Genomic DNA, 140,341 nt, shown 5'->3' on the forward strand with positions numbered 1-140,341 from the left:
CAAGGTAGGTGAAGTGGTCTGTCACTTCGGGCACTTCTGGTCCTATGGTGATGACAGATGGCTTGGGGAGATCTTGGCCCATGACTACTGTTTTCTTGATGCTGATGATTAGTGCGAATTCCCTACAGGCGTGTGCAAACTGGTTGAGCAACTGCTGCAGCTCGTGCTCGACGAGTGCTGACAGTGCTGCGTCGTCGGCAAACAACAGTTCTCTGATCAGCACTGTACTAACCTTTGTCTTGGCTCTCCGTCGGGCCAGGTTGAACAGTTTCCCATCACTGCGGGTGTGTAGGTGGACTCCTTGTGTGAAGTGACCGAATGCAAAGTTCAGCAACAGAGAGAAAAAAATCCCAAACAAAGTCGGCGCAAGGACACATCCTTGTTTCACACCAGACCGAATTGCGAAGGGTTCAGAGGTCTCCCCGTCGTAGCTGACCACACCCTGCATGTCCTTGTGGAAGGAGATGATGATGCTAAGCAGCTGTGGGGGACAGCCAATCTTCTGCAGTAGCTGAAACAGGCCTCTCCTGCTGACAAAGTCAAAAGTCTTCGTCAGGTCAATAAAGGCGATGTACAACGGCCTCTGCTGCTCACGGCACTTCTCTTGAAGCTGTCGTACGGAGAAAATCATGTCTGTTGTGGACCTCTGGGCGCGGAACCCGCACTGAGATTCAGGGTAGACCCTGTCGGCCAATACCTGAAGGCGCCTAAGGACTACCTTAGCAAAGACTTTTCCCACGATGCTAAGCAGAGAGATGCCTCTGTAGCTGTTGCAATCAGTGCGATCCCCCTTGTTCTTGTACAGAGTAATGATCTTGGAGTTGCGCATGGATTGCGGTACTTGGCCCTCCTTCCAACAAAGACGCAGTAACTCGTGCAGTGGTTTTAGCAGGACAGGTTTCCCACACTTTATGACCTCTGCTGGAATGTTATCCTCTGCCGGTGCTTTCCCACTTTGCATAGAGTCAATGGCTTTACTCAGTTCTTCTAAAGTAGGTTCTGCATCAAGCTCTGCAATAACAGGTAAATCTTCAATGTTGTCTAGCACGTCTTGAGAGACTGAGTTTTCTGTTGAATATAGTCCCAGGTAATGTTCCACCCAGCGTGCCATCTGCTTGTCCTTGTCTGTAAGGATCTCGCCAGTCGACGCTTTAAGGGGGGCATACTTTTTGATTAGTTTTCCTGTTGCTTGTTTGATGCCCTCATACATTTTTCTTATGTTGCCACTGTCTGATGCAAACTGGATACGTTCTGACAGCAGAAGCCAGTGGTTGTTTGCACAGCGGCGTGAGGTTTGCTGAGCTTTGTGTCGGGCGGCTTTTAGGGCTTGTAGGTTCTGACTGCTCGGGTTTTGTTTGTAGCTGAGCAGTGCTTTACGTTTCAGGTCGATAGTAGGTTCCAACATAGAGATGTGTGCTTCAAACCAGTCTGTGTTCTTTCGCTCCTTCTCTCCATAGGTCTGGACGGCTGCACGGTGGATGGTCTTAGCCTACTCAGTGACTCCCACATGTGTTCTGCGTCCTGAGTCTGGACAATGTTCAGGCTTTCTTCAAAACGTTCAAAGAACTTCTGGTTTTTGTTTGGAAGGGAGATTTTGCTGACATCGATTTTTGGCTGGCCTTTCTTCTTGATGTGATGCAGCCTCTTGGGCCTTATTGATATTCTTGAGGCAACAAGAGAGTGGTCAGTGTCGCAGTCTGCATTGTGGTACCTGTGATCTTGTGTTGCAGACACTGTTTAAAGAGGTACGTCGTGTGATGACTAGATCCAACTGGTGCCATCGTTGCGATCTGGGGTGTCGCCAGGATGCTTTATGGATAGCTTTGTTTCGGAAGAAAGTGTTTGTTACACAAAAGTTGTGGTAGCAGCAAAGCTCGAGGAGCCTTTGCCCGTTGTCGTTCATTTTGCCAATCCCATGGTGACCCAACACAGTCTGCCAAGACTCATTGTCTGCGCCCACCCTGGCGTTGAAGTCCCCCAAGACGAAGATGTGCTCTGATGCTGGGATTTCCTGAACAGCCTTGTCTAATTGCTCATAGAACTGATCCTTGGCTTCAGGTGTGGCCTGCAGTGTTGGCGCATACACACACACGAGGTTTGCAGGACCTTCATGCGTGGAAAGGCGCAGTGTAAGGATTCTTTCTGTGCCTCCCGTAGGGGGTTCTATCATGTGCAACAGTGGCGTAGCCAAGGGGGGGGTTTTGGGGGTTACAACCCCCCCCCTTAGGCACGCGTGTGACGTCACGATATTGAGAATGATGCTTTCAGTCTAAAAAAAATTGCCTAATTTTAAACAAAATTGCATTAAAAAAGCGAGTTTTGCCAATACCAAACATTCAAACATCTCAGCCAGGAATTAGCAACAAGAAAACACAGAGACTTAGCTTTTTTCCGAAAAATGCCGAAGAAAACATGATCTTATCCTTTTGCTATGCTACCGGACAGCACCATTTTACAGGAATATTCGTACCCACATTTTTGTTGAAAATGCTCTCAGAATGCACCAAATTCAAAGTAATTTTTCAAAATTTTCTGGGGGAGACCCCCCAGACCCCCCGCTGTTGGGTGGTCAACCCCCCCCCCCTTTCAAAATTACTGGCTACGCTACTGATGTGCAACATGGTATTTCTAACGGCAAAGCCAACCCCATGTTCTCTGGTTTCATCCCTTGCTTTCCCTGTGTTCGCAGTGACGATGGTGACATTGTACAACGTGAAACTACTGATCACTCTGTATCATCGTCTTCGCCCACCACTGATACCACACGCTTACGCAGATCTACACGTATTCGTCGTTCGGTTGATCGTTATGGTGCAGTGCCATATTTTTAGCAGTCTATTTTAACTTCATGTATAAATCACGCCTGCTGTCCAAGTTACGCTTATGAACTATATTTTGCGTGGTTGTGCTATATATAATGCAATTTTGAGAGGGGGAGAATGTCGTGTGTTTCTGAGCACGGCGCTCTGTTCCTCAAGCATTCTACTCAGTTAATATTATTGCCTTGTTTTCTACACGCTTTGGTTCTACGCTTTCTGCAGCAATTCATTCGTTCAGTTTTGTTGTTGCAGCATTGTGTACCGTAGGAAGTAGTCATTTATGTATTCTTTTCATTTGCAGATGTAGTTGCTTTTTATTTTAATAAAGCCTAATCAAAGTTGTTATATACGAGTGTATTATTTAAGTTCACTTCATCATTCTGAGTACTTTCAGTCTAAATCAATAGTGAAACTCTTTTAAATGATTCTGTAATAGAAGGTGAAAAGTGTATTTAAGTTAGGCTACATGTACTATAACAGCGGCAAGAAATATAATTTGTGCTTTTAAAATAGATAATGACTTTTCATGAAGCAAGTAGAAAAATGACTAAGCAATTAAAATCGTGCCTCAGCTCGACTCATGTTTTATGACATCAACAGATCCAACAGACCAGGCTATAACCTACAGGATGCAAGCTATTTATTGGGCAGCAGCATTCAGCACAGCTGCTAGTAGGCGAAGGTGTGTTTTTCTTTGAAAAGTTTCTTTTATGGACAGCCCGACCTGCCCAAGAGGAAGGAAAACGGAACCAAGATGCTGTAAAAACAACTAAACATGCAAAATGAAATTTAATTTTACAGCAACGTGATGTTGTTTTCTGCCATGCTAGACAGGTAGTCTTTGCTTGATTTAGCCCCATGAAGAAGTCAGTCGTGACTCGTGTCTGATTAACAAAACGCTGGAATATATGCAAATTATAGCCTGAAACAACTTGCAATAGTTCAGCTTAGTTTACACCAGCATAGCGTCTCATGTTATTGAACTGAATGCCTGGTGAACACTGAACATCCTCATCCAATTTTTAACCAAGATTGTACGCCCATGAAATTTGAAGCATTAGCCTATTTGCAGACAGAAGTGAATAGATTGATGTTCTGATTTGATGTGTTTAGGTTATTTTTGCGTTGCTTCACGTCGCTTTCTTTCCTTGTGGACTGCTATATTTTCTGTTGTTGTAGAATCAGGCCACATTCTCTGCCACTGGAGCATCGACATCTACATGTAGCCTACCGTCTCAGTGACGGAGCGGTTTCGCCTTCGGCTCTGGTAAATGTGAGATCGATTCCAAGTTGTGTCAAACTGAAGACTTTAAAAACGTTACCGATTGTGTTTTTTCTTGCATAACGCAGTGAGGATATGCGTAGTTTTATGTTTATGTAAATGTAATAAACTTGAAGATGCTAAACTTGATCACGTTGCTCGGCTTCGTATGCCTATGGTTCAGCAGTGAGGATAAGTCGGATAACAATGTGATGACATCGTAAACCTAATAAAAAAAATTAAAATGAGCCCTGTCGCTAAAAGACCTTAGCTGTTGTAAACCACAACAATAAATAAAACCATAACATTATTATTATATTCTTTTGTGTTCAGTTGGAGACGGCAATGTTTCCTGTTTTTTTCGGCTATTGAACGGTAGGCCTACTTTCCACAGTTTTGTTCAGCTATTGAACGGTAGGCCTACTTTCCATAGTTTTGCTCAGCTATTGAACGGTTCATAGTTTCGTTTGGTGTCAGTATGGACAGATTGGACACCCGACCGTTTCTATTCATCTGGAGACGTTATGTCGACAATATTCCGTTCTTTTTGGGGTTCAGTTTATCTTTGCTAAAGCCATGCTACACCTCATTTTCTCGCCTGATGTTGTACTACTGAAATAAAGTCGTGCATGAAGAATCGAAGACTGTGTGCTCCAATCACCCCTCGCCGCTGCTGCGCCCAGGGGTGTCTGTCGCGCTGACGGCTGACTATAATGTTGGTGTCTGTCGCGCTGACCGCTGACTATAATGTTGTAATCAAGCCAAAGCACAAACAATTTGCAGGCTAAATTTTACGGCTTGTTGTCCCTCAGTAGTAGATAACTTCCAATCCCTATAGCTGGTCAGTTAGACTTGCAGAGACATTGCTTCTTGTTTAGCTCACATCACCTTTAACGACCAATTAATGAATTGGTGGAGGAAAAAGATCAAAGTATTTTAATTAATCTATAGATTCTGTAGAGTAACCTTTCATTCTTCTCTTTTCTATTTTGCAAATCTAGCAGTAAGTGAAACTTAAAATTTAAAAGGTCAAAAGTGTTTTGGGTAATGTCATAATCGAACAATGGGCATTTGGCAAAGATGACGAAATGAACACAGTACCTCAGATTCAAGAAGATGTACAAAGTGATAATTTACAAGTTCAAAATGATGATCCACAAGCCTTTTTGCCACGAAATGCTTCTGGTAAGATATTGCAATAATGATGACAGAGTAGAGCGTTTGTGCTGCGTCAATCATACGAGCAATCGAGCAGCTCCAAATGTCCAATACAAAGCTTCGTGGCGGCAGTGGCGTATTTAGAAAGTTTGTTAGGGGGAGGCCAAGACATTGTGTCAGTAGCCGCGTAGCGGCTGACTCGGCGGTTGGAGGCCAATGAGGGACTGGGGGTAGTACACATGGGGTAGTCAATGGTAGTAGGCTACAAAGTAAGCTCAAATTTGATGAAAATAGTTGTTAATTGGTTCAAATGTTTTCTACTTGGCTTAAAATTAGACTTATTTGACCGTTTAAATAGAGGTGGGGTATACCAAAATGTCATATGATGCGTCAGAAGAGGGTTAGCTGAAAACCGTCAGGTAAGGGGGTCCCAAATCAAGAGCGAATCCGCAGAAGTAAGTTACTGTTCCAGTCAATAAACCAACAAAAGATATCAAACACTTCAAAACATAAACAATAAGTTAGTCCTTCCGACCTCGAGTACCTTTAGGCCTAGAACACTCTCGGCGATTCGCAATGACAATTTACAGTGCGATGGCTGCGCTTGGCAAATATATCAATGACTGCATCATACTCGAGTACAATATTCTTGATTAAATACATCTGAGCTAGAACATCCAAACGTGGCTCGGTCATGGTCGTGCGGTAATAATTTTTCAGGTACTAATTTAGTGAACTGAAACATCGCTCATTGGAGGCAGTCGTAGGCCTAATTGGAAGGGTAGCAAAGATTCGTAGTAATTTATGGATATAATCGGATAAGTGACGAGTTGTTCAGCCGCTTGACACGCTTCCACAAGAGTCGCAGGTCGTTTATCCACAGAAACTGCAAACCAATTCGCTTTCCATCTTCGCAATTCAATAGTAACTGCAAAGCAATTGCTTGGTTCATCATCCAGCATTTCATGGTAGAAGCCGAAAATCTCGTCGATCGTGCAGTCTTCATCTTCATGAATCAATGAAGGCAGAAATGTGCTGACTTTAAAAGCTAGCGAGCAGTAGCCTACTCATTGAATCTCTCGTGAATTTGTGCCATGCAATTGTCAAGAAAAGAAAGAAAAACTGTTGACAAATTACATTGCAAAAAGTATACCCCCGCCCTCCGCGCTATAAGAATCATCCAAGCAATTATTGCGCTACAACTTTTTTTTGCAAAATTAGTATTTTTTTATTATTTTTTTACCTGATCATTAGGGGGAGGCCATCGCCCTTTATCCTCCCCCTAAATACGCTACTGCGTGGCGGTTACACGTTTTAATACGCGATTGGCAGCAGTGTGTGCTGCTTGAATGCAAATGTAAAAGGAAGGTGTAAGACAAACCTTCCTTCCAAATTTAAGGGGAAAATGTGTAAAATAACTACAAAGTTTTATTAAATACTTAGCCTAAATAGAATGTTATTTTAGAAAGTTTTTAGATCAAAACGAACGTTTTTTTGATACTATATTTAAGACTCAGGACTGGAGGAAATGTTATTTATTTGCAAATTGTACGTGATAAGCCTACTCTGCATGGTTTTCTTGCTTCGTCATTTGTGTGTTTCGTGTGAACATATTTTTTGCAATAAGCCTACAAAGGCAATAATAGTAATACTTTTGACCTGAACAGATTCTCCTATCAACGTCAACATCCACCAGTACATTGGACAACAATTAAACATTCAAGACAATAAACAAACTCACAACATCATAGAATCAAATACTTTTGACCTTGCACATGGCAAAGACATTAACATTGGTGAGAATAATGCATAGTAACAAGGTATTTGTTCGCATGATTGGTTGATAACTGTGTGTTTTATTGTAGCAAATATTGTAACAACACGAGGAATAGAGCGTTGGCATCAAATGATAAAAAAAACATTGCGACGAAACGTTTGTGTCTTGCACCTTGCGGTCCATGTCTAGCGGCTAGCGCTTAGTTATACGTTTGCATTTGCATCGTACGAATCAAACCAGAGAAAATTCAATGTAAATTAAATTAACCCAAGTAGAAGTTACTGATAGGCTATATATAATCGAAGCGTAAGAGTAGTGCCGCACTCACAATTCTGCGATTTGAGGTCGGCAATATTATTGTTTGTTAAAATCCAACTTACTGTCATCAACAGAGCATCTCATTCAGCCTATGTGTCTATCATATGTTTGCAGGCTCTTCGAGTGATGGTTGTAACCAAAAACTTGAGAATGAAAATACATCCGCACAGACTCAACCTCGCGCTTCATGTTCCCAACAATCCCAACAACTAACCCAGTCAACTCGAGTGGCGACACGATCATTGTCCCAGCAATTGTCTTCGTCTTGTGAAGCTGCGAGTCAACGTAAGTCCAAAAGTCTGATAGTTACTGAAAAATTGGTTATTTGAACCAAGCCAGATCATAATATTATGAGCGATGTTTCATTGTGATAACTTCGACCAGTGGTTCTCAACCTTTTTTTTTCTTGGCGGACACTTTTTGGTGTCCACAAGATCGTCCCAGACGCATATTTACAAAAGGTTCCCTATTTTGTGCCTATCTCGAAAACTGACCAATCAGAAGCCGTATCGCTTTCTTACGTCATTGCGTCATTTACGTTTTCTTTCCTTGGTCTTCAGCTAGTTGTCTTAATGTCTGGTACAGGAGCAGGCTGGTAGGTTAAAGTTCGCAAGTTTGTCAGTTAATTGAAATGAATGAAAGCGCGCATAAAATAATTATCAATGGAAAATGAGTTAGTGTAATTTTCTTGGCACTCGATGTATAGCAGTTATAGCAAGTTAGTCAGTTAACTGTAGCCTACTGGTGCAAGTGAAATTGAGCCTGACAAATTGGCAATGTTAATTTTTATTTTTTTTTTGTAGCCTAACCTAGGCAATTGCTGGCATCATGGCTTCTCAGGTAGCCTACCACCTGTGCAATTGGTAAAACGATTAGAACGTTGCAAACTTGAGAAAGCCTGTGCAATTAATATCTTTACCAAGCTGGCTAATAAAACCACAGATAGTCTAGGCTGGTTGCCAGGGTCAGCAAAGTTGCCAAAGTTTAAAAATGAACAGCTGTTTTGAATATTGAAATTAAGAGAGCGAGGAGGTTCTGCTATTAACATTTTCTATTTCTACGCATAAATTCGTTGTCCTTGAAAGATTTCTGATTTCATCAGAATTGTAAGGCATGCAGTGCATGTATGGAGAATACGCCACTGAATTAAGCAATGTTTTATTAAAATTGCACACATTTTGCCCCCTAAAGTGGTTCTGTACGGTTATAGCTGTAGGCCTAGGCTATAATAGGAAGTATATAAATCAATATTGGCTAACTAAAAGGCTAGCTTGTTAGTAGTCCAGAAAGTTATTTATAAACAAAAGTATATACAGTAGAATTCGCCTATAACGGCACCCCAATCACCCTATCTACGAAGGGATAGGCCTATAGCTGTTTGCATGATTAACTGTCTTAGTCATTGATTAAGTATATTTACGTCTACTTGTGTATATCACGAAACATAGTGTAGTCTAAATGGCGATATAAAGTAGATATTTACACTATAGAATATTTGACTTGGGTAAATTTGATCAAAGTGTTGGAAGCATTAATTACGTTGTTCAAATTGCTTGTATCATCAATCTTATCATTTACTTGCTTCCTTGATTGTCACTATTGCATGGTATTGTGCTCTGTCATGTTACACCATCTGATGTATCTTCTTAAAGAAGTAAATTGTAGTAAATGAATTTTATGCATAACGTTTATGTTTTCATCTTACCAATAAAGTATCCTTAAAGATGACAATCATATTCCATTATTCCAATCATATACAGGCAGAGATGGGCGTGATCTTGATCTTGAAGATCACAAGTGATCTTGAAGATCAAGATCGTGATCTTGATCTTGATCTTCAAGATCACTTTTTTTTTGGTGATCTTGATCTTGATCTAAGATCACTTTTTTTTGTGTGATCTTGATCTTGAAGAACAATAAGATCAAGATCACTTTAAAATTAAACTTTACTTCCTAGATAGAGGCATTTTTTTAAAACTTGTACTGTACAAAGTAGTTAGTGGCGACTACTAACATTAAGCCACTGCTAATCTGGTATGTGTCGAACAAAAGACGATTTAAAATCTCCATCTAATCTGGTCAGTGTTGCCATTTCAAAATTGAAAAAGTTTTCGGTGTTGGTCATAATAAATAAGTCAACTTCCGTGTACTTTATGTTGACGTATAATAAAAAATGATTTAACTTTGTTCACAATTTCCATGTGTGAATTTTAAAGAAATGTTTGCTTTCTTTGACCCAATTTTAGATGTTTCAAAAGTGTAGAATGGCGGTGTTAAAAAATCTGGACTCTAGCCGACTTTGGTCATGTAAAGTGGTTTATTGCAGCAAATCAACCAGACCAAGACTTGTTTACGGTCTGAGTATGGAGCGGTTTGTTTGACCGCAAACCTCTGGAACTTTTTTGATAGCAGACAACAGTATCAAGGTTGCCAGATGGGTAAATGGTGCAATAAACATTGACATAACACAGTGAAAGTTAAAACAACTTAGTAACACGAATAAAAACTCCAACATAAACCAGACAAAAATTTGGTAAAAAATGATGCAGTTAAACTTTATTATTATTTATTTATTATAAATAAAAAGCATAAAACTAATTGCTTTTTCAGTAGGCTACTATTGTAATTAACCTCGGCCTTGGGGTGACGTTGCGATTCTACGCAAACTACGTCAACAATTGATAGGCCTAATAGCAACAGTCACTAACTCATTACAATTCTTAGGCCAGCGATCGAGTAATTAAAAGTAAAAGTTAGCAATACCAACTATATACCTTTACCCGGGTTGCTTATATACAGTATAGTAACTATTTTTTGCAACATCATTGACCAAAAACTTCATTTTTTTTCAAGTACACAAAAAGTGATCTTGAAAGTGATCTTGATCTTCAAGATCACGATCTTGATCTTGATCTTCAAGATCACTTAGTTTGGTGATCTTGATCTTCAAGATCACCTATTCTTGGTGATCTTGATCTTCAAGATCACCAATACTGGTGATCTTGCCCATCTCTGTATACAGGACATATTTAAGCAGGATGAAGAGCAGCTGTTTACATTTGAATCATGCCAGGTGGTAAGATTATTGGTAGCCTATCAACGAGCTCCTGCAGAGCGTGCTCTTTGTGACCATAGATCAATATAAATATAACCTGTTTAAAGGTATGTACAGTACACTGATCCTCTAGACAAGTTCCATGCAACGCACTTCTCTGCAGTGCCGTAGCAGCCACTTGGCGGTTCTGGCTCTGCGCCAGGGGCGGCAAAATGAGGCTGCACAGTGCACACAGCACGAGAAATGAAGTAATGCAAAAATAAATAAAAAGTAAAACAGCTAGTACACCTTAAAAAATTTAAGGATATAACAACAGCTAAAAAGCTCGAGTTGCTTCTTGCGTGATGTTGGATAGCTGTAGCCTGTACTTCGTCTGTTGTTCAATTTATAGTAACATTTATTACGTCATAAATCTAGAGGAGTTTCTCAAAGCTCAAAATGATAAAGCCGTATTTACGTTCCACCATGAATGATGATCGGCTATCAGCTCTATCGATTCTTTCTATAGAAAGAGACTACGTTCAAAACCTTGGTTTTGAAGATATTATCGCTGATTTTGCTTCGGCGAAAGCTCGAAAAATTCAATTTTGAGGCGGCTATTGATCTATTATTTGCCTAATACATTTGTTGTCCATTTTTTGTCTTTTATTTTGTCGTTGAGTCTTCCACATTTTTCTTTTATTTCATTAGAAAAACAAAGATATCCTTACTTAACGCCAACGGTTTGATTTCTAATATGCTTTGTATTTTGCATTTGGGTTGCAAACGCAGAAAGTTATGAGTCAAAATTTGTAAATTATAAAGTCAAAATTTCAAGATTTCAACTTCAGTGAAATGTTTGCAACATATATAGGAATGAGATGTAGGGGTAAAATGCTTTCTTTTTGTCCGATAGTCCAAATCTAAAATTGCAGATAAAATGTATTGTAAGAATTGGATAATCATCACGGTTCATTACTGCACATTGTATATTCAGTGATTATTTGATATATACAAAAATATTACGAGATATAGCCTGCCACAGTACTAGCCTAGCGATTAGCCTGCCAGACAGCAGAGCAGACACGAACAGCGAGCAAACTAAGGTTGCCAGATGTTTTTAAAATTTATAGCCAAACTGCTACTGAAAAGTAACCCAGTCGTCAAAAGTGATGAAACAAGTCCAGAATATAGTCAAAGCTTTTTTTGTGAATATAAAACAAAACAAGAAAAAACGCCACAGCTAACATTTTTCCGCGACTTTGAAATAAAACTAGCCTAACTCCAGTGGAAAACCGCAGAACTGGCAATCCTGGAGAAAACCTACGAACTCGACGCAATCACGCAAAGAAACTTTGCAAATGAGTGGACGTAAGAAAGCGATACGGCTTCTGATTGGTCACTTTTCGAGATAGGCACAAAATAGGGAACCTTTTGTAAATATGCGTCCCGGACCCCTAAAAAAGGTCTCCTAACGGAAACAAACGTTTCGTAAGTCTCGAAGCGACACACTAAGAAGAATTTTCTGCTCCCGACACACTTATGACAATTGATGATAATGATGAAGTTATGTTGTAAGCTATATGTTGGTCAACAGGATCTAAACCAGTAGCCTAATCTATATGCAGATTTAATGATTTTCTATCATTTTTTTTCGAAAATGAATAAGGGTTATGAAAAAATTTTCCCTTTCTTCGTTTGTAGGATAATCAACACTTCCTTGTAATCACAGTCATGACAGAACTGTGAGTGCTAATGGGCTGCTGACTGACGTTTTCATTTCTGAATTAAGCATTGATCAACAATCTGCTGTCACAAAAAAGTTAAGTTGAACATGCGCAGCCTTGTAAAAAGATTTAGGCTAACTCTTTTCTAAAAATTTGTTTAGTTAGAAAACCGAACCTTTATCCATCAGATTTTGTTTGAAATTTCAAACGACGCACCATCGCGTCGCGACGCACAGTTTAAGAATCACCGTGATACACAAATAAAACACACCATCAGGCTTGTCAATGTAATCAAACTAATTAATTTATCAAAGACGAAACCGAACCTTTATCCAACCTCTATCCATCGACCCCCAAGGACCCTCAGGTTGAGAAACGCTGTTGTATAGGCTTTGAAACGCTGATGCAAGTCCAGTCACCAAGCTTGACAGAGAGAAGTTTCCGCTTGTTGTTGAAGCATCAAACTTTCATCTTATATCATCCACCGGGAATCGCTTAGTGGAGAGCTGTCTTTGAAATGCATTGCTCAAGCGCACACTCTGAGTGTTGAACGAACCTTGTTTAATTTTGAATTTTTTTTGTTTTATAAATTATGGCGGTGTCCAACTGAGCGATCGAGTTGGTTTCTTTCCAATATTTTTGCAAATTACCTTTGATGACAAGAAAGTAGCCACCGAGAACCGTCATAGCTGTTCTGATCACCACAAACGTTGTGACATTATTGAAGCATGATCACTAAAATTGAAGCTTGAGTATTTCACACTGAAGAGAGATTTCTGTCCACTAAAACATTTTCATGTTTTTACAATTGATGAATTAGATAAAAACGTGCTTCAAGAGCTGTTGTTGTTCGCAATTTATAGAAGAGGAACAGAAAGTTGAATGACGCGACAAATTGCTGCTTCGTGAATTGATTATGTGCTTCCTGTAAACTGTTGTTGTTTGCTTAAACCATTCAACAAATTCGTGACCTGCCTTACGTGCCTCAAGTGCTTAAGACTGTATTTTGTCTACATTCCTGCTAAAGTAGAATTTAACACAAGGCTACGTATCAAATGTGCATTTCTGTTGTTGATGTTAAATTAAGACTGTTGGTGTAAAATACAACTCGCATCACGACAACTGATTCTGTGAAGATAAAAAGTAAAGCCTAAAGAACGAATTAAACAAAATCATTCACCTGCAAAATCAGAAACTTGTGCAAAATAGTTTGGTAAAAATATAAAATGGAAATTTTACGATGCAGTCATCAGTATAGCCGCGGGAGAAAAAAAAAATTGCCTTGAAAAATGGATTTTCCAAAGGTGGCCACTTTCTGAATTTGGTTGAGCACGATCATATTTGAAATTGGGCTTGGCCATTTTTAACTTTCTGAAAAAGTATCAAAAAATCGTTGAAATAAGTTTTATACTATTTTTAGAAACACTGTAATTCCAAATAAAATTATTTTAGATCTGTAGGCTACCAGTCGTGTGGTGCTCTTAATCTAGAAATAAATGTAGTTCAAGAAGATGCAATGTTATTTTTTCTTTTTACATAAATCGCACTGGTCTGCATTGCCTTTTTGCTTTTTAAAAGTCGTTTTAGAATATTTTGAATATTGCCTACAAAAGCTCAGAATACAAATATAGAGAAAAAAGCAATTGTGGTTTTGTAAAATTATAAAAATAAATATATCGTGAAACATACCACAACTGTGAATTCTAGGTTTATGGCCAAAGTATTTTCCATTAACATTGATGAAAACATCAATTAACATTTACTTACAAAATTCAAAATGAACGAGACAAAAAGATATATTTTGGCTCAAAGTTGAGAGAAAAGTTTCGCAAATCTGATCTAAAGTGAGAAAAAAACAGACAAGCATAAAATCCGGCAAGCTAAGTTCACACTTGGCCAAAACATAACACTTTGTCAGAATAACTCCATCAATGAAAACTGAACCTTAATAAAAGCAAGCTGCAAATGCTGCGAGTCACCAGATCGAGGAGGAACAAAGTGAGATGAAAGCGATCACAAGCAGCAAAAATATGTGTTCCTTTCAAGAGCCCACATAGCTTCATTTTACAACGGATAGATCACTCACGCTTTGTGTACTCTAAAGAGCAATTTTTTTTTGCGTCCCCTCAGTACGGGGTCTGATGGGCTCAAGTTTACTTTGTTTGGCCAGTCAATTAAATTTATGCGTTTTCTTATTATCGTCTAAATGTGATAATCATTTCAAATTTATTTAAGTTGTTGCAAATCGTTTCAAAACGGTATTGCGACAATGCTAAGTTTTGTGTTCTCATATTTTGTCCTTATACCCATGTATGGTAGCCTATGTCTGTATTGTATATTGTAGGCTATGTATAGCCTACTCTATTGTATGTCATATAAGTCTTTTGTTCATGTATTTTATTTATTTTTTATTAATAAACCAGAAAATTACCCTAATTCAATTTAGCCAAAGATATTAATGCTCAACAGGTTAATAAACTAATTCACAAAGGCACAGTAGTTTGACTTTTTGTTTATGTGAGCTAACTTTTAGAAAGTTAAAATCCTATTTCAACTTACTTTATTTATTTAGGTGGAAGTAATCAAGCAATAGAGAAACTGAAAAGATATCAAGACCATTATTGCTGCGAACATGACGTGGACTTAACCAAACCGGATCTTGATTCTTCCAAGATTCCTACAATTTATCCTGAAGTACATTCAATATATTTTTATGAAGGAAGATACGCCCCAAACGATGGGAAGTACACTTCTCGCTATAGAAAAAATAACTTAATCCCCACCGATAAAACAATAACTATTGATGAATTACTTTTAGAATGCAAAAGGGAAAAATTCTCATCAATTATAGGTTATCCTGGCGCAGGGAAATCTACGTTAGCAAAACGAATTGCAAGGAAACTGGCGAAACGTGGTGAGGCTTGCGTTGCGTTTCGGTTTCAGTTTTTAGAAATGTCCGATTCCGAAGATGAAATGTTAACTTTAAAACAGTTTTTGGTTGGAGATGTCAACTATAACTTAACTGAAGAAGAAAAAGAATCTGCTTTTACTTGGATCCGTAGTAATCCCAAGAACTGCTTCATCATCATTGATGGTTTTGACCAAGTGAGATGGAACATTAAAGAGAAGTTGAAAGCAGCAACATACGATACACCACTTAACCACCAAGACCTTATTTCAAATCTTTGCCAAGGAAAGTTTCTTCGGAATTCTCACATTATCATCACATCAAGACCTCATCCGTTGCTTGAAATCCCGAAACGATGCAGGCCAAAACGGATATATATGCTTTGTGGTTTCAGCTCTGATGATATGAAGAGTCTATTTTATTTTTTGATTGATAACAAGCAAAAAGCAGATACAATTTGGAAAGAATTAAAATTGAAAACACCTCAGTTACAAATGATGTGCAACAATCCCTTGATGTTGCAATTGTACGTGAGGGCATCCCTTCAATCTTGCAACAACATTGGGTACATCACAACAATGACGAGAGTGTTTCATGCAGTATTACAAAACCTTAAAGCCACTGATCATGCAGTTACATTGAATGACGCAATTGTAATAAGCTTAGCTCGACTTGCTTATGAATCAACAAAAATGCGTACTGTGTTAATTACTATAAAAGCTCTTGAAAGTGAAAAGCTTACGGTTTGTCAAGTTCAAGATCTTGTTGTGACGTTTCTAAAATCGAATCAGAAATGTGGTCTTTTAGAAGGCACCAAATCTTTGTACTTTATACACCAAACATTCCAAGAGTATTTTGCTGCTTTGTACATCAGCTATGAAATGCCTTTAAATGAGTTTACATCTTTTGTTCAAAACGAAATGTTAACCGACTATTGGTCGGTGGTTGTTCAGTTTGTATCAGGCCTTCTCCTTGATCCAGACTTACGAAACGGTAAGATTTTGTTCTATTAGCGATTATTTCTAGGATTAATGATGAGTCAGGTAACAAATCCATTTTATATGGAAAATTTCAAACCTGCAAAACGTAGTGGTATCCATCTTGAACTCTGAGCCATGCCCGAAAAAAAAGAGAAAAAAAGCGATTATTTAGGCTACAACTAACTCATGTTTTGTAATATCAGGTTGATGTGAAAATTAGTGTTACTGAGTAGCTATGCTACTTTTGCTAAAAGCTAACTTTGAAAGTTTTGGTAAACCAAAACAAGCTTTTCACTAAATTGTTAATATGTTCGATTATCAGATTTTTCAATTTTTCATTGAGTCAAAAGATTCTCATCAACATTGTTTTCTTAACTGGTTGCGGCATTGGATGTTGCCAAGTGGTTAATCTGCAGCAGTTGGTTTATCTTTTCAAGACTTTCATTATACTCTTGGATTGTACTGAATATGTCACGTTGACATAAGTAATTGTCTGCGTAAAATCAACTGCTAAGCAACCACCTCTGCAATTACCGATGGTGATTATTTTGTAAACCTAGTTGATTTTTAATCATTTCTCAAAGTGAAATACAATGCCGTTACGGGTTTATTAATTGCAATTATTTTTCTTGATTGATTTTGAGAATATTTATCCTCAAACTGAGAAAGCCTTTTTTGTAAAGTTAAGCTTGTCATTTCTGCGTAATCTAATTGTAAAGACTTCAAACCACTGTCACACTCGGTAATCGTTAAAGGTTAAAGTGCTGTTGTCTGAGACTTATTTCATTCACTAGATGCCGCTGAATGGAGAGCTGTCCTTGAAATGTTTTGCTTTAGCGCACACTTCGAGGGTTGAACCAGAGTTGCTTGATTTTGAAAGGTCTTTGTTCGCATTGTTGGCCACTTTATCCCACTGAGCTATTGTGGAGGAGTTGTTATTTTTTCTTCAGATTAAAAGCAAAATTTCACTTATTGCGTTCTTCAGGCAATAATAAGAAAAAGAGGGAAGTGTTTTTATCTGCGCTTCAAAAACGAACAACGAAAGCAGCAACTTCAGAATATGAAGACATGGCCATTGGTAATACAACAATAGAAAACTTATTTTGTGTTGCACAAAAGCTTGCAAAAATTAGAAGATGAAATCCTTTCAATCCCGACAGATAATATCTTTGAAAGATTGTGGTTGCATTAAATGTTACTGATATTGCATTTTTGCAGCCTACTTGATGCACTGATAGATTTCTGTGTATAGCCTATAATAATCTCACTCGGCGTGATTTTCTGAATAAAATTTTGAGCTTACATGATTGGCTAAGGCTACCAGGTTTACACAAATTTGTCAAGCGTAGGCTATGCTTTTGATTATATCTTGTGATTACTCTGATTATATATTTTTTTTTCTTTATATGACATGCTGTTTTTTTGATTCGGAAAGGTAGAAGAAGTTCATTCAATCTTTTCTCGATGATAATTGTCATCATTCTGGATTACGTTTTGTTTTACAGATAAAAAAAAAAAATAATAATAATAAAAAATAAATAAAAATGTTTTGCAACAACTATGTTTTTGTAATTGTGTTTCTTCGTTTGTAATAACTAAATAGATAAAAAATAATAATAATAAAAAAATAAATAAAATAGAAATGTTTTACAACAACTATGTTTTTGTAATTGTGTTTCAAGAACCGCGGCTGCAGTTGCGGGGCTACTTTTTTAATGTAGCAGTAGCGGAGATGCGTTACATTTCTTCCAGTCGCACTTTTACTACTCGCTACTTTCCAATTAAAAGTGAAAAAATGACTCGTTTTTAGAGATTACTGTAGGTAGCGAGCGGATAGTGTGCTATTTTTATTGATTGGTAGCGATTGCGCGCGCTACTATATTCCGAGTAGCGATAGCGTGCTACTTTAAAGTAGCGGATGCCCACCTCTGCTTACAGAAACCTTATACTATTTGTTTAGGATGGCGTATATTGTCTCTTTGTAAAATCTTGAGAGAAAGCTACAACGATGATGTGATAGCAACGATGGCAAATTGTTTTTCCCGAGGTTGTATAAAAGTCAGCGACAACATCCTCACGCACTGTGACGTTCACGCTCTTGCTTGCGTCATAAAAGAAATACCGACTCACATCCAGCGTCTTGATCTCTCTGGATGCAACATTACATCCGAGAAGTTCTTCCTGCTCGCGGAAGCGATCAAAGCGATGCCAGGATCGGTAAGTGCAATTCTTCTGGATTTATTAACAAATTCCTTTCTGTGTTCAATATTGTTTTGCGTATCACACTGCTTTGAACAAAAAATTGTATTTTGAACACACAAGTCAACGAATATGTACACATAACAGTCAGTTTATGACATGTAACCCTGTCTGGGGGTTATTTGAGACAAGGGGGAGGATTTCTCCAAATAGTGTTCAAGGTCAGGGAATCGGAACAGGCCACGATTGTTAACAGGAATAGCCTCAAAGTTACCGATTAGTTTGGATGGTTGGTTTGGTTGGTTTTTGAATCTTTATTCTCGGACTGACAAAGCCTTGAAGGTTATTCCTGGCAGTTTTGCATACTTGTGGATGCTCTTGACGCAGGGCCGGTTACAGAGATTGACAGATTGAAGTTTTCTGATTGCTGAAGTCTTGTTGCCGGGGAATTATTTGTCATTTTGTTCACCAGAAATGCTAGAGTTGGAGCTTGCTGGTAACTTGGAGCTTGCTCCAACTTCTAGATCATTTTCATCGCAGTTGGATAGACTTGCATCACATCATCTCTTCATCATCTTCGTTTCTTTCCTCACTCGTCATAAAAGCCTCATCTCTTGGCACACATTTTTTCTTGCTGCTTGGAACATTTACTTCTGGATCACGTACATCTTCATTGCGAATGCTTTTACCCGGTTCCACAGCCATTTTTCTTGTTCAAAAACACCGTTCAAAGTAACCCCATCAGTAAAATAAAAGCTTAGCTAGCCAGAAAACCCTGATTTTTGGAAAAACTGAGAATAATACAACAAAAATCCTTTTAGATTTTAGATCTTGATGATATTTCCAACATCTGGTTAAAAAAGTGAGCTGAAATACCATCAAACGGCTGAGAACCAGAAAGAAGTTGGAACACAACACTTCACCATGCTGTTTTGCTAGAATCACTCATTTATGAAATTGTGCACTGGAGCGTGAAATAAATTAAGTCTCGAACCAAATTTCCAGACTTAATCAAAAGTAATGTTACCATGGATTACGAAAAAGTGACTTTTAACCCGAAATTCCGCTTTATTAGGGAACTATTAACAAAACTACTACCCTGTCAACTAATTTTGGGGAACTGTTCAAAGTTTACCCCGGTTTCAAAGTATCCCCGTTTTACGGGTACTCTAAAAGAGTATCAAGTTATGTATCTCATAGCAACTTGTAATCATTAACACACTTGAGAAAGAGTCACGGCTGATCAAAGCAATAATTTTGAAACTGGAGAGGAAGAACAAGCCCCCTTCTCGTGGTCCCTCCAGTCAGTACTACATCTTCAAGACAGAAAAGATATGCGAAGCGAAGCTTGTCACACTCGAGCAAACCAGGCTTGAGTTTAACGCAGGGTGGATAGGGAAACACCCTTCTCAGGGCGAGGCAGCTCCTCTGTCAAAAAGTATCGACGACCCACCGTCCTAGAAGACTGGGTACCGGTACGCTATCAGTCAAATCGACCTCCAAGGTAAAACTTGGGAAACAGCTGGTAGACTGCACCCTGCTGGGCCGGGAACCTGTGTTTATCGTCACACTGTGTGGCACATTACTATGTTACTAGGCCTCATTTCCTCACTCGACACATAACTTGAATTAAACTTAAAGGGAGTCTTAGGCGGTTTGGTTAAATCTTTTTGACTCAAAAGTTCTAACAAGACATTAAAGGAATGAGAAATTATTTAGAAGAGCTCTGTGTTGTAGTAGTGGTAGTGGTGGTAGTGGTGGTGGTAGTGGTAGTAGTAGTAGAAACATTTATCATCATATCTGCAAAAATTAACCATCTGTAGCATTAGCGAACTTGCAAGTAATTTCCAAAGTTATATTTATAGTTAATTTTGTGGAGACTGGTGGATGTGAGCAAACCACTGGCAAAGTCACAACAAAGAGACAACTTCATTTTGATCTAATTGAGACAATACATGAGATTACAATTTAGTACAAAAAGCGGAATAGGTTTGAGTATGATACTTTTAGGAAGATCATTCCACACTTTAACTCCACAAAATTGAATGGTTTGTTGAGTTAGCGTCTTTGAGTAAAAGGGAAGGAAAAAACTACGGACAGTAGAAGTAGGGGATTGCTCACTAAAAGAGATGGTAGACAATTGGAGGGTCATAGTGTTAATGTGTTATGACAAAATTTGGTGCAACTACATCTTGAGGTCTACCGCCATATTTCGCATACCCAGGTGCAAGGTACGTGACCTGTCCACATGTGTACAAAGTGTGTCTCGTCAAAATAAATGTATGAAAATATGTGATGTCATGTTTATTTAATACTATTCTTCATGATAATGCAGCGGTAAACTTTACGCAACAGCGGTAAGGGTATGTAGCCTCACACAACTGCAGCAAAGTTCTGCTGATGTTCTTGCACCCCAAATTTCAAGCAAAATATAGCAATTCATTTGATGAGAATGAATTTATGTAAAAGCAAAGAAAAGTTTTTGCAGTTCTGCTAATTTTTAAACTTTGCCGTGACCCTCCAGCCGTCTATTTCGCAAGATAAATCAGTAAAGTGAGTCGTCCCAGTATTCCACTGTTCCTAGGAAAAAACGATCATTGTTCCTTGTAGAAATAAACTACACTGTATTATTGCAATGGAATAAACTGTTAAAACATTCTGGCTTGTTCTGTTGTTCTTTTTCAGTTGTTCTGTTTCAGTTTAATGAAAACAGGAAATGGAAAAAATCGGAGGAAATGTAAGCAGTGATAAAATCGCTAAAAGAAGTTTTTGATTTCAAAAGTTTGCAAGAGAACAACGAAACGAGGCATAGATTGGTTGTCGCCATGAATCGAATTAAAAGTTAAAATTTGCCTTAAAAAGTGCTTTTATTGAATAATTGTTATGGGGGGTGGCGAGACTACACTGATTGCTCTGAGGGCCCCCTTTAAGTGCCAGGCTTTTTTCATGCATTTTTCAGAATTTAGCTGGAGCAAGGCTTTGCTTTTGAACTGTTGCATTTTGAGAAGGGTGACTGCCAGAAAAAAATCAAAACATGAAAGTTGTTGCATTTTCAACAGTCTTTTGAAATATGTTTACAAATTTTGTTTGTTTGTTTTTTAAATACCTTAAATAACTAAAATTTCTGACAAAATACAAAAATTATGAGTTTTTTGATTTTTTTTTGTTTCCTTTGAGATATCTAAAAAAACCTTCAAACTGCGGTAAATTTCACCGGTAGCTTCACTTTGCACAAAAAATAAAAATTCTCTGGAAATGATTGAAAGTTGCAGAAAAAATTCAAATACAAACCTTGCAATTTTTTTCAATTTTTAGAAAATACAACTCTTCCTTATTCTAAAAAAGTAACACCCATGCAGTTTGGTAAACAAAGACCAGAGTTACGGTGATTACAAACAGTGTGTATCTTTTTAGGGCTCGGGCTCTTTATAGAGTCCGTGGCAGTTAAAGGGTTGAGATGCAAAATTGCACGGATAGTTTAAAACTGTTGAGATCCTGTACAATCATATTGTAATTGCTAGCGTCAAATATGGTTGATAGTACAAGCTGTCTACGAAATACTAAGTATAATTTCGGGCCTTCTCTAAAAAAGGACATCTAATTTTTTTTCCGAGGAATATGTAGGTGTAGGCTTAAGCCAAAGTTTAATAAGAAAAGACACCTCACCTGTTGGAGTGGAACAATGGGATGTTTATTAACATATTTGGCCTTTCAACAAAAGGCCTAAAACCTAAAACGATCTCGGGCCCCGGTCCAAAAGTATTTACTGAAGCACCCATGTCAACGTTAGAAGTCCCAAGCCATCGAGACCGAGCCTCATTAGAGTCATTATACTTCCGCTTTTGACATGGCGGAATTTATAACGAAACAAACGTAAATTTTGTTATAAAAAAGATTGTGTAAATTTTGATTAACTTAGTATTTATTTTTGAAGTGTTATTCACTATCGTAAAGCAGTTTAATCCGCAGAAATTTGAGTTACTGAGATCGGAAAAAATCACACCTTTTATTTTTTTACATATTACGCTAAAATGTTGACCGAAGGGGCGCCGAAATTGAACCCTGTCTAGAGTGCAAAATAGCCTTGCACTGGCCCTGGTTTCGGCTACCAGCGGCGCTACTGTCCACCTCTAGTTGTGATGTTGTTTTTTTTCTGACAGATTGGCAATCTGAATATGAAATACAACCTTCTAGCTAACGTTGAAGAAATCCTTCCAATATTGAACAAAGTTGAAGACTTTCTTTATCTTCAACGTTGTTTCCGCGATGATGAAGTTGGAGAGCGAAACGCGACCTTGAATGAACAGCAATTATTGAAAGAAGCGCTTGACCGGACCGAAAACACGGTGAGGATGTTTGCTAGCTTATCAGTCCCATGCTTAAAAAATACAAAACAGGACTATTGTAATAGAAAAAGAATTTTTTGACGACAAGGTTGGGAAGTGAAAGCATCAGAAAGCATAGGCTGTTGTGTTTCTCAAGCAATTCATTTTTCCTAATTCACTCAATGTAGGCCTAATTCTTTCAGTTGTGAAGAAGGGAGCATTCTTCCTGGCTATCATCACAAAGCTGAGCACCACAAAGATAAGAGTTAAACTGACTGGTAAAAGCGGTAGTCGAATACCCTTGTGGCATGAATTAGTGGTACGATACTCACAAAAAAAGAGCCCAACCTTATGGGCGAATCACAGTGTCTATCGCTGTCAATTCTTGCTACAATCAACTGCCGAGAAGCATTTTCTTTCAGTTCCTTGATAAAATTTACCCCGGTTAAGAACCTCTGCACGAGGCGACGTGGAAGTAAACAATTTATCTTAATTCTTACGTTCACATTTAGTTTAACCTCATCTGTAGCGACATGGGGTTTTATGAGGACGCCCCACTCTAGTAGTGAAATTTGTCACAGAAGGAAGTATGCTAGAAATGTGAAATTTCTTGACTTTTAGTTTTTATTCTTTGCGAATTTTCTAAACCTACACTGGTCATTTTTCTACATTCCTACCCTTCACAATAAGCATTTCGTCTCAGGAAGCTAGACATTTTCATGAAACTGCCTACATTACAGCAGTTAATTGTCGTGTGAAGTTTTTCTCCAGCTGTGTGATCCAATTATGCGATATATAGTTTTAGAACATTCGTTCTAATACTGTAAACCTATATTTATGAGAAAAAGTATTTTTTTGTTTAGTTTAGCATTACTCTATGTTATAATTCAAAAATATGCGTTCGAACGGTCAATTTTGAAGCTATTTGCGGGAAATTGGCATCAAAACCGACGTTCTGCCGTTTTTTCATCTCAGAACACTTTTTTTCAATAAATTTGTTGGGTAAAAATTTAATGTCTATACGCACAATACACATGGCTATTATCTTGTGAAATATTTTGACTCTGTGATTTTCGTAGTTCCCGTTATTAGCGATTAATTAGCACGGGGCTAAGATAGCCCGTGACGTACTTTCCGCCTACGAAAACAGCTCGTACTAAGATAGGGTTAAATTTGCAAATTATGTCGTATAATATAAGAATAATAGTTATATTTGTTCACTTTTTGTGTTTGCATTTGCAGAAATTAACAATTGAAATTGATCGGAAAATCTTTAACGAAGAAAAGAGAACAGTCAAGCACAAGAATAAAATTGATTAGAAAATTTATTTGAAGTTGATGTAATATAAACTTGCAAAAGTTAGTTTTCATCAAAATTTTTAGACAAAATTTCATCATCATCATAATCCATCGTCGGTTTGTTCCCCACTAGTGGGGGTGGCCGATTGTTTCCGCGCAGCAATTGTTTTAATCCCTTTTCTCCATTTCACCCATGTTCAATGCTTGTAAAATGAACTGCACACTACAGTAAATTATTTCCAACCAATAATCACCATCTCTGAGAACAAAATATTAGCAATATTGAATTCACATATACTCCACTGTACTTACTGCATAAATGCTGCCAATTCATTCTGCACTTCTTACAAATGACTCAATACGTATTTTTGTTATTCACATTTAATCTTTATCAGTACCTCCGCTCATACATTTATGATACTCCTAATACAACCCATGTAGATCGAACGGGTAACTTATTTCAATTGAGTTAAATGGAAATCTAAAAGTTGTTGGTGATGTCAGGGCCGGATTTAGCTGATGGGGGGGCCCGGGGCACTTTTAGATCGGGGGGCTCCCGTGCAAAAACCACCTCTACGTCTACAGTAGCATTAATCCAGCACTGCACAGCATTTTGCAGAAACTTCAAAGGCTGAAAGAAAGAAAAAATAGCACAAAATCACATTTTTTCTACGTAAGGGGCCCTTCAAAAGTCGGGGGGTGCCTTCTCTGCCCCCCCCCCCCCCTAAATCCTGGCCTGGGTGATGTGCAAACACGAATGTGATCTGATTCCATAAATAAATTCTTTGAATTTTCTTAATTCATCGACGTATTTGAATTATGTTCATTTAGCTTCGATAAGTTGGCATAGTCTACTTTTCACGGCATAAGGTTGGAAAGCTTTGATGAAAAATGCTTGGTTGTTGAAATAGTGGTAAATGTATTGACTATTGATGTATAATAGTGGTAATGTATATTAGTGGTAATGTTCACAGTTTTAAGTGAAAAGATGTGTGCTATAGTTTTGGTATGAGCTTTGCATCAACAAACCCTAACTAACTTCATGCACGCAGTAGTGTTGGCAGGAGGTATCTTTTGACACTGACCAACAACAACAACTGGTTTATTTTTTCTCACAATATCACGACCAGATATTGGTACATTACATAGTGAAATGAGAGAGGAAGGAAGCGAAAGATCTTACGGGGTCACCAAGTCACCTTCCACTCCGTCAGTGTTTTACCTCATCAGTTGAGGCCCCGATGCAATTATGGGGGCTCCGTTTGTTTCTGTCCATATTATGGATCGTAGAAATAACGTATGTAGCCTAAAGCACGCAGGAGCTACATACCATGAAACACTGTGTCTATCGCTATCAATTCTTGCTACAATCGGATGATGACAAACATTTATTGTTACCATATACCTTGTTTTGACCGCTTTTTGGGCTCAATAACCCAACGGGTTAACCTATTCATGAATACATATGGGCATACACTTTGTATTTGCCCAAACTCATCAAATAAAAACTTGAATTCCATAGAAGTTTAGTGATTACTTAAGTTTGAAATCGAAACTACGTTTTAATTTTTATCCGACCTCGCAAGAATTTCAATAATTTGTTTGTTTAGCCTTCCCAGTTTCATATAAGCTATCCAGTAAAGTTGACATGGGGGTCCAGTAGTAGGCTAACTTAATCACGTTTATCTCTCATTGTGACAACATATAACAAAAAACTTAGCCTTCACTGCGATCACAAGTGCAATACAAAAGGAAGCAGCGAAGAGGTATATAGCCATCGAGTCAGCTGCTACTGTACCCTTATTTTAGCATGCCATTATTAAGTCAAGTTATTTTGTTTCAACAGCGCCATATATTAACAACCGAGCAGAGTAAATGTAATTGTCAAAACAATGCATTGTATAACTGTTGGTTACTGTTAAGTGTCTTTGCCGAGATACAGTCGCAACTCTGGAACGGTGTCAAACCGACGTCCTTTGCGAACGTGGTGCAAACGTTCTCACCACTCAACCATACCGCCGCTACATTGGCCTACTATTCATTCATCCATAGCTTGTTACGCCAGTGTCGGAGCCAGGTAAGAGCATTGTTTGTGATGTTTTTGAGGTAGTTGTCATCACATGAAGGGCTAAGGGGGCAGTTGGTGAGGGTGTGCTTCATCGTCTGATTTTCTAGGCTGCAATCACATGTTGAGTCAGCCTGTCAGGAGTCATCTTCTATCGGAAAAGGTTGCTTTTATTTCTCCAGACTCTGCAGCGGGCTCTATTTAGGCAGCACCACTCTCTTCTCTCAATGGTGGAAGTTTGTTAAAGATTTTCGGAAGGACTTGGGATGGCAGGATGTTGTGTTCTATCGGGCTCAGAGGTCCACATTTCTAATCGCGCAGCTGCCGCGCTGGTGTGTTCCAATGGGCCGACTTTGATGAAGCTCTTGCTTGACTTGAGTCTTGTTGGAGTACGTTTGTGTTCATGGAGAGGGTGGGCGTTGGTTGGATATTTGTTTTGCTCTTTCCTTTTTTGTATCGAATTCTCTTCGGATATGAGGTGGAGCTATAGTTTCTAAGTTATAGAGGTCGGAGACTGGTGTTTGACGGAGTGTGCCAGTTATGGTTCTACATGCTTGGTTTAATTCGGAGTCAATTACTTTAGTGTGGCTTGACCTAGCCCATACTGGAGCGCAGTATTCAGTGGTCGAATAACAAAAAGCCAGTGCTGTTTGCTTCAGTGTGTGCTCAACTGCTCCCCAGTTTGAGTTTCCCAGCTTTTGCAAAAGGTTATTGCGAGCAGATAACTTTTTCTTAAGTTTCAGTAGGTGTGTCTTATAGGATATAGGGTCCTGCCCAGTGTTATGCCAAGAAGGTATACAGGAAAGGGGGTATATTGTAATGCAGTGTTTTCCCAATTGATGATGAGTTTTTGGCTAGCCTTATGATTGTTCAAGTGAAAGCATGTTACTTGGGTTTTGGAAGGGTTTGCATTTAAGCTCCAGTACTTGTAATAGGTGGAATACTCGGAGAGTGCTCCTGTTAAGGTCTTTTCTATCACCGAGAAGTTTTTTGATTGGGTAGCTAGGCAGAGGTCGTCGGCGTAAATGAAACGACGTACGTTGGGGGGTTTTGCTTGATCGTTGGTGTATAGTGTACTGTATAGGTGTATACTATAAAACAGGGTGACTCAATTAATGTCAACAATGGTCCGGTTTGACAAGTTGAATGTTTTTAGCGGTCCGATGAATAAATTATTTCATACGCAACCACGAAATTTAAACTATTAGTGCCAGTACCGAACCATTTTTTTAGGTAAAATGTATCTCCACTTGAATTTATGACAAAGTGTTCAGGGGTCTTGATGGCGTAGCTATAGGCTACTAAGAGAATCACAGAAAATTTTGTTTCCACCCAGTAAAAATCTGTTTAAAAAAGCCCTGAACCGTTGCAATGAGATTAGTCTTCCAAAAGCCCGAGGTCCACCATCATCACCCAGAAGGTCCGGATTCGGACCGCGGTCCGCTAGTTGAGTAGCCTTGCTATAAAAGTATGAATTGTTTGTAGTTAGGCCAAATTAGAGTATTATAATCAGGGTTATTATCGACATAGACCCCAAAATAAGGACAACCTAACAATTAAATATTTATACAAAACGAAACATAGCCTAAGTTTTTGAAATAATCTTTGCACTTAGGCTATACACAGTGGCGTAGCCTAGCTACGCATTTAGACCAGGAGCCAGATCGATTTATTTGACTGTCTGGGTCAGTAAGGTTTGACAAATGTTTCTAGACTGAAATTTTACGTAGATTTCAAAAATAATTTTCTTACGTGCACTAGCCTGACCATTTTTGTTATATTAAGTATTTTCTGAGATGATAACCTACCCGACAATATCGCTACAGTATATCCGTCTGTTATGTGACTGAATGTTTATCAAGATGGTATACATCACAGGAAACAGTAAGAGGCAATAAAAGATGATTTTAATGAACAGTAAATTCTAAACTAAAGATATAGGAACAGCGTGACTTGATATTATGATCAAAATGAACACTTTTTGTCTGATTATACATTTATACGCAATATGGTAACATGCAAAAAGTTTCAATCACCAGACAAAATACTTTGTCATTTCTATATTCTGGTATCTAGTAACTTACTGTACGTTCAGTAACTATGAAAGGTAAACAGAAAGCTTAAATTTTATATCTTAGATAGAACATATGAACAGAGACATGTTGAATTGTAGATGTTAGCAAAGTTCCAAAAGCTGAAGCAAATCTATCACAGACCCTTGTAGGCACCGTAGCCTCTTATATGACAGTTAGTTCAGTTCAGTTGTTTTTATTTCTGACCATCATATCAAAACAATACACGTCAGCATAGCAAAGGTCGAGAAAAAGGTAGAAGCGACAAAACGCGAACGTTAAAACGTGCTTGAGACCGAAGTAAGTTATTGAGTTGAAAGAAATTTGACACGGTCGCAACACCTTCAGAAAAATTTAAGATATAAAGGGAAAATAAAAAAAAGAAGAAAATGTTACGAAAACAACATATATTTAGGCTATAGCTTTATTAGCCCACATAGCTTTAGCTGATATATTTAAGATTTGTATGGACAGTTGCTATGAAGATCGGCCATGGTGCGTTATCAAGAGTGCTGATGGTCATAAGGGGAACACGTCTTGATGCGTTTAGCTCATAGCAAAGAAGAGCAAGGCAGGCAAAGAAAACCCCACAAAGAAATCCTACCACGGGCAAAGCCATTTCAAGCGCAACGCACCATAGGCCTTGCACGACTCACAAAATGGATAGGCTATAACTTGACGACATGAAAACAATGACAAAAACAAGTAAAACAAACTAGCAAAAACAACATCATCATCATCTTGCGGAAATTTAATTATACCCAGGGAAGTTATGTCTTGAAGATATCAATTTGCATAAGTTACTTGCATAAGACAGCTTTACACGAAAACCGATTTAAGTTTACAAGCGATAGGCTACATTTCAAAAGTTCGAAGGAATAACACAGTATATTCATACAGAAGATATTTCGTTGGTGCTGTAGGGCTGTAGGCTACTTAGAACTGGAACTTATGCCAAAGCTAAACAGAAGCTAAATCAGGGACATACATTTGAATTCGGACCTACATCTCAAATGAACAACTAATTTTCTTATCTAAGTCATCAGTTTCCTCTGCTTCTCTTTCACTATCACTTTCTTTATCTGGAACTTCTTCAATTTGATCGCTGAGACAATCAGGAACCATAGGACCTGTGAACCAATTCAGCATGTACATTCCCTATTCTTACTCCATCCGTTACCATGTTCAAGCTTATGGATTTCACATCCAGGCCATGAGACCAAGCAAAAGATGTTTTTGAGGTTTAACTAGCCCCTGGTCACAGCAAATACAATGTCATCCGAAATGGATTGTATCCGGCGTTCCTGTTTCTCACATGTTACTACTAAATTCCCTGTTAATAATATTCTCAAAAACTTCAGTAGAATGCTGGGGGATAATATATTGTAATCTGATAATATTCTATGGCACTATGTCGAGCGGCAGTGACCAATGGCCATGCCTCCAGATAGAGTAAAACAAAGACTAATTCAGGAGTTTATGACGTTTTTATTAACCCAACGAGAAAACAGCATTAATATCATATTTCAAGCTAAGTTAGAATGTAATTTCGAAGATCAGTGAAGTTTCACTGCGTGTTAATCATGTCACAATGAAATACGCATTTTTCTTGATAAGAGTATAACAACAGGTCTTTACAGAGAAAACGGTCAGGCTAGTGCAAGTAAGAACTTTATTTTCGAAATCTACACAAAATTTCAGTCTAGAAACACTTGTCAAACCTTACTGACCCAGACAGTCAAATAAATCGACCTGGCTCCTGCTCTAATTGGATCTTGTGAATAAATCCATGGGCGGCACTTTGCTGGAGGGCGGCAAAATGTGATAATATTTTAAACGAACAAAGACAGTCACATTAATTTATTCTCAAAGAGACTCAGACTTAAACAACATAAGTTAACACTGATCTAAGTGAAGCCAAAAAATTATACAAGTTATGCCTCTAAACTAATTTGCAACATTTTAGATTGTGACTCATTATGTGGTATTTGTGATGGTATAATGATAGCCTCATGCTGCCGAAGTCATAATAGAATGTCGGTTGTAACTTGTAAGCTATGCTATAACATTGTTCAGTCAATTTAGCTTTGGTAGTTAAGTTTAGATTAGTTTTCATTTTATTTCGCTTTCGTGAGCAGACAGGAAGAGACCGTGAGGTCATCGAGTCAACTGCCACCTTTACCATCTGTCTATGGTAGATAAACGGGATTCCTCCGTCTTCACGTGTGACCTCACTGAGTCACTGCTGCAGTTTTTATCGCAAGCTGTGAAAGAAGTTTTTTAAAACTTGGGTTGATAAAATCTTACTTGAGACCGACTGTGGGAGAAAGCAGGCTGTCTGCGCAGCAATACTGTCCATTGAAAGTGATTTAGTCGAGACATTATCTTTTGACGATACAATTTCTGAATTTGTTTCAATGAAAACTAGACGTATTGATTTTTGAACTTCCAGTAAAATTAAACAAACACTGTTTTAATTATTTTGTTAAGTGGAATTTTAATCAGCTTTTACGACGCTGTTAAATGGGGGCGGCATTTTGTGCAAAAAACCAAGAGCGGTATAGGCCTATTGCGTTGCTACGCCACTGCTTATACGAGCTATGATATATCAAAAGCGATGGTTTTTGCCAGCAACGATCTGTTCCAGCAACTCCTTATTCGTAAAAAATACTTTCTGCATCTCATGAGAGCTCAAGTCTAGGCTTTAGCTCTCATGTAGAGATTTAACTGTCGTCTTTAGAGATTTAACTGTCATTTCACTAAGTCTGATTCTTTTCTTGGTTCACTGAGCTGAAACAAGAGAGGACACCTGCTCCACAAACGCATTACTGACCAGAAGAGAGACGATGACGCTAACCAGATTGGAGAGCAACAGAAAATTTCGTCTCTAGTAAAGATCTTCACCCACTTGTCCTCAGGTTCATCCTTGCGGAACACAAAATCTGAAATCTTCTTGAGCAGAGCAATGACAGCAGAGACCTCATCGAAGAACTCATGCTTCATTGCCATTAGCGGATCAATTTGTTTCGCTAACCCCTTAATAGTACAGCTGATAACCTCTCATAATCAAACCAATTGTGCAAATTATGACTAAAGCATGAAATTTTAACCAGTGTTAGCACATACCAGAAGGGTCATTTTAAGATTGAGAGGTAAGTCAGATTTGACCTCTGATGACCCTGAGAGGTCAATGACCTCAAAGTATCAGAATATTGATATTTGTCGTCATTGGTTAATCTTAAAGGTGTGTATGATATACAAACCATGCATGCATATGTGTTATAATAAAAGTGTCTACACATTCTACAGAGTGTTGACTGTGTTGGTCATTATTATCAGAGGTGCCAGGTTGGCCCCTTACGGCTAAACTTCACAAATTTGGCCCTTTTCGAAGTCGTTTGGCAAAAAAAATTGGGTTTGGCCTTTTGGCCTTATTTTGGCTTTTTTCATATTGGTTTGGCTCCAAATTTTCCGTTTGGCTTTTTGCATTTAGCTTACTGTATTTTGTAAGATTGAAACAACAATGGCAACACTTGTGTTTTATTCTTTCAGGAGTGGTGATTGTTATTTGTTAACGCGCAGGTGCATAGTGTGTAGGCAGCGAGGATGGAAGCAGGGGCGGATCTACCGCGTGAGCCTGATTGGTACAGGCCCACCCAGATTGACAGTGGGCCCACCCAAAATCAGATTCATGAAAAAAATAACATAGCCTAATAATGAGTATAAACACTTAGCTAAACGTGAGTTGGTTGCAGTGTGTTTGCGATTCCTTCACGGAGGTGTCATCAAAGAGCGGGCAGTGGGCTTTGTTGCAACTGTAGACATGTCCGCGAAAGGAATATGAGAGACAATTCTGGAGGTTCTTCAACCACTGGAATTGAATCTGTAGCGCCCTGCGTTTCACCTTAGGTCTTTGTGTCGTACTCTCTGTACGTCTGCTGCCGCATGGTCCGACGTGGAGGCGCCATATGGACCAACTGCAACCTCGCTATGCATCATCGGAGGACCAGGAGCCGGGAGAAACTCCTGCACCAACAGTCGACTCCTCCGCTGTCTCCACCTCAGCTCGAACGGATTCGGACGACACACCGACTGTACCGGAATTCTGGCCACACAACCCACGAAGGTCGAGCCGTCGCCGCAGACCTCCGGCTCGTTTCCGACTTTGAGTTTTATTGTTTAATTCGGTGTCTTGTTCATATTTTTTTTTTGTGTATAAAAATTATCGGGGGAGGTGTTATAGTCGTTATTTTATTTACGTTGATTTTATGTAACTTGTGACCTGCTTCACTACATAATTACATTCAGCGTTTTCTGGTACAGACGCTGGAATTGATTACCACCAACGCGTGTAATCAATTAAGCGTTCTGTACCACGTTCCTTAGTTGATTGTTTTGCGTTTCTTTCTTACTATTGCGTTGCTTTTATACACTGAATCAGTAAGTACAAGAGGTAAATGGTTTTCTCACTTGGTTGGCTACTATTATTATTGCTTATTTTATATTAAGAGGCATCTCCATAAAATGGGGGGCTGAACAAAGTCAGCTCCTTAGACACTCCGATTTCGTAGAGGTGAACGTGGCCTCAACGTGGTGTAGAGGTGAACCCAAGCTGAAAACTAGGCTAATCCCTAGCAACTCCTAGGGCTAATAGACACACGTTAAAAGTCCCCAACGGCAATCTCTTTTTGGCGGAAGAGGGCAGTGTCTGACGGGCAGGCATCCTGTAAGGCGGGCCTCAATGAACAGAGCACCCGGCAGCCCGTTGCAACCGGTTCCCCTGAATCTGCACGTTCCGATCTTATTGGACCGCAGTGGACATGGAGCTGGCCAAGAGTGTGTGCGTAGCCCTCGCGTAGTCACGACCACCTTAAACAACCACACAAGCGAATGGCCTTTGTCTCAATTTGGACCAGGACCGAAACAAAGCCCAATGGCGATGATATTACGGGTAACGGGGGCAGGCTTGGTAGAGTTGGAAGCCTCCAGCCCGGTCTCACACATTGGCGGCGGATCTATGATGATCGTCTCCCGACGACGATTTTATATTAAACGTCTGGAAATACAACACAAATTTTCAATCTTTAGCTTGGTACAAAAGGTTTTGCAGACATTTACATTTAGTCCGAAAGCTCATGTGCAAAACAAAAACAAGTTTGGCACAAATCTAGTAGAATGTATTTGGTATACCGAGTGGCCACATCTTTGGCATTGACTACAGTTTGCCGGTAGCTGCTTTCTTTTCTTTGCACCAACTTCCCCAGTAGCCTCTTGTAAGCATTGTTTACATCTTCGCCGGTTTTCAGATTTGAATGGTAGTAAACCTGACGATGAACTTGGTGGTATCGTTTTTTTCCCTATTACCGTTTCTATTTTTCGTTGTATTGTTATCGAGAGACCCCGCAAGGGGCGGGACTCAATTTGCAGTCGAACTAACGACATCGCCAGGTCCCAACCAAAATTAAAAGAAGAAAATTTGTTTGGGTCGTTTTGCAGACTCAAAGCTAATATAGTTGAAGCATTAATTCTGCACGTGTCCAGCACATAAGCAAATGCTGTGACTGTCCAGCGACGAGATTTGGGCTTACATGAGTGAAATCCGATTCTCTGGTCGTCTATGTCTGTTATGTACCATCTTTAGTGAAGTCGTACAGCTTATAGATTGCTGTTTTTTTTTTTTTTTTCTTTCCGTCGTCTTTTGTAACGCTCAGTAGGCCTAATGACTGCATGGTCGATGGGAGCAACACATTGCGCTTGCCCGTACTTTTAGTCTCCACTACGTATGAATGGAGATTAAGAATCTTTTGGTTTGCTTCCCAAAACACTTCATAGGAAAACTTTTCCCGGTACTCTATACTCCTAATTTCAGTCGGAATCCCTTTTCGCGTAGCCTTTATAGTTCCGGCTGATGTTATGCTTCGTTCTAAAAGCTACTCGGCTAACGTCACCGACGTATACAGTCTATCATAGGAAATGTTGCGTCCCCGTAAATCCATTTTTTGTGCCCTTGGAAAAGACATTTTAAAGCCAAAGCGAGCTGGACTTAGCGATCAGCATTTTGAAATGCTGATGTTTCTGAAAGGAAATTGATGTTGTGGCCCTTCGCTCATTTTAGATACCGGTATAAAAGTATTGACACGGCCTACTGCTTATAAGTACGGACACTAGCGTACGCAGGGGGGTGCATTGGGCCATGCCCCCCCACCCTTAAAAATGTTTTAGTAGTTAACGACGTAGATTAAAGCATTTATTAAAGTAGATTATACTTATAGTGAGAAAGAAATGGATAAAATATAAACTAAAACCATACTGGGATATCATGAAGACGTCTTGGATATCAATGGCCAGCGACGTAGCCAGGAGGTTTTGGGGGTTACAACCCCCCCCTTTGGCACGCGTGTGACGTCACGATATTGAGAATGATGCTTTCAGTCTCTTTATTCTTGGGAATGATGCTTTCAGTCTAAAAAAAAATTGCCTAATTTTAAACAAAACTGCATTAAAAGAGCGAGTTTTGCCAGTACCAAACATTCAAACATCTCAGCCAGGAATAAGCAACAAGAAAACATAGAGACTGACTTAGCTTTATTTCCGAAAAATGCCGAAAAAAACATGATCTTATCCTTTTGCTATGCCACCTGACACCACCATTTTACAGGAATATTTATACCCACATTTTTGTTGAAGATGCTCTCAAAATGCACCAAATTCAAGGTAATTTTTCAAAATTTTCTGGAGGAGGCCCCCCAGACCCCCCGCCGCTGGGTGTCGTTTTAGACGAAAACGCCGTCGGGCTTTGCCCGCCGGTCGTCAAAACCCCCTTCTTTCAAAATTGTAGTTATAGCCTATATATTTTATTATATATATGTTATATATATTTTTATATATATTATATTACTATATTTTATCTTAAAATTGTAGTTAATTGGGCCTAGGTTGGAGCTCTGCAACGGGAAAGATGGGCAAAATCATTATAATTGTAGCTGTTGCTCGAGAATGTTGGGATTTTGCCAGGGGAGGCAAAATTTTTTTCAGGGGGGTTAGACCCCCCTGGCTACGGGCCTGCTATCAGCTCATCATCGAGTAATGATACAAGTGTCCGGTGTAAAGAGAACAATGGCACTGAAGGGCATCAGCATCATGCTATGTTATAATGATGTAGGCTAACCTACTGTGTTACAGAATTTTGTGTCGTGAATATTATTTTGAGGCAGAAATGAAAGATTATAATTAGGCTAAAACCGAACAGCTGAAATTGTTATATCGTATTGCAAAATGTGCAGTAGCTTACATAACCTTAAATGGGCACCATTGCTCCCCTTCCACACAAAATTGAGGTCAGGAGGGCATCCGCCCCCCTGCCCCCGCTTCCGGCGCCCCTGATTTTGGAAGGCACTTTAACGTAGCCTATTCCACTGTGCCAAAGCAGTAACGCTATCATGCGTAACATAGTCTACAATTCCTCGCGAATCAACACTGATTTCATTTCTTTTGTTGTCGGCAGCAGCTGCTGACAATATCGTTATAAAAGCCATCAGTAGGATTAAAAGTTAAAACTCTATTTGCAATCGTCTGCGTGACGTTGTGAAACGTTAAACGAATAAAGTCAAATCGTTTTATTGTGATTGAGTGGCACATTTCAAAGCACAGCAATGTTAGTTAATTGTAACGTCACTGATGTTGCGCTCGAAGGCGGAACGCGAAGTTGTGATGAACAGATTCAGCCAAATTCAGTGCAGTTGCAAGGCAAGGGCGAGTTGTTTGTAAACGCCGAAGCTTTCCAAATGTTTGCTTGTAAGCGGAACCAAACGCGATCGCGATTATCTTAAACAAACAAGAAGTTAAGCTAGCTTACACAAGAAAACAGTCGTCGTGTAGACTGTAGACGCACCTTTAGGCACAGCTTCAGACGCTAGGCAGGTATGCTGCATTCATCTGCTTATGCAACCTGTAACAGCATTTCATTTGAAGAAGTCGAGAAGGAAGCGTTGTATTCTTGGACATGCGGAAATTTAAATATTGGAGTTTTTACAACTGAGAAGTAATTTGCAACCAACAGTTTATTTATCGAAGAGTAGAGTAATTTAGATCCGTCGGTAGCATTGTAGCTGTGATTTCATGAGGCAGGTTCATCAGGGGGTTGGGTTGGTTTGGTTTTTGAATCTTTATTCTAGGACTGGGAAAGCCTTGATAGGTTATTCTTGGTAGTTTCGCATGCTTGTAGAGGCTCTTGACGCAGGGCCGGTAACCGAGATTGGCAGAGTGACGTTTTGCGATTGTTGAAGTGTTGTTGCCGGGGAATTATTCCATTCACTAGGTGGAGAGCAGTCCTGAAAGTGCGTTGTTTAAGCGCACACCCCGAGAGTCGAACCAGATCATGAGTCGGGCGCGTAACCACTGAGCTAACGGTTCATGGGAATAGTTGATAAAAGAGACTCATGAGGAAAGTTTATGAGGGATTTTATGAGGGTGGTTCAGGGGGTTCATGAAGGATTTGGTGGCTGGCCTGTTGGTTAACGAGGGTGGTGCGTACGCTAAGCTCGTGATTATGAACTTCGATATGATTCTGTTTCATGTTTTGTTTCGGACCATCAAACCGAAAAATATCACTTGTCATAACAATGTAGAATTCTGGCAAAAGGTAAAAGCGACAAAACGAGAGCGTTGAAGTGTGTTCGAGACCAGAGTTGGATCAATTACAATTGTATGTAATTAATTACACATTTTCATGTAATTGTAATTAGAAGTTTTAATGTAATTTTAATTAGGCCTATAATTGTCATTTTAAAATTTTAGAACAATGTTATTGTAATGTTCAGTTTAGTTTAATTGTTTTTTTATTTCTGATGATCATAGCAAAAACAATACACGTCAACATAGCAAAAGTTGAGAAAAAGGTAGAAGCGACAAAACGCAAACTTTAATGCGTGCTTGTGCCCGAAATAAGTTCTTAAGTTGAAAAAAATTTAGCACGATCGCAACACCTTTCAGAAAATTTAAAAAAAAAGGAAATAAAAAACAAGTTGCAAACACAAATAAAAAACAACATACATTCAGGCAATAGCTATAGTAGCCCAATTAAAAACATTGATGGTGTATTTGTATTAATATGGTTGAACTGAAAATTATGTGATTGATCCAACTCTGGTTCAAACCAAAATGATTTATGAGATTCGCACCATCACAATTCCTAGATGAATGTGTAACGTCAAAGAAATGTGAAAGAAATTTTTGACCATCACAGCGAAGACAATACACGTCAACTTGTGACGTCAACGTAGCAAGAATCTAGAAAAAGGTAGTAGTGACAATCTCAAAAATGGGTGTCTGGAAAAAACAAAAACAACACAATGAAATATAGTTTCGGGAGAGAGTTTACTCTCTTGTACCAAAGACAGGCAAGACACAACAATACAATAAGGTTGAACATTATTTCATGAACATTATTTGAACATTATTTCATATTATTATTAAGTTATAACAATATATTTTACATATTTACAAGTAGCTTTGACAGTCAAACGTTTTCGGCTTAACTTAAGTCCTCATCAGGAATCTGAAAATATTTATAAAAATGCAATAAGTTTCAACTTCTTGAAGGTAACTGACTATAAGCATCATGGCCACCTGGAGATGCGCCTGATTTGTCACATTTTGCAGATTTTGATTACAGCTACTGCTAGTGCTTGACTGACATTTTTTGAGATGTTTTTACTTTTTGCGGTTTCCTAATGACATAAAACTTTTTTGTTGCCTTGGGGAAGCAGTAGCAAATGAGAAAAAGTAAACTGAAAAACGCAAAATCAGACTGTTATTGAAAATTAACAGTCTGACTAAAATCTTCGAAATCAAATTTTCTTTGTTTTTCAACATGTGAGAATGTTAAAACCTATTGTGTCATCTGGGGAAAAGAATAAAGAAAGCGTAAAAATCTAACTTTTAAAAAAAAATATTTAAACGTTCGCCCAAAGTTAGAAAAACCTGGAAATTTCTGCAAAATGTGACAAATCAGGCCATATCTTTAGGTGGCCATGTAAGCATCAAGAAACACGTACCGATTAAAAGCAATAGTGTGGAAAACAGACAGACAGACGGAAAAAAATTTAGGCTACATTAGGAAAAGGCAACTACATAACTACAAAAGAATTTGCATCACAGGGTACGTGATACATCTAGTAAATGATGAGGAGAATGGACGCGCCTCCCGCAAATAATTGTTTGTTTAAATTTGGATTGTAGCGTTTGATTAACAGCGCTTTGAATTTTTGTGTCAAATTGGGGTTTGTCTTTCGCAAAGTATTAAATGAGTCGATAGAGAATTTTTGATCTGTACAAAAAGAACATTCCATGATATGGTCTTTGATGGCAGTTTTCGTTAAGTCTCTGAAGTTCAGATGCTCCCGTACTCTCGTGGTCAAATGTCTGGTTGACATAGGCCTACGTCAATGTCAATGCCGAATCACACGGATATGTAAAACTATATTGGACATTTGAGCAGAAAGACGAAGGCGTCTGGGGCTTTAGTTGAAAATACGAACAAATTTGGAATGTTTTGTAAATAGGAAAAACATCCACATCAAATTTACTTTTCATGAACTGTCCAATTTTACGAGCAAACGTTTTAGATTCTTTTTCCACAAACGTAATGGACAAGCAATGCTTCATGTTTAACTCATTTTCAGCCTATTCTTTTTGATTGGAATTCGCCGACGTTTGCTTGTAATATCGGACAGTTTATGATAAGTAAATTTGAATCCCATACCTGGTCAGGTTTGGCTCCTACCTTAAAATAGTTACCACTCGCGGGCCACACCTTGCATCCCCTTGTTACATCACTTCACGGGCGGTGTGGTACATGTGCCTGCTCTACGTTTAGCCTGACCTTGCACTCGCCGCTTCCACAAACGTGATCGCATAAATTATTGTAACCGCGTGGATTCTAAATACCTAGACAATTGTTAATTTGTAAAGTTGTTAGCAAATAATTGATCTCACTTTTACTTGAAATGGCAACTGTTCCTCCTAACGTTGCCATGACAACGGTACAGCAGCCAATCACTCCTCCTGGACTGGATGTGAAACATTGGAGGACCGTGAGAGGATTAGCAGTGAGTTGGTTTTGAGTGAACTTTGTGGTAGAAAAACATCACTGCATGAATATGCCTTGCTACTCTTGATCAGATTCCCTCATACATAAGTTATTCGTGTCTACTCTGCTACATACGCTCTGTTCACTGTACTGTCGTTCATTACAGTTGCATCGGATTCATATGTGTGTGTTTCAAAGTGTGTGTTTGTATCCAAGTGTATGTTTCCATGAGTGAGCAGATTGCAGTTACGAACCGGTTAAGTGTATTCCCAAGGTTGAGACTTGAGAGTTCGAAATCGTGTGAAACCGTCAACGTAGGCCTATGTACTTTTAGCGCACAGAGAATGAGATTATTATTGTTTTTTCGTGTTTCAGGAATGTAGTTTTACTAATGTTGTTTTTACCGTGTGTGTCGTTTAACTTTTATAAATAATCAAAAGTATTAATTGTCAAAATTGTCAAGTAGTTCTTCTTCGTTTGAACCTTCTTCGCCACTCTAGGGCTCGATTGGCTCGCCTCTTCCTTTTACCACCCTTGGGCAGTGGCGTCGACGCGGTCTAGATGTTTGGGCAGGTGTCGAGCAGCCATTGAATTGATTCATCATCCAGTTCACGCAGACCACGCACACCATTTGGCGCATGGTAGATGGCGCAGTTACAAGTGGTCTGGTCTGCAGTTTGTTCCTCCTTGCCACACTTACAGATCGCGGATGGAGCCATCCCATATTTGTGCATGTTGGAGCGGAATAGTTGGTTACAGCGGAAAACCATAATATCTCCGTGGGAAAGTTGTAACATAAATTTCCCAAATCCTTTCGTCTGTTTGCGATGACACCGAAAAAATACTCTTCTGAAAACGTCTTTCACGAATTGTATTTCAGGAAAAAATAGCCACAGGCTGTCGAAAAAGAGAGGGCAACACCGTTCGCACTTAAACTTGTCACCACAGTACAAATTACTACGATAAAAGACGGAAATTTCGTCTAGTTAGTAAGCACAACCAATACAGTTTTAATATTCGACCAACCTTTCCAGCAACAATTCTAAATGACGAAACTGACTTGGGATATTTCAAAACACATAACTTGCAACTGTGCCTTAACAGTGATAAACATTGTGAAGCATTCCCCACAGGTGTTGAAAAGGATTGTGCAATGTTTCACAGGTGTTACAAAAGGATGATGAAATCTCCAGGCTTGTCCATGGGACATTTTTTTCTGTCCCATCCCATCCCATAGCAATTCATGCCTGTCCCGTCCTATCCCATCCCATCCCATGGGATTCCCATCAAAATACAATTCAATAAATGTTATTAAATTTGTGGAAATTTAAGTCTAATGTGTACTAGATAGGACTAAATGTACAAAAAGAGATACTAAACGACAAAATTTATTGACTTTGTTAACTTTAAAGTTCAGAAAAGTTGTCTATCTATGACAATTCATACCATTTTTTAAATAAAAATGCCTAGCTACTGTCCCATGGGAAATGCAATTCGTGCTGTCCCATCCCATCCCATCCCATGGGACATTTTTCATGGGATTCCCGTGGGAATCCCATTCCCATGGACAAGCCTGGAAATCTCTGCTCATTTTTTAGCAATATTCCATTACGTAAGATTCCAGGTTAAGTAGACCTTAACAGTTTTATGTGACGTTTGATTTGGAGAACGATTATCTGTAACAATAGTCCGACGCCAGTACGCAGGCGGTTGAGCCACACCCAGGCCTTCCTTGGCCAACACATTCCGGTTGTGTGGGGGCTGGTGTCAGAGATGAAACTTTGGAGCCTTGAGGGGTTCTTCTTCCACTCCGAGCTGCATTGGTGGTCCACCCAGGTAGCCGCACTGATGGATTGGTCTTTAGCGGTTTTCATCAGGGGTTGTGCGGCACGTGCAAATGCGTGTCTCGATTTCAGTCGCCGAGGTTGCTCGCTCACAGACTCGTAGGTACTTGAGTGGAGCAAGTGGTTGGGGTTGGTAGCGCGAGGAGAAAGAGACAGGATGGCTTCTTCACAACGAAGCTCAGTTGGTTGGATGCCTACAAGGACAGGGAGATTGTTCGACGGTGTAGGTCGCAGGCAACCTGTCACGATACACAGGGCGTCGTTTATGGCAGTGTCGATTTGATGGCAGTGGGCACTGCGGCTCCAGACAGGTGCACAGCATTCAGCAGGAGCGTGAACTAGCGCAATGGTGGCAATGCGCAGAGTGTCAACTCCGGCTCCCCAGCCTGAGCCGGCCAGAAACCTTAGCAAAGCTGTGCGTGTTGAGATCTTTTTGCGTAGTGACTTCAAATGTTGACGGTGGACAGCCACCTTCCCGCGATCTCCCCTGTAAGTAGCATCATACAAATGCGAAACGATCCCCCCTGTAAGTAGCATCATACAAATGCGAAACGAAGACTGTCAAAACCGAACCTCGACCCGAAATGCTCAGCACAAGACCCCACGAGAACCGCTCTTTTCAGAGCGCGGCAGTTCCACTGTCGACAATTACCGTCAAGTAGTTGTAATCAATTGTCACTGTGATAAATTCATCAATCATCATTTAATGTTTTTGCATTGTTGTACGTTGGTAACCACAGCTCAGCAACTGTTGCATCAGGCCGGATAACGTAAACGCAAACTTTGTTCTCAGATAGCGGAAATAGTTCTGGGGTCTTTATGCATAATCTGTGGAGTCATTCTAGTGGGAATTTACAAAGAAGTAATAGCAGAAGGAATTTGGTGCGGATTGTGGGTGAGTTGTCCATGTGATCTTTTATGGAAACCAAAGGTTGAAATCTTTTACTTTCGCATTGTATCATGATACCCGTCAGTTTCACTTTCGCATTGTATCATGATACCCGTCAGTTTCACTTTCGCATTGTGTCATGATACCCGTCAGTTAACCTTTGTCCCCTTCCAATGGGATCTATACTGAGAAGTGGCACTAGGAAAATTGCCCGTGTGGGAATGTTGCCCGCCAGAAAATTGCCCGTGTGGGAAGATTGCCGTGTGGGAAGATTGCGATTGGCAATCCCTTAAACACTTCCATTTCTGATAACTAATCTAATCAACTAGACCTAAGCAGGTAGGCCATTTCCCTGAGGTAGGCCTATGGTAACATTTCTAATCAACTAGACCTAAGCAGGTAGGCCATATCCCTGAGGTAGGCCTATGGTAACATTTCTAATCAACTAGACCTAAGCAGGTAGGCATATGATGAAAAGCTGAGCTTGTCAAACTGGACAACTGTTGTACTCGTTTTCTTTGAGCACTACTCATACATTTGACTGAATTAGCCAACTGTGTTAAACTCTTTCTCTGAATGTCATTGTCAGACCTTACAACATCTCTGACCGGATCCCTAAAGTGCAAATTAGCTCTTAACCCTTTTACATTGACAATCTTCCAAAACTGAAGAAACAGTTTTATGAACTTAACCGTTCCTAGAGTCAAGGGGTGTGTGAGTTTGCAATGCAGTGACTGTTTCATCACAAAATACACGTAAGCATGTCTTAACATTTAGTGAATGGAATAATTCCCCGGCAACAACACTTCAACAATCGGAAAACTTCACTCTGCCAATCTCGGTAACCAGCCCTGTGTCAAGAGCCTCTACATTCGTCTACAAGTATGCGAAACTACCAAGAATAACCTATTAAGGCTTTGTCAGTCCGAGGATAAAGATTCAAAAACCAAACCATTTTGACGCTCTGTGTAGAATGCACAGCAACAAAGTCAAGCTTTGACTGCTTTAGCATGGAATATTCTTCTGCCTGAAGTAAATACTTCAAGTCAGACCAACAAGCTTGTTGATCATTTTGGAAATACTTTTTAGTTTACAATTGAAAACTGATGGATGTGATGCTGGCCTTAAGTTACGGTAGTACCAAACTTTTTCGCAATCTATCGGCCAATGCTTCTCACACACTATAATATCTTTGCTTATTTATTTCAAGGGGTGCCATAAGGAAAAATGTTAAGGGCCATTAGTTTGGATAAAAGAAGTCTAGGGATATATTATTCTCCAATAAAAAAATATGTGTTTCTTGATCTTAGTTGCTTTCTTGACTAATGTTTTTCCCATCTAACGTCCAAATTAAGAACTGTCTGCTTTTTCCACATGACTGTTGCAATAGAAAGCTTGGCAACAATAATTGTCGAAAGTTTACAGTAATTTCACAAATTGGTGGACTACTTGCGCGAATGACAACGTACAAGTACATGCAAGTGGATTCGTTATGTACATGCTAGCAGAGATGTAGCCTACGTATACGCGCAAATTTTACGCCGTAAACTTGCGGCGTAGACTTTTACCGTACGCTAACGCTTACGGCCACATTTTTTTGGATAGTTGTCGCTTGAGGCTACGCCGTAAAGTTTTTGGCGTTTTTTAGCGTATAGCGTCAACGCATACTTTTTAATGTCTTAGCTGTTGTTCGCATTTTTATTTATTGCTACAATACGCCAATACCTTCCAGCGCTGCAGTTGAAAGAATGTTTTTAATTGGCAAAGACATATTGAAATCAAAACACAGCAAAGAGTCAGATGAACACTTTCAGATGCTTGTGTTTCCTCGTGGAAATTCAAAATAAAACCTCTTTGTTTCGAGTGTTTTATTCCGTGTCAAACAAAATGAGTTTACGCTAGCGTATGCGCTGACGCTGACGCCGCCAACTTTTTACCAGTTACGTTGACGCATACGGCGTATGGTTTTTCGAACGTTTGCGTTTACGCTGACGGCGTCAATATTTTTTGTATAGCCTACGCGTACATCACTGCATGCTAGTGGATTAATGAATTAGTTTTGTTAAGACGTCTATGAAAACAAATTACGTGTTCTGTGCCAGTGAAACGAGAAAAATTAAATTAAACTTTGTTTCTAGAACGAAGTCCATTCCTATCAATAAAAGGTTAAATGTTTACTTTCAAAAACGATACTCATCTATTTGCAGGTAGTTGTTGCCGGAGGACTGGGGGTACCAGCTGGAGGCCCTAACAGCAGTCGATGTCTGGTGAGTATGACACCAAATGGAAAAGCATGTTTTGTAATCTGCTATTTTTTTGCATTTTTTTCATATCTCAAGTTATTGTCTTAGTTCTCAACGAATATTCTGGATAAAGTATCATTTGCTGTACACCCTGTTTGGATTCCATGAAACGTTTTAATTAAGAGGGCCCTAAATGCATTGATTTCAGTAAAAGTGTGGGCTACTCCAATCAAATCACTGACCTTCATATACATATTAAAGAGAACATTTTGTGCAATTTCCGCTCAGGATCACTTTGGAAAGTTAGAAATCCGCAGACTAAGTAGTTGTTTAAAGATAGTGCTTGACCATAGAAAGGTTAAAAACCACTGTGCTAATGTATTTCTTTAAATGATAGCAAACTTATTTTTCAGGTCAACTGTCACATAGCGTTTAGCATTATCGCCACGGTCTTCACCGGTCCCATGTTTTACTTCGGCATCACTGGAGCCATCTACTTAACTCAATTCGACGTAAGAAACAAATGCAGAAAGATTTAAAACCGGAAAAAAGGTTCAGTTTTAAGCTCGCTGCTTTGTCAATGATCCCAAGTTGGCGATGATTTTAGGTCTACAAATCCAGTCTTGGTATCCAGTGATGTCGCAAAATAAAGCTGGCTCTCTAGCCCCTTTAGCTCAGTGGTTACGTGCTTGACTCAAGATGAAGCTGAGCTGATTCGATTCTCGGCGTGTGCGCTTGAGCAACGCATTTCAGGACTGCTCTCCATTTGGAGGCAGAATTTAGAAACTTCATTCTGCCAATCTCGATAACCAGCCCGGCGTCAAAAACTTCCACAAGTATGCGAAACTACCAGGATTAACCTACCAAGGCTTTGTCAGTCCGAGAATAAAGATTCAAAACCAACCAAGTCTACACGTTCGGTATAAATTTTACAAATCAGCAAGTTTTTTTTATGCTGGTCACACTTCAAGAGCAACTTTAGGGTTCCGAATTAATCTCACATCAGATTTCTTCTGTCACATCATTTTTATTGAGGTATGATGAAACAAATTGATAACTGATAGACTTGGTTGCAAACTTATGTTTTTTTTCAGGCCACGCTTGGTGCAATCTACTCCATTATGACGATCCTCAGCTTGTTGGCACTTATTGTCCTCATCGTCAGTGCAAGCTTCTGCTGTTGCACTTCGAACGGGTGTTGCCAGGTGGGGCTACTATTCATGGAAGTGATCATGACAGAGGATACAAGCATTGTCATTTGTGGAAATCAACAACGTCACTATGGACTTGTTATGCTCTATCGCACACTAGCGATGGTTCAATTAAACATTATGGACTTACAAAAATATCAAACTAAACCTATTCAACTTTTTGACAGTATAATGCTTCACCTGGCGGACAAACTCAAGTCATGTACGTGACGACAACCCAACCTTCGGCGCAAAGTGAGTTGATTCGGTCAAGTTACGTGTAAACAATGCTAGTGAATTGAATCAATCACCTACTAGGGCAGGGCTACTCAACTGGCGGACCCGGTCCGAATCCGGACCTTCTGGGTGTTGAAGGTGGACCTCGGGCTTAAAGAATAACCTCATTGCCACATTTTAGGGCCTCTTTAAACAGATTTCCATTGGGAAAAGCAATTTTTTGTGATTATCCAAGGGGCTGGGAGCTTCGCCCCCAGACCCCCCAACGCGTTGTCGTCTTCTCTGATGTGCGATCCACACAGCTACACTACAAAGAAACACAATGCATTGTTTCCTTTTTTATTTCTTTGTTTGTGTCAGACAATAATCCAAGTCGTGTCACATACTAGGCCTATCTGAAAAGTGTTTCTGTGCTCGTAGGCTACTGGTTGTTTACTTTTTGTGGTTGCATATGAAATATTCAACGGACCGCAAAAATATTCAACTTGTCAAAATGAAACTTTGCTAACATTTGTTGAGTAGCCCTGTACTAGGGCAATGTGACGTATTAAGGAATACTCAAATCATAGGAATGACAAATTAAAAAAATACAATGAGATTGAACATACAAGTATTAACAAATCTATAACTTGCTTTTGACTGATTGAATGTTTATCCTCTGATTGAGAAAGCTTCTTTGAGATCTTAATCCTGGCAGTTTCGTATACTTGTAGAGGCTTTGAAATATTTACGCAGGCACTGTCAAATGTCATCCAGATTGACAGAGTGAAGCTTTCGATTGTTGAAGTGTTGCTTGTGAATTATTTCATCCACTAGATGCTGCTGAATGGAGAGCTGTCGTTGAAAAGTGTTGCTCAAGCGCATACCCCGAGAATCGAATTAATATCTCTTGATCTTTCAGTTTCTTCGTTTGTAAAGTTACGGTTAGGATGGAAAACCAACTCATTGCTTTTTTAGAGGGAACACTTTTCATGAGTTACGATAGAAACGTTTTTTCGGTGATTTACACAAGCGTTTGTTTCGTGGTGCCTGGTTTCTTCTTGTTATTGGAGCCTATTTTTCGCTGATATGTTTGCAGGTCACTATTGTTGCCTTACTTGCCTGTATTGCGATGTGTCAAACGTTCCCTTGTTTACTGAATCTGTTAATTGCAAGATATCTTGTGAAGCGAAGCGACAACACCACTCTTGCTTGGCGATGAATATTCTGATGAAACCGCTCGCTTCGGTATAGCCTAAGTGCGCAAAACAAGTGGCCTGGTTTACTAGGCATTGTTAAAGAAGTCAAAAGTGCTGTATTAAAGGAACTTGGCCTGGCAGTAGCGTTGTTCAACTAATTTTGTTTCTGCTGTATTCTAAGATAAATATTATCAACATGCAACTCAGGATACTGGGTACGAAATGCGTTCTTTTCTAGCGTAAGATTCAACCTACCTAAAATTTTATTAGTGCGGCCCGCCACAGCTTTCCTTGTGCTAAAGTGGCCCGCATGCAAAAAAGGTTGGTGACTCCTGCTCTAGAGAAAATTTCCTACGGCCTTTTTTAGGGCTATGGCTTGCTGAACTGAACATAGTGTTTTAAAAATTACTTTAACAACCTTATCGTTTTTGTTTTAGTGGTACCCCCGAACACCCAGCAAGGTTATCAACCGATGTCGCAGACTAAACAGCAAGAGTTTCAAGCCATTGCTGCTCAACCACCGGCCTACCAAACCTAAGCACCAGCATCCAATTGACAAACTGAGTTGTTTATTGAATCGATTGCACGGCATGTTCGGTCATCGTTTATTTGTTTCCCAAACTCTTCATATTGGTTCGACCCAAGCCCAGTTAGAATTTATGACTGAAACAATCAGCTTCTGAATGATTGTACACCTTAAATGTACAGTGGGCTGCTTTCAGGCTAGATCTGCTGTTGTGAGAGAAGCACTTCTAGCAACGATGTTAGGCTACATTCACGTTTGCGTTGAAGTTTTGTAGATGATTTTCTTAAATTTTAGATATTGTCAAGATGGCTGGCTGAATAAAACAAACAAAAGCATAAACGGGAAGAAAACAACAAGTGTGGTTTAAGAAAATGAGAACAAAAAGACCACTTTCCTGAATGTTAATCTCTGTATATATTCTCTCGTTTTTGTAAACCACACTCTTTTTTACTCACCGCTAAGGTTTTTCTTTGTTAAATGTATGACCATGTCAAGGTTTTACCTAGGAATGCGAAACTTCATCCGCTTTCGACTTATCCGCAACACTAGAAAGGTTACGTTTTTTTGTAATTTACAAAATATTTTACTTTGTATGGGTTATATAAGAAGAGTGAAGTTGGTTTTAAGTAATTTAAGGTTTTTAGTTGAAAGCAAGCCAGCAGTAAAGTGTAAAAAAAATGTCAAATTGGCAATTGACCCTTCTAATATTGAAGGAACAACGGAGTTGCGCGTCCCGTCCCTAGTTTTACCGAACAATAGTCAGAGATGTTGGGGATGATACAGACAGAGACAATAGTCAGAGATATTGGGGATGATACAGGGAAAAAGAAGCAGAGGTCGACAAAGATTAACTTATTGAAACAGCTTGAATCAATGGGCCACAAACACAACAGTTAAAACGAACGATTTTATACGAATGGCAAATGACAGAGAAGTTTGGAAGACCATGATCGCCAACGTCTGTATCAGATCAGGCACATAATCATCATCAGTTAGAGATGTACGTATACGCGGCATACTTGCGGCGTAGACTTTTTGTTTGCGCTAACGCTTGCGGCCACATTTTTTTGGATAGTTTGCGCTTGAGGCTACGCCGTAAAGTTTTCGCGGTTTTTTAGCGCATAGCGTCAACGCATACTTTTTAATGTATTTTTTTCTCTACAACACGCCAATACCTTCCAACGCTGCAGTTGAAAGAATGTTTTCAATGGGCAAAGACATATTGGAACTAAAACACAGCAAAATGTCAGATGAACACTTTCAGATGCTTGTGTTTCTTCGTGTAAATTCAAAATAAAACTTGTTTGTTTCGAGTGGTTTATACAGTGTGAATGTTTGGCACCTAGCAAACAAAATGAGTTTACGCTAGCGTATGCGCTGACGTTGACGTCGCCAACTTTTTTACAAGTTGCGTTGACGCATACGGCGTATGGTTTTTCGAACGTTTGCGTTTACGCTGACGGCGTCAATATTTTTTGTATGCGCATACCATCACTGACAATAGTATATCACAAAACTGATGACCCGGTTCATTGAATGCCATCATCTAAATATGTATTATTTAATTGTGATGACAATGCGTTCCTGATCGCACAATCGCGGTGACCTGCCGCTGCCTGCGTTAGTGCTTCCAAGCCGCTGCAAGTATCAGTATACAAAGGCCAAGCTCCAAATGAGCTTTCTCAGTCCGACAATAACGATTCTCACAATTAATCTTCAATGCAACCACATTACAACACAATGACGCATTGTGAAGTATTTGCACTATCCTCGGCTACAGTACGGTAGCAAGGTGGTTTTCCCAACCAGAGAAAGTCGGTTATTGTATATTCTTGTGATGATTTCAAGCTAACATTGAATTTGACAAGCTTTGTTTGGGATGATCTTTCAGTGATTCGAACATGTTTACTGTCACGTGTTTAAATATACTCGCATGCCTGTCGGACTGGAACGGATACATTATGTCTGATCAGGTAGCCACTTTAACAAGGAAAAATACTGCCACTGCAATTGACTAGAATGCACCGCTAACCAATCATAAGCTACGTTTTCTATGACGTGAAAAAGAGCGAAAAGAAGATGATAGGCTACAAAGCAAATCAAGTGATGGATTTTCTGTCAACTGGTTGGCTTTTCAGGGGTTAGGGCTAGAAAGTAGTTATTTCATTGACGCGGGTTCGATTCCCACCACTGCTATTGGCCTTTTTTCTTCTGTAATTACCAAATAAAGTTCAAAACAAGCATTAACTCTTTGTGCTAGAAGGGTCTCAATTGGACAGTAGCCTCTTATAACATGTTCTGATTGGTTGGCGGTTGCATTGTAGTCATTCGCAGTGGCAGAATTTCTACTTGTTAAAGTGGCTATACCGTCTGATCAAGCCCTTAGACCAGGGTTATCAAATGAAGGTCTGTGAGAAAGGTAGGCTACTGGTTGAGGTTATGTGAAAACACAATGTACATTTAAAATGCAGAGTGTTGTAAAACTTTTGATTTTCTCTTCTGATTGGTTGTGTTGATCTTGCGTGCTTTGTGCACAGTCGACGTGTTGGCTTTTGGGGTAATTCGCGAAGCACTTGTTCACATTTCTTTTTGTCCACTTTTCAGTTGTGTTATGAGGGTTGTATAGAGTTTAAGCGCTTACTTTATGTTTAGCTATGTTTTATAAAGCCTTTGTTCAGGGATACCTAAACAAACCGGGATGCGAAACTATAACGGATTATCCGCTTTGATCGTAACAACAGTAGGGCTATCTTCATGTCGTGGATTGCTTATTTGCCGGTTTGTCTCTGCTGCTTTGACTGCGACAGACTGCCAGTCCCGTACATCGGTATCAGACTAGTGCTGCCAGATCTAAGGAGGCTAGCTTCCCTGAAACGTAGAACAGCAACTACATAGAATTTATGTCATTCAATTTATTGAAACGTAACTAAACAAAGTTAAACAGATTCGGATAATCCGGTTCCGGATCCAGCTTGGAAAAAATTGAATCCAATCCAATCTGGATCCGAAAAATTTCTTCAAATCCGGCAGGATCAGACTCCAAAAATCCGGATCCTGAACAACACTGTTGCCAATGCCAAATTGAGAATCTAACAAGGTTGCCAGTTCTGCGGTCTTCACCCGGAATTGGGATGGTTTTATTTTAAAGTCGCGGGGAAATTGTAACAGTCGTGTTTTTTCGTTTGTGCACTATTCATTTATTTTCTAACTGCTTATTTGTGTGTTTTCATATATACAAGAAGCACTTTTATGGACTTGCATGGTTTGTTGGTGCGTTTTGCCTATAACGTCCATGTGCGTATTTGCGACTATCAACATTTAATTATTGCATTTCTTTGAAGTTTTTTTTGTTTATTTTTTTCAATATGTCTGCATAGCAGTGGCGCCGCCAGACCTTCAACAATGGGGGGGCAAAAATATTGACAGTGCAAGACAGTAGCATAGTCAAAAATTTTGAAAGGAGGGGTGTTGACAGCCGGCGGGCGAAGCCCGATGGCGTGTTCGCCGAAGGCGACACTTAGCGGCGGGGGGTCTGGGGGGCCTCCCCCAAAAAAATTTTGAAAAATTACTTTCAGTTTGGTGCATTCTGAGAGCATTTTCAACAAAATTGTGGGTATGAATATTTCTGTAAAATGGTGCTGTCCGGTGGCATAGTAAAAGGATAAGATCATGTTTTCTTTAGCATTTTTCGGAAATAAAGCTAAGTCTCTATGTTTTCTTGTTGCTAATTCCAGACTGAGATATTTGAATGTTTGGTATTGGCAAAACTCGCTCTTTTAATGCAGTTTCGTTTAAAATTAGGCAAACTTTGTTTTAGAGACATAAGTTGATTGCTTTTTTTTTTGCAAGATTATTAGCCTACAGTTTTATTGTTTATCAATTTTCTCCTTGGTTGATTCAAAAAACGATATTATTCCCGTAAGTCACTAACTTTTATGCTCTGAAGTCAACCCAAGGTTTAGAAAATGTAACGTCATAGAGGTCATACATCTTGAGGAGTGTCAAACCAAAAGCTTTGAGACACTGAACTTACTTTAGGCTATTTCTGATATATTCAAGTTTTGTATAACGAATAGCTGTTTAGATGTTAATCTAGATCGAACAAGCAATCTCAGCAGTTGCAGATGACTTGCATCCTTGCACAGTTTGACGAGAAATTACATCATAGGCTAAAACTTTTCTTGTAAACAATGTATGAACATCCTTAAATTCAATTTGAAAGGTTGAAACCCCCGAACCCTCCTCCCTTGGCTACGCCACTGCTGCAAGACAGTGGTATATTATTTAATTTCTCTTGTTTTCTACCAGGGCTGGAAAAAATGTTTAGCTTCCCGGGAATCTGTTTTTTAGAGAAAAAATTTCCCGCGGCTTTACAATCACGATAATGAGCATCTTATATTTTACTGATCTCCGGAGCTGACGTAAACCTTAAAAGTCATGTTGACATATTCTTGATGCCCCCCTTATCGAAAATTGTTCTTTGTATTACCGCTTTGAAGGAGGATTACAACTATGAACAAAAGAATAAATTTTAAACTTTATTTTAAATTGAAAATACATGACGTAATGTCTTCCAACCTTATAGTTATATATTTTTTCATTACGTAACGTCTTGTAGGAATAAATTGAAAATCAGTATGATCACTCAAAATAAATGCTATTGGACTACGAATCCTCACTAAACCAATCAATCAATGGTCTTGTTGCACTGAAGATGACAACCTTATATTTTACTGATCTCCGGAGCTGACGTAAACCTTAAGGCATAGATCTGTTGACTCAATGCAAACCCTTTGAAGGTTGGGGGGGGAGGCTGTCAATTCAACTTTTTTGTATCAACAGTTGTATCTCTAAAACCACTGAGGCTGCGACTACGAGATTTCTTGACTTTTCCTAACTTTTATTCACCTCTATTGAGCTGAAATTTTGAGCGAATAAAGGTTATGAATTGAAAGATATAAGGCATTTCTCAGCACATCCTCTGAAAAATTTCATATTCTATTGTGAAACATTTTCCCACCAGCTGGATGAAAGTAAGTAATTTGGCCCATGTCTCGTTAATCCTAACTGTTTCACAGCGTGAAGGGCATTGGCTGTATGTAAAATAATGTAAAAAAAATTAATCACAACATTACTATGCATGTTCTTCTTTACTCTACCAAAAAATAATGTGTAAACTCACGCTACAATTACACTCATAAGTGACCTCAACATTTCAACGTATATGAGCAGTTCTAAAATTCACATAGTTTTAATTTTCGGATATGTTCAGCATGAATAATTTTACAAAGTGAATCCCAAATTTTAAAACCGTGCCAAAATAACAGAGATATCACTCTTAAAGCATAAGAAGAATTGACAGCCCCCCCCCCAAACTGAGCAAGACTCCAGGAGCCCAACCTTCTAAGGGTTAAAAGTCATGTAGACTTATTCTTGATGCTCCCCTCATTGAAAAATTGTTCTTTGTAGTACCGCTTTGAAGATGGATTACGACTATGAACAAAAGAATAAATTTTAAACTTCAATTTGTATTGAAAATACATGACGTAACGTCTTCCAACCTTATCACATTTTTTTCATTACGTAATATTTACCACCACCAAACCACTTTTGACGATCGAATTTGTTAATTTATTATTCGGTAAAATGTTTAGATGATGTCACGTCATTACGCCGATTTGAGATATAATTTGTTTGTTTGTTTGGTTTATCTTTATCCTGCATTGCGGGAAAGCGGACTTGAGCGCTATGCATCGGTGTACGCCTTCCGACGTACACCTGACCCACGCTGCAGCCGACGGCAATGTCTGTTTCCGGTTGTCTACTCTACTTATGACTTAAATTTGGTACTACCCATTACTCGAAATCGATCACTGGGTAGAGGCAATTATCGTAAAGTTTCTTGCCCAGAGAAACAACAGCAAGTGCGGGTGGCTGGAGTCGAACATGCAGGCTCTCGACTGCGGGCCCAACGCGCTAACCACTCGGCCACTGCTGCTGACATTCATGACGTCGTATGGATGAAAAACTTTTACAAGTTTTATACTCTGATGAGATTAAAGAAGAAACATAAACGATAAATATTGGAGAAATTGAGTCTCCTTTACAACTTAAGAATCGAACAACTCAAAACTGCTGAAACAAAACGTTTTGTTTAAGTGAAAGAATCACTGCAAGCAACCAAAACCAATGCCAAAATGCGCGCGGAAGAAGTCATGGGAGTGTGAGGTATCAAAAATTTAACAGGTTGTTATTTTTCTACATCAATGTGACGTTAGTTAAAACTTTAAAAAGTCTATATCTTTGCTTCTGTAGAAAATCTTTTTATCTACTGTACAATTTAGTCATCAAGGTTTTCCATACTTTTTTTGAAGAGAGAGCTTTTACCTCCCCCCCCCCCCCCCCCCTTGCAACTTGAGTTGACTTGCTTGAGGTTGGGATCCAAATATTAAAAAAATAATATTCATATATATTAAAAGATGATGCCCAAAACATTGGGGGGGGGCAGCTGCCCCGCTTGCCCCCCTCCTGCCGGCGCCACTGCTGCATAGCCGGGGCATATTCACAGAATGTGAGTAAAGAATGTTGTGGCACCTGAGAAGATAGGCTAGCAAAATGTTGTTACTAAATGGATTGATAGCTGGATATGATCCGGGATATGATAGGATCCGGCTCCGATAGATCAGTAGGTTAGGGAACGTTCAAATATTACGTAACGCCTTCGAGGGGGAGGGGGGGTTTATGCAAAGCATTACGTTAGCGTCACATCGGGGGGAGGGGGTTCAAGCAAAACGTTACGTAACGCTTTCGAGTACGGAATGGTAGTTTTTTGTGCTGAATTTGTAGTGAAAAAGCGTTACCGTTACATGGGGGAGGGGGGGGATTGAAAAAGCGTTACGTTGGCGTTACGTGGGGGAGGGGGGGGGGGTCAAAAATTCGGAAAAAAAGCGTTACGTAATATTTGAACGTTCCCTTAGCGCATGACTTCTGGAATGAAGAAACTTCAAGATCAAGCAGCGCTGGTTCGACTCTCGGGGTGTGCGCTTGAGGATTAGCACGTTAAGGATTGCTCTGCATTCAACGACACCTAATAGATGGAATAATTCCCTGGCAACAAGACTTCAACAATCGGAAACTTCACTCTGTCAATTTCGGTGATCGGGCCTGCCTCAGTGGTTCAAAGCCTCTACAAGTATGCAAAACTGTCAGGATTAAGCTCTGCAAGAAGCTTTCCCAATCCGAGGATAAAGATTCAATCAATCAGATAGCAGAATGCATAGAAAATACTAGTCAAATTGCGTTTTTTTGCTTAATTTTGTTTTTTTGCTGAGAACTTTGATTAATCGTGGGAATTTTTATTCTCAGACTGAGAGTGCTTTTTTGAGAGCTTAATCTTGGTGGTTCCTTATCAAGGTTGCCAATTTGGTATATTTATATTTTTTTGTTGTTTGGCATGTAAATTTTGTGTTTGGCATATTTTTGTAAATTTGGCATATTTTGAGTGTGAAGGTAATGATTGATTTAATGAAGATAAATAATTTTGAGCTGTTTGCGCTGAATTCTGAGATGTATCACATATTACATGAATAAATTTGTGTTCTTTTTGAAAGTGATTATTTGTAGTTGGTGCAGTTTAGGCATACACAATTTTTTGATAGTTGTAAATATTTTGTTTCAATTTTTAATTGTTTTTATCTAATTTTGACCTTGAATTCTTGCGTTTCTAATTTGGCATATTTAGGGCATTAAAATCTGGCAAACCTGCTCCCCATGTTTGTAGAGGCTTTGAATCACTAACCCATGCTAGGTCACTGAGTTTGACGAGGTGAAGTTTTTGCAGCGATGTACTCGCATACAACAAATATTAACACCATCAGTGTAAACGCAAACGTTCAAAAAACCATACGCCATTGGCGTCAACGTAACTTGTAAAAAAAGTTGGTGACGTCAGCGCATACACTAGCGTAAACTCATTTTGTTCGCTAGGTGCCAAACATTCACACGGTATAAACTACTCGAAACAAACAAGTTTTATTTTGAATTTCTACGAAGAAACACAAGCATCTGAAAGTGTTCATCTGACATTTTGCTGCATTTTAGTTCCAATATATATGTCTTTGCCCATTAAAAACATTCTTTCAACTGCAGCGCTGGAAGGTATGGACGTGTTGTAGCGAAAAAAAGACATTAAAAAGTATGCGTTGACGCTATGCGCTAAAAAACCGCGAAAACTTTACGGCGTAGCCTCAAGCGACAACTATCCAAAAAATGTAGCCGCAAGCATCAGCGCAAACAAAAAGTCTACGGTGTAGAATTTGCGGCGTATACGTAATCTCTGAGTTTTTGCTGGTTGTTAAAATGATGTGTGCAAAGTATTTCACTAGGTGCTGCTGAAAGGAGAATTGTTCTTGAAATATGTTGCTAGAGCACAAACCAGCACGCTTCATCTAGAATTTTAGATGTTATCTTACATAAAGTGATGCGCTTAACCAATTGAGTTATTGAGGCAGACAACTGTGGAAAATTTGGTTCGAACAGCTCTAAAATCTGCCTAGCAAATGTGTTAAATTTGGTTCGAACAGCTCTAAAATCTGCTTAGCAAATGTGTTAAATTTTAGATTTTGCCGCATATGGTAGTAATTTCATTTGTCACAGTAGTAATTTCAATTTTCACACAAACAAAATATGGAAAATTGTTTTCTGCAACTATCAAAATAAGGATGCTAAGACTTGATTATTTCTCACTATCATTTAGCATTTAATTTCAATAAGAAATAACCAAGTCTTGCGTCATTCATATATTGGGGCATTTAGGTCTTGCTTCATTCCAGTCTTGTGGCCTAGGGATGGCGTCATTCGGTCAGCCGCATTAATTCATAGACCGTTATAGAATGCACTTACAGTTTGGACCATTTAGGTTTTGAAGCTTTAATCTATATTACACTAGAATGGGTGATAGAGATAAGAAATATGATCGCCAACTTCGCTTGTGGGGAGATCATGGCCAACAATCATTAGAAAACTCTAGAGTTTGTCTTGTAAACGTCACAGCAACAGGAACAGAAACTTTAAAAAATTTAATTTTGCCGGGTGAGTTGTTGCGAGCATGAGTTCTGTAAAGATAAAGATATCGTAGCTTATAATTAAGTGTGAAAAAAAAAGAAACACTGTTAATACCTTATTTATAAGGATAACTTTTTGCATATATTATATTAATAGTGTAGTGCCATATAATAGCTAGGCTTATGTATATAATTTTTTTTGTTGAAATAGAAATTTTATTAAATTTTATGTTTAAAATTGTCATAATTTTTTGCTGTTTAAAAGTAAAAATTTGCCTAATTCCTGTTTGTTTAATAAACTTATAAACCTCAAAGTTTCATGCCATTGTTTAAAGCTATAAACTTCTGTTATCGGTTTCAAGTTTTTATATGCTTGCAATGTACTTTGTAGTGTACTTAACTACTTATGCAATGTACTTTGTAGTTCATCTTTTGCTGGAAGTATTTTTTGAAATGTTTTATTTTATTAAAGTTGTATCGCAGGAATTGGAAGTTTTGTTATTGTTGATGGAAGTAGGATTTGTGGTGAAGATGCTGGTAGCAATTTCTTTCTGGATTTAGACTTTATTGGGCAGTCTAAAGCCAAGGTATTCAGATTTAACCATGACAACAATCTGATAACTCTAAACTCTGTGATACCTTTCACAGCAGAAATTTTATTTTCTATCTGCACAACAATAATTGTTATCTGACCTGCAGTAAAGTATGCAGAGTACCACAATTTTCTAAATTCACGAACAAAAATACAAGTGAGTTTGCTGAAGTTTCTACTCTGGAATCGGAATCGCCATTCGGTACATGCATGCATCATAATTGAACACATTGTCAGTGAATAAAAGGTTCCATTCTCTGTTTTGTGAAAGCAACTTCCAATGTTATCTTTCAACCTCTCAACACCATATATATATATATATACTGGTATATACAGCTACAACCTAGCAACCACACGCCACGGCATTTAATATAATACAATAAAGTGAATAATAAACTATATCATAAATTATGAACGTTTTAAGCCATACACATTACACATGTTAGTCCTTATCAAGTAACAAAATAACTGATCATGTTTCTCGGCAGCCGATTGTAGCAAGATTTGACAGCGATAGACACCGTGTTTCGTCCATGAGGCTGGCTCGTCAGTATCGTTCCACTAATTCATGCCACAAGGGTATTCTACCGCCGCTTTCACCAGTCAGTTCAACTCTTATCTTTGTTGGTTGCTGGTTTTGTTGGCCCTTTTCTTTCCACAAAGATCATAATTTATAGTTTATATTTCACTTTATTGTATTATGTACAGTATGTTACATGCCGTGTGGTGACTAGGGTGTATCTGTCCATTGTTCAAGAAAATCACCTCTTTGTGAATATTGTATCAACAGCATATGTTGTGTAAAATTCATGCTGCAGTTTATTTTTTTCCTGTAATATGCCGCCACTGTATCTGTTCTAACTTACAGGTACTGAAAATACCATCATCAAGGCCAAAGGTAGCAATGACTATCGTTGAAAGAAAATAAACTTCAGTAAATTACTGTAGTGAATGCTTCTATGTTGTAGGTTGCAACAGAAATGCTACTGGAGTTAAATCCTGATGTGAAAGGAGAATATGTTGAAGAAAGTCCATCGAAACTCATCGATGATAACCCACAGTATTTCCTGAGTTTCACCGTGGTAATTGCGTGTTCACTTCATGGCAAAGCACTCAAAAAGCTTGCCCAAGCTCTATGGGACGCAAACATACCATTGGTTACATGTGTTTCATATGGATTTATTGGTGAGCTTTACTGTACACTTCATCTCAAAAGATTCGGACACAGAACAAATGATTACGTTTTGCGAAATTATGTTACATTTAATGTGTCTTAGTGGCAAAACAATTCAGACCTGGCACCAATCAATAAAATACACTCCCACTGAAGTTAAAGGCATACCAGTAATTAACTGGTTAGTTTCCCATATAAATGACTCCAGAAACACAGTTCTTGAATACCATTGCACCGTACAAATTTTGCATACATCATAACATGCTTTTACACAATTTCAGTCAAATAATGACTTGGTATATTTGTAGCTGGAAGGCTGCAAGCACAGTTTTGAAGACATTGGTTTGGTTTTTGAATCTTTATCCTCGGACTGACAAAGCCTTCATAGGTTATTCCTGGTAGTTTCGCATACTTGTAGAGCGTTTTGACACAGGGCCGGTTACCATGATCAGATTGACAGTGAAGTTTTCCGATTGTTGAAGTGTTGTTGCCAGGAAATTATTTCATTCATTAGGTGCCGCTGAATGGAGACCGGTCTTTAGAATGCGTTGTTCAAGCGCACACCCGGAGAGTCGAACCAGCGCCGCTTGATCTTGAAACTTCTTCGTCCACGAAGTCAAGCGCAAACCAACTGAGCTATCGGGGCGGACAATTGTTTTAACCCTTTGCTTTTCAACGTTTTTTTGGAAGTTAACTGCTCAAGGGGGGGCCGTTTTTGGATCAAATTCAATCAGCTGTTACGAGTTATCCGCTGATGCTATTTCAACAGAAGTTGCACTGGTGTGAAAGCAAATCATTTGTCTATAAGTTTGAAAACTCATTATTTTAAAATTTTATATGTTAAACTTGATATTTCAATTTTTGCAAAGGTACCCAAAAACGACAATTTTGATTTAACTTGCCGCCTTTAATTAACCGTGCTAATCCGATTTCATGCAAACTTCTAAATAACAAAGAGCACGATCGAACGCACGAAGTGTGTGTGCGGTGTGCCGAATCATTGCATTGATTAGAATTTACGACTTGCGAGCAAATCTTATTGTAAACTACTCACTGATTCTAAAATAGTTACAATCAGAGTAATATTGTTACACGAATTTGAAAAAAACAAAACTGCGTTTGTCTTACATTTTTATCCTAAACTAATGCATTCCGAAACTCATGGCTAGCTTCTAGTTGTATGGAACCAAATTTCTCATAAGTAACACCTTAGCCTGCTTGAATAGCTGTTTACATCTTCGTTTGTGTATTTTAGGTCTACAATTGAGTTTGTAGTATGAATATTTTTAGTAGAGAGAAGACAATTGAACAAGTTGTTGAAATAATCTGAAATTTCTAAGTTCAAATTAGGTGCTTTTGAAATTGTGGATTTGTGTCAAGTCGCATCACGCAGGCCACATCATAAGTCATTTCGCTTACGGGTGTTTATAAACATGACTCATAAATTACATCCACAAAAAATACAGCATTTACATCAACAAAGCTAAGTTCGAAGCTCACTTTTTATTGAAGATTGTGTCAATCAATTTGAAAATACATTTTTAGTCAGCCAGCGTCGAAATAATGCAACAGCGAATTGAGGAACATGCGTAAACAAAGGAAATGTGAAATAACCCACAGTCAGCAAATCTACATAAATTTAACGTTTACAAATGTTGAATCAATGTAAAAGGACTGGATTGCTGACTGGGTCCTTATTGTTTGAAGCACTAAAAATACGCGTAAAAGCGACAACGTCAGCAAGGCAGTGATTATGTTTCTGGCCAAAAAAAAATAACGTTTTACTTCAAAGATAAAAATGATTATAACGAAGCTTCAAAGTTTGTCGTAAAACATTTTACTGAGATACAATAAACATAATCATTTTGTGCCAGATTGTGAGAAGACTTCCTAGATTCTTTCCAACCATTTGCATGATTGCAAATTATTTTCTATAACTTTATATTGCTAAAAAATGGCTTCTTTGTTGAAACAACATGGCTACAATTCTATAAAAAATTCTTAGGCCTACTACATTGAAGCAATGAAATTTTTTTTGTGATTTTGCTGATGACGTTTTACAATATCCGAGAAGTAAAAAATAATAATGATGAATTATTTTACAAAACTGTGGTTTGCAAGTGCTTCACAAAAAATTGTTGGGGGAAAATTTACTATTAGACGTAAAACGTTTGTAAAAGAAAATTGTCGGTTTACGTATTTATAATGTTTATTGCGCTGTTATCGAATTATAAACTGCCTGTAGGCTATTGTCTACCTTTGTGGTTGCCGGCCAGCTTAGAGCAGCATGCAAACTAAGCGTTTATGGTATTTGCATCGTGTTATGATTCTCGAAAATTTCCCACAAGGTCTTTATTTTTATCGTGATATTTTGTGCCTCTTCTGTCCTAAACTTGAAGTTATTGTGGAGCACTATCCACATCGGTTTTTAGACTCAGTCTTCATTGAAAATCTTTTGTGTGGTGCATCATTTCAAGTAGTGTCTTCCCCTAAACTGTTACACAAATCGCCCAGAACCAGGTTGATTATTATGTATCTTACAGCAGTTGAGAGCCCATTATTGTATGTGTGGAATTATTACTGTAGATGTCTGACTAAATTCATGCCAAAGTCGAGCAAATTCTGCTTTCGGGATCCTTGCCGTTATTTACTGTATTTTTTGTTGATAAGTTTAGGCAGCATTTTTCCAAGATAAATGAAGACATCGGTTTTGTTCGTCACTTAGATTTAGTTTTCTCAGCATTATTTATTCATTCTTTGATCCACTAGTTTGTCCCACTTTTGGTATAATCGGATCATTTATAAATGGCGGGTCTTCACAATAGCCGGCCTCTTATACATTGGCGCAACGTATTCAGATGTTGAATCAATGATGAAGAAAGCTGATTTGTTGTTTGTCTTATGTGACGCCTAAATTTATGCCTCGTCTACAGTACAAAATATTTTGTAATGTACATTGTGTACATTGTACATTTTGTTTGTAGGCCTACATTACAAAATATTTTGTAATGTAGATGAGGCATTATCATCTTTATTTTGCGCTCTTTGGAACAAAACACAGTGCACTGTGAAACAAAAATACAGGACATAACAACAAGTAGGCGACATAAAGCAGTGAAGGGACGCCATCGAGTTAGCTGCTACGTGTAAATGGAGCCTATCTCATAATTTTGAGTGTATCTCACAATTACTGTTTGCAAAAACGCTATTTCTCCGGCTTCTCCCAAAAGCATTTGCAGTGATACATTTCCTCAATTGCAAGTTTTGTCAATGAGAGCATTTCCATAGAACGTTTACTTCGAAACCAGGTTTTCGTGTCTTTATCCAAGAGAAGATTTCTTATTGTAACGTTTTTTATTCGTCAATGAATATTATCTGCTTGAAACAACTGTTTTGAATATTTTGTGGCCTCCATAGCCTACTATTTTGATCGTAGATTGCTATTCTTCTTTGTAGAGCTGATAACGCAAAAAAGCTTGCTATTATTGTTTCTAATTAACAGCTTTGCGATCACTGGCTTTTCTTTGTAGCATAAGAAATAACGCGCTTTGTATTATTGAGGTCAAACCAAACAAAAGAAAGCAAGAGGATGCTTCTCTCTGCTCGCGCATATCGATGCACGAAGCAATTATGAGCTTATGGCTTGTCATCGCAATGTAATCCATTTCACGCTTTGCTGGAAGTTAGCTAGAAATAGCAAAAATTCACCAAAATCTTGAATTTACAAGAAAACTACACAACTTTTAGCATCAAATTTAATATCATCAGATCCGCCTGGCAATTTTAGGAAAAGTCAAGAAAAACCAAGTGCATGGCGTTACTGTGCTTCAAATAATTAAAGGAAATATGAGGGGGGGGCCAAATCTGGCCTCCCTTTGAGGAGCAAAGTGTTAAGTCATTTTTTTGTTTGCCTCATTATCCAGGTTACTTAAGAATGGTTGTACAGGAACATTGCGTGATAGAGTCGCACCCAGACAATAGCCATGAAGACTTACGACTGGATTTCCCGTTTCCCGAACTATCAAGTTTTGCCGATTCAATAGATATTGATGCTCTTGACAAGAAAGATCACTCCCATGTTCCATACCTTATTATTTTATACAAACTCTTACAATCGTGGAAGTTAAAAAATGGTGCTATGCCAAAAACGTGGAAAGAAAAAAAAGCTTTCAAAGAAACTATAACTACCTCGGTGAGGACCAATGAAAGTGGAGTTCCTGAAGACGAAGAAAACTTTGAGGAAGCGACCAAGCATGTCAACAGTGCTCTTGTACCAAGTTCTGTTCCTTCTCAAGTACGAAAGATTTTGGATGATCCAAAATGCGTGACAGTGACTGAGGACAGCAGCAATTTTTGGGTCTTAGCTAATGGCCTTCGTCAATTCATTGAAAATGATGAGAACGGACTTCTGCCATTGCGTGGCTCATTGCCAGACATGTTTTCGGACTCTGAAAAATACATTAAACTTCAAAACATTTATCAAGAGAAAGCAAGGCAAGATATGGAACGGTTAATGACCTACGTATCAGAGACGTGTACTAACTTTGGTTGTGGAAATGGTCGTTTGCCGGAGCGCGACATAAAGCGTTTCTGTCGCAATTCGCATTTCATAAAAGTTGTCAGGTAAGCAATTGTGTTTTGCAATTTGCATCCAGCTGTCTTTAAAATATCCAACAGTAAATAACAGCATTTCGAAGCTGCTGGGATTCATTCCTCAAAAGAAGCTAAGAAAAAGTTTTTCACAATCCAATGCTGGAGAGTGGCAGGGATTTTGACATAGTCGGAGTCGTTAAAAAAAAGCTCCAGCTTGATACAAAATGATTAACAATGAGCTCAGCCTCATGGGCGAAACACGTGTCTATCGCTGTCAATTCTTGCTACAAATCGGCTGCCGAGAAACAAACAAATTTGTGTTTGCTAATATTGTTTTTTAAAATTATTCTGTTTTATGTTTTAAAACTTATCCAGAAAATAGAAGTGTTTGTTGTAGTTAGTTTTTGTGAAAATCGTTGTTTCAATTGCGATCACAATTTAAGTGAAATTAAACTTTAAAAAAATGAAAGAGCAATAATCGAAAAAAATCTGGCAACACTGAAGTCTGAGTCTATTTTTGCCCGATTTCACAGCTCTGGTATTAACCAGCGCACTATCATTCAATGAAGTTTTTCTCCTTACATTTGAACGCATTGAGGTGCAGATATATTTGTTGGAACCAGGGACTGAAATGGTAAATGCTTTCTAATTTTCTTCTATTTGCTTATTATAAAGAGACCTAAGTCTAAGGGATGAAGACGCCAATGTCTCTTAACTTGTTTTTTGTTAAGTCTTGTTCTGCTTTTTTCATATCATTCACACATGTCGTGCTCATTTCAGAACAAGGTCTATTGAAAGCGAATATACCACTCCGTCAAAGTCTATCATAGATAGTCTTTCTTCTGAAGAAAGCTCTGATGCCCAGTGGTATGTCATGATGAGACTGGTGGAACAGTTTTTCACAGCCAGTGGGAAATATCCAGGTCTGCAAAGCGAAGAACTAGAAAGCGACATTACGAAACTCAAGGTAGTTTTACAGCATTTTCAAAAGTAAAAATTTGATATACAGCCTTCCCGATGTTTGCATCATTACGTTTTGCGCTCTAACTGCCTAAATCTTAATTGCCATAATATCAGCGTCGAGTCAAAGCAGTTGAACACTTGAGTTATAAACAGAATTTTTTAAGAAAAAAGAGGTTAAAGTTAACCAAACCACGCATTGATATTTTCCTGGTTAGTGTGACAAAATCAGTGCCGGTCTTTGGGGTGTGCAAACCGTGCGATCGCACAGGGCCCGCAATTTACTCAGAAAATGCAGTAATTTTGTCATTTCCAATTGAAAAATTCAACAAAGGAATTAGCAACAAGAAAACATAGAGACTCAACGGGTGCAACCTATTTCGTCCCCTGAAAAGATCGAGAAAAAAAACAACATAGCCGAAGTTGCTGATCGGAGTTGCCGCAAACATTTCAAATTTCTCTCGATCTTTTCAGGGGACGAAATAGGTCGAAATTTAATTTTGTTACTCCGATTTCAGGGTACGAAATAGGTTGCATCCAGACTCAACATAGCTTTATTTCCGAAAAATGACAAAGAATGCATGATCTTATCCTTCTGCTACGCCACCAGACAGCACCATTTTACAGTAAGGCCTATTCATACCCAAATTTTGAACATGCTCTCAGAATGCCCCAAATTCAAAGTAATTTTTCAAAATTTTCTGAGGGAGGCCACCCAGACTCCCCGCCGCTGAGTGTCGCCTTCGGCGATCACGCTGTCAGGCTTCGCCTGCCGACCGTCAAACCACCCCCTCCCCTTTTAAAATACCTAGCTACGCTACTGAATTGGATCATTGTCATTGGGGCCCGCAAAGCATATTCCGCACAGGGCCCGAAATACCCAAAGACCGGCACTGGACAAAATTCATCTTTTTACAAAATAAACCACAGTCCACTTAGGAAATCTACTCTGAGAAGAATCAAATCACACAATTTTAACCTTCAAACTTTTAACAAAACTTGTTAAAAACTCAAACTTGTGACTTGAGTAGTTCTTAAACCCAATTCTATTTAGTGTGGTCTTCGAGAGATGTTTCGCACTTGGGGAATCCCTGGAGCGACCGAAGCAATTTCGGATGATTACATTCAGGAGATCTGCAGGTGCGGAGGTGCTGAAATCCATTCCATAGCAAGCTATATGGGCGGAGTTACTGCGCACGAGGTCATCAAACTAATAACAGCTCAATACGTACCTGTGTCTAATGCCTATATATATAACGGTATCAAGTCTACTTCCATGACTTTAGAAGTGTAGACTCATTAATAAAATGTTGAGATTTCGATTACTCTATTTCGCTTTGTTACATTTTATATTAGGCCACCCGTCACTCAGCCATTGTTTGGTATCTTCGTCACAACTGTCGCTGTTAAATCAATTACTGTTCCGCTTCTCTGACAACAATACCTTTATTGCACAAAATTGAAGAAATAAGGCTATAAAACGCGCATACACCAAGATTGGCTGATTTCACCCACATCGTAATAAACATATCGCACAAAAACGATTTTGATGTATCGCATCAAACAATTTAAAAATCACACGATTTGTAACTTTATAATCATAAATACATAACCGGATGCACACTAGATGTTAGCAAAGTTACGGGTTCAAATTAAGGACACCCTTCTAGACATGCAGTAGTATTGACAGGGGGTCTAGATGCGTAGATGGTACTTCTGGACCCTGACTAGGGATGATTTAAGGGTCCCGTATTTTTTGGATATTGAGTTTTTCTAAACTGGCTTGGTTTGGGGCCCGAGGATATCATTGGTACCGGGCCCAAATTATCCTCAACGGCCCTGCCTACATGTGCATTAAGGGCTGGATACACCAACATTAGATCCTTTAAGCGGCCGATTAAGCAAATCCAAAATTCGATTGCGCTACGCTCATCGGAGAATCGCCGATTCTAATCAGCGGATTACGGTTATTGTGTAATGTAGAGCGGATGAAGCTCCTCAATTGGTGAACGTGATTCACCGTTGGTGCATCAAACCATTTGAGCGGATACAGAGCATTGTAAAATTTTGTATGCTGGAATCTAGCCACCGATGCGTTTCGTTCAGTTAATACTAAGATAGAAGGAACTTTAGCATCATATGAAAAGTAAAAGAGCTGCGTTTAAAAATAAGAAACAACAGATACAAAAGATATGGTAATAAAAGGTTTCTGTAGACTCTTAACCTCAGTTCTGGCTTCTCGGTGTTTTGGAATTTGCTAATCATAAACAAAAGATATGAACTGGAAATCGAGTTCTAACTGAAAAGTGATCTTTGGTCCAGTTTAACCGAACATTACCCAGCCAGCAAATCAGTCCGTTTTTGCATTGAATCACCACCAGCAGATGTTGAAAGGATGTATTTGTTGGCTGGAGTGGATACTGGTCTACCCCGGGTATATTACATTTTACTCGATAATAATTAATACATGAAGTGCGGGCTAAAAAATAAGAGCACACATGCCAATTAGTGCAAATTACAACGTGGAGAAAGTTTGGGACCACACCAAACTGGTCTGATTAAGTGGAGTTGACTCCCTTAGGAAGCGGTGCAAGCATTATGACGCCCTTAGTCAGCGAATCAAAACCATCATACTGTGTTATATAGCGTGGCGAAAAACGCCATGCTGGGTGGGTATATAGAAAGTGGCATTGCTTTTTCGTCGTATCTGGGCTAATGTCGAAAGCCAATCTTCGTGACTTTAACAAAGGCACAACCGCGTGCTCTTGATAGGTGTCGAACAAAAGCTCACTTGATACCTGATCGTGGAAAGAACTTATTTGTTTTCCCGATTGTTCTCTGGTTTGAGAACAGGAGCTTCACTGGAGTTGCCATTTTCGAAGGAACTTGGTGATAGCTCTTCAGCAACAACATCTGTTGCCTCCGTGCATGCAGACTAAGTTTGTGTAGGTTCTTCACTGCCAGCATTTGTAGCATCAACAACACTTTCAGTTGGACTTTGTATTGGTTCTTCAGTGTGAACATGTGTTGCATCAACACTTTCAGTTGGACTTTGTATCGGTTCTTCAGTGTCAACATTTGCTGCATCAACACTTTCAGTTGGACTTTGTATCGGTTCTTCAGTGTCAACATTTGTTGCATCAACACTTTCAGATGGACTTTGTATCGGTTCTTCAGTGTCAACATTTGCTGCATCAACACTTTCAGTTGGACTTTGTATCGGTTCTTCAGTGTCAACATTTGCTGCATCAACACTTTCAGTTGGACTTTGTATCGGTTCTTCAGTGTCAACATTTGCTGCATCAACACTTTCAGTTGGACTTTGTATCGGTTCTTCAGTGTCAACATTTGCTGCATCAACACTTTCAGTTGGACTTTGTATCGGTTCTTCAGTGTCAACATTTGCTGCATCAACACTTTCAGTTGGACTTTGTATGGGTTCTTCAGTGTCAACATTTGCTGCATCAACACTTTCAGTTGGACTTTGTGTCGGTTCTTCAATGTCAACATTTGTTGCATCAACACTTTCAGACTGACTTGGTATCAGTTTATCAGCAACGTTTGTTGCATCGGAACTTGTCTGCACCAGATGAGAATCTGATTTGTTTAACAGGGTACTGCAGGTATGAGTTGATGTCGCCAGTGTAGAAAAACTGGATGACTTCTTTGTTTTAGTTGTAGGCTTCGTTGAGCACTTGGTCCTGAAAATAATGGAAGCAATTTGTAACATGCAGTAACCAGTGGCGTACGGTGGCCATTGTTTTGGGGTGTTTAAATTTTTTAAAAAGCTTTAGACACATGCTTGATTGGCACAGTGACTCTTTATATTTTATCATGATTTTGATATGATCTAAACAGCTATAAAGCAAACTGCAAACAGTGTATGTTTAAAGCCTGCTGAAAAAATTTAAACACCCAAAAAAGAGGCCACTGACGGTAACCTAATTCGATTGAAAAAACACTTTTTAGGCATGTCCAATTGTCCACATTCTTAACATGTCGGCTGATACCTACAGACAGTACGGTAGCACAAAAGATTTTATACGACCGAACATGAAGGCAATGAAGCCAATTTTGTTGGCACTATCAATCTTGCGATTAAGCGTATTGTCAAGACTTAGTGGTGTACCTCTTGAGCAGTGTCGAAGCGATCACCACTCGACCACGCAGCTGACATCGTGTTGGTTGAAAATTAATTTAGCGTAGGCCTACAACTCACGCAAAAAAGAGAACATGAGACGTTAATCAGACATTTATACAGAGTTAACATTTCCATCAGGTAATTATGCACAGTTTTTTTTTTTACCTGACTCCTATTGCGTATAAAACAGCGTCCATGTTCTTGGCATAATCTAAATGGCCGTCGATCACTGAGCTGAGATCTATGTTAATCATGCGCCGGTTCTCCCATGCAATTGGCCCCAAGCCAGCCACTTTGACTTGTACGGAGCTGGTTCGATACAAAAACTTCAACAGCCAATCTGATCTGGAAATATTCGATAAAGTGTTCGGTTTGATGAAAGAAGGCGCTAGAGCAATGAAATTGGGTCGAAATAACTCCAACAACCAGTAAGCGTGGCGAAATAGCTGCAAAAAGGGAACCCATTGCTAGCATGAACAAACACCTGGTCGGATCAACGGAAGATGGAACAAACAAATGATGAAGTACCGGTGGTTCAAACTACTCAATCAGAAAATCGACCCATTTTTGCATTGATTCAACGATATCTTGCATTAATTTTTAAATCTTAGTGTGTTATTCGTCTGCATAATAACCATTCGCTATCTCCGCTTGCAGCAGATTGCGCATCAACATGGGTTACTTGACAGGGTTCCATGTGATTTTATGAGCCGTACTGCTTCCATGCTGATTGCTGGCTCAAGGCACATTGGAAGAGGGTGAAATGTCACCAGATTATTACCCGACTTATCCTCACTGCGTTATGCAAGAAAGAACACAATCGGTACCCTTTTTAAAGTTTTTGGTATGACCCGACCTGGAATCGAACCCAGGGCTATCAGCACCAGAGCCGAGGGCGATAACCACTGAGCCACGGGTGCTGGTTATGGTTATTCGTCTGCATACGTTGAATCAATGCAAAAAAAAGGATTAATTTTCTTGACTGGATGGTGTGATGCCTTGATGACAAAAACAACTTGCCTGCAGTAGCCATTGGTCACTTGTCCCGCAATAACGGAAGATAACTTTTCCCAATCTTCAGGCTTTCCCGTAACGGGAGCCCCAAGCATGTAAACATCTTCAATGATGCCTCGATGATCTAGTTCGAAAATTGCAACAAATAAGTTATTGATTCAATGAAATAAAGTTCTACACTTTCAGCAAAACAGTTGGCAGGCTATTTTAGTGTAACACGGTGATAAAACGATGAAACAACGGGTTGGTAATTTTTAAATTAAACATTTCCTGCGACCTTTGCCAAATGCACAAGCAATTTACACACGAACGACTAAACACGAGCAGATTCTAAGGGTCATGGAACCTACTTTTTCGGTTTGACATTTCTAGCAAGCAGTGGTATATCACTCGTGCACCCAAGCTGCAACCGATCAATGTCACAGGTCGATGGCCGTGCTCTCTGGCAAGCAAAACTTCTGCAAGTTGTTTCCCGACCTGAAAAAAGTGATTTTTAAGCTTGTGTTGGATGATAGGCTACTTAATAACCCAATTTATCAACAACAACAAAAAATCGTACAAACAAGATAATCAACAAAACAGTCACGGTAACTGATCTATATGTCTGTTAAATCAAGTGTCTGACTTTTAGCAGAAAAATCTCAGCAGCATGCAAACAAAGTTCACCCCGAAAGCTCAGTTGGTTGGCGCGTTACTTCTGAAACGAAGAAGCTTCAAGATCAAGCGGCGCTGGTTCGACTCTCAGAATGTGCGCTTGAGCAACGCACGTTTAGGATTGGTCTCCATGCAGCGGCACCTAATGGATGGAATAATTTGCTGGCAACAACAATCGGAAACTCTACTCTGTCAATCTCGGTGACCGGGCCGTAAATTTTTTTTACCCACGAACTTTTTGTTGCTTCGCATAGAGTTTGTATTTATACCGTGCGAATGCAAACATTTTTCGTTGGCGTGTTTGGTTCAGTGGTTTCGTCTTTTGCCTTATGTTCGTGAGGACATTGGTTCGACGACCATCGAAGTCAAATTTTTACTCATTACATTAATTTTGCGGTGCACAAAAGCTGTTCAAAAAAAGTAAGGTTAGGGTTAATTCTTAATCAATTCGGAAAATCTTACTTTTAGACTAGTGACCAGATTCAATTTCTTTTCCTAACTTTTTTAAACTTGACTTGACTAGGTGTGTCTCCAGGCCACGTTTTTTTTCAAGTTCAATGTTTAGATTTGGACCTGGAGGGCGAAAATCGGTAAAAACAGTTACCCGCGCCGCGCGGTTACCAGTACATAATGGCTACACTTACAGAAATATGCAAATGAGACAAAAAGTTTGTGGGAAAAAAATTCGCAACCGGGCTTGCGTCAGTGATTCAAAGCCTCTACAAGTATGTGAAACTGCTAGATTAAGCTCTGAAGAAGCGTTCCCAGTCCGAAGATAAAGATTCAATCAATCAAATGTTCCATGTCACCTGCGTTGCCCGCTGCACACACACGCTCCAAGGATTGTCAATCACACCTGCGGCTGACACAAGTGAGGCAGGCCATGCCACGGCAGTGATAAGCCCTGGAATTCAAATTACAACGTTACATTAGCACGGGAGATTAGCCTATAGAAGTTGAAAAGAGACTTGGTTCAATCCATACCCGACCTATATCTTTTGATTCCGGAGCTATAAAGTACAACAACTGACTTAATCACAAAAAGATATACTCGCCTGCCAGCACTGTGTACTTTAAAACTTCGGTGGCTGCCACACTCATTAAGCTGTCAAGTATATACTCAAACGCTTTGCCAAGTCGCTTGAGGTGTTTTGATTCCCATACCAATGAATATTGCTCTTTGGAGTTGAGCATATTTTTCCATGGAGTCATAAAGCCATCTACAAATAATAGGTTGTGGCTAATCGTTTCATCAAGAACCAAAAAGAGAAAACAACAACATAATCAATAACAAAAAAGCAACAAAGCTACCACCATACAACAGAGGTAGCATTACCAGAAAGATGGAAAAGCATCACGAAACCTTTCAAAATGCTCATGGATATTGCTATTGATGTCTTTTTTTTTATATAACTGTATGTTAGGTCACCTGAAAGTGATACACAAAGAGAATAATATGGTCAGTTTGGTTGAAACCTACGTTCTTGTATATTTGACAAGATACAATAATAATAGAAAAGTGAACGAATTTTGTTGGTTTTCATTTGTTGGTACATGATCGTTTGATGGACCGACGGCACAGAACGTACAACGATTTTACGGCCAGCATCTGCTTTCTCCTACATTACAAACTGCTTACCGTTTCCATCGTCCGATAGCCAGCCAGACACAGCTATGGTTATGCTTGGTTGCGCTGACACAGTGAGTGGCTTAAACAAAAACTCGTCGATGCCCCCCACTCTGCGCTTCATCTTGTACCCTGTCAAGCCGGCACCAGCCGCTCCAAATAAGGAAGTGATGACCGCAATTCCAGCAACAGAGCCGAGAGCAGCTGCAGATGCACCGCCAAGAATTGCTCCTAAACCGAAACATAATCTTAAGCATTTATGACCATTGATCATACATTTGTTTTACAGTAGAATTCGTCAGTTCGTCTTATCCGTCACATTTTTGTCGGTCCTGGTTGCGTAATTCATAACGTTGACCTGTTTGCATAATTTGTCACTTCTGCTGATTCCCTAGAGGTGACGAATTAGGCGAATTCTACTATACTAACCTTCCTTAACCCACAAACACGAGATGCTCAAGGATGTAAAACTAAAAGTGCAAAAAATATTGTAAGGCTTTAGCACAAAATGATTAGTCACGTATTATCCATTAATTAGCTTAAAGGCCTGACTGCCTGGTATCTTACGTTGCCTCAAAATGCAAACATAAAACCTTGTATGAACAAGCAGAAACTTAGACACACATCAATGTTCAAAGAGTTCATGTAGTAATCCAAATTTGCATTGAATGTTGGCATTTGCACAACAATCTAATCAGAATTGATGTCGTCCCTTACCAGCTCCTGCTGCTACTAATGGAGCGGCCAGTCCTCCAGTAAGTCCAATCAAAGCGCCACCACCAGCAGTTGCTACTCCGATCAGAGCATACCTTTTCCATTTTCTACTTTTTGCTTTCTTTGCTCTTACGGCTTCTTGCTCTCTGTGATGGTATATACCACATTTTTGAATTGCATACATTGAAGATCTTAAATTTCCATTGGGTCAGCAAATAATATCATGAAATAGGAAAACTTTCTTACAATTTTTCTTTTTCTGTGCTCTCTCGAAGCATTTCAATTAACTTTTCTTCCACTGATTCCAAATCTTCATAGATCACATGCATTTTCCATAAAACATGGCGAATAACAAATCGTGTTCGTGCATCGTATCGACCTTGCGATGATGTGAGAGCCCACAGGACCATATCATTGGCAAGAAGCAGTGAATCTTTCTGCGATCAAAAAATGAAGCCTAACACAATTGAATGAATATTATCCATACAAATAGCCAGCAAATTTGAAGCATGCTAGGGTATTTAAAACAGCCATTGTATGGGTTACCGTAGTTATTATGGTGTGAACTACAGAATCAATTTGATGTGTTTGTTTCAGAATCATGTTTGATGCAGCTTCTGGTTTTGGGAAAAAAATAACAGACTTGGCAGCATAAAAAGTAGTTCAAACTTAAAGCAAAAATAAAGATGCAGATACAAATTATTACCCATGTATCATGTTTGAATTTATATATAAGCAAATAAATAGATTACTCAAACCACTCTAACCATCCATTGTTTGAATAATTGTTTTCAAAGCATTACATAGGTACTTATGAGCACATCACTATAGACAGACCAACAGTTTTTCAACAAAAGTTAATACAATACAAAAAAATGCAACACTTGCACTGTTTTTGTTTTCATAAATCACATCTATTCGGTTAATGCATCTTGCAAGCTGCATACCTTAATAGTTTCATTTTTTGACAAGCTATCAGTTAATATTCCGGTAGACTGCATGCCATGTCCGTCTGATATAGCTTCCATAGTGCTACAAACATTGTTTGAAAGGGAAAGATGCATTGCAAACGATGTGGCAAATGAGTGGCGGAAATCCCTGCAATTGCAACAGCTCAAAAATACCACAAAAATTATCTAGAAACATAAACATCTTGTGTAGTTGTTACAAATTGTTCATTATCCTCAACAGAATTCAGAATGGTGTAAGTGGTGCGAAACATCCGTGCCAAAGATAAAAACAACAACAAAATGATAGAAAACTAGGCTAATATTGTCAAAAAAGAGATTGACAGTTTTGTATAGATCTGCTCTCCATTCAGCAGCACCAAATAGATGGAATATATAACTCTTAAAAGTAACAATGGCTTCAACATTGTGAAGAAATGGGCATTCTTCCCGGCTATCAGCACAAGGCTAAGCACTCACTAGTACAGCGAGCAGTTGGGATTCGCTAACCATAACGGTGTACCTTCCACGCTAGCCATTCAGACCATCCAATCAACAATATTAATGGCTTCAACAATAAAAAAATATCACTCTGCCAATCTTGGTAACCGGCCTGCGTCAAAAGCCTTTACAAGTATGCGAAAACTATCAGGAATAACCTATCAAGGCTTTATCAGTCTGAGTATAAGGATTGAAAAACCATTCAGCATGTATTATACCAATACTTAAAAAACTGCATACTAATAAAATGTATGACACGACGCTGGTGTAGGCCTAAGACTTAAAATAGTATTGGCAAAAAGATGAGAAAACAAAATAAAGCGTATCAGGTTATTAAGGTTCTCCAACTGACTGACAAATATCCTATCTAATATATACAATAGGTTACTGAAGTAGCCCCACCATAAAATATTATTCTACATTAATAAGGATTAAGCTAGCAACAGAAGAAGAATATTTCTTTTCTGTAACAAACCTCTCTTCAGAAGAATCATATAGAAAGTGTAAAACTGTAGCACATAAACTGGCATAACTAAACTTTGCAAAATCATCAAGATTTTCAAGAAATGAAAGATTTAACACAGTATTCAATTTTTCGTCAGTGTCTTCAACAATACTTTCTTGTTGGTCTGATTTTGCTTCAGGACTTGGAAAGCTTGGCAAATCACCATGTTTTTTCATAATGGTACTAACTGTGACAGTTATTTAATGACTATTACACAATTTTATAAAAAAAAACAACAAGTGAAAATGAAACATTTTTAATGTTCTGTGAACAATGAAATGTATTATTTAACCTTCAATCATTGCAAATTTCTTATGATGAATCTGTTGCATTTCATGCTATAGTCTATTATGACATTTGCGATGGCTAAAAATCAAAACAAACCTTATTGTTTTTTATGACACATTACACTAAAATATGTTCATAGGCTCATAGCATTCCTAAATTCCTTACAATATTAAAACAAAACATGTTATTATATATCCAGTTGATTCATATAACCCAGGGTTACTCAACTAATCTCAACAAAGGTCCAGTTTGAAAAGTTGAATATTTTTAGCGGTCCGGTGAATAAGTTATTTCACACGCAACCACGAAAGTTAAACTATCATACCAAACCACTTTCTTAGGTAAAATGTAACTCGAATTGGATTTCTGAGGAAGTGTTAGGGAGTCTGGGAGTCGAAGCCCCCCTGGCAACCAAGATAATCACAGTAAAAATTGCTTCCTCCCAGTAGAAATCTGTTTAAAGAAGCCCTGAAACGTGGCAATGAGGTTATCAATCAATCAAGTTTATTTTCGACATAGCTCCACATTCATTTTTAAAATACACATCAGAAGATATAACAAATAGCTTTTTTTTTTTATGGAAACTACACCATGGAGGCACCGAAAAAACCACGCGGTTACCTAAGTCAAGGTGCCCCCCACATGGGATGTTTTACTGGATACAATATATAATTGGATAAATAGTATATAGTACAGAAAAAACAAACAAACACAAAGAAAAACAACAACAAAAAAGGAAAAAAAAAGTTATCAACAACAGTAGCCTAAAGCAACAATATAATCACAAAATGACACTTAAATGGGTCAGTAACTAGTACCGTAGCCTAGGACAGTTTATCAATGCCAACAATGTAAATAATGCCAAAAATCAGCTTTAGTAATTTGAAATGAGTTGTTTTTATATTCCTTTTTGAAAGAAGAAAACGATAGATATTCTTCCAAAAGCTCAAGGTCCACCATCAGCATCCAGAAGGTCCAGATTCGGACCGCGGTCCCGCAGTTGAGTAGCCCTGATATAAGCTAACAGCGCAAGCTTATTCTTTCATTTGGCCGTTCGCTGTCAACAACTTACATGAAATCAGAGATAGTGAAATTACTCAGCGCTCATGCGGTGCAAGTGCAACAATGTAAATAAATACCCACGTAGAAAAATGGTCAAAATGGTACCGTGCGTCCGTGCCTGTACCTTTCCGGAACCGTAGTCCGTAATACTGAAAAAACACCATCAGCTGATATCCATGGATCACTGAATTAGATAATTCCGTGATCCATGTGATATCTCGGATTAATCATTGAATCGTACAATTTTCTATTTTTTTCTATGCATCCGTTAAATTACACTGCTTTAAACAATTTTGGTGGAGAGGTGATTTTTTTTAACCATAGACAAATAAAACCTAACAACCAGTCGGCGTTTAACATAATAACATGAAAATGAACTAAAAATTACAAACGTTTTCGGTCATACTCATGTTAGCCCTATTCAGTAGCGTAGCCAGGAATTTTGAAAGGGGGGGGTTTTGACCACCCAGCGGCGGGGGGTCTGGGGGGCCTCCCCCACAAAATTTTGAAAAATTACTTTGAATTTGGTGCATTCTGAGAGTATGTTCAACAAAAATGTGGGTACGAATATTACTGTAAAATGGTGCTGTCCGGTGGCATAGCAAACGGATAAGATCATGTTTTTTTCGGCATTTTTCGGAAGTAAATAAGTTAAGTCTCTATGTTTTCTTGTTGCTAATTCCTGGCTGAGATGTTTGAATGTTTGGTATTGGCAAAACTCGCTCTTTTAATGCAATTTTGTTCAAAAGTTAGGCAATTTTTTTTAGACTGAAAGCATCTTTCTCAATATCGTGACGTCACACGCGTGCCAAAGGGGGGGGTTGTAACCCCCAAAACCCCCCCCCTTGGCTACGCCACTGGCCCTATTCAAGTAACCAACTGACTGATAAGATCTGATCTAATTACATAAAAATCGAAAATAAAACGCATAAGAATGAAAAGGCAAGGCAGAGAAGAGGCAAAATCAGATGACGCTCAATTGCCTTGGAAAAAACACAAATCAATGACGCAAAATTACGTGAAGACATTTTTTAGCAGATCTGAGGTGCTTGCAGAAAACACTGTTGAGGCGAGGATTGCAAGATTTTATAAGCAAAGCCTCATGGATTTTAGTGTCAAATTCGGTGAAGCATTTGCGTACAATTCTAAAAGACTCCAGGGATAGGTCTAGTTTATTGTTTGAACAAGTTTGACAATCGAATATATGATCTTTAATGGCGCTTTTTCTGTGGAGAGCAGTTAAATTCAAATGCTCCTTCATTCTTGTGGCCAAATGTCGCTTGGACATACCAAGTGCTAACATGAGTGGTATGTAATTTGTAGTTTATTCAGTCCTGAAATGCATTGCTAACGTACACCCTGAGACTGAGACCTAAACCAGTGTTACTTGATCTTAAATCAGGTGTGTATGGGGCAAAACTGCAAAATACTGGTTAAGCGTCGGAGTTCTGACAATTTGACAGTGTTGTTGCTCTCATTCCTTTTATGGTATTGTTGTATTTGATCAAAAGTGTTGCATTGTTGCGGTTAAGATCCATAATCATAAATATAAGGTAAAAGCACTTGGCAGTACCGTACTTTACTGCTGAGGACATTATTTTGGATCATTAATTTAAATTTTTGCAAGTATGCAAAACAGCCTTACATGGACATTGGGCTTTCTACTGAGTATATATCCATTTTGATTGGATGTTGTTTTACTTTGTGGATGAAAAAAACTTTTTTACAATTTTCAGTTTGTTCAATTGTTGCCAGAATCTTGCTCCAGCCATTACGCCTACTGTGGTAGTACCGTAGATAAAATGAAATCTGTCACCAAAGTTTTTAAGTTAGAAGACAAACTTGTCTACCATATTTCCAAGAAGTTTGAGGTTTATTTTTTTCCTTTCCCTATCTCAGCCAGCAAGCCCATATGGGCCCCATATACTATTTTAATGGGCTTGTGGGTTTTTGTGTTTTTGCCATATGTGCCCAATATGGGCTTTCTTGCAGAATGTGTTTCTAAATGACAAGGTGGAATATAAAACTTCCAATCTTCAAATGCGTGATCATATAAATGCATTTTAATAAATTTAGCCACATAAAATTATTGATCATGGGCTAAGCATGAAATATTGATGGGCTTCCCACTTTGTTTATGGGCTGCCCACATTTTTTATGGGCAGAACATGAGCTGCCCACATTTTTTATGGGCAGAACATGGGCTGCCCACATTTTTTATGGCCAGACCATGGGCTACCCACATTTTTCATGGGCTGCCCACATTTTTCATGGGCTGCCCACATTTTTTATGGGCAAACCATGGGCTGCCCACATTTTTTATGGGCAGACCATGGGCAGGCCATGGGCTGCCCACATTTTTTATGGGCTACCCACACAGTGATTCAAAGGTTTGTGGGCAACCCATACTAATATGATATACACCTTGATCAGCATTTGTCTAGACTGAGATTTTTTAGTTGTCTCAAACGACTTTTATTGATCGTTTAAACAAACACAAAATGAAACTGAACAAGCAAAATTACTGGGGACACCTTGCTATGCATTGCGCAAAGCTCACTGCTTGCAGTTGGAGCACTTTGGCAAGGTTGGCAGTAGTACTATTTTTGGTGCTTACGTATCACAAATAGGAAAATGTCACATGGAGGTATATACCTTCATGGCCACTCCAGTGTATAAATACTAAACTGTGTGCACTGTCTGATTGACGCTCTTGGGTTACGCCGATTGAGCACTTTACTGGGGGCACATTGCTATGCATTGCGCAAAGTTCACTGCTTGCAGTTTGAGCACTTTGGCATCTGTCTGCAGTTATATATATACCTGATATACATATGGGCAACCTGTATTAGATTTATGGGTTACACTTACATATGGGCAGCCCATATTAGATTTGTGGGTTGAGTGTGAGCAACCCATAAATGAATATGGGCAGCCTATATGGGGGCAATGTGATGCCCTCGGACCCAATGTGTATGGGCCCCATATAGGCAGCTCACATGGGGCCCGTACATCAGCCCATATGGGCTTGCTGGCTGGGATATGTTTTCGTTCGTTTTTCATATCTTTATCCTGCATTGCAGAAAGTGGACTTGAGCGCTATGCATCGGTGCACGCCTTCCGACGTACACCTGACCCACGCTGCAGCCGACGACAATGTCTGTTTCCGGTTGTCTACTCTACTTATGACTTAAATTTGGTACTACCCATTACTCGAAATGGTTATCATATTGCAGACCATCATCCTCGAAGATGAGGGATAACCATCATTCATTTGGCTATCATTTTCAGCAAGTAATTAATTTACCTTATTACTTGTTGAGTTTAATCTCATTATTATTACTTACCTATTTCAGAATTAAAAAGTAAACAACTTTGTTTAAACATTGATTTCTACATTTCTTCATTCAACTATGGATGACAATCTTCCTGATGACTTTGACGTGATCATTGTTGGAACAGGTAGGTCACTTAGATCAGGACAAGTACTAGTAGGCTTTGTTTCATAGCTATTAGCTATTTTGCTTCTTCACCAACATAAGGGGAATGCACATGAACACATTATATATAACTTTTAGGTGGTTCTTTTTTTCTGTCTTGCATTTTTCACATGCACTTATTTAGTTCATGGTTATATTGATACCATTGGTACATGTATCAATTAACGTTTTTAGAAACAAACCAAGTCCAAGAGTATTTTTTCCTTCTAAAAATCATTCAGAGTATTCTGCATTGAACACACTTGTACCCTAGAAATTAGTTACTAGCCTTTGCAGAATATAATACAATGCCTTCCATTTTGAATTTTACAGTGCAGTCTATGTTCAAAAATTATCATGCAATTTGATTTTGTTTAGGACTCACAATTAAAAAACAAAATGCTTTAGTTTGAAAAAAATAATTCAACTCTATAGTAAGAAACTAAAAAAACATTTGCAATGAAATGTTTTTTATCTAATTCATTTGTTTAAGTTTTTAAATGTAATGTTGATGACATTTTTCCGTGTAACTAGCGGGTGTTTGTATATGTAGGACAGGTTGTGTTGTAATAGTTTCCAAATATAGTTCCAAATATATTTTCAAAACAACTAATTTTTCATGCTTTAAATCATGAGTTCATGATTGATATCTTTACACAATAGGTTTACCAGAATCTGTCCTTTCTGGAGCTCTTTCAAGAATAAACAAGTCCGTTCTTCAGCTTGATGCCAATGATTATTATGGAAGTAAATGGGCCTCCTTCAATATCAAAGCTTTTGATAAACTTATGTCTTGCGGCACTGAGCCTGTTGATCACAAAGGTATTTGTTTTGGTCTATGTAATGAAGACTATTTGTTGTAATTGTGAGGGAAGTGCATAAAGTTTAAACTTATGGTGTGGTTTTAAAAATTGTGTTTTAAAACAATGTTACAGCATTATATCATGTTGTAAGATTTGTAAATAGGAAATTGTTATCTTTATTTTTGAAGCCAATATGCGCTGGCTGATTCATCTAGGACCTAGGTCAAGGCTTCTTAAACTATTGGTTGCAACCCTAAACAAGGTTGCCAAACAAAGTAAAAGTGGACTCACAGCACTTAGTGTTACATTGTGATGGCTTGCAGCCTGTTTGAGTGTCTTGCAAAGACGCCTGTGCGTGAATTGATAAGCATGGACTTGATGGCGCACACTCAACAAGCACACATAAACTTGACAAAGCCATCAGCTTTATCCAATGGCAAGCCAAGACAATTGGAGCTGGTGGCATGCTGCAGCCTTCATCCGCCTTCACAGTCGTTGAGCCTGGCTGGCTTCATCCGCCTGTTCCACCGTTGGGGACTTGGATACTTTGGACTACGTTTTGTCTGACCTCTACCTTTCGACCAACCTGGCATGGGTGACCCTTCTGCGAGCAGTTAGCTCCCGCCAGTACAGCTCTAGAGATCATTGAGGCACGGAAACTCTCTCACCACGTTAAGGTAGTAGTCCGAGGAGAGAGTGTTACCTTGTAAACTGACCACCAAGGGGTCACATAGAAAATCATTTTTGTGAAATGGAGTTACACCACAATAAAAAAGTTTGAGAAGCCCTCATCTAGGTCATTATAGAAATAGTTTACAAATGAGCAATTGAACATTTGTGGAATATTCTATAATGAGATGTGTTATGTTTTTTCACAAATTTATGTTTTAGTTGTCATGTCAATGACTCCTATCTTTAGAGATTAATATTTCAGATGTGAACTTGCAAAGTATATTGTCTGAAAAAGAAGTTTTCAAAAAGATTACATTCCGTCAATGTATCAAACATAGTGAAAGCCATTGCTTTTTAACGTGAGTTTTTGTTGTTGATTTGTAGTGCATTTTTTGTACCATATTGCATGTAAACCCAAATTCAAGATCATTGTGAGAAACTTTAACTTGTGGCATGCTATGTAGCACAATTTCCAAAATATAGAAAGACAAACAAATATCATGTTAAAAAGCAGTTTTGTTTTACTATCAATATATATATACAATACATAGGCTATTGTATTCCTTGCACATTTTTGTAGTTGGAGCAGGGACTAGTTTTACCTTAGGTCAGAGAATATGATGTTTCTGAAGTGCTCGTGCTGATATAAAGTGACCACTGTAGAGTGTAGATGTGCCTCACACCAATGACAAAAAGTTTACATTTTTTTAGTAAAAACATACCAAATGAAGACACTTCACAAAGTTCACCTGATGATAAAAATAGCAGCAATGATGATTGCCAAGTATCACCTTCTAAATTGTCTTCTGGGCCAAATGATAATCAGCAAGCAAAATCTGCTGATTGTGATCAAGGTGATGGAACTGCAGCAGATTCGAAAACATCAAACGTGGATTCCATTGACGATGCAAAAAACACTACTGTAAACAACCCTGTTCACTCTGATATTGACGAAAAACCTACATCTGACAACAATGCTCTTGATCAAAATGATGAAGCCAACAACACTGATGTTTTAAAGCTGTTGGACGACATTGATGATCTACAATGCAAACAGAAAGTTGCTACAGCAAGAATGTCACCTTATGAAGAGTTTTACGACCAGTGGCGTCGTTTTAACATTGACCTCACATCAAAAGTAAGCTACTCAGGCACTCAGCTATATCAAAAATGTTGCATTACCTACAGTACCGTACTTAACCGTATTAAGACTGGGCTCTGAAGGGATTCCCTGAGTTGGGGGGGGCATAAAATGCCCACGGTTTTTGAACGTTTATTACGCCTTTGATATGCATGCTGTCAGTTAGATATTTTACCAAGTGAAAGAAAATTTATCTGACTTTCCAACAAATTCAAACTTGTCTTCGAATCATGTGTATATCTATAGCTATAATAGATTTATTAGACAGGCATCAAATCGCCAAAGTTAGATGTAAATTATAATAAAGAAACAAGGCTTTATCTTGCTCGGCTTGAGATAATGAGGTCACGGTATTCCCACGGTAATAACACTTTGCGTTATGTCTCTCAAACTAACAACCGTAACTGCTCATCAACTGCCGAGAAACTATTTATTCTGTAATCATCCAGCCGGCAAAAGTGCGACATTATTATATCGACTCAACGTTTGACCACAGTGCTTAGACGTAAAAATTGTTTATTTGACTTCAGTTTGTTTGAAAAGATGCGAATATCGGAAACAAGTGTTGCTTGAGATGTAGGGAGATTTGGCTACAAGCAGCAAAAAATATATTCTTACACAGCTAACCATTCCACTCCTTTTGCGTTGATTCAACGTCTTTAGTCGTTGAATTGCCAGTGGAGAACAAGCACATGGAAACGATTTTATTTCTGTTTGTTTCAATCGCAGCAACGTTTTTACGTCGTTTGACGTTGGATCTGCGTGACAATGGTGTAACTTTATCATCGCTGTTGTTTTCCGACAAAGAAAAATAAATTGAATTGAATTGAACTATCAAATGCAAATGAAATCAAAATACGTTGATTCTATTCAATACCGTATTACAGCGAGCGAGTTATATCGATTGAACATCTGCGTTACATCAAAATCATTGAACAATAACCACGGTTTGTTTTGTAGTTGCATGATACAAGCTAATAGAGTCGGTTTACAATGTTCTTCTCCCCGTACTGTTACCTTGCCGCGGTGGGGAGGCTTGAGTACCTCAAGGATCCTGTGGGCTATACCGAAGGGGGCTCGTAGCCCCTGGCAGGTTTAACCATGTCGGGCAGGTTAGAGGTGAGAGGCCAGACAAAAGACAGTACAACAGCCGGGCAGACGGAGCCCGTCAGCCTTGGAGGGCAGTTCGTCTCGGGGAAGGCAAACCCTGATTCAAAAACCTCCGCTGTCTTGCGGCTATATCCAGTCCTGGGAAAGGCTACGGGAGACAACCCAGACAGAAAATCCGGAGTGGAGTACGTGAGGCGGTCGACTGTCAAACTCTGACATCCTTCCGGCAACTCCTGTAGCCAAACCGTCGCCGAGTGTCACGCTTTGCGTTCCCTTGGACCACGCCGGAGAGGCAGAGAGGAGGGTCCTGTTGTGTTTTTGGGCAGCGCAAGACCTCCATACAGACGCCCAGGCCAGCACTCTGGAGAGGCCACTCCAGTCGCCCCCATCCCTGGGTGCGAAAAACAAACCGGAGGACAGCAGTCTACGGGTTATAAGTCAAACAATGATGCGTAGCGACCGCCCGCGTTGTGAAATCTTTTATTTGGCATCACAACACTCGACTAAATTAATTTTGATGATTGTTCTCTCGCGCCAGTGTAAACCAGCTTATCCTTATGCATGGCTTGTGTACCGTAACCTCCGTTAGCTATATACTATATGCATTTCAGAGTGAAAAAAGAAACAAATCACGTTGTTACTCGATCTACACGCTGATACACAGCTCGTACAATTTGTCATATTTATGTTGATTCAACGTCTAGCAACGTAGAACTAATGCCAAACTTATCGAGTTTTCGAGCTGGGTATAAATTGCAACAGTTTGCCGATGTTTAGAACAATCCAATTAGCGAAATCAGGAATTGTTTATTTACCACGTTTCTGCAGAAACAGATGCAAAACAAAAACGTAGTGCAAAAATATAAAGTTACAGACTTTTCGCAATCTATACCCACGAGTTACGTCATTTTACATCGGTTCAACCATGATGATAATAAATCAAAGCTGAAACAGCAGTGTGCTGTTCTAACGCTTATCTTTTGAAACATAACAATAAGCGACATCCACTTGTGCAGTCATTGGAGGCAGCCAAGTTTACGATAAATCAAACTCGTCTAACGTTGTTTCGATATAAGAATCCTATAGTATAAGCGATCGTGTGCAAGCATTCTCTCGTCGCAAACTTGTCGATTATTAAATCGATTCAACAGCTGATGATATTGAATCGATGAAAACATGGCACTTGCTGCCATCAGGCTTGTACGAGGTTAGAGATATATCATTCATAGCATTATATACCATTCCCCAATTAGTAAAGTGATGCACTTGACTTGTATTAGACAACTTATCTGGTTCGAAATTCCTTCATATACATATGCGAATTCATTTTTAAAATACATTTCATCAACATTTTGTTATTTTTTTCTGTCGATATCTGCTTCATTTTGCCAATTTCACATTAGAGGGACATCTAAAGACTGAAAACTGATAGACAAAGCAACCAAACTTTGAAGTAGGTTATTCCAAGAAGAATATATCCGTTGCGTAAAATAAATGGTTTTGTTTCAGTCACAGACAGAAGTAATTGTATGCAATTTACACCAGACGCAAATCATCATGCAGTGTCTTCTTCACAACTAATCAAATTACACGCGCGATAAACTCATTAGGCGACTCGGCTTGGCGCCTTTGAATAAACGATCGATGATCTGTCACTCTTTTTATAAAAGAAACCAACCAAGCGCAATCTGCTCTCACTCCAGGAGCAAATCAATGAAATATTTCAAGGTACAAGCTAAAAACAGTAGAATATCTTCCAAACTGAATCAGGTATAGCCACGAAACTTTAAATATGTTTAGCCAAGTAATATTTAGGAAAAGTCAAGAAATTTCAGCTTATTAGCACGTATGCCCATTAAAATACATTCGTTTGAAATTGGGGTGGGCACATTATGCCCAACCCCAGTCTTAATACGGTTAAGAAAATATCGTTGAATCTTATTGGATTTACTCTGTTGTAAATGAATGATTTTGTTTGTTGTCAAAATTGACTAGGTATCATGTCAGTAGGTTGTTGATACTGTGAGCACAAATATAACATAGGAATGAAAGCAATTTAATTGCACACTTATTGCTATAGAAGAGCTTTTGGAAGGGCGTAATTTGAATAATAAGATTGCATTTTTTTCATGTCTATCTTTTTTTAGTGCAAATATTGTCTTCAATAAAAATCAATTCGAGCAAGCATATGTTTTCTGTACTACTAAGTGTTCCGCCTAGTGCTGATAGCCATCGAGAATTTCCTCTGTTACAGGTTAACTGGTTTTTAGATGCATAAAGTGTTTGTGAATTTGATCAGTATTTGCAATAACATGTTTTAAAATGGTTTTTAAGAAATATTTGATATAGAAATATTATAACCTTTGAAGCTGATTTCGTGTTTGGTTAAGCTGTTTGTTCTAAAGTTAGTGATTTTTTTCTTCAGGTCATGTTTTCTAGAGGTTTATTAGTTGAACTGCTCATTCAATCGAACGTTTCAAGATACCTCGAATTTCGAAGCTTGTCTCGTTTGCTGACTCTCCTCAATGGGGAGAAAGGCTTGCAGCCTGTCCCATGTTCTCGTGCTGACGTGTTCAAAAGCAAGTAAGGCTCTAATTGTGAAATACCTTTACATTTTAAAAGTCCTTTTTAAAGCTTCTGGGGCCTGATTTTTACCACCCCTGGTTGACGATTTTTCGGACTAGACTGAAATACTACTAAAGAGAAGCCAGTCTTTGGTTTCATCATCTAAGACACGCAGACCTTTCACTCCAGTGGTTGGGTTCAAAATAATACGATTGTTAATGATGTGATTTGCTTCTCAACACCACGTTCACAAGAATAGGAAGATGCCTATTGCCTATCCCCTCTGTGCAGTGTGCATGGTTCAGCAAAAAAGCCCAACGCCCGTACAGATATGGTTGAGGCGTACCCACGCCTGTCTACGAGGGACAAGAGGATGTACCTCATAGGTAATGGGTTTCGGCTCGAGGATGAGGGAACGGAATTTTACTGCATTTTGGTTTCTGTTTAGAACAATTATTGTATGAAAGTTTTTTAGTACAATAGAAAACTGCACTGTGTGATTTTCTTTCCAGATTCGTAAGTGTTGTCCAAAAGCGGATTTTAATGAGAGTGTTGACAATGTGTTCCAACTATGAGAAACACGAACAGGAATATGAAGGTGAATCAAACCTTTCATGAATTGCTTGTTCACTCATTTCGATTGTGGCTTGATTGATTTTTAAGTTTTGTCTTCGCGATTCGATTCGCGGCCAGATGCGAATTTACACTCAATAAATTCATTTTCTTTTAATGCAATGCAATGTTTTGAATTTGCCGATTCCAGAAAATATGTTGTTATGATTGGTTTCACCTCTAATGTTGCCTACTATTTACCAAATTACCACGAAAAAGTTTTTATTTTTACTGCAAAATATCACGCTTAAGTACAGGCCAGACTTAGTTGTTGTAAGACAAAGCTACCGCAAAGATTTCCAACACACTTCGACTTTTCACAGCCTTCAAGGACAAGACTTTTGCTGAGTTTTTGCAATCAAAAAAGTTAAGTGAGAAAGCGCAACATTTCATCATCCACTCTATCGCAATGGTTGGCAAGGAGGCCTTGACGTTAGACGGGCTAAAAGCGACGAAACGATTCCTGCACTCGTTGGGTCGCTATGGTAACAGTGCTTTCCTGTTTCCTCTGTATGGTGTGGGAGAATTGCCACAAGCTTTCAGCAGGTGAGACAGTAGCACCATTGTGTGGCGGCGTTGCAGGAGAATAAAATTTAATTTATCTTCGGACTGAGTCAGTTTTGCACACTGAAGGATGAAAAGTAGCTTTAAACCACTGACGCATGATTGGGTTCTAACGTTTGTGACGCAAGGTGCTCGCTTGTGGTTAAAGTAACGTTTCAAGCGAGCTATTCCCCAGATGGTCTTGGCTTCTGAATGCAGGAGACCTTTCCTTTAACTGTGCTGCTCAAAAAATTTACCCAGACTTGCTTGCGGCAACAGCTGTTGTGGACAAGTCCCAGCCGACAGCACTGTAGTTTGGTTGAAACTTTATATTGACACAATCTCCCGTCTGAATGAAGCAGGACGAAAACGCTAAACTCCCTCAAAGTAGTTCGTTCAAAGATTGGTCTGAGTCGGTAGTAACTTTCTCGATTTTTTGCCGTATTTGGGCTTATGGCGGTGGGATGGCGCAACGGATAAGGCGTTGGCTTTCCAATTATGCAAACCTGGTTCGACTCCCGGCTAAGCTGGTTGTTGAAAACACCGCTCACCTCTACCCAGGGTGTAATAAATTGGGTAGGCGTAGTTGCTGAAGTAAAGGCGGCCGAGAGAAAGGAACTGGCCACCCTACTCTCCTTAGTGCTGAAGGCTTAGTACAATGAGAACCTTATCTTCTCATACCCAACACTTGAATCAAGTATGGGACCCACCTTTACCTTTTTGGGCTTATACCTGATAAAAATCTAGCGGACAAGGAAGATTAAAAAGTCTTTGTGTCAACCTTCAAACATGTGAACTGTCTTGCCAAAGACACATTCGTGTGCTCTTGACCGGTGTCGAACTGACACTCTTTCGAATGTCGTTCAGACTCTTACCAGTTGGTCACGTGCTTGATTTAGCTTTTAAGTGTTATCTTCTGATTTACGTCATTCCCAGATTAAGTGCTGTGTTTGGAGGCACGTTTTGCTTGCGTCGTGGTGTACTTGGAGTAATCGCCGATGAGGAAACTGGGCAATGCAAAGCAATCGTCGACTCTACTGGTAAGCATGTCGCTTTCAGTGTATAATTATTACAAGATGTACTGTCACTGCAGTAGATTTACCTTTTTAGATTTTAATCCCCAATCTTCTATCAGGCCAACGGATAAATTGTCGTCATCTCATCCTGGATGAGGCAAATGTAGCGGATGTGTTCCAACAGGAATTTACTTCCGCTTTTCCTCGAGCCGTCTACATCACTGACAAATCAGTTACAACTTCATCCTCAGAAGAAGTAAGTGATTACGGTCTTCAAATGTCGTGGCTGCATAACCAAGAGCTAATTTCCATCCAAAGCAAACGTTGCCGTTTTTGTGTGGTTTCAACGTTGAAACGTGTTGGTAAAAAAGCAATTTTTGTTAAAAAGGTTACTCTAGTCTTGTTGCCTAACAATTTTATGCTTTAATGCATTTTTGTGAACTGTAATACTTGACACATATTTTCAAGTAACTTTTTTTAAATCTAAGATCTTCTTTCAGATGTCGCTCATTACATTTCCTTCTACGGAATCCCACGACCCTATCCGTGTCATCGAACTCAGCCCATCATGTTACGTTTGTCCAGCTAAGAAATGTAAGCCACCGCCCAGACAGCAAATCAGTCGTTGACGTTGAATCAGTCTGCAGACGTTGAATCAATGCAAAAAACGACTGATTCGCTGTCTGGGTGATAGCAGCTTTGTATGCGATTAAAAGTAGGTTACTTTGATTTTGTAACTTTTTCTGAAAATCTGATCGTTGCTCAGATTTTGCTTTAGACTAGATGCTAGTTTAGTTTTCTGCACAGATGTCATCAGCCTATTTTGTTGCCTTTCTCAGATCTCATTCATGCCCAAGCGAAGCTGACAAACTCCATTCATCAATCTCCCAAAGAAATATTCGCCTTTGTTGAGAGAGATTTATTTTCTGACCCTGCAACCGGTTAGTTTGAAGCCTGCTGGAAGTCTGATCTTATTTATTGCCACAACCGATCATTCACTCAATAAATCTCACTCGAGGTATCAGGGTTGTTGGTATTTTACCCGACCCAAAAAAACCCGGGTGGGTTTTTTTAATAAAACCCACTTAAAAAAAACCAAAAAAAAACATAAAAAAACCCAGAGCATCATATTTGTCCAGTTTTTATTGGAAAATTAAAAAAATTTACAAAAACACTACAAGGCACTTACAACAAACTTTAAATTAGCACTTAAGGATGTGATTGTGAAGTAATTTCCAAGAATAAACTGAAAACGCAGTGGATATTGCACAGTACACAAAAATCAAGTAATGTCACTTTGTGTATACTACACTAAAACTCATTTATGCAAGAAGGCCTTATAGTTAAATTGGTGAAAGTACTACTCTACTGTAGTCTGTATATATGATGTGAAATGCAATTTAGGAGGCTATTTACCAATTACAGATTCTGGATTCTAACGCATGGCTGTTTCAGAGCATTTGCCTAATTGGCCACGCAATCGCTCAATTGCTCATCCATTACTATATATAATATATATATAAATGATAAAAAATATTTAAACATGATGGCATAAATGCTCCTTGCCTTCAAATCTAAACAAATGATGCAATAATGTGATTTCTACCACAGTAGCATCAACTTGGTATAGAAATCAGTGGATGATGCAACATCCAACTTGATCTTGAAACTAATGGATGATGCAACATTCAAGCAACAACAGCCCTAGTGCATTATTTTTTTGAGTTATGCAAGCATGTACAGTGAGTGAAAGGCACTTCACTCGTAAAAAGTAGTTTTGAGGTGAAATAAGCATGAATCTACCTTTTTTTGCATCTTTTTTAAAAAACCCAAAAAAAACCGGGTTTTTCTCAACCCTGCGAGGTATGGCCTGCCATTGACGAGAGCAAGAAAACGCCAAAATGTCATGAATGCAGAATCCGCACTGCTTGGGCTAGTATCTGTGGTGGACAGTTTGAGCCAACTTACATAGTGAAAAAATGTTACGTAATAAACAATATGTTGGATTGGCCTGTGTGGCTCAGTGGTGAGAGAGTCTGACCGACAGTCGGTTGTCAGTTCGTCTCTCACTGCGAGCAAACGATTGTTCTTTCTGTTTGCTCCAGGACACGAAGATTACCTTCTTTGTAATATTGTCTGCTTAATTCATCCCAAATCTTCAACCCAAAAGCCTAGAAAGTTATTGTTATATAATTGTACACATTACGGGACCCACGCTGGACCATCTTGCTCTTGACTCAAAAGTTAGAAACATTCTTTGTTTTTTTCACGCGAAATATGACGTAAGTGTGCTTAGAACAACCATTGTGGGCAAAAGAATGCGTTACCATGATAAATTCTCATTCAACCTTTAGATGAATCGGATGCATCCCAACCCTGTGATGGCCATACTGAAACGGCCGGCAAAGAAAGCAGCCAAGATTCTTTGGGAACTTCTTCAGTCTCGAAACCAACAGTATTGTGGTCGGCCTACTTCAACATCATGAATGACGGGGTGAAGCAAGCAGAACTGCCTCAGAATATCTTCGTTATGAAAGGTCCTGACTCGGATTTAGGTTTTGATCTCGCCGCCGAAGAGGTAAGGCTGTTCTGAAAAACTGCAAAAACCGTTTAACTCTCCTTTTGCCAGTGGTCGAAAGTTGTACCATAGAGAAATAAAACAAAGTAACTTCAGCGGGTTTAACATGGTGGATTACATACACAAATATAACATAATTAAAAATAAACTCTAACGTTTTCGACACGTACGTGTGTCCTCATCAGGAATTACATATCTGCAATATACATAAAATGAAAATTGTAAGGTAAATTTTACTTTGCACTATAACTGTATACTAACGACACTCCAGACAGTTACAGTTATAGTGCAAAGTAAAATTTACCTTACAATTTTCATGTTATGTATATTGCAGATATGTAATTCCTGATGAGGACACACGTACGTGTCGAAAACGTTAGAGTTTATTTTTAATTATGTTATATTTGTGTATGTAATACATCATGTTAAACCTGCTGAAGTTGCTTTGCTTTATTTCTCTATGATTCAACAAAGCAAACTCTCTACCAAAGCTTTATCAATAGTCTAAAGTTCTACAGGGTGGCCCAGGCCCAGCGAAGTGTAGACAAATAAAAGTTACGTTTTTTTAGTTATATGAAAGCCAATAAACACAACTCATATATCAAATAAAAGAGAAATGTATTGTCTTTAGTAACATCCAAAAATTATTCAACCTATCCACCTTGATAATCGGCGGAGACGAGGGATCAGCTGATCGCACGTGGCACGCACAGTTTCAGCGTCAATTTCTGCCCAAGATTTGGTCAGTTTTTGCTTCAAAACCTCAACACTTGGCGGGACACAGCGCAGGATTTCTTCTCCAAAATAGACCATATCCCAAAGTTCATTAGATTTAAATCAGGAGAAGATGGAGGCCATAGTTCATTGGTCCAAAACGACTTAAAATTGTCTTTTCACCAGTCCTGGACTAATCTGGCTGTGTGAGAGGTTGCTCCATCTTGCTAAAGTGTATCCATTTTGCCTTACCCAAGAAAAAACTTCATCCTTCAACATCTTCAGATAAACATGTCGGTTGATTTTGACACCAGCCTGGATGAAAATCAAAGGGGTTTTTAGACCTGTGGACGATACCCCTGCCCACACTATTACCGAAACTGGTGTTTGCCTCCTAAAGGAAGTTTGACGTTCAATGTGGACCTAACAACGCTCGAGGAACACACAATCCATTGGCTGCTGTGCCTGGATATTACAACGTGATCTGCGGTGGCCTCAAACGCAAGAAAAAGAATACGTGTAACAGGCACTGAATCTTTAGATTTAATCCAAATCCGATCATTTTAGTGCGCCACTGGAATGAGCAATCTCGCAATATACTGTATGTTCATGTGTTGAGTGCATAGTGCGGAGGCTTGTCTCGTGCAATTTTAGTCTACCGATAGTTTTGTTAAATAAAGCAATGAAACAGCCTGTGACCAGCAAAGATTTAAGAACTCCTGGCTTGAATGACGCTTTTCTAACTTTATGATGTCACAATGCAGGCGCGACGCGTGTTCGAGGTGATTTGTCCGGAGGAGGAATTCCTGCCGAGAGCTCCTGAGCCCGATGAGATCATATTCAACGATGAAGGATACAATACAGAGAAGAACGACAATTCGTCGGAGAGTCAGGAGGAGGAGAACGGAGAATATGCGGATCAGGAAGATGAATTGCAGGAGGAAAGATCTTCGGAGGTTGGTTAATACTAGAATAGCATTTTGTCGTAATGTTGTTACGTCTTTCTATGACGTCATATCACTGGTGCAACAGCGCGAACTGTCGAATATGATGAGAAACAGAGATGTCGTGAAAATCTACGTCAACGGTGTTCGGGTACCCCCGAATGAATGATGATCTTCGCCTTGCTTATGAGGCAGCACTTCAGGCAACATCTTCCAACCACTGCAACCAGTGCACTGTCTCACTGTTAGAGTTTAGTGTTTAGGTCTCAGTGTAATGAATGATGATGATTGGGTTATACAGCACAATAAAAATTGGTGTTTGACATATGGTTGCCTAGGTGGTTTCTGTTGAAACACAGCATGCGCATGTGTGTGCAAACATTGTGAAGCCGTTGTCGGTCCTTGAAGAATGTCTATTCGGACGCTTTTGTTGCCGCTCCGCAGTATTGGAATAATGAACTGGTGATGTTTTTGTCCTGCAGCCTAATACACACACACGTGGAAAATGACTAATGTGTTGTGACAAATAGCTTTATTTTCTAATACAAAACACCACCAGTTTCTTGCACGTGTTGTTTTCTCATGGCTTAAATTGTTTTGTGTTAATTTTTAGCCGCAAGACGGCTCTACAGAGCAACCGTCCGAAGAGCCACCAGCACAAAAAGACAACAATCAGACGTGATGGGATTTTTGCTTCACCCACTACAAAAGCGACTAAATTGCAACTCACTTTTTCCGAATCGTGTTTTCATTTGCATGCGTCACTGTGCACCTGGTTTGATGTTTTATTTTGTTGGTTTGCTTCGTTCGCCAACGTTTCACGCGTTGTCTCCGTGAACTTGTGCTTTCTTTGCAGTTTTAAGTGACTAGAAGTGAAGGCGACTTTTGGGTCATATTTTATGCAAATATTATTTTTGACCGAATTTATAAATAAACAGAACCTAAGTTTTTTTGCATTCGGGCTTGTCACTCTGTCCTAAGTCACTTATGTTGGGGCATTGGGCTAACTTACAATGTACTCCCAGATGAGGAAATCTGTCCATTTCATATTGATTCAGCGATAATGCTAAATGGATAGGTTTGCTTACTTGATTGCCCTATTGCATTCTCCCTATACTTAAGTTTCAATTTTCAGTGAAACTTTCCAAATTGTCATGTTCTGGCATTTTTGCATGAACAGGAGATTTGAAGTTGATACTCTGCTCTGTCACCTGTTTGACCACTCCTACATTGTTTTGGACAGTCAATGGGGTGGCTGATTCTTTCTTTGCAGCGATTGCCATCATTCGTGTTCTCCATCTCGTTCTGTCCAACGCATCTTTTTTCTTCAGTCCGACTTTGTTTGCCTCATTCTTCACCTGTTGTTTTTGGATGCCTCCGTTTCTTTTTTCCATCTACCTTTAAATTCAATGCCTTTCGAAGAAAACTTCCTTTCTCCCTATTTAGTACATACCATGTTAAAGCTGCTAATTCAAGTTTTTTTTGTTTATGGGTCAAACATGCAGAAAACGAAATTCACTATCGTTGTTAGATGAGAACATGACACTAATAAAAATGATTTAAAATATGAAGCAGTCCAAGAAAATAGACCGATCTCCATAAGCGGTATGTGAATGCAATATGACCTTGTAAAGAACTTTTATGTAATACGTTCCTTGTTGTCAGGTGTTACTTGTAAGATCTTGCAATTTTTGTGCGTTATATGCATGCTGTACATTTTATTATATATTTTCATTGAGAACGTGCTGTTGTATAAACTTTGGACCGATCTGGCAGAATTGATCAATTTCTTCGATGTTTTTTTAGCCACTGTATCACACAAGATGCCATGTGGTTTCAGGCGGGAGATGCTAGCTGGTTTGGCCTAACGCCACTCAAATAATCATCTCATCAAAGTGTTGTGGTTTTGCCGGTAAGGCTTAAAACGCCTTCTGATCCTGATTTTGTGACATTGTTGGAAAGATTTGCAAGCAGCTAGGTTTACTTTTAATCACATGCAGCAGCTTTGCAATGGCATTGTACACTTGACAGTGTACATTCGTGTTAAAGTTAGAGAAACAATGCAATACTCACGATATATCACAATGTAGATACTCCTGTTATAGCCTCATCAGGCTAAAACAGGTTGTTAATATGTACATTGTGAAGTTAGAGAAACATTGATTGTATCTTTCAAATTTTATATGTGTTTTTGAAATGGTAGTATCAAGCTGACATCCTTTCGAGTATACATCAATCGTTCTCACTATTTTTGTTGTAAATCGTGAATTTTTGTTTAAGAAGAAAAAGCTCACATTGTGCAAGATGTTTGTGATTTTCTCGCCCTTGTAAGTCGGCTTTCAGTCATGTTTTATAAGTTTCAAGGGGCGTGGAGTCTTTTAGACCTTAGTTTGATGCGGTACAGGCAATAACTCGGCTCTGAAAATGAAAAAAGCGTCACGATCGAGCGACGTTGGTTCAAGTTTCGGACGGTGCGCTCAAGCAATGTGCTTCGTGGACAGCTTTCCATTTGGCGACACCAGGCAGATAAAATAATTTACTGGCATTAACATGTGAAGAAATAAAAAGTTTGCCCTATCAACTTTTTCTGTGCCTGAGTCAGTAATTCTAAAGCTGCGCATTTTGCAAGTAGCCTACGCAAATTTAGTACAATTTTAACCAGTTTTATACAAAATATTTGCCTCACGCGTGCGCCCGAATCGTAACGCAACTTGCGGTGTTTTAAGGCTTAGCGAAAAAACTGACTGTTATGCAACAGCTGGGGCTAAATTTGAAAATAGCACCACCCTTAGTCTTAGTAGGCTATATAGTCAGGGCATAGTTTGTAATTGTAGACCGCACAAGATTTATTTTATTTTGCAGCTTTCAATCGAGGCTCATTTTTGCATTCTTTGGGGTTGTTTTACACAAACCTTTCCTTGCTCACCGTAATGTAATGCGTGACGATTTCCGTTAAACTATACAATAACAAAAGAAAAACAGCTTTCAAACTGCAGAGACTCGTGCAGTTTTCTCCGCCCAACTTATCGGTCTACTTAGTAACATTCCATCCGTATGATTATCAATGTTTGAAAAAGTTATTTTCGTTCCATGGTCATCAATCAGTATCGTTTTACAAGTCACCGAGCAATTGCAATGACATAAAAAGTGATTTTATCTTCAAAATGGCTTTCATTCGTGGTGTGGTTACATCGTTATATTATCATTAGCCTACTGTTCGCCAAAAAGGGCGACTTTCCTACCGCACGAGCTATTTTGGCAACCCAACATTTACACTTCAAATCATGGGAAGCTGTTCCAGTGTATTAAATTTTTACCAATTATATTGAGCAAACAATTGGTTAGAAGGATTTTACAAGCAGTAGCCTATGCCAGAAGTCCGCAAATAGGCTACTTGTTGGGGCAACTCAAAAAACAGTTTCTAAATCTTTTCGACCCAGACGTTTCAGAAGGATATAATTTTGCAAAAAATAGACTACCGGTACTTAGCAATTTAACATCAATTCAAATCAATTTTTTACGGCCGTCCCCGATTATTAAGCCCACATTGGGACCGGACAATTTTGAGCTTATTAAGCGGCTAGGCTTACTAAAGTTCTTTCTGCCACTGCCCACTTGTATAGGGAGACGCTTTTCTGCCACTTGTATAGCCTACCTTCAGCAATTCCAGAATGAACCAAATTGGGCTTAATAAGCGGGTGGACCTATTTACAGAAGGCGTAATAAGCAGGGACTACTGTAGCCTACAAATGAAAGAATAAATTTTCTTGTACAAAATTCTATGAAACTTAGCGCATCAAAGAGTATAATTATGATTGTATTTATTTTTTTGCCAAACAAGTTATATTTATAGTAGGCTAAGTTTAAACTGTTTAGCGACCTACAGTGGATGGTCTCGTAACCCACTATTTGCGGACCCTTGGCCAAGGCTACTATAGTGTACTTGAACAAGTTTGCGCTGCATTGCAGTGTTATGATTTTGCCAATTTGTAGTTTCAGAACAGTTGTATTTAAATATTTTTAGGCACATATCGTAGGGTACGAAAAACAAATGCTTTCGAAGTCTTTCATCTTTTGCAGAAATATTTAGGGCAGCCGTTGCAGATCAAGGTAGCACGTAATTGGATGGTGGACTTCTTCGGAATGAAAAGAATGCAAATAGCAACAAGCAGATACTTGTCTACAGTCTCGCTTGAGTAATAATAGAGAACAGCTCAAGTTTTGTTGTGGCAATGTTTTTTTTTTTTTCAATCTGCGGTATAACTTATTTAAACTCACGCTCTCACCTCTTGAACTGCAAAGTAAGCCCAAACTCGCGGGGCAAAGGGCTCTAACATTACAAGTGTGTGTTAGCAAACTTTTGCGTTTATACTGTAAAGCTAATTTAGTGTGTTAGCCCACTAAGAAATAAGAATGACACATTAAGTGGCTTTTGTAGCATAGGCTTTTGAATACATACCGTACGTTTTTATTACATCAAATATAGTTATTGCTTTCTAAAATGCTACAGCCTATTTCACCCTAAAAGGGAGATCATCAGAAGGTCCTTATTCAACTAGAATGATGTATTTTGCTCTGCTTGGCTTTTTTGCTTGGCATTGAGCACTTTTAATGTTAATAATATTTATTGTTTTATGTTTTTATTGTATTCTCAATATTTCACAAAAATCGCCAACTTGTATTTTAATTATCATTGTGTTAACAAAATATAATGTAAATATATTGTAGGCCTACGACCTGCGTCTTCATCAGACTCTTGCAATTTATCTTTTATTGAAAGCGCAAAGGATTTTAAAATGACGGTTCTGATTGCCTCTTTTATCAAAGGCTCGTATTTTATACGAATAGCCCCTTTAAGTTCTTGGTTGATTGCCTATAGCTTACATAACTCGCCATTTTTACATCGCTTCAACGTTTGGCGAAGTTAAAATGATATAAAAATGACAACGTTTGCATGCTGGAAGGAGAAAAGAATTGCTCAAGGTCAAATAAGTCAGTAGTAGTTTAATTTACATGATACGCCTATTTCACGGCAATTGAACTTCTTTTCCGACTACATTGAAAATTTGTTGTTGGTATTTTCTCTCACTAAACGTTGCCGTAGGGTAGATGTAAACTGCTTTAGAAATGTACTATCCCGTTGCCGTAGATGCCGGTAAGTTGTCATTGAAGCATTTGCAAACTGATTTTCCAAATTTTAAAGGCTGAGACAACAATGAGTAAACGAAAATTAGCAGGTGAAGAACGTTTATCTTTCCGCTTGCTGCTCATCAAGTATGCTGGAGAAGAAAATGTTGATCAAAGTTCAAATTAATTCTCGTACCTTGTTTTGTGTGGTCTAGAATTTAGATACTTTTTGAAAGTAGGCCATGTCAGCCTTGGACCCAATCACAGCTTCAACACCGAATCAAACCGTCGAGATACGACCGACCGAAAGTCAACAAGTCCAAAACGAAATTCTTCATCCAAGCCATCTATGGATTAGTTTTGTGGTTTCAGAGATGTTGATGCTGTTAGCGTCTATTTATATCTTCATCATAAAGTTATATCAAGTTTTAGCAAGGTAATCAATTTGATATAGCCTATTTGCAGTGCTGTAACCTAATTAATAAGCTGTTTAGATATAGGTTATTGTTAAATTTAAACCGATGAATTTTCTAAAGTCCCGATCTAGATAAAGCATGACTATGACCATGAAGAAAAGTTGGGTAGAGAGTTTTTTAGTAAGTTGAAAGAACTATTCATTTACGCAAACAACAAGAATCATTTTTGAAAAATCATTTTGTAATATAACCTACGGCAGGCTTGCACCTGGGCTTGCAGTCTAAAAGCTTATGTTTTTGTTTTCGTATTTAGAAAATCCCGGAAAAGTATTTGGAAAGCTAAGGATGGAAAGAGTAAAAAGCTTCAAATGCTTATATTTTTTACCTTGATGTTGTATTCACTGGCAGCAATTGGGAAATATTCCTTGGCTCAAATCATAGCGTTCACAGCGTCAGATCCTTCAATGTGTTCCGTCTTTGCCAAAGCTCATCGAGCCTTGCATATCGCCGGTAACTCATCAGTGCAATGGTTGCTAATGTTTTTATAGTTGAGAATCCTTCTAAAGAATTGTTAATCCCGCTAACCCCTAAGCCCCTGTCCTAAGCTTATATGAATTTCCCTGAATGATAATTTTGCGAAAAATATTTTTAAGATGCAAGTTTTACTGCTTAAATAGGCTATCTTGTTGTTGTTGATTGTTTCGAATTATTAGCCTGTCGTTGGACTGAGAAAGCTTCTGATAGGTTATTAGTTATTACTGGTTGTAGGTTTTAAACCATTGAGGCAGGCCCGGTTACTGAGATTGATAGAGTGAAGTTTCCGATTGTCGAAGTGTAATTGCTGTCTGTGAATTATTCCATCCACTATGTCCCGAAGAATGGAGAGTAATCCTTGAAATGCGTTGTTCAAGCGCACACCCTGAGTCGAACCAGCGCCGCATTGCTAAAATCAATGCTTTCACAGAGCCTTTGACTTTTAAACATACTTTTGTCCTTCAAGCTGAAAGAGAACTAGCTTTTGAAAAGCTTTTGAGCCACTTTGATTATTAACCTATACAATCTACATCACTTGTTAATAAATTAATAAATTTCTTCATTGTTTAGGCGTTATTCTTTTTTCTTTGTTTTTGTGGCTTCGACAGAGAATCTTGTATTTAATTTCTCACCTGAAACATCTTGCTTCACCATCCATTGTATGGTAAGGCTTCGAGATATTTGACTTAATTGCGAAGCATCCGCTGCAATGATATGTTAACAGTTAACACTTATTTTAGTAGCTATCAGTATTGGCAGTAGCAATCACAATTGGCCTGCTCGGCTGCATAGCCGAGTGGTCAGAGCCCTGGTAGCCTACGGCGCTCAAAAAACCGCCGGTTGGACACCGCTCAAGAGCATACGGCTGTGTATTTGGCGGAAAACTTATGAGTGATAAATGTTGAAACTATATCAGCTCGCTTATTGTTCTGCTGGTGATTAGGCTAGATAATGCATTTTTCTTGTGTCGTATTGACAGGTGGAACTGGATAACATTGCTGATCATCCTTGTTAGTGCGGTATCTGGCTTTGCTGTTGTTCTTTCACCAATCATAAGTTCTTCAAGATATGGTATCAAAAATGAAACATGCTACAATTTGACCAGCAATTTTTCGTTGTCAGCTCTGGCAGGAGTTATATCGAGTGTTATAGTAAACGGTATGTTTTAATTTTCAATTGTATCAAAAGGAAAAAAATAGGCTATAACTTCACCTTCTGACATGACATAATCTTATAATAATTTAGTCTCTTGAACTCTATAAAGAAGTAGCCTACAACGTTTCTCTACTTCCTGGTTCCAGCACTCTTCTAAACATGTCAGGACAACCCAGCCTATTATTAACTTGCAATATTGCAATGTATTGGAATACGGATAGGGCTAATTTGCCGACGTCCCGTATGTAAAAGCATGGTTTTAAATTTTACAAAATTGTTTGCCCCAAAACTTTCGAAAAAACTCTTCTAATCGAAAATTTTTTTTATTTTTTTTTGTATTTACAAGCTAAACAATTTATTTACTTCATCAAATACAGTATCTCTTCTGATATTATTTGTACGATTTGTCGTATGGCGTCCCACCACAACAAATGTGTCACCACAGTTGAGAAGAACAAAGATGTTTGTCAGACGATGCTGTGTGGTTGCTTGTATTTGCATGTCTACTGATATTTTGGCTTTTATTTTGGTGGCTCTTATCAAAGGAAATGTTCCAGAATTGGTAAGTTGAGTAGGTCTAATTCATTTTGATGCTATCCAGCCAGCACAATGCAATGTTTTTAAACGTTGAATCAATACCGAAAATGACTGATTTGCTGGCTGAAGACCAAATCCTGGCAGTTTTGCATACTTGAAGCTCTGACGCTTTTCTGGTCTCCGAACTTGACAGAGTGAAGTTTTTGCTCCAAGAAGCTTTATTGTCAGTAAATCTTTCCATCTACTAAGTGTCGCTGAATGGATAAGTGTTTTTGAAAATGCACTGCTCAAGCGCATATGCAGAGAGTTGAACCAGCGTTGCCTGATCTTGGCTCTTCTTTGTTCATAAAGTTGGGGGCTCATCGAAGTCGAACTATAGGCTACTGGAGCTATTTGATGCAACAATCTTGGTAGAATTTTTAGTTCAACAACAAAGTTTTCAAACGACTTTCTTTCTTTTGCAGGCTACCATAATTGTCCTTGATGTCGACCAGTTTTTGAATTTAGTCTGTATTCTAGTTTGCTTTGTTGATTGGAAGACTTCCATTTTTCCTTGGTCTTGTCACCGCCAACAGCACCTTCCCCCCAGCAACACGATATCAAATCAAATGGAAACTAAAGCGACTTCTGAATTTCAGCAATAAATTTGAGTTTACCTAGGACTATGTACGGAAAATTAAAACAATTGTGATTGCAAATGTTGAGTCGACACTCGACAATTAATAGCTAGAAACAAGAATTCGTTGAACGACAATTCGCGAAACAACGGGAGAATTGGGGCTGACCAGGCAAGTTCAATCTCCTAAGTTCTAATATCCCTAATCCTCCGATTGTTCGACTTGCTGTCAGGTCACGGCAAACAGTAGCCTACCCTCCAAACTCTACAGCTACCCTCCAAATTATAATCTAAATTAATGCACACTATTTTGACTAATTTTCAAATATCAGTGAAAACGTTTTTAGCAAATATCTTCCAAACCATTGACACCAGACAAAAACTTTACCAAATTCGCCATCTTTCGGTGAAGCGGTGGCCATGTGATAAAGCTTTGGTAGATAGCTGATGTGATAGATAGAATTGATAGAGCTTCGGTAGAGAGTTTGTCTTGTTGAACTATATTTAATTGAGTAGTTGCTCTAAAACTAATGCACACCTTTTCATTTAAGATTAAACAATGCTTAAAATTGTTAATGTAACTTTTTGAGCAGTAAGAATTTCAATAATTTTCATAAAAAGAAATAATTAATTATATTTGGCAACCTTGGTAACTCTTGGACTGCGGTCACTCCAGGACCGTTACACCGGATCGTCATGCTATTGTCAGTTTGTATGTCTGCTACTTTTTTCAACGTAATATGCCGAATTGGATTACTTTTTTATTTAACGCGTAATAGGCTACATACGGTAACCCAACTTTCTCATATTACTGTGACAATGTGACATGCCACTACTACATCCTGGCTATTGGGGCCTGTCATTTTTGCATTGATTCAACGTTTGCTGACCTTGGATCGATGTAGAGGTGGCGAGTTTAGCTGCCTGGGGTCTTATAATTATCGCTTTATCGGCGTAACTTTATATCAAAGCACGCTGATATCTGCAAGACATAACTTCCCTGGCGATAATTGTATTTCCGTAAGATGATGATGTTGTTTTTGCTTGTTTGTTTTTGTCATTATTTCGTGCCGTCAAGTTGTAACTATTTTGTGAGTCGTGCAAGACCTGGTGCGTTGCACTTGAATAGGCTTTGCCCGTGGTAGGATTTCTTTGCCTGCCTTGCTATGAGCTAAGCGCATCAAGATGTGTTCCCCTCACGACCATCAGCACTCTTGATAACGCACCGTAGCCGATCTTCATAGCAAATGTTTAATCTTACGATTCTTAAAAATATCAGCTAAAGCTATATTATGGGCTGTTGTAGTTTGTAACATTTTCTTTCATTTCGCTTTTTATCTTAAATTTTTCTGAAGATGTTGCGATCGTGCCAAATTCTTTCAACTTAATAACTTACTTCGGTCACAAGCACGTTTTGTCGCTTCTACCATTTTTTCGTGAGTTTACATTTGGAGTTTTGTCTCATAAATTTGCTTGTTTTATTCAAGCTTACTACCGAAGACCACTGTAGAAACTTTGCATTGGATAAAAAGAATAACGCTTGCTTTTATATAGCGCTGTATCCATCGCAGAATGCGTTGCTCTACTGTGCTTCATAAAGCAGACAGTATCAATGCAGCCGCATAGAGGCGCAACTGAGTACATTATTACCCGAATCCACTCCATTGCTCGGTGCCAAGCAGGAATTAGATTCAGTACCATTTTTAAAAAGTCTTTGGTATGATCCGACAAGGTATCGAACCCATGCCTGGACTGCCTGATGATTCAGATGCGAACGCACTAACCACTGAGGAAAGCAAGGCGTACGGCAAAACTGAGACCTTATAGTAGCGCAACATTTATCACAAGTTTGGTTGGAAATTATAACACACAAAGGTAATTAAATTTGGCCTGGGTAACCCTTCCATGTCGAATAAATTTTGTCATATTTGGGGTCCTTTCTATCGGTGGAAGGTTCCTTTCGGCTCATGTCACAATCTCTTTGGAGACACATTCTTTTAGTTCAAGCTAGCTCCAATCAACAAGCGTTTCGAAACAACGTCATAAACAAAATTTTATTCACAAACGAATGATTGATTTGGAATTATTAAATGAATATTTATAATTATTATGATCAAGAAGTCAAAATGTACAACTTCAAGTTTTCCTGTTTGTCGCGTGTTTACGCCCAACAGCAAAATAAAAAGGAATTCACTACAAAGGTTGGCAATATACAATAAAGACCGGAGTTTCGATTATTGTGATGTTCTGTTGCGAAATCCGACAATGCAAAGTGGCAATTGAAAGTACTATCTGGGACTGCTCAAAAGCAAAATATTTCATTTTTTGGTAAAGCTTTTTGTTTAGCTTTCATTTCAAAAAAAAATTTTTTAGTAAACAACTTGAAACGAAAACAAAACGCACTAGAAAATTGCCAATTTACTGTACTATTCGGGCTGACAAGTGTTCAGCAAAAATAATAATCGGTATCAAATTTCGTTTTAATATGAAAATCGCAATGTTGCATTGCAACGCTAGAAAAAGAAAAGAAAAAAACGTTGACACGAAACTCGTACTCGTACGTTGACACTCATTGAGCACCAAGACAAACACTGCTTTAGAAGAATTAAAACAAAAAGGAAAACTCGTCGAACTTTTCGGGAAAATACATAAAAATATAACCACAGTGCAGCAAGACGGAGCGGATACATTGATAGCCTACATGTTCACATCAGCTGTGCATTGTACATTAGGATGCATCAAACTCTCCTATAATTTTTTTCGCATCGCAATGTATTAAAGTTGTACTACCCCTAGAATGTATTCATTGTGTAAAATATTACAAGATTTGAATGAACTCTACTGACTACACGAGCAATGAAAATATGGATTCTGACAGCGTCTAGATGAGAGTGTAAAATTTGTTTTCAAATCTAAAAAACGTTTTAAAGTGGCGTTTTGGCCTAAAAACAACTTTCAAAGTGATTTTGGTCATCCAACACCTGCACCCAGGGGGCTAAATGCTACGAAAGGTCATGTGACCTTTATACTTGGCAAAATCCATAGCTTGAGAATCGGTTAAGCTAGAAAGCTTTTTTGGCTTAAAATAGACACAGAGATACAAAGTTTTATCATAGGTTACTGCCAGATGAAAATTGTTAAATTATAAAAATCATGGGGATCTGATGCACCTTAATGTACCGTACATAGATCGTTCGCTTTAAACTGTCAAAATTACATATGAAAAACTGGAAAGCGTTCCTTCTGAGCAAACCGACAAACTTCAGAGCAGAAACGAATCGACGTCAATGAAAAATAAGCTTGCAAACATGATGCAGAGATGTAAAAGCATGAATGAACTTGCCAAGCAAGTAAATATAGCGTTGCACGTTTTAACACATAAAAATATAAACGGCGTCTCAAAGGACTCCCTACTACCAGTCATTTCGTCTTTCTTCTTCTTGCAAAATGCTCCAGTTGGGCGATTTCGATTCCATAGCGAGCCAATTAAAGTCATCTACTGAGGACCAGTTATTCACCTCTCTATCAAGGCCAGCGGTGGCAAAGTCCTTGTCCAAACCATCGTACTTGACATTATATGGAGCAAAACGAACAGACTTTGTATCTTCAATGATAGCACGGCTTGTAACATGAAGGTAGAAGTCCGTGTTGTAGGCATGATGTACACGTAGTTGCTGACAGCCAGTGGCGATTGTACAACCGTCGCACCTGCAAAAGGTGACCAGTGGCGAAGTCAGTTCAGTGCACGATTCAGCATCTTCAGCAACAAATTTTGCATTGCTGATTGCGACCGATAGAATTAAACAGACATCACCTTTGTTTCGAAAACGATCCAATCTACAGTATATTAGCTACAAATCCGAACAAATGAGAGCTTATGTCAACATTTTGAAACCTTTTCCGTCTCGGGAATCTTAGTACAAAGGTCTGGGAAGTTACGTACCCTTGTTATCATTAATATCCAACCAATACAATGTACGTTGTTTAGATGAAGTTGATTTTTAGTGGACATTTATCTTTCTTTTTATGTAATTTAATGTAATATACAGTATATAATACAGTACCCAAAAGAAGGGGTATGCCCAATGGGCACATGTTATCGATTGTCTTTGGGTACAATAGTACATGTTAACTGGTAGTTAACATGTGCCCATTGGCCAAACTTTCATGCACCGTATTCTTGACACAAAATATGATAAAAAGCCCTGTATCATAATATTAGCTTATCGTGGGGAGTGCTTTTTTGCTAACAACGCTCCTGCTCATGAAAAATGTAATTTAACAAACCTTTCAACAAAGACCGATCCCGACACAGGACCGATCACAAAGGTGCAATTGTTGACGTCAGTGATATGAACAGTTCCGGGCGCGCCATAGATATGTACCACGCAATGGTTGAGTTGTGACAAGGACACATCTTTCTTGTTAACTTCGTCATCTCTCATGGTGATGGTCTCCCCATTCTTGCCGCTCAGCACACAATCTTCTTTCAACTCCGCCACTTTTGACGCGTATTTTTGAGCGGCAGCTTCTTTTAAGCAAGCGATGTCAGCTGAGCAGTTAAAGAAACAACATTTTGGTTAAATGTTCAGATTTATGATGGTTAAACAACATACAAAATATTATAATGATGTAGAAATAGTTTTTATATGGCTCTGTTTTTGTCATCGCGGACAAGCACTTTAGTGTTTTATAAGGTCGTCGTCTGAATTGTCTAAGTGAGACTAGAGTGTGACCATATAATGAATTAATTCCAAAAATTTCAAGCTAACTTATTAGAAAGAGATAAGTCTTGAAGTGGAAACAAACTTAGATTGCATGTAACACTAGAAATTGAAATCCCAGAGCAAGCATTACATTCATGCCATGATTACATTTGATGGGATCTTTGGTGGCTCCAGAAGCTGCTTTGGACTTGGATTTGAATGCAAACTTCTTTTTCGGAAGCATTTCTGAGCGTTTTTGATCGATCAACTTCAGCAACTCTGTCAGTTGACCTTGGGCTTTACGAGATTCAAATTTAGGCAAAAACATGATGGAATCATTGAAGAACTTCTGTAGTCTTTGGTATGACGTGGTAATAACATCAAAGTGTTCAATAACGGAAGGGCGATCGTTAGAAGAAAGCCCTTGACACTTGACCATATTATGCAAATTCAGAAGTTCTTCTTGAAAATGTTTTGTGAAAAAACCTGACTTCTCCTCAGTAACTTTTGATTCTTCTCGGATTGCTCGCTTCTGATGCATTTCTACAGATCGCAAGTGGTCGCGTTTATCCATTTTTTCCCTCACTTCATCTTTACCGCCCTTCTTTTTAGCATTGATTTCATCATCCACTATTAACAAAGACTGTGGAGCTTGAGTGGCCATGGAAAACTTTTCAGAAAACTGCAGCTAACACCACGGCAAAATTTCTGATTACTGTAAGCAAAAATATATAGCTTTTTATCAAATGTATACTTGCATTATTAAAAGGCATTAAAATTTTAAAAAATGCATGAAATTACGCAAAAAACGTCTTGTAAACAAGAAAGGTGTATAAAAAAAACAAATTATAAAACCAGGTATAATATAGTAAGACACATTGGATCACAACATTCATACAGAAGCAGTAATGTTTTGTCCTAGGGTAGGAATTTTTCAAGCAAAAGGCAGTGATAAAAAAATTGCAACTGTTTTTTTGCAATGCCATTTTTCATGTGCACAAAGATTTGTATCTGAAATAATCCCACAAAACTGTCAGTAAGACATCACAATATTTCAAGTAATACATTCAACATTAAACCCATAAAACATGTATATGCATAATATGAGAGTTAGCCATGTAGAGCAAAGAGCAACCTTCTGCAGTGAAAGCAATAAAAAGTACCAGAGCTACCAAAATAAAACAAAACTGTTTGTCACAGTCAAGCAATACTGTGAGAAAATTTTTTTTTTGCAACGTTTGTGCAATCAGGCACAGCAGGTTGCAAAGTTTGCATGTACGTACCCACAACTTCCAACTTAGCAACAGTATCTGTTCAATGTTGATCTTGTTAAACTTAGTAATGTTGGCATAAACATTAAATTGTGTTTCTCTGTCTGCTTGCACTCATTGAAATATAATTAAAGAATGCAGGTCTCCAAAATAGCACATCGCTAAAAGTAAGAAAATCTGTTTGTGTAGTACTTGCATTGTTAAACAAATAAGAACGCTTGTAAGTCCATTAACAACAGATTTTGCTACAATATTATTATGGTCGATTGGTCGTGGAATGCAATGCAGAAACTAACAATATCAATGCCCTGGCTTTTTGTTATGAAATGTGAACATATAGCCATATTTGAAATACGCTGTAACTCAGTGCTTGCAAAAACTGCCATGTTTCCAGCAATAGTTATTAGGTACTCCTCAGTAGTAATATTCATGACAGCATAAATACTATATATACAAAATTTTTTTTAAATCTCAAGAACTGTTGTTGGAAGCATTCCTTTGGAAGTTTACAGACAATGTGTAGTCATCGCTGCTAAAAAGTAAAGACACATTTTCTTCTAAATAATCAAGAAACTTATGCATGTGACTTACTAATGAGGTCATGTTGCGTTCATTGAGGTCTGTGTAAGATAAAATGGCCCCGACTTTTACAAAAAATCGTAACAGATGAGGCATACCATAAATCTGTACCATTGTTAAGTCTGGATGTTTGGCTAATATTTCATTATATTGTAAACGTTCACACTTATACAAAAGTCGTGAGCCCAGCATCACATTAAAATATTCTTTAACACCAGCGATCAGTTCTTGCAGAGAGCTGATCTTTTCAACAGAACTGCCAGTGCTGTTTTTTTCTACATACGAATTCAATATATCTTCAATGGTAACCTTTGCAGGAAGTTGAAATAAGTGTTTTTGTCTGGTTACCAGATCCCAATCGTCAACTAAAACAGGCTTTAAACCATCTGGAATTGTGACATCAATTTCCACCTTAGCAATGTATGCCTCCTTAGATTCAACAGAAGGTTCTGATTTTGATTTCTTCTTCATTGGTTCTGAAGTTGTTGCTGGCTCTAATTTCTTTGTTTTGTCAGAAACTTCTTTCCCATTTTCAACTTTAGCAGGCTTTGTAGGCTTTCCTCTTTTTGTCTTATCCTTTCCATGTTGTTTCATCAAGTCTTTCTGCTTTTCTTTGTTAGAATCAGTGAATCTAAGGACCCTAGTTTCTGGTACCCACTCATCCCAGTGTTTATTCCATCCATTGTAATGCACAAAATAATAAAATTCTTTGTAACTATCACGAAACTCCGTCTTGAGACACTTTGCATCATACATCAGAGAGCCATGAAAACACAATATCCGTTCTCCATCAGAAAACTTAGCTACTTTGGATGCCATTACAAAGTAAGATTTTGGCAAGCAGAAAATTTTTAAATGTACTATATGCTACTTCCTAAAAAAAGGAAACAGAAAATCAGTTACGAGACTTTACATTTGTATTTTATGATGTAAGAGATTTAATGCAGAAGGTATAGTGACATGAATACTTTTGAAAATGCAAGGAAATTTTAAACAATATTATACAGCAATGCAAAAATGTCAATGCATTGTATAAACATAAGACATGACCACAATTTGTATCTGCTGCTAAGTTACATGTTTTCCCAAATTACATGAAAATAGTAAATGAGCAATTTTCTTTACATGCAAATAGTAGCATAATTCAAAATTTCATATTATATTACCTAACTTAATAAGAATTTAATTCAAGCTATACATACTTAAAAAAGCTTCCAGAACACTGTTTATTGAACCTCAAACATTTTGTTTTAACAATTATGAAATGATGCATGTCATTCTGTTACAATCATGATGTACAAGTTAACAACTATTTCATCATTCATGGCAGCATAATAAATAAACCAACACATCAAGCTGCTATCTTGCACATATAAAAACACCATCATCAAAAGTAGTAGCCATTTAATATTGTCTATGAAACAATTTCCAAAAACATTTTACAACCAATGACAATAAAAAATCCAGGTTTTCTTGAAAAACCAGTAGAAAATCTTGTACAATTCATTACTTTATGCACAAGAAAAAGACGTTCAGTTTCTAAAGTCCAATTTGTTGGATCTGCATTTCTCTGCTTTTAAATAGTCTTTTATAAATTGATAATTCCACTTTAAAGCTAGAAAGCTCTCAAATTACATTGGCATATTAGGACGTGGACCCATCATCATAACCGGTGGCCCCATTGGTCGCATTGGCATCATCATTGGGCCAGGACCTCTCATTGGCATCATTGGTCCACCCATGGGCATAGGTGCCATTCCCATACGAGGCGGTCCCATAGGGCCACCCATCATGTTATTAGGTGGTGGAATAGCTGCTCCTCCCATTCCAGGTCCAAATGGATTATTTGTGATTTGTCCTTTCTGAAAGGCCTGGGTGGTCTTATCGATGAGTTCTTGGGCTTGCTCTTCCATCCAGGTTTGATAGTACATTTTTACGTTATCTTTGTGTTTTCTTCCAGAGCAATGAGTCTTGCGCACTGATGGTGAGTCATGTGTCAGGTATGCATCGCAATAATCACAAAAGTACTTCGGCATATTGTCAAGCTTATTAGTTGTGCTGCAGGCCAGAAATTTATCAAAAATGCAGTTTTTTCACCTAACAGATAATAGCATGTCAAAAATAATTGGCAAAAACAACTTTATAGTCTAACTGGTATATTGCAAATAACCTAAGATTGAAGGGTACACAACATTCTGTCATATCCGACCTGTCATGAGACAACTGACAACAGCTGACCTGTTGCAGAGATACCGTATCTCACCACAGGAACATGTTACCATGAAACTGAGCTTTACTTGTTCAAATCATACAAGTAGTTTAGTCAGGGATATCTATAACTACGGGATTGGAAACTTTATCCAGTGCTATACATCAGTAGGGTCATCACATTACTACGACTACAGAAAGATTAACAAAATAAAATACCGACCAAAAGATATACAAAATTCGATTTTACTATAATAATACAAAATACACTCCCATTGAAACTTAATTGTTGTATAAAAGTACATTTACGCTGCTAGAAAACAAAACAATGAATCTAAAAAATAAATGAATGCAACGAGTCCAAAAACCGCCTGTTGTTGTTCTTTAGCATTTTGCGTACTGCAAATCGGATCAGAAGTAAATGAGGAGTGTTCAGCAATCAGTGAAATATGCTGTTGTATCATCAACTTGTTCACAGACCAATCCAGTACGAAACCAATTCGTTTACGATATCATCAGAACTAAAACCAACAGTCATTCTGGAATTTTTTTAAGCAGCAAACAAAATAGGCTACAACATGACTGCACTAATGGAATACAAACAAATAAACATACCAGGCGAGCGTGGACCTTACAATTTACAGCAGGTGAATTAATTGTTACACTTTTGGTTGTTCGTTTAGTCTACTACTTGCTGCCCTTTGAGGTCAATTTATGTGATTATTTATCACAGCAGCGCACAAAGAAAAGTGACCCTACTGGTGTATAAAATGGTTTTCAGTTTCGCAGAGTTTCCAATCCCGTAGTTATAGATATCCCTGAGTTTAGTTAAGCGTGTGGATTAAGAGATACCGGTATTGCTTAAATGCTTAAGTGGCAAGAGACTGAGACTGGAATTTACTGACCTATATGCAACTTAATTTTGACTGAACCACTGCCCTAGGCTTACCGATACTGATTCAGATTACGGTTGGACAAAAAATTCACTGCTTACAATCATTATATTTAAAAAATAAAACATCTCCTTGATTTCATGATGAAATTTAATTTCGAATAACACTGCACACAATTCTGTCTAAAGCCTAAGGCGACATTCCTTAGATTTTTAGAATATAGGCTATGCATCACATTTTAAGACAGAAGTTGTCATATTACTAGGCCATTTTATTGTCAACTTGAAAATAAATGTAGAAAAATTACCAAAAATGATCCCCTTGCAAACTCCTCAGCTGTCACGCCAAATTTTGTTAAATTTTACCTTTCATTGAACTCCGTCTCCGACTTTTCAAACTTGAAAGTTCCAGAAAAACTAAAAAATTGGCTTGAGTAGTGTTGCCAGTCGCACCGAACTAAATTATTCCAGAATCTCTCCAAAACTTCAACTTTAAAACACATTGGCTAGGTTTGGTTTCTTGAATCTTTATCCTCAGACTTTGATAAGTTATTCCTTGTAGTTTTGCATACTTTTAGAGGTGTTTGACGTAGGGACAGTTCAGGGATATCTAGAGAAGGGGATACGCAGGCTCGAAGCGATTGCCTTATTCTAATGACACTACCAGGGCGGTAGTTTGTAGTGCTTTAAACATGTGTTTCTTTTTAAAATCATAGAAAGTTTTGTAGTGCAGCTGGTATAATGAGCTACAGAAGACAGTTAGCAAATGTTACGTAGAGCATATTTAAAGAATATTTGTTTACAAAGACAGTTGAAAAGTTACCAGTAAGCTGGCTTTTTTGACAAAGCCTAGTTGCCGTAGGCTACATGTAAAGCAAGTACCGGTACGGTATATGGGTAGTTGAATTAACAAGCAACCATGAGCATGCTGTGATTATACAGGCCTGATGCTAATAGCACAATGCAAGTTATCATAACAAGATTTATTAAACTACTATCGATGTCAATTGTCATTTTACGATAAACACAGATTATTTACGATAAACAAAAGCCCTTCTATTGTCAGACGTAATAAAAGCCTTCGTATCCCCTTCTTTAGATATCCCCGGGCCAGTTACCGAGATTAGCAAAGTAAAGTTTCCGATATTGAATTGTTGTTGCCAGGGAATTATTTCATCCACCAGGTAGGCTTACCGCTAAATAAAGAACAGTGCTCTATAAGCAGGGCCGTAGAAACAAAGAACGTGGCTCCCTCCGAACATAAGTCCGGGGCCCCTTACAACGGAAAAAAACTGGATTGTGGTATTTATTTTACACAATATGCAGGGTTCACATTATGTATACATAGTAGAGGGCACAGTTTCGCTAATTAGCGAAGCTAACGCTTTGGTTAGTGGATTAGCATTTCCGCTAATATTTAGAAATTTTAGTGGACTAGTTAGGGAAAGTAAATTTATTGGAAATCCGTTGATTTCTTTGTTGAAAGCTAACTTTTACATTAGCTGCGCCCACCACTGTGTGGTCGATTAGAAGAATTCTGATGCAAATGCAAAGATTCGGATAGCCTATACCTCCTGAAAGCTGTTCTTGTAGCCTACGTTAAAAAAATGCTTGCCGTGACAAGTCCTCTCTCTTTCTCGATGACATAAATAAAACGATTCAATTCCATTATTAGTTTGTTGGCATCAATGTCTCCCATTTTTATTTTTATTTTTTTGCAGTGATTGTCCAGTTCCATTGTCCACCCTGTTAGCTAAGTGGTTACGTGCCCGCTCAAGACCACCGGCGCAAGTTCGACTTTCGAAGTGTGCGCTTGAGCAACGCATTTCAGGACTGCTCTCCATTCAGTGGCACCTAGGAAATGGATAATTTCCTGGCAACAACACTTCAATAATCGGAAAACTTCACTCTGCCAATCTCGGTATCAGGGTTTAGGCCCTACGTCAAGAGCCTCTACAAGCATGCAAAACTACCAGGAATAACCAACCAAGGCTTTGTCAGTCCGAGAATAAAGATTCAAAACCAACCAACCCAACCTTTTTCTCTGAGACATTTCTTCAGGCATCTAGCGTTGTGCAGAAATTCAAACAACTTGTACCACTCCACGAGTTGGTCAAAGCGCGAAGAAATAGAAGATATGGCCTGATCAGTGAGAACAAGAAAAAATTGCGATTTGAATTTTTTTTCTGCAAAAAGACGACTCGAATCATCAACACATTCGTAACCAGACATTCTCTTCCTACATCGCACCGTGCTTTTTGAAAACACTTGCTCAATACCAATAAGCTCTGCCATTTGCGTGCATTTGTGACCACGTGGTTATATCCTGTATTTCGATAGTCTTCCAAAAACTTTGGCGGAGGGGCCCTCATTCCTTGCGGGGCCCCTTCCGATCGGAGGGTTCGGAGGGCGGTTGCTACGCCTCTGTCTATAAGCGTTGCTCAAGCGCGCACCCCGAAAGTCGAACCAGAGCCGCTTAATCTTGAATCGAGCGCTGAACCAGTGAACTAGCGGGGAGAACAAGTTCACTATCTTTCGGTAGCATTTGCCATTGAAAGCAAGTTAAGCAACATTCTCAACCACAGAAATCGAAAGTGTTACCAACAAAAAAGATGGTGATATCCCGCTATTCGAAAACAGCATCAATATAATTTTTCTTTGCAAAGAGGTAGGCTACAAAGTTCAAAGAAAAAAATAAACCTTTCTCGTAATTCTGATAAACACAAAGTAGGCTATACGGTATGTCAAAAAAACTTTTTGATGTCAGAAAACATAGTTTTTACAACAGTCTACTTGCCAAACGTTAGGTACCGTATACAAAAAAAAATTTTGAGGTTTTTAAAAAATTAAATCTGATTTAGGCAAGGTACTTCCTTATTTCCAAGTTTTAAGTTTACAGTTAGAGAAAATCTCACCACTCCCGGGTCAACGTTTTGTTGAAACAACAGAAAAAATCCATCGATCAGTTTGTATATAGGCTACAATGCATTGATCATTGAGGAAATTTCTAAGAGTCTGAATTGTTACAATCATAGCCTATGATTGTAACATATAGCTACGGTATGATAAACCTGTCATCTTCCCATTACCAGAAGTAAGTAAAACATGCAATATTTGCACCCAGACATATGTTTGGCTTGTTTAACCGGAGATTAGATGTGTACGTTGAGCACAGTTTACACAATAATAATGTAATATGTAAGACTTTTCAACTGCACCCTGGAGGTAGTATCGTTTGGTGTAATTGCATGTTCCATTTAAAATATCAAGGATTTTTTGTGAATTGTATGTTGTAAGCTGTTCATTTGATGTGTTAATTTAAATTTTAATTCGTTTGTTTTTCGACAAGTTTAATTTTGTAAGTAAAATATGGCTATTAGCAAAAGATCCTGCTTTACAAAAAACCTAACGACTGTATCATGAGACTACTGTAACAGAAGTGGTTAAGCTAACATTCTGAATACATAGATCAAGCACTACAGTTGCTCCTCAAAAGGATTTCTTTATTGATTACCCAGCATTTATGTCGATAAGCAAACGCCATCTTTTATGTCAAACGCTATCTACACCTACTGCATTGTTTCATACGCTTCAAACTCACTTGTCAGCCTACCGATTTTATCTCGGTATGTAGCCTACATCACAGCCTTGTACACCGCTTCAGCCTGCGCTTGCCGCTATTTTATCACAGCAATTTACCGTCCTGGGCAAGACGTCAAAACTGCATCCATTCAGTAGTTTACCGTCCTGGGCAAGACGTCAAAACTGCATCCATTCAGTAGTTTACCGTCCAGGGCAAGACGTCAAAACTGCATCCATTCTGTAGCTTACCGTCCTGGACAAGAAGTCAAAACTGCATCTATTCTTCCATTCTACAGTTACTCATTTAACTACCGTCACGTGGCGTTGCAACAACTTTTTATGCTCGTGTTTGTCGCTTTTTTTAATGAGTGCTGAGCCTACTCAGTACCTATACTACGACTCTCATAGTTTCATGTCTACTTTCCTACCTATCATCAGCCGGCATTTGCCGCCATGACCACCTCATTCCTTGTAAATTCAACAACTTGTATGCCTGCATGCATCGCTATTTGCTTTCAACTGTCTGGACTGCTTATGTTTCACTTTTTTAGCGGTCGCTACTCTGTCTCAATTTCATTTCAGGGGCGCCCACCTACACGGCTGTTGCGAGATGGGATGCGAGACTTCAAGGGACTTCAATACAGCACCACGATGATGACACGACAAACTCACTGATGAGAACACTCCAACATGGCACCATAGCACCCCATGTTCTCCACGACTTGCACAGTCCCTCATCACATACCTCAACATGAGATGCCTCCACGGAGATGATTTCAATACGGCTATTCACAGCCGCCGACGCAACCAACATGGTCAACCCCATGTCTGCCGCTACTTCCTGCGACACACCTTCGACGTGCAATTGCTGCATCGTTCATCACTCAAGCCTTCTCTGCGTCAGAAGCACACCGCGACGTCTCAAGCCTTCTCCACGTCAGAAGCACACCACGACGTCAACCAAACCAGTGCCGCTATTTGCGAGCCGCCAACACCAATGACTGCATGTCACATAGCTTGCAACTATACAAGCTGGCCTCTTTCCTGTCATATTCGTCCTATATCAACGGACTCACAACTCAACAGCTGTCGTGCTCGTCATCCATCAATGGACTACTAACTGAACTGCTTATCAACTGCTGTCGTGCTCATCATACATCACCGAACTTCCAAATCAACTGCTGTCGTCTCGTCCTCCCTCATCAAAATACTCGAACTAATAGTATGACTCTCGGACATCCTGTTTCGCACAACCGTGCGCGCGCATCGCTTAGCCTATGTACCTTTTTACCTTTCTGGTTTGCTTCCATGAATGCCAAGTCCTATCTCTTCGTAGGCAGGGCATGGACAGCCATGGAAGCTTACCTGTTTGTGTAGCCTACTTAATTCTACCACACTTGTAATTTTGACTATCATTGAAGTTTACCGTTGCGCCCCAGCATTCAATTTCAGTCACTACATCATAACCTAATTATTCATCATTCACGACGTTTCATCTACGTTTCAACGTCGTTTTGACTGGGGCCAAAGTATGTACCGACTGCTGTCTCACATCTTAATTAAATAATAATTGAAACTTGAAAGTACAGTAGGCTAAACAATTGAATTAAGAGAACTGCACTGCATATGTGGCGGGTGCACAAGATGTGAGACAGCAGTCGGTACACTACCTCCAGGATACAGCTGGAAAGTCTTACATATTTTACATTATTATTGCATAAATTGTGCTTAACATACATATCTAATCTCTGGCAAAACAAGCCAAAAATATGTCAAAATGCAAATGTTGCTGGTTTTACATACTTCTGTAAGTGGAAAAATGACAGGATATCATGGCTATGATTGCAATAACTCAGACTCTTAGAAATTTTCCCAAATAGCAACATATTTGGCCGTGTTTTAGTAGTGGCCGTGGCAGGTCTAATATTTTTTTCAATAATTAAGTGAAACAATTAAACAAAAAGTCTGTGGAGTCAAAGCGTCATATTTTTTTTTTATCGGAATTCACGACCCCATGGCTTCAGAAACATTTCAGGCACCGACACTAACAAATAAGGACCCACAGATGAATTTCAGGGGGAGGGTAGGCTGGTGCTCGCACTGCCCTGCTAATTGTGAATCAATGATATACCGTAATCAATGACTATTCACAAGGATTCATGTCATAGCAGCAGAGATGTACGTATACGCCGCAAATTCTACGCCGCAGACTTTTGCGGCGTATAGCCTACTTTTTGTTTACGCTAACGCTCGTGGCCACATTTTTTTGGATAGTTTGCGCTTGAGGCTACGCCGTAAAGTTTTTGCGGTTTTTTAGCACATAGCGTCAACGCATACTTTTTAATGTATTTTTTTCGCTATAACACGCCAATACCTTCCAACGCTGCAGTTGAAAGAATGTTTGCAATGGGCAAAGACATATTGGAACCAAAACACAGCAAAATGTCAGATGAACACTTTCAAATGCTTGTGTTTCTTCGTGGAAGTTCAAAAGAAAACTTGTTTATTTCGAGTGGTTTATACCGTGTGAATGTTTGGCACCTAATTACGCTAGTGTATGCGCTGACGCTGACGCCGCCAACTTTTTTTTACAAGTTACGTTGACGCATACGGCGTATGATTTTTCGAACGTTTGCGTTTACGCTGACAGCGTCAATATTTTTTGTATGCGCGACCGCGTACATCACTGCATAGCAGTATCAGTTCTCAAGGGCGAAAAATGGATGAAGACCACTGTTCCAATTCTTTGAAGTCATCGATGGTGTAAAGTAGTTTCAAAACATAACTTTGTTTCAGTTTAGTTTGTTTTTATTTTTAATTTCCTAATGGAAAAGAACAACTGATCCTATATTCGCCACAGACATTGTTCCAGGTAGGCTAGGTAGGTAGGTAAAGGTCCCTTACTCAGATACTGAGCTTTGGGGAAAGGTTCTCATCATACTAAACCTTCTGCTTTAAGGAGATATAGGGTGGCCAGTTCCTTTCTCTTGGCCGCCTTTACTTCAGCAACTACGTCCACCCAATTTACTACACCCTGGGTAGAGGGAAGCGGTGTTTTTTCAACAACCAACTGAAGCCGGGAGTCGAACCAGGTTTGCATAATTGGAAAGCCAACACCTTATCCGTTGCGCCATTCCACCGCACTATTGTTCCAGGTAGCAATGATGAATCGACGCAAAGAGAACACATTTTTTTCTGAATTAGGCTACAAAAAAACACATTTCCCAGACTGCAAATCAAGCGTTTTTCACAGTGCTTTAACCCTGTGATTTAACGTCTGCAGACGTTGAATCAATGTGAAAAACGGTTGATTTGTTTTCTAGGTTAGAACGCAAACATTGGGACAAGATTGAAACCGATACTTGGTTTGGCACGATGACAACATCTTCTCGCAAAGTCGCAATAACTTCGATAATTAAATTGCACGTGATGGATTGGCATATTGCCCGGTCTAATGACGAGATATAATTTCGTCTTCGCTTTACTGCAAACTAATTTGTCCGAATTTTTTTAATTTAAGCCAAAGTCTAAATTATCAATCAACTTTTGAACCGTTGTTTTAAGCCAACAGGTTTTCATTAAAAAACTGACATATTGCTGTTTTGTAGCCTACTGTGCTAAACATAATAATTCGATATCTTAATTAATACACTTGCGCAATCTTTTAGGAACAATCGCAGTAGCTTTATGAAAATTTAAAGTAAGTTAAAATGTCGTGAAAAATAAAACGTAACAAAAAAGTATAAATGATAATTTGTAATCAAACTGGTATCTGAGTGAACCGCCTAAATGAACATTGATTGAAACTAAAGGGGTCAAGAGAGTGAACAACACTTTGAATTTAAAATTTGGTCTTTTTGTTACTTTAATTGGTATTTCTTTAAGTTATGCCACAAGTTGATGTATTTGCAAAGATAGGTCCTTACCTATAAACTATTTACTTTGTTTGAAATGAAAGTTTGGTAAACTACGTCATTGCCTATGACAATCAAATCCGCCATGTTTAATCATATGTGTTGACTTCAGTTCACCCTAATTTTCTATTCAACCAACGCAACAATGGTATACCAAGTCAAAATTCAATAGAGAATACCGACTAACCAATATATTTTCTTGTCGGATCAATAGGCTGAAAAAGTATGTGGACTTCACTCAGTGGCAAAGCTTACAGAAGGACATAGAGTCGGACGCTTTATAGAAATCGTAAGTCGCCAATCCACACAAAGCTTTCAACAGTAAGAATGAAAACGATAGAAGCTTTTAATGGTTTAGAAAACTTCCATTAAAAAATAAATTTCTCTATCGATCCGAGCCGCCATTTTCGAATTTTCTGTTAACTAAAAAAGAATTCAAATTGAAAACATTAAAACTAGCTAAAGAATTCAATTTAATCTGCAGCAATAATACTCGGATAATACTGCTGGAAGCTCTTGTAGTAGGCCTATAGGCAAAGATTGAAAGTTTCTAAAAAGGTAGACTGCAGAAGCTTTAGACAGAATACTCTAAATTACACTCGCTGCTCACGAGATAAGACTAAGAGAGCAGCATTCTATTATCAAAGTTAAAGCCTATATTCAGAAAAAACTCATAAGAGCGGTCGAAATTGTTTTATTTAAAAAAAGAGATTTTACTGACATTGATTTTCTGAAAAGATGATTTTTACACACATGGATATAAGTAAAAACAATAAGTTAGGCTGATATAAAATAACAAGGCTGTTCAAAATAATAATAGCCTAGTCCAGTTTAAATCTTTTGTTTTGTTTCTACATACAGCTTCTTGTTTCGTTTCGTTTCGAAAAATCAATTTCGGCTCTTAGTTCAAAAAATGATACAAGAAAAAAAAAAAAAAAACGTAAGAGAAACACCAAGCACATGAAGCACGCTAACGTGGTTGTTGCGTTATTATGTTCGACGTAGAAATACTAACTGCTCAGGTTTACGATTGTTTAAAACAGAGGTGACGAAACTGAGGCCCGTCAAAGAATATTGTGCGGCCCGCGAAACAATTTGACAATCGCTCATGCATTAAAGACAAAAGACATCTCAAAGCTGTTTTATGCCTTCACTGGTACACCTTTCCTTTGCTATTTTCAGGGTTTAAAGTTAGAAAATAGGAAAGCTATAAGGTAAAGTTGTGAAAACACTATTCACCAACTTCACCTTGTATTTTTGGTCGATTCCAATCTATGACGTCATAGTATGTTACGATTAAAAAGTTGTGTGGCCCGATAACTCATGTGTAATTGACAAAGTGGCCCGCGACCGCAAAAAGGTTCGTCACCCTTGGTTTAAAACAAAAGGAGGCTATGCCGAATATTGCTCAAAACTCAATAAAAAACATATCGCTTTGATTACGTCATGATTTTGAACTTTTGATGTATGATTTCTTGATTTTGTTCAGAATTTTTCTACGTAGATAAAAACTTTTCTCCGAACCGAACATCACAGAGTGAAATTTTATTTCGTTTTATTTAAACTGTCAACAAACCTTTTCGAATAAACCTAAATGCTTACAGCGAATAATTGACGTCAGCACTTAACTTTTGTATTTGTTTCATCCCAGACAGCAAATCAACCGTTTTTTACATTGATTCAACGTCTGCAGGCGTTGAATCAATGTAAAAACGGTTGATTTGCTGTATGGTTTGGTGTTGAAGAAAGTGATGAAAACATACAGGGTGTATTGAAATCAATAAAATGCATCACAGCCGATATTGAATGTTGAGGTCAACAGCAATAAAATTGGCGCTAACGAACCGTAAACCGCTCTTTGACCATTAATTTGTGTTCTTCTATAGCGTAGCGCTGTTCAAAACAAACATTTGTGGTCGAAACAAAGTCAAACAAACTTTACTCGAAACGAAATCCAAACATATAATTTTGGGTCGAAACGAATCGAAATATTTCGAAATTACAAAACAACACGAATTTTTTCAGTATTTTGAAAATATTTTACATAGCCTATTTATATAATCCTCATTTTTTTGAAATACAGTATAAGGTTGTGAAAAATTTAGTCAGTTGAGCTCAAAATGTCGTGACAACAGGCAGTGCCGGTCTTAGGGTATTTCGGGCCTTGTGCGGAATATGCTTTGCGGGCCCCAATGACAATGATCCTATTAGGTAGCGTTGCTGGGTATTTAGAAAGGGGAGGTGGAGTGGTTTGAAGAACGCCGTGGTCGCCGAAGGCGACACCTAGCAGCGGGGGGTCTGGGGGGCCGCTCTCAGAAAATTTTGAAAAATTATTTTGAATTTGGGGCATTCTGAGAGCATGTTCACCAAAAATTTGGGTATAAATATTACTGTAAAATGGTGCTGTCCGGTGGCATAGCAAAAGGATAAGATCATACTTTCTTTGGCATTTTTCGGAAATAAAGCTATGTCTCTATGTTGAGTCTGGATGCAACCTATTTCGTACCCCGATTTCGTACCCTGAAATCGGAGTAACAAAATCAAATTTCGACCTATTTTGTCCCCTGAAAAAATCAAAAGAAATTTTGAAATGTTTGCGGCAACTCCGATCAGCGACTTCGGCTCTGTTGTTTTTTTTTCTCAATCTTTTCAGGGTACGAAATGTTCAGGGGATGAAATAGGTTGCACTCGTTGAGTCTCTATGTTTTCTTGTTGCTAATTCCTTTGTTGAATTCACGTGTTGAATTTTTCCATTGGAAATGACAAAATTACTGCATCTTCTGAGTGAATTGCGGGCCCCCTAATTTGCGGGCCCTGTGCGATTGCACGGTTTGCACACCCCAAAGACCGGCACTGCAACAGGGCAGATGTACATAAATAGTAGGCCATAGCTTAGTAGCCCAATGAGAGTTTGACAGCCACAATCTCTTTTTTGAGGTTTATGTCGTCACAGCAATTAATTTTATTGTACAAAAGTATTAAAAAGGCAACTCCAGGTTTACTCCAAAGGAAAGACACTTTTCTTGACCGGGATTTCAAAGGTTACTTTTCTATCAGGTCTTGAAAATTTATGACATTTCGAACATTAGCTTGGCGCCCGTTTCTTCTTTGAACGGCCATAGGGACGATAGTAAAATGCTTGTTGTAAATAGCATATTTTTTACACAAAATATAGCCTATACTGCAAGAAAATGACTCCCATTTTGAATTTTGCTATATATTTCTGTCAGGAAAGATAGTTTTCCTCCTGTCATTTTCGCTCCCACTGGTTATAATCTACAATAGACTACACTAGCTTTTTTGTTTACATTTACAGGCTAAGTTAGCTTTCATTTCAGTAACCACACAGCCAGAGATGTACGTATGCGCCGCAAATTCTACGCCGCATACATGCGGCGTAGACTTTTTGTTTGCGCTAACGCTTGCGGCCACATTTTTTTGGATAGTTTGCGCATGAGGATGCGCCGTAAAGTTTTCGCGGTATTTTAGCGCATAGCGTCAACGCATACTTTTTAATGTCTTAGTTGTTGTTTGCATTTTTTTTTTGTCAAACTGCGAAATGTTAACGTCTTGCAATTGCCCATTGTTCTAGTGTTGTGTCACAGTGTCATCTATTGTTCAGTCAGCTGGAGTTTGTTTGTAGGCTATATCGCACTACTGCCTTTGACGCTAGAGTCCCACGTGGAGACTGAAGTCTTGCAGAAAAAAAAAAGAATTAGTTAAAACAACTTAGGCCTACTGAGAAATTACTTAGTAAATTACGGGTCAGAACAGGAATGTAATGTAAGCAAGCAAGTAGGTAGGTTGGTAATGCCGCTCCATGTAAAATGTAAACAATGACTTGGCTTCGTAGTGTGAAGTTTTTTTAGTCAAGCAGTGTTGAAGGCGTTTGTAAGCAATTGTGAGCACTTTAATTTATATTAGTTAAGTCTTGCATTTTGGGGCAAATCAGAAACTTCTCAGGCAATGAGCAGTGCAGCCTATGTATCTAAACAAACTCAAATATTTGGTCTCCGACCGTGATTGCTTGCATGATGTTGTACTCTGTATGTTATATGTAGTACATTACTTTGCCGGTTATTCTTGTTGTAGGCTATGTAGCGTAGTAATGTGTAGGCCTACATACAGTAGGCTATCAAGCTAAGGTAATTTTTACTTGACAATTTATACATTCTGTTGCGTAAGTATGTAATTAAGTTTATTATATGTTTTGTAACTTGATGAGCAGTTTAGCAAAAAATGCATCCAGGGGCCAATTGTGAGAGGCTTTTGAGTAGCTTACTGCTAATAACACTAGTAATGCTAACTATCCCTGAATGCTAATAACAAAGAGTTGTGCAGTTCAGAATCTAAACTTGCTTGTGTCTGGCAGTTTTGTCTTCCATTAACCCACTTTTTAAAAATCTTATCAGAAAAAAGCATAGAGCTTAGTGAGAGAATTATGGCATTAAAAGCAACATTAGTCTTATTCAAACGGAATTATTTTAAAAATAGTGTTTTTTATAATGGATTTTTAGGGAGCGACAGTTAGTATATTACTAGGAGCGACAGTTAGTATAACACTAGAATTTTCTTGATAGGCATATGCTACAGTTTCTTACACTACACTATTGTATTCAGGGAATAACTTACGGTAATACTAATCTCCAAGTGAAATGGAGAATGATAATACAAATCCATGGCATTGCATGGAAAAGTATTTTAAGCTCTTCTTCGAAAGGCAAAAACTCATATTTTCAATGCCAGCTGTGCCTTCCGGCCAAAAAAATAATTTCTTGTAACGAAAAATCGCGAAGTGGCTTGAAAAATGTGTTGTTTCGAGTGGTTTATACCGTGTGAATGTTTGGCACCTAGCAAACAAAATGAGTTTGCGCTGGAGTATGCGCTAACGCTGACGCCGCCAACTTTTTTTACAAGTTGCGTTGACGCATGCGGCGTATAGTTTTTCGAACGTTTGCGTTTGCGCTGACGGCGTCAATATTTTTTGTATGCGCGTACATCACTGCACACAGCAAATTGACATGGTTAATATAACAATTAGCAAAACTATAAGTCGGATCTTGAACTTCAGACTTTTGCAAATGAGGATGATTCCTTGATGTATACTTATGCCTTGCGTCATCTCTCGTTTGAGACCAAGATAAAAGTTTTTCTTTTCATGGCATTCATCATTGGTTTACCATCAATCATTGTTTTCTTTATTTACTTGCATTGCGGGCCCCCTAATTTGCGGGCCCTGTGCGATTGCACGGTTTGCACACCCCAAAGACCGGCACTGCAACAGGGCAGATGTACATAAATAGTAGGCCATAGCTTAGTAGCCCAATGAGAGTTTGACAGCCACAATCTCTTTTTTGAGGTTTATGTCGTCACAGCAATTAATTTTATTGTACAAAAGTATTAAAAAGGCAACTCCAGGTTTACTCCAAAGGAAAGACACTTTTCTTGACCGGGATTTCAAAGGTTACTTTTCTATCAGGTCTTGAAAATTCATGACATTTCGAACATTAGCTTGGCGCCCGTTTCTTCTTTGAACGGCCATAGGGACGATAGTAAAATGCTTGTTGTAAATAGCATATTTTTTACACAAAATATAGCCTACTGCAAGAAAATGACTCCCATTTTAAATTTTGCTATATATTTTTGTCAGGAAAGATAGTTTTCCTCCTGTCATTTTCGCTCCCACTGGTTATAATCTACAATAGACTACATTTAGCTTTTTTGTTTACATTTACAGGCTAAGTTAGCTTTTATTTCAGTAACCACACAGCAAATTGACATGGTTAATATAACAATTAGCAAAACTATAGGCAATATTTTACTGAAACCAAGAAACATGCGAAAGTCGGATCTTGAACTTCAGACTTTTGCAAATGAGGATGATTCCTTGATGTATACTTATGCCTTGCGTCATCTCTCGTTTGAGACCAAGATAAAAGTTTTTCTTTTCATGGCATTCATCATTGGTTTACCATCAATCATTGTTTTCTTTATTTACTTGCATAAAGACTGGAAGAGACAACAAATTTTGAATCAAGCAAGAAGTTCGTTAAATGATTATAAAAAGAAATGTGAACACTCGTCAATGAATGACCAAAGGTAAAGGAATTCTTGCTTTTGAAAACGTATTTCCAGCTTCACGTTGTTGTTGTTTTTTTACAGTTAAGCCATCTTCTTCAAATCAAAAAAAGAAATGAAAGAAGCTTAATAGTTTATGCTACTTTAAGTTCAACACTTTTATTTCACAGTTTGTTCATGGTTACTAAAAACTAAACTCAAAACTTGGCAAGTTTCTGAAGCGAGTAGGCCTGAACGATTGAGAGTTCCCATTGACGAAATACAGAATAGTTTTACTTTTGATAATTGCAAGTAACACAACTTATTTTAAGCAACCATTTTTGACTACTCTAAAGTTTAAACCATTTCCATTTGCAGCTACTTTAGTATTTCTAATGTTCTGTGCAAGATCTAATTTTGATTATTATTGTAGGCTTACTGTAAAACAACCCCATGTGTGGTTTGTGCTGTTAATTCAAATGAGTAAAGCAATCAATCTACCTTTTTGTGTAATAGCCACTTAGAAAAACAATGCAATAAGTCTAGCGGAAAAAAAAAACGAACATCGGGTTGTTGATGCAGACAATTGTACAACTTCTTTGTCATATATTGTTTTTTCGATGTGATGGTTAAAAATAAAAACAAACTGAACTGAACTTTCAACCACGATGAGGAGGCCAGAAGTTAAAAAGGTCAATGAAACTTTTAAAAACTAATTTCTGTTGAACATTAGCCTACACCAATCGATAACTAGCCAAAATACAACTGATAACATTGCAAGCTTACCACAGACTTATAAAACTGAGTAACGTCAACGGGCCGTGTTTTTTTATTATTTTTGTTTACGTGAAAAAATATACGGATAAAAATAATACAAATATGTGAACACTATTTACATTGTTAAGTTTTATATGTTTGTGCTATAACAAAGCGAACTCTTTACCAAAGCTCTTGATAAGAAGCTCTTTGTTAAACGTTGTTCACACGTTTTAATTAATCTGTATTTGTTTGGAGGATGCGTTTTATCATTGTGTATGAAAAGTCAGAGAGGTAGGCTACAATCATTTGCATTTTTAAGTTTATACTTTTCTGGTTATTTCACATGACGATGATTACCATAAATAATGTGATTTACTGTTCAGGAAGAAAAGACAAAAACGTGAAAAAAGCAGACAAAGAGAAATCTAAATCCAGCAGCAATGAACATAGCCTGTTGTTTCGTACGGAGAAGCTGCAAATGAAAACTAGTATCACAAGCAAATGGATGCAGTGAAAACACTGATTATGTAATCCAAATGGAGGCAGTTTGCTCTGTGAAAGCATATTCGATGAACTCCAAAATTGCTTTTTTCTGGTGCTTTCTCAACATTTAAAGAATTTAAACGTTTCTGTAACAAAATAGTGAATAGGAGAAAAAAAGCAGAATCCTGCCATCAACATGTAGTCTCGGCTGTGTTGAAGTGATGAGAGCGTTTGTCTTGAAGCGTATCTTTAAAAAGGACGCCAGTTCGATACTCACTCAAACCAGCCACAACGTCTTTGAAGGCAGGCTCTAGGCTTGGACACAGGCTTGTTTGCCCTCCTGTTTATTCCATTCAAATCTTTGACTACTTTGCACCACCATAAACACAACAAAAATCATAAAGCGGTCTCATATAATTTCACAATTACACCGGTCTGTATTGTACAACAACGAGTATGTTAAAAAACTTAGAAGATTTACTATCATATAGCACAGGGATTGAAGATAAAACTTGCCATTTAGATGATATAGCCTAAACAAGAATTTTAGGTAACCGTACCGTACTTTTAACATGAGATACGTCTTTCTGACAAGAAAAATATGGAGACTACCCTAACGCCTTTGCTTATATATTTTGCCTCAAAAATTGTGCATTTGCAATATGTAGCCAATGTGGCCAATACTCCTTTTAGCTACACTTGCTTATCTTGCACAACCTTGAAGATATCCCATTGGAAACGAGGAGGAATTCAAATCTGAGTAGGCCTACCTCAGATTTGGTGGAAACAAAATTTTTGTTTTTTATATCGTTTTAAAAAAGTATGGATATGATGTTGTATTGATTCAAACGTTATTGCACTGAATGTTAAATTTAAGTGAAGCTGTTCAATTCTCATTGTATACAATCAATATTTCCCAATCGATAGTGCGGATACAAAATATTAAATTTTAATAGTATTGCTCTACGTGAAAGCCTTTTAACATCCCGCCAAAAAAATTTCGCCCTCTGTATGCGTCCTTCTTCATCCCTTCAAAGCAGCAATTTCTAGTCAAAGATATTTTGTTTTCGTTTTCTGTTGGTGATAAATGCATGTAAATGAGGTTGGACAATCGTATAAACATTTTTATAAATTAAGGTTTGCGGAAAAGCAAAAATCGATAAAAATTCCGTCGCAGCAAAATACTTTTTGCAGGTTATTCGTTATAATTCACACAAAAGCATTGTTCTGGGTTTAACAAACACACGTAAATACCCAAGCGTGATAAAAGCCTGTGATTTTTCATTGATTTATTGTCCATAGACGTCGTATCAGCTGTAAACGAAGAATTTTTACAAGCTTACGAGCTGAGAAAATAGAATCATCGACTTTATTTTTGAAGCAAATTCTTGTTTTAATCCAAAACATATCAAAGTTGCTTAATTTTGATGTTTTCTGTCTATGCCTTTTCAGATATTATTTATTTGATTGATTGATTGAATCTTTATCCTCGGACTGGGAAAGCTTCTTGCAGAACTTAATCTTGGCAGTTTCGCATACTTTTAGAGGCTTTGAATCACTGACGCAGGCCCGGTCACCAAGATTGACAGAGTGAAGTTTCCGATTGTTGAAGTCTTGTTGCCGGGGAATTATTCCATTTATTAGATGCCGCTGAATGGAGAGCAGTCCTTAACGTGCGTTGCTCAAGCGCACACCTTGAGAGTCGAACCAGCGCCGCTATTGATCTTAAAGTTTCTTCGTTCCAGAAGTGACGAGCTAACCAATTGAGCTATCGGGGCGAATTTATTTGCATCAGACCGAATAAGATCCATACTTGCAAATTACGATTTCCGTTTTATTTTTATTTCTAACCACTACAGCGAAAAGCAATCCATGTTAAATACAGCAGAGGTTCAAAAAAAGAAGAAAGCGAGAAAGCTCGAATGTTATAACGTGCTTGAAATCAAAATAGGGTAATAAGTTTCAAATTTGGCAGGATTGCAACACCTTTGGAGCGATTTTAACGTTTCAAACACACACACGTATTTTACTTTCGTATTTAGTATTTATGTTTATATTTACGTATTCACGTATTATGACGTAGTACGTATTTACGTATTTACATACACACGTTATTTAAGATAAAAATGTTTGTCTTATGATAAAAGCAAACTACAACATTCCATTAAAGAATCAATACTCTCGGGCAGGGGCGTTGAGAGGATATTTTGGGCCCGGTATCAATGAGATCCTTAGACCCCAAATCTGGACATTTATAAGAAAAAGCACTATATTCAAAGAATATGTTGTGGTTTTTTCATGTTTCCGGGCCTCTAAAACTACCCCGGGCCCGGGCCCAAAAGTACCTTCTGGACCCCTGTGTCAACGCTACTGCTCGTGGAAGAACTGTCATTGCGTGAACATCGAGTGTCTGTAAATTTGTTGAAATAAATATTGTTGATAGAAATTTCTTCTTACAACTACGCAGCCTACAATGCGATCGCGCATGTAGCCTGCAAGACTAGGCTACTCTGTCAGTATGCTTCCCAGGCCTCTTTGTTTGTCGGAAGCGTATTGTTTTTGTCATAATGATTTCCTCAATATTGACGCAACAGTGGTTACGTTGTTCAGCAAGAAAGAATAGACCACACTGTTTAAAGCTGCTAAAAGCTCACGCGAATTATACTACACTGGCGTGCTATCGAGACACAGCTGAACATATGATAAGGCTGTGGAATGAAAGTCATCGCCTCTGTACTCTGTAGTCTACATCCTGCATAAAAAGAGAGAGAGCTGTCGCAAACTGTCAGCTGCTTTGTTGTAAGGTCCAAAAACCAACACAATCAAGTGACATTATTATAATACCACACGCAAGAAGATTATTTTAATTAACAGCGTTTTCATATAGAAGAAAGTTTTACTTATGAGAAAGAATGGAAGTGCAAATACACAAGCAGTCAGAAGGTAATCTAATGGATTTAAGTAGGCTAATCATTTAAGCCTTTTAAGTTTAGTCTACATATCAATGTGATCAATTTATCGGTCATTCCGAAGAGCGAGACTACAGTTTGTAAGAGAAAGCAATAGATTAGTTTAATTAATTATTTCATTATTTACGAAAAAATTGTGGCAGAAGAAAATTTAAATGCCACAATTCTTGGAGGAATTTTTTTAGAATTTTTACTGTAAAAATAAACTTGCGCATAGGATAAACCTGCCTGAGCAACAGCATAACTACAAGTTTTGTAGGCAAACATACCCACAAAGGACCCACCAATTTATAAGTTATGTTCCAAATTCTACATTTTTTATACAAATTGCAAAAAGAGAGGAAACAAGATGTAACATAATTTATTTCCCTATAAGGGCATCGGTGAGTTAGGGCTTCTTACTTATTTCCATTCAGTAACATTGACAGGAGGTCCAGAAGGTACTATAGTACTTTTGGATCTGGGTCAAAGATTTTATTCGCAAGGAAACTTTCCAAACAGCTTGGAAACTTGAAATAATCAAAAAACTACAACACGGCCTTGAGCTTACAATTTTTCTTCCTTCTCATTTTCTAACCTTATGGAAGAGACATAGGCCTAGGCCTAGGCCTTATAGACTATCGCAAAAAAACGACCTAGATGTGTTTCAAACAAAACTACATTTTAAACAATTAAACCTCGCTTAGACTCCAACATAGCCTACAATATTGGACTATATATTTCGTAGATGCTATTTTATATTTGTTGTAAAGAACTAGGCAACTTAGTTAATGTAGCCTCTTGAACTACCTTTATTGTAGATATTATCTACAGCAGTAGGCCTACCTGCCTTGAAATCTGAACAATTCTTTCTGTCTCATACGAAAGAAGAAGATCTACTAAAAATAAAGTCAAAAATTTTTTTTAGGTCCAAAAAAATTTGGTCCTAATTATTACACTTCTCGTAGCTACTCTGTCTCGTCTTTTACAGGTATCCAATATTGTCGAGAAAACCTTTGTGGAATGTCGTTGTGGATTCTTTCCTTCATTTGCATTGGCGTAGGTGCAAGCGTTTGGATCATTGGAGTGACATATGATATCGGGCACTTGAAAGTGATAGGAAACGTCACAATTACTTTATTTCCAGTCATTTTTTGTGTATTTGGAGCTTGTAAGCTGTTGTCAAAGACAAATGCTGTTGCCAACGCGTCTGAACGTGAAACTCTCATAAAGTTCGACTCATAGATTTCATAAAGCAGCACGATTACGCAAGTACCGTCTAAAAATTAAATGAAGTCGAAGTTCCTTCCAAAATGGAATTTTAATGACATCACAGAGCTTTAATGACGTACTGCATTACATGTTGAATAACGTTCATAAACATTTCGCTGCATTCAATAGCTCTATTCTTAAATTACTCTTATTTCAAATGTTAAAATATTTCCCCCCAGCAGTTGTTTTTGACCTCCTAAAACGTTTCTAGCTACGACACTGGGTTGCGACTATGTTCAACCCAGCTTATACTTTAACTCTTTTCTTTTTTTCTTTTTTTAATTCTGTTAGTTGGTTACCCTACTTAGTAAGTTACCTGGTTTACCCTATTTCTGTTAATAGATCATTGAATGTCAACTCCAATTATTAGGCTACTAAGTAACGTAGGCCTACTCCCTGACTGCGCCTCCATACGGCTGGATTGACACTGTCTGCTTTGTAAAGCGCTTAGAGCAACGCATTCTGCGATGGATACAACTACACAACATTATGCTGCTATTGTTATTTAACGTATTGCTTAATAATTATCATAATCTACTTAAAACATGCGTCTACCACAAAATGCTATCGCCTGCACCATGCTACTCCAACAAAACTCTGTGATATGATTATGAAGGAGCGCCTTACCTTTGTTTTATAACATTACATCAACTTTGATAAGGAACAATGTCTTGCATGAAAGCGGATAGAAAGATAACAATTCCGAATAATATTTTATTGAAACTATAGACCTACCATATTTTTGTCGCCCAAAAAGAAGACGAGTTTTGCCAGCAAGTAACACGCAAGTGCTGGGGTAGTCAGAGGCGCCGGAACGGTTTTTGACTGAGGGGGCAGGATTATGAAAAAAGGCACTTTTGTTGCTGAAAGGCTAATTTTTTTTAAAGTTTTAAGATAAGATATAGCGACAATGCTCATCCATCAGCTCATCATCGAGTAATGATACAAGTGTCTGGTATACAAAAAACATTGGCACGGAAGGGCGTCATGCTATGTTATAGGCCTAATGATGTAGGCTAACCTACTGTGATACAGAATTTTGTGTCGTGAATATTATTTTGAGGCAGAAATGAAAGATTACAATTAGGCTAAAAGCGAATAGCTGAAATTGTTATATCGTATTGCAAAATGTGCAGTAGTTTATATGACCTTAAAAGGGCAGCATTGCCCCCCCTGCCCCCCCCTCTCTCCCGCTTCCGGCGCCCCTGGTAGGCTATTACGGTACGTTTAAAGAATTGTGGCCTATACATTTCCTTGATTAGAGGCTTATGCATTTATGCAACAATATTATAGCTAAAAAAACAAAACAAGTTCATCTGTCAGATTCAGCACATGAATATTTTCCAGTTCTCTTAACGTTTTTCAACAAGGAGTGATCTGCTTTCACGAGATCATAACATCGCTTAAACAAAAGACGATTCAATTTGTCAACATTTCCTCAATTGCAGCCAACAACATAACTTAATAATTGATTGCTCATGAGTCGAGAACAAAATAGCGTCAATGAAAAGTGCTAATATAGGTTATTTGGTGTTTTGTTTAGCCACGTCTTCTAGCTTATTAATTATCAGAGACATTCAAAATAAAGTAACCTAACTTCATTGGGTTTAACATACTTTATTTTATCACAAAAAGAAAATACAACATAATTAAAATAAACTTTCAAACGTTTTCAACACGGCTAGCCTAGCCAGGGCCGGATTTAGCTGATAGGGGGCTCGGGGCACTTTTAGATCGGGGGGCCCCCGCGCAAAAAAATTTTTCGACGTCTACAGTAGCATTAATCCAGCACTGCACTGCACAAACATTTTACAGAAACTTAAAAGGCTGAAAGAAAAAAAAAATAATAACATAAAATCACATTTTTCCACGTAGGGGGGCCCTTCAAAAGTCGGGGGGCCCGGGGCACTTGCACCCTCTGCCTCCCTCTAAATCCGGGCCTGAGCCTAGCTAGGCCCAAGGGCTATGAGAGGGGGGTACAAAGGGTACGGCGTACTCTTGAGTGCCCAGGCCTGTGATTTGCTGGGGAGCCCGAAATAGTGATTTTATATAGTCTACGCGCAAAAATGTTTGGTTAAAACCAACCTAAACGACTAAATTCAAGCATAAAGGTTGTTATTCTTTAGTCCTGGGGGGCCCGTAATGTAACAGAAGGACCCGGAAAGGTAGGCTAATTGAGTGCATTGCGCGCAAATTAGGGACCCAAAGTGGTGATTTAATGCTTTACGTGTAAAAATGTTCTGTTAAAAGCACTCTAAATTAGGTCATAAAAGTTGGTTATTCTGCTGTCCGGGGGGGGGGGAGGCATAGTGTAGCAAAAACCCAGGATATTTTTAACAAGCCCAACCCGCTAGGGTTTTTTTTTAGAAGCCCGGGTGTTTTTGAGATTTTTGTGTTTTTTAAAAACTATTTGAAAAAGGTAGTTTCACGCTTATTTCACTTCGAAATGAATTTCGGAGTTGGACCAGGAGCCGGAGTCAATACTTTCGGAGCAGGAGCGGAGCCGGAGTTAAAGAAAAGTGAGTTCGTTCACCTCTGCTAGGCATGTGGTGAATGCAAAAGTTAATGAAGAAAGGTTATTGGTCAGATGATTAATTTGATTATGTTTTAACAAGATGTTATGTTTGAGCCTTGGTAGAGAGCTTGACTTGTACCAGATGCATATAACACTCAGTAACGTTAATGGATTTAACAATTGTTTGTTAAACACACAAAAAAAAACAAGAAACAACTTCTAAAATTACTGTAACATTTTCGAGGCCACATATAGTGTCCTCATCAAGAATAATTATATTCTACATATAAGAGAAATAAATCAATGAATTTGAAAATTTTACATTAAAGCTGTACAAGCGACATCTTTCAACAGCATCATCAACAACCGACACACGAATTCAATGCAGGATACACAAATTAGCGAGAGACAGATCACATGATATGCACAACAGAAAGCAGTAAAGCACTAAGTTATAGTTTTATTGCAGCCTGATACTATTATTGCTCACAGATGTCCAATTCTGCAGTAAAATGTTGCATGGTTGGTGTGCAATACACCTAAGCAAACATCACGCGTTTTGCCCAGGACAAAGGGGGCCCGGAGTGAGAGGAGGACCTGGAATGACTCTTCGTACCCCTAGTGAAAATTTCTTTCAGAGGCCCTGGCTAGGCCTACTTTGTCCTCATCAGGAATGACTTCAATATAGCTTACATAGGCCGATAGTCTAAGTGAGAATTAGAATATAAATTTGATGTGCACTATCAGGGATACGGTATCTAAAGAAAGGGATACGAAGGCTTTTATTACGTCTGACAATAGAAGGGCTTTTATAGTAGTTTAATAAATCTTGTTATGATAATTTGTATTGCGCTATTAGCATCAGGTCTGGATAATCACAGCATGCTCATGGTTGCTTGTTAATTCAACTACGGTAGCCTACCCAATACCCATATACTTGTTTTACATCTATAGCCTACGCAAAGGCTTTGTTAAAAAAACAGCTTACTGGTAACTTTTCAACTGTCATTGTAAACAAGTATTCTTTAAATATGCTTTACGTAACATTTGCTAACAGTCTTCTATAGCTCATTGTACCAGCTGCACTACAAAACTTTCTACGATTTTAAAAAGAACCACACGTTCAAAGCACTAGGCTACAAAGTTACAAACTACCGCTCTGGTAGTGTCATGATAATAATAATAATGTTATGGTTTTATTTATTGTCGCTCTACAACAGCTAAGGTCTTTTAGCGACAGGGCTCTTTTTTAATTTATATCAGGTTTACGATGTTATCACATTATTACCCGACTCATTCTCATTGCGCTATGCAGGATAGAACACAATCGGTACCGTTTTTAAAGTCTTCGGTTTGACCCGACTGTTACGGCCAATCTCTGTACAAATCAAACGTCATATAAAACCGTTCAAGTCTACTGATTATTACGTCATGGAAGTTGCTAGAAAATGTGCCAAAATTGCACCATCGTTCATAGACTTGTGTCAAACTTGTTTGGACTTGTTTGGGCCTGTTTAAACAGGAAATATTACATCAGCTTTAAACACCTGTTGGAATGACTTCATAATTGTCTTTCATTTATTGCGTCACAGTTACTTTCTACGTGAATTTGAGATATTGATATCTATTCTGGTCATTCGTAAAATGATTGTTTGAAAGTTGGCCGCACATTTAACTGTTGGCTTAGTGCTTGCTAGCTGGACAAAGGTTCCGTCTTTTATCCAAGTAATCTGTTCTGTAGTGACAGTTTTCAGTGGTGTACGCGTTGCACCCCCTCGTTTTCGGTAGCCGTGGGCTAATTTTTACAGAAATACACTGTTTGAAAAGAAGTTCAAGTGTGTGTTTCTTCGGTCATTATATGCAGACGAAAGGATCCGGGAACTTTAAGTTACAATTTTCCCACGAAGAAATTATGGTTTACCGCTGTGACCATAAAAAATAAAAGACGAAGTTAGTTAGTTGGTTGGCCAAGAAGCACTTAGAAGCAAAGAAATAATAAAAGAAGATCTTATTGGTTGGTAGTCTAAAGAAGTAAAGAAAAGTAAAGACATTTCTTCTCAGTTTGGTACAGAAGAAAAATAACTTTGACATTTATTGGCAAGAAAGAAGATTAAAGGCAATCCATCTGTGCTTGAAGATTCAAGTGGAAGAATCCAAGCAAGTTTTGTGGACGTTTGGACTTCACATACTCGTACAGCTACGGTATCGTGCATTTAAATTCTTTTTTGTATTTTTTACGGTCTTGGCAGTTAAGTTTTTTATAACTACTGTAGCCTAATAATTTTGTGTGTTTGTGTAACTTAAATTTTTAATTGTTAATTTAGCCCCAACATTTAATATGTCTACACTCGGTGGCGACAAGGGCTCGACCGCCGTAGACTCGACTGAGTTTAAGCTTGATGATGTTCTTTGCGGTCGGGCAGGCCATTCTGGGGAGGGACCCAATAACGATGAGGCTAAGTCAGTTCGAGAGGCCCGGCATCTTAGACGGGATATTTTGACTCAAATTGGGGAACTTTCTGTAGCCCTAGGTTCTTTGAGTGATAAGCAGGAACTGTTAATTTTTCGATCTAAGTTATCTATTTTAGAAGAGGAATTGCTGCATTTCCATTCTTTTTTGACTAAAATCTTTAACTCTGCAATCTTGGCAGAACTTCGTGATAGGGTAGATCCCGAATTTAACTCTTTAAAACATAACTTCGAACAAAAAGAAAGTGAGTTCTCAGATAGGTTGGATGCTGACATACATCCTGAGGATAGCGCCTCAAACGTAAGCACTAGGATGTCTGAGAGCTCGTCACGGATAGTTACACAAATTAACCTACAGTTAAAACGAGAGGAGCTCCAGATACAAGCTGAGGCCGAAGCATGAGCTGCTGAGGCCATCGCGAGAGCTGAGGCCATACGAGCTGAGGCTGCTGCGAGAGCTGCAGAGGCCGCCGCGAGAGCTGAGGCCGAAGCGAGAGCAGCTGAGGCCGCCGCGAAAGCCGAAGCGAGAGCTGCTGAGTTCGCACTCAAAGACGCTCAGTTGAGGGCTGAACAACGAAAAGAGGTAGTTTTAGCGGAATATCGATCAGAGGTGGGCTCCCGGCGTAGCTCTAAGAAGAGCTCTTCTAGGCATTCCAGAAATGAACATCAATCGCAGTTTAATTTACATAACCTTTTCCAAACGCCTGTTCAACCTGTGAGTGGACCAGGGCAATCCACACGTTTTCCAGCTGTTTCAGGAGGTCTCGGGGCCGCGGCTAAGGGTCTTCCGAAGGCTGTAGAGCCAAGGTCTGCAAATTACAACCGAACTCCTCCCCCAGAGCGTACAGGTCACGGGGCCGCCATTAGCAGTAATGCTTTGCCCCCTTCAAAGTTTTCTGCGCCGCTAGTTGCTGATCGCCCAGCTACACGTAATTTAGGTGGTTGTGAGAGGCGTATCGTGTCTCCTGATTTTAACGTGTTTGAGGATCGTGATCGGGCTGTGCATGTGACTGAGCCCACCCAGCCCCTTAAGGGATATAGCTTGTCTTCTCCCGCTAAATCGAGTTCTCAACAGCAGGATTGCTTTTTTGAATACCTAAATAGTAGGACGTTCTTCGATAAGGCGGCCTTGATTGGTTACGATGGTAATAATATGCCATTTGTCTTCTTTAAAAATCGTGTTATGGCCTTGATGGCAGCTTCGCCCTTTAAGGGAACTCGTTTGACTTTGTTGCAAGCAGCTTGTGTTAGAACAGCTGCACAAACGATTGCTAATTTCGTTTCCGACACTCCTGGCTTGTCAGAGGAAGACAGGATAGAAATGTCGTTAGCTCGCTTGTCCCAACGTTTTGGAGTTCGTGGAGGTCTTTTCGCAGAACCAGAAATTAGAAAGTATCGCTATGGTAGCAAATTGACTTCTATCTCTTCCAGTGATTTGAAAGAGTTTAAAGATGAATTGTCGCAGTGTTTGCTTTACGCGAAAACTTATGGTCAGCGTGATAAATTAGAAGGACGTTTTGTTTTGGATTTGGCTAAGCGACTCCCGTTTGACGCTAAGCAGCGTTATCTTGACTTTTTAGGTGATCAGTATGGTAGCACTGAGGAACCTACTTTTCAGAGTTTGTTTGATTTTGTAGTACGGGAGGAAACGCGCAAGTCGACTGATTTTAGCATTATGCTAATGGGCGATTCTGGTGAGTCGCAGCAATTTAAAAAGTCTGGCAAAGGAAAATTGCCTTCATGTCCGGTTAGGCAGACGTCCGTAAAACCCCATGATGATGTGATTTCAGGGAGTTCGCAGTACTCGACTGCTGTTGGCGCACCGCGCGGCGGTGTGGCCAGACGTAGTGACATACCGGCATGTTTTTGTTGTTCGTCACGTGGTCAAGTTGAATATCATTTTTTGTCTAATTGTAAAGAATTTTTGCGCTTGACACCTAAAGGTCGGAGAGATGTCATTGTGAAAGCTGGAAAATGCTTGAACTGTTTGCGCCAGCATATGGTTAAGGACTGTAATCATGCAAACAACTGTCGTCAGTGTGGGCCTAACAACGATAGGAAACACTATTTTCTTCTGCATGATTTTTATGTGACGTCACGTGATTCTCTGGATTCGGTCGGTAAAGATGATGCTGGTGCCAGAGTTCCTGTGCGTAATGTTAAGATTGGAAATGTTAAAGCAGCCTTTAACCGCGTTACTGCTGCTCGTGTTTTGAATCCAATGACTGGCAAATCGAAGTTGGTGTATTGTCAGCATGATCCTGGTTCGCAGTTGACCTTTGTTTCGAGTGACTTGGTGTGCGAACTTGGTCTTAAACCGTATGATAAAGCGTCGTTTAAAATAGATACTCTGGCTGGTCAGAAACCTACTTGTGCTGACCTTGTTAAACTCAACATCCAGTCGTTAGAGACTGATGAACTGTTTTGTGATATAACCTCGGTGGTTAACCCAGCTTGGGCTGACGATGTTAAAACTTTACCCCATAAACAAGATTTAAGTGGTTTCCGTCATTTCCATGACGTGAATATGTTTCATTTGAATGATTGTAGTACTGCAGATGTACTGATTGGCAATGACAACGCTTATTTGATGTGGACAAAAGAAGAACGTGTTGGTGAAAATCGCAGTGAAATCAATCAGCTTTACTCACTCCTCTCGGTTGGTTGGCTTGTGGTGGTAAGTCACCCTTAGTTGAAAGCGTTGCTAAAGTGTGCAGAGTGCAGACGTCTTCAGAGTCGGATGTCATCTCTGGCTTTCAGCGTAAAATTCAGTCTCGTGATATGGAAATAGCAGACCTGAATAAAGTCATTCAGGATTTGACTTTGCAAAATGAAACCTGTGAATTGTCTCGCAATGATAATTTGGCTAAAGAACTTGTCGAACCGAATATTGAGTTGAAAGATGGTCGATTTGAGATACCTGTTCCGTTGAAGGAAGATATTGATCTACCTAACAATTTTGTGTTGGCGTCAGATAGAGCTGCTGCTTTAAGGAAGAAGGCTTTAAAACAACCTGAACTTCGTGATTTCCTTACTGACACCATGAAAGATCTTAAATCTAATGGCTATATTGAGCGTGCTGGTGAAGCAGGAAATGTCAAGGGATTTGAATGGTATTTACCATACTTTGTTACGTCACAATTAAAAAAGCGCTTTGTTTACGATGGCAAGTCTGAATTTCGAGGAACTTGTGTTAATGATTTAATGTCTTCTTGTCTTGACTTGTCTGACTTGTTAAACCCTCTGGCAGATGTCTTGGCTAGATTTCGGCTTGAAAGATTTGGTTTCGTGGCCGATATGACCAAATACTTCTTTCACATTTTGGACTCTTCATTACGTAAGCCCAATTTCATTGAACTGCTTACGTACACAGGCAGTGCCGTTCGGATCGTGAACGAACGCCCTTTGGTACCTTTGAGTGACGACCCTAGGGATTTTACTGTCATCACCCCTGCCTCACTTTTGACCCCATACTTAGACCCATACTGTGCTGTTGGGCAACCACATGATCGTGACCAATTAAGAAGGGATTATCGGTTCAATTTGTCACTTTCTCAGCAGTTTTGGAGTAAATGGATCGATTTTTACTTGCCAGGTCTTCAGGGCCGGAAAAAATGGCTAAAAATGGCCGAGAATTTGGAGCCTGGTCAACTTGTAGTGGTAGGTTCTCTCCAAGACATTGGTAAACGTGGAAAGTATCAACTTGGGAGGGTGCATGAGGTAGTTCCACAAATTAGGAAAGGGAAGCCTGTGGTTCGTAGAGCCAAAGTTGCCGTCTGCAACTATGATGAGAGTACGGGGAAAGTAAAAGTAGACTACGTGTTGAGGGATATTTCGTGCCTCGCCCCCGTAAAGAACACCTAAGTGTTAGGGTTTGAGCCTGGTTTTGTCTGCGGTGGCCGACCCTTGTCTGAGCCCAGAACAGTCGGTTATTATCGCAACCATGGTATATAGCGTCATTTTTTGCGTGTACCTAATACCTATGGTACCAATTTCATGTATCGTCGTGTTTATTCTTATTGCTGTTCATTCTTTGCATGCCCTTTGTATTTGCGTATTAACTTAAACGTGAGTGATTCAAAAAATTTGTGTATCGTGTGTTTTATTCATTGGCTCACGATTGTCCTTCAATTCTTTTTTAGTTATGCCATGTTAGACTGTCATAACTAGGGGCCGCTATGTTACGGCCAATCTCTGTACAAATCAAACGTCATATAAAACCGTTCAAGTCTACTGATTATTACGTCATGGAAGTTGCTAGAAAATGTGCCAAAATTGCACCATCGTTCATAGACTTGTGTCAAACTTGTTTGGACTTGTTTGGGCCTGTTTAAACAGGAAATATTACATCAGCTTTAAACACCTGTTGGAATGACTTCATAATTGTCTTTCATTTATTGCGTCACAGTTACTTTCTACGTGAATTTGAGATATTGATATCTATTCTGGTCATTCGTAAAATGATTGTTTGAAAGTTGGCCGCACATTTAACTGTTGGCTTAGTGCTTGCTAGCTGGACAAAGGTTCCGTCTTTTATCCAAGTAATCTGTTCTGTAGTGACAGTTTTCAGTGGTGTGCGCGTTGCACCCCCTCGTTTTCGGTAGCCGTGGGCTAATTTTTACAGAAATACACTGTTTGAAAAGAAGTTCAAGTGTGTGTTTCTTCGGTCATTATATGCAGACGAAAGGATCCGGGAACTTTAAGTTACAATTTTCCCACGAAGAAATTATGGTTTACCGCTGTGACCACCGACCTGGAATCGATCTCAGATCTACCAGCACCAGAGCCGAAGGCGAAACCACTCGGCCACTGAGCTGGTTGGTAGTGTCATGAGAATAAGGTAATCGCTGCGAGCCTTTATATCCCCTTCTCTAGATAGGCTATCCCTGTGCACTATAGGCCTAGCTGCAAGCGATATTCATGACTGAACAGCACAAACTAACAAGTGGTAGGCTACAAGAATGATCACGAGTAAAGAACATGGCGGGAAACAGATCATATGAGGTGTAAAATGCAAGCATGTGACACCAATTAAAACACACAAAAGGAAAGACGAGCCACAAGTAAATAGGCTACGGTATGTCTGTTTTGAGATGGATTATTCCACTTGATTCTAAGAGCTTTTATGGTGATTGTCTGGTATTCAGATCTGCCTCGAGAGATAATTGTTATATTATCAATTACCAACTCATCATTTCTTGCTTTAGAAATTAATTGCACCATTTTAGGTACGGTATTCAATAAGTGGTGTAAACAATTGAAGTATGCTATGTCTAGCCTATGTCTGCATAGTTATCACGGCCACAAACCCCCACCCCAGGGATATCTAGAGAAGGGGATACGAAGGGTTTTAATACGTTAGACAATAGAAGGGCTTTTGTTTATCGCAAATAATCTCTGTTTACCGTAAAATAACAATTGGCACCGATAGTAGTTTAATAAATCTTGTTATAATAACCTGCATTGCGCTATTAGCATCAGGCCTGGATGCTCACTGCATGCTCATGGTCACTTGTTAATTCAACTACCCGTAGGCTACCGGTACAGTTGCTTTTAATTACATTTAGCCTACTGCAAAGGCTTTGTTTAGAAAAACAGCTTACTGGTAACTTTTCAACTGTCTTTTCAAACAAGTATTCTTTAAATATGCTCTATTTAACGTTTAGCTACTAGGCTAACTGTCTTTGGTAGCTGACTGTACCAGCTGCACTACAAAACTTTCTGCAATTTTGAAAAGAACGGCATGTTTCACGCGCTACAAACTACCGCCCTGGTAGTGTCATATAAGAATAAGGCAATCGCTGTGAGCCTTCACATCTCCTTCCGCCCCTTTCTTCACAAAAAATAAATCATTAACAAAGAGAAGCACTCATGTAGGCCTAGTAATAAATGACAGTTTTAATGAAAAGTGTTGTGGATTGAATTTGCCAGTTCCAACGTTGATGTGGACGAGCAGTCATCAAAATAATAATAGGACGGAGAAAGAAAATGTGACATAAAAGAAACCCATCCTCAGGCCAAATCCCGTTTCCACGTGCCCCATGAGAGCAAGGTGTTGAGCTCGGTAAGCTATACGAAACTGCCAGAGCTTTTAAAGAAGCTTTCCCAGTCCGAGGATAAAGATCAAATAAAAAACAGGAAAGCACCAAATTGGTGAAGAGCTGTTGATGGAGTGTTTTTGATTTTTCTTTTTTGCATTGGTTGTAAGGTTCAGTCGTCCCCGCACGGCTTCATCAACTGGCACACCTCCGGTTGCTTTAGGTATGTGGAGCCAACTAGTTCTTACAACTAATTCATCTTTTTTAAACTGTTCGGTTTGGTGGCCGTGCTTAATTTACTTTTATCTACATAACTTTTAACTCTGCATCGCATGCGCGTTTTAAACTTCTATGGTTCAGCCATCTTTTCCTTTTTGGGTTTTTTTCCCGTTCGCTTTTGTAGCTTTATCATTGCTGTTGTTTTCCAACAAAGAAAACATGAATTGAATTGAAATAAAATTGATGACAAGAAGTTGCGTCTGTGAGTCAGTCGTTTTTGTATAGTTGAGCTTTTTCGTGATGCACGATTGTGCTTTGCAAAAACACCAAGTTGTTAAAGTCGGAGCATAATTAAAGCCACAGTAAATTTAAATTAAGTGCTATCTAAGGTAAATCTGATCAAAAAACGTGACCTACTCCCCTTATTATCAGCATTCCCTGCGCTAAATTGACTTGACTTTTCACCCTTTATTTTCTTTCCAATTATCGTGGAACCCAGTTATTACGTCACATCGCCTGGCAGATTTGAGTTTTGAGATGTTTTTGCAAGTCTTGCAAGACGTGATTTTGACTAATGAAGTATTCTACAAGTCAGCAGTTGTGAAGTGACAACTGATCAGAGTACCATAGTGTATGCAGTAGCGTAACCAAGGGGAGGCTGTATATGTGGATGAGCCATCATCATAATAATAAGATATACCGGTACTCCGGTAGAGGAAAACAAACATAAAAGAAACCCATCTTCAGGCAAAAGCTTGTTTCGATGTGGCTCAGGAGAGCTCTTTGTAATATAGTCAGGCTGGTCATCACACAGTAGTCTATGACACTTGGGTGCAACCTAGTTCGTACCTTGAACCATTCGTACCCTGAAAAGATCAAGAGAAAAAATTAAAAA

At 38.7% G+C, this 140,341-nt stretch overlaps 10 protein-coding genes and 1 long non-coding RNA gene across 11 annotated transcripts; 7 read left to right on the forward strand and 4 right to left on the reverse strand.

The window, feature by feature from the left end:
• The first annotated feature begins 5,106 nt into the window (after positions 1–5,106).
• LOC145782861 (uncharacterized) lies at positions 5,107–25,270 on the forward strand. Its single transcript, XM_082594627.1, has 8 exons — positions 5,107–5,265; positions 6,906–7,034; positions 7,448–7,618; positions 14,667–15,995; positions 16,968–17,060; positions 17,943–18,199; positions 22,342–22,527; positions 23,749–25,270. Exons 1-8 carry the CDS (start codon positions 5,169–5,171, stop codon positions 23,824–23,826), a joined length of 2,340 nt encoding a protein of 779 aa, XP_082450753.1. The 5' UTR covers positions 5,107–5,168; the 3' UTR covers positions 23,827–25,270.
• Positions 25,271–38,562: 13,292 nt separating this feature from the next.
• LOC145783415 (uncharacterized) lies at positions 38,563–48,471 on the forward strand. Its single transcript, XM_082595287.1, has 7 exons — positions 38,563–39,050; positions 41,669–41,770; positions 43,972–44,031; positions 44,421–44,519; positions 45,102–45,212; positions 45,386–45,452; positions 47,050–48,471. The coding sequence occupies exons 1-7, from the start codon at positions 38,949–38,951 to the stop codon at positions 47,148–47,150; spliced, it is 642 nt and encodes a 213-aa protein (XP_082451413.1). The 5' UTR covers positions 38,563–38,948; the 3' UTR covers positions 47,151–48,471.
• A 7,198-nt stretch (positions 48,472–55,669) lies between these two features.
• LOC145782778 (NEDD8-activating enzyme E1 regulatory subunit-like) lies at positions 55,670–64,849 on the forward strand. Its single transcript, XM_082594539.1, has 6 exons — positions 55,670–56,228; positions 56,684–56,787; positions 57,761–57,977; positions 61,890–62,589; positions 63,340–63,526; positions 64,574–64,849. The coding sequence occupies exons 1-6, from the start codon at positions 56,087–56,089 to the stop codon at positions 64,811–64,813; spliced, it is 1,590 nt and encodes a 529-aa protein (XP_082450665.1). The 5' UTR covers positions 55,670–56,086; the 3' UTR covers positions 64,814–64,849.
• A 106-nt stretch (positions 64,850–64,955) lies between these two features.
• LOC145782862 (transmembrane and coiled-coil domain-containing protein 4-like) lies at positions 64,956–73,798 on the reverse strand. Its single transcript, XM_082594628.1, has 11 exons — positions 73,593–73,798; positions 72,617–72,767; positions 71,916–72,106; positions 71,673–71,815; positions 70,968–71,186; positions 70,384–70,548; positions 70,138–70,232; positions 69,025–69,151; positions 68,681–68,798; positions 67,826–68,005; positions 64,956–67,220 (listed from the first exon to the last, which is right to left on the reverse strand). Exons 1-11 carry the CDS (start codon positions 73,796–73,798, stop codon positions 66,455–66,457), a joined length of 2,361 nt encoding a protein of 786 aa, XP_082450754.1. The 3' UTR covers positions 64,956–66,454.
• A 4,530-nt stretch (positions 73,799–78,328) lies between these two features.
• Positions 78,329–93,436, forward strand: LOC145783237 (rab proteins geranylgeranyltransferase component A 1-like). The gene is made up of 14 exons (XM_082595049.1): positions 78,329–78,434; positions 79,115–79,273; positions 80,189–80,285; positions 80,638–81,064; positions 84,603–84,760; positions 85,255–85,340; positions 85,678–85,900; positions 86,834–86,937; positions 87,033–87,169; positions 87,414–87,507; positions 87,753–87,854; positions 89,268–89,491; positions 90,970–91,161; positions 91,763–93,436. The coding sequence occupies exons 1-14, from the start codon at positions 78,386–78,388 to the stop codon at positions 91,829–91,831; spliced, it is 2,121 nt and encodes a 706-aa protein (XP_082451175.1). The 5' UTR covers positions 78,329–78,385; the 3' UTR covers positions 91,832–93,436.
• A 3,082-nt stretch (positions 93,437–96,518) lies between these two features.
• LOC145782863 (uncharacterized) lies at positions 96,519–99,562 on the forward strand. Its single transcript, XM_082594629.1, has 6 exons — positions 96,519–96,712; positions 97,006–97,202; positions 97,797–97,890; positions 98,206–98,384; positions 98,759–98,943; positions 99,383–99,562. The coding sequence occupies exons 1-6, from the start codon at positions 96,519–96,521 to the stop codon at positions 99,560–99,562; spliced, it is 1,029 nt and encodes a 342-aa protein (XP_082450755.1).
• Positions 99,563–101,569: 2,007 nt separating this feature from the next.
• LOC145782787 (tubulin-specific chaperone C-like) lies at positions 101,570–105,942 on the reverse strand. The gene is made up of 3 exons (XM_082594551.1): positions 104,409–105,942; positions 103,822–104,086; positions 101,570–103,242 (listed from the first exon to the last, which is right to left on the reverse strand). The coding sequence occupies exons 1-3, from the start codon at positions 104,902–104,904 to the stop codon at positions 102,948–102,950; spliced, it is 1,056 nt and encodes a 351-aa protein (XP_082450677.1). The 5' UTR covers positions 104,905–105,942; the 3' UTR covers positions 101,570–102,947.
• Positions 105,943–105,965: 23 nt separating this feature from the next.
• LOC145782788 (mortality factor 4-like protein 1) lies at positions 105,966–106,959 on the reverse strand. The gene has a single exon (XM_082594552.1). The coding sequence runs from the start codon at positions 106,907–106,909 to the stop codon at positions 105,983–105,985; it is 927 nt and encodes a 308-aa protein (XP_082450678.1). The 5' UTR covers positions 106,910–106,959; the 3' UTR covers positions 105,966–105,982.
• A 2-nt stretch (positions 106,960–106,961) lies between these two features.
• LOC145782789 (U1 small nuclear ribonucleoprotein C-like) lies at positions 106,962–108,208 on the reverse strand. Its single transcript, XM_082594554.1, has one exon. The coding sequence runs from the start codon at positions 108,124–108,126 to the stop codon at positions 107,722–107,724; it is 405 nt and encodes a 134-aa protein (XP_082450680.1). The 5' UTR covers positions 108,127–108,208; the 3' UTR covers positions 106,962–107,721.
• Positions 108,209–122,520: 14,312 nt separating this feature from the next.
• LOC145782998 (uncharacterized) lies at positions 122,521–124,016 on the forward strand. Its single transcript, XM_082594754.1, has 2 exons — positions 122,521–122,785; positions 123,886–124,016. Exons 1-2 carry the CDS (start codon positions 122,523–122,525, stop codon positions 123,929–123,931), a joined length of 309 nt encoding a protein of 102 aa, XP_082450880.1. The 5' UTR covers positions 122,521–122,522; the 3' UTR covers positions 123,932–124,016.
• Positions 124,017–126,670: 2,654 nt separating this feature from the next.
• On the forward strand, positions 126,671–128,815 carry LOC145783696 (uncharacterized). Its single transcript, XR_014290935.1, has 2 exons — positions 126,671–126,928; positions 127,925–128,815. It is a non-coding gene; the product is annotated as an uncharacterized LOC145783696 (long non-coding RNA).
• The last annotated feature ends 11,526 nt before the right edge of the window (positions 128,816–140,341 follow it).

Source organism: Aplidium turbinatum, chromosome 14, assembly GCF_918807975.1.
Source record: "Aplidium turbinatum chromosome 14, kaAplTurb1.1, whole genome shotgun sequence".
Lineage (NCBI taxonomy): Eukaryota > Metazoa > Chordata > Ascidiacea > Aplousobranchia > Polyclinidae > Aplidium > Aplidium turbinatum.

Excerpts from the sequence above, each read along its gene's own strand:
- LOC145782789 (XM_082594554.1), bottom strand. The coding sequence starts at position 108,126 with ATGCCGAAGTACTTTTGTGATTATTGCGATGCATACCTGACACATGAC.
- LOC145782787 (XM_082594551.1), bottom strand. The coding sequence starts at position 104,904 with ATGGCCACTCAAGCTCCACAGTCTTTGTTAATAGTGGATGATGAAATC. Across the intron at positions 104,087-104,408 it reads CACCAAAGATCCCATCAAAT|CTGACATCGCTTGCTTAAAA; the intron begins GTAATCATGGCA and ends TTAACTGCTCAG. Across the intron at positions 103,243-103,821 it reads GGATCGGTCTTTGTTGAAAG|GTGCGACGGTTGTACAATCG; the intron begins GTTTGTTAAATT and ends CACCTTTTGCAG.
- LOC145782861 (XM_082594627.1), top strand. The coding sequence starts at position 5,169 with ATGAACACAGTACCTCAGATTCAAGAAGATGTACAAAGTGATAATTTA. Across the intron at positions 15,996-16,967 it reads TGATCCAGACTTACGAAACG|GCAATAATAAGAAAAAGAGG; the intron begins GTAAGATTTTGT and ends TGCGTTCTTCAG. Across the intron at positions 17,061-17,942 it reads ATATGAAGACATGGCCATTG|GATGGCGTATATTGTCTCTT; the intron begins GTAATACAACAA and ends CTATTTGTTTAG.
- LOC145782862 (XM_082594628.1), bottom strand. The coding sequence starts at position 73,798 with ATGAAAAAACATGGTGATTTGCCAAGCTTTCCAAGTCCTGAAGCAAAA. Across the intron at positions 72,107-72,616 it reads CAAAAAATGAAACTATTAAG|AAAGATTCACTGCTTCTTGC; the intron begins GTATGCAGCTTG and ends TTTTGATCGCAG. Across the intron at positions 68,799-69,024 it reads AGAAATGTCAAACCGAAAAA|ATCATCGAGGCATCATTGAA; the intron begins GTAGGTTCCATG and ends TTTTCGAACTAG.
- LOC145782998 (XM_082594754.1), top strand. The coding sequence starts at position 122,523 with ATGCGAAAGTCGGATCTTGAACTTCAGACTTTTGCAAATGAGGATGAT. Across the intron at positions 122,786-123,885 it reads TCGTCAATGAATGACCAAAG|GAAGAAAAGACAAAAACGTG; the intron begins GTAAAGGAATTC and ends TTTACTGTTCAG.
- LOC145783237 (XM_082595049.1), top strand. The coding sequence starts at position 78,386 with ATGGATGACAATCTTCCTGATGACTTTGACGTGATCATTGTTGGAACA. Across the intron at positions 81,065-84,602 it reads ACATTGACCTCACATCAAAA|GTCATGTTTTCTAGAGGTTT; the intron begins GTAAGCTACTCA and ends TTTTTTCTTCAG. Across the intron at positions 89,492-90,969 it reads TTGATCTCGCCGCCGAAGAG|GCGCGACGCGTGTTCGAGGT; the intron begins GTAAGGCTGTTC and ends GTCACAATGCAG.
- LOC145782788 (XM_082594552.1), bottom strand. The coding sequence starts at position 106,909 with ATGGCATCCAAAGTAGCTAAGTTTTCTGATGGAGAACGGATATTGTGT.
- LOC145783415 (XM_082595287.1), top strand. The coding sequence starts at position 38,949 with ATGGCAACTGTTCCTCCTAACGTTGCCATGACAACGGTACAGCAGCCA. Across the intron at positions 41,771-43,971 it reads GAATTTGGTGCGGATTGTGG|GTAGTTGTTGCCGGAGGACT; the intron begins GTGAGTTGTCCA and ends ATCTATTTGCAG. Across the intron at positions 45,453-47,049 it reads AACCCAACCTTCGGCGCAAA|TGGTACCCCCGAACACCCAG; the intron begins GTGAGTTGATTC and ends TTTTTGTTTTAG.
- LOC145782863 (XM_082594629.1), top strand. The coding sequence starts at position 96,519 with ATGTCAGCCTTGGACCCAATCACAGCTTCAACACCGAATCAAACCGTC. Across the intron at positions 97,203-97,796 it reads TCGAGCCTTGCATATCGCCG|GCGTTATTCTTTTTTCTTTG; the intron begins GTAACTCATCAG and ends TTCATTGTTTAG. Across the intron at positions 98,944-99,382 it reads AAGGAAATGTTCCAGAATTG|GCTACCATAATTGTCCTTGA; the intron begins GTAAGTTGAGTA and ends TTTCTTTTGCAG.
- LOC145782778 (XM_082594539.1), top strand. The coding sequence starts at position 56,087 with ATGGGTGATAGAGATAAGAAATATGATCGCCAACTTCGCTTGTGGGGA. Across the intron at positions 56,788-57,760 it reads TTGGGCAGTCTAAAGCCAAG|GTTGCAACAGAAATGCTACT; the intron begins GTATTCAGATTT and ends TCTATGTTGTAG. Across the intron at positions 63,527-64,573 it reads GCGACATTACGAAACTCAAG|TGTGGTCTTCGAGAGATGTT; the intron begins GTAGTTTTACAG and ends AATTCTATTTAG.